A 121,896-nucleotide genomic window follows, 5' to 3' on the forward strand; every position below is an offset into this window, starting at 1 on the left:
GGGTTGGGCTGGATGACAGGAGTTCAGGGCTGAGTGAGAGAACAGGAGGTCAGGGCTGAGCTGGATGACAGGAATTCAGGGTTGAGCTATCTGCAGAGACAGTGAAGTAACCTCTTGGTTCAAATAGGTGTCTGACAGCACCTGTTCCAGAAAACACCTAAAGACATCTTTCTTTTGATTGTCTGATCTCACAAACTCCCACCCCTGTCCTAGGGTGGCTGAGCTGGTTCAGTAGGTTACTGGTTTGTAAAAGCCTGTGACAAATATTGGGTTTTGATCACCTCAGTGGAGAGAGCGATTTGGTCAGCAATATGACCAGCTCTGGCCTTGGCAGGTGTCATTCTGAAGGCGCGTTGAGATTCTGCATTAAATTGCAGTTCTGAGAGTGACCACTGCTCTGTCCAGTCCCATGAACACTCTGCAGTTTGTGCCCATCAGCTGGACCGTCCAAGACAGGCCGGCGGTGCCGAGCAGCCAGAGCCAGCAGGCTGGGTCCTGTTGCTCTCTGCTCGAACCCAGAGCGAGCAAGAGAGAGAGGCAACGGTACGTGCCTCTCTTGAGAAATCGGATTGTGGTTATTTTTTTCAATTTTGCATTTTGCTTACCAGCAAACTGCATTTTAGAAATGAAGTAGTCATCTCCACAACTTTATGGTTTGCTATCCAAAAACTCATCTGTTTGCAGAGATAAGTGCAGCTCTGCCCGTTGCGACATCAGTGCTGAAGCAGCATCCTTTTCAAGCAGATCTGAGTTATCGATAGGGTCCCACTCCCGGTCAGGAGGCACTGCAGGGCACCTCCTCGGCGCTGTGGCGCGCAGGGAGGCCGGGCCAGGCCGCGGCGTGGGGCTCATGCCTCCAGGAGGGATCACAGCGGGCCAGCACGACAGCACGACAGGACGAGCCACAGAGCCCCGGTGTCATCAGCACGGGCTTCCCCTCCACTCTGCTCCCCTGGGCCCGGGAAGGGCAGAGGGGCAGGTGGAACCGCGGGGGAGGACGGGGAACGAGAGATCAGGAATCAGCCCCTGCTGCCTGGCCTAGGGGGGCAGGGGCAGGTAGATTAGGGTACTGGTTGCTGGTGCCCCGTGGTTGCCCCCCTCTCCTTGCTGCCCTGACGCCAGGCCGCAGATAAGGCCTGTGGAGGAGACAGGGGCTGCAGCCAGCCTGCGACTGGGGAGAGACGAGGAGAGCGTCTCAGCGTCTGGCCTGCCCCTGGATTCCTGAGCTCCGGTGTGAGAGCTGGGCTGCTGGCTCTGCTCGGCCTGCGTCTCTGTCTGTCTGCAGAGAGTGTGTGGGTGCGTGCAGGGCAGGCTGCTGTTGAGATAAGATAAGATAAGGCTTTATTGATCCCGAAGGGCGGGACTTTATTGAGGCTTTACAGCCGCCCAGCCCAAGAAAACCAAGATAGACATCAGAATAGGCTCAAAATAAACTACAGCATTAGAATAATTCAAAAGTATATAGATTACAAAAATAAAATAAAATACATAGAGCTGGGGTGTCAGCAGTGAAGTGGGGCGTGGGTGCCTGTCCCAGAGCCCACGGGGGGCCTTGCCGGGGCGGGCGGGGAACGAGGGGTGCTGTTTGTGGGGGTAACGCAGCCCCCTCTGCTCTCACTTCTCCAGGATGTTCTCCTTGTCCTGACTTCCAGCAAAATCCGGTCAAAACCGTCGCGGGGCAAACGGCCACAAGTGCGATGTCCGGTTTCCTCTGCTCCGCCGCGCGTCTCCGCGGAGATGGGGCGGCAGGGCCGCGTCACTGTTCAGCTCGGCTTTGAAACCTCTGGACACGGAGCAAACCCTTCTTCTGCAGCTCTGGGGTGCGGGCCAGAACTCGCACGCTGCTATGTGCCGCGGTCCGGTACCGTGACCTCGCCCTGCTCAGCGGCGCGCCCTGCTGGGACTTCCCCGCGGCCACCACAGGGACCCCACGAGGGCAGAGGGGGCAGGGGGGCAGGGGGGCAGAGTCAGCCCGCTGGCCAGCGGCTCTGAGGCCTCGGGAATGAGCGCCCTCTTGTGTCCTCCTTTCGGCCCTGCTGTCCGGCCTGAAGCTGTCCGGCTTCGCGTCTCGGAACAGAAGAAAGGTGGCAAACGACCTGTGTTTAGCAGTTAGAAGCTGAATGATCCCAGGGTCTCACCCGGATCATTCCTGAAAGAAAAAGGGCTTCGGCTTCAACAGCAGGGCTTGGGCGTTTGCTCCACACTCCCACAGCTCTCGGTTTTAAATGCACCTGCCTGTATTTTCCACGGGAGCCCCGAGGGTCAGCATCTGTGTGGCAAGTCCTGGCAGAGGGGGCTGCTGGGATACCAGAGTGCTAGTCCAACCCAGGACAGAGGCGGCTGGCTCCAGGGCCCCTGTGTGCTTCTCTGGGCTTCTGTTCTCTTGTTTCAATTTCACGCTCTGTGGATTTGGTGGCTGTAGTGAAAAAAACATGATGTAAAACAGTCACTGGAATAATAACAACGAGGTCAGGTCATGCAGAAATTAGGGCGTGGAAACATGATATTGTAAGTGGTTAATGCTGGGGCTAATTTATACTGTAGTAACCCCTGACAACAGTGCTGCAGCAACAGTACAACACTGTATCCACTGGCTCTATCACAGTACACAGCAGTACAGTACAACACTGTATCCACTGGCTAGATCACAGTACACAGCAGTACAGTACAACACTGTATCCACTGGCTAGATCACAGTACACAGCAGTACAGTACAACGCTGTATCCACTGGCTAGATCACAGTACACAGCAGTACAGTACAACGCTGTATCCACTGGCTCTATCACAGTACACAGCAGTACAGTACAACGCTGTATCCACTGGCTCTATCACAGTACACAGCAGTACTGTACAACACTGTATCCACTGGCTCTATCACAGTACACAGCAGTACAGTACAACACTGTATCCACTGGCTAGATCACAGTACACAGCAGTACTGTACAACACTGTATCCACTGGCTCTATCATAGTACACAGCAGTACTGTACAACACTGTATCCACTGGCTCTATCACAGTACACAGCAGTACAGTACAACACTGTATCCACTGGCTAGATCACAGTACACAGCAGTACTGTACAACACTGTATCCACTGGCTCTATCACAGTACACAGCAGTACAGTACAACACTGTATCCACTGGCTAGATCACAGTACACAGCAGTACTGTACAACACTGTATCCACTGGCTCTATCACAGTACACAGCAGTACAGTACAACACTGTATCCATTGGCTCTATCACAGTACACAGCAGTACTGTACAACACTGTATCCACTGGCTCTATCACAGTACACAGCAGTACAGTACAACACTGTATCCACTGGCTCTATCACAGTACACAGCAGTACAGTACAACACTGTATCCACTGTCTGTATCACAGTACACAGCAGTACTGTACAACACTGTATCCACTGTCTGTATCACAGTACACAGCAGTACTGTACAACACTGTATCCACTGGCTCTATCACAGTACACAGCAGTACTGTACAACACTGTATCCACTGGCTCTATCACAGTACACAGCAGTACAGTACAACACTGTATCCACTGGCTAGATCACAAAACACATTGTATAGGACAATACTGTATCCCTTGGAAATATCACAGCACAGTTCACAATGGCTACAGCATAATAGGTTGTCCCTTGGCTATTCCACAGCACAGAGCACATTATCTAGTGTGAGATTTTAGACTCTGCAGATGGCTCCTGTATAATAACCAGACCATTCACACTGAGGTACCCATTTACAAAACGGTGCTGTTTTTGGCATCCTAATCTCCGTAATCAGGTTAGTGCCGCTGTGCTGGAGCCGTGCGGACGCCCCGGCCCACAGGGAGGGCCGAGGGGCTCCTGTGCCCGCGCAGGGTCACCGTGCTGGATGCTGGGCCGCAGCCCGTGTGTGAGCTGAGCCCGCTGCTCAGCCGGATCGCTGGAACAGGCCCTGGCCTAGATTCCGGCTCTCCGGTTACCTGCGGCTCTATTGTCCAGCACAGAGAAAGCGGCTCAGACACATTTCCCAGCCCCATTCACTGCCTGCCCGCTGTTTCCATCCGGCCTCCTTTCCTCCGCACCTGTGAAAGAGCCCGATTGTGTGCTGACAGAGGGAGGAATCCGCCTGGTCCGAAGGGGGACAGGCGGAAGAAAGAGACCGTCCCGGAGATACTCCTCTTAGCCCTGGGCGCCCTGCCTGCTTTGTGTGAACGGGGACAACACCTTAGACACCTGCAGAGACTGCTGGGAGGGGAGTCTCTTCTGCACCTACCTGCCTGTCCGAGTGGCAGTGCGCTGGGGCTCCCTCTCCAGCAGGAGGCGCTGCAAGAGGCAGGGTGTGGGAAGGTACTGCTCTGGGAAGCTGACCCAGTGCCCGGCAGACTGTCCGGGCCGCACCAGGTCTCACTCTCCCCCAGAGGGTCCAGCAGCTGGCCGGGTGGACTGACAGGCTAGAGAAGTTCTGCGTCAGAATGTTTGGGGGTCCGGGCTCAGATCCTCTGGCTCCCGGTCCCTCAGGCAGGCTGCTCCTTCTCTGTCGACTTCCCCCATGAACAAAGGCTCAATGACTTCATTCGTGCTTCCAGGTGTGAAGCAGACAAAGTGGATTATAAACAGTATAAAATCAGAGGGGCAGGGAGAGAGGAGAGAGGAGAGGGGAGAGGGGAAAGGAGAGAGTAGATAAGGGAGAGAGGAGAGATGGGGTGAGGGGAGAGGGAAGCTGACGTCAGTGAACTGAGTTCCATGGTGAGAGCAGAGCTGAGGGGGAGCTGGGAGGAAGGAGCGACTCATCTGCCGAACCGCGCGTGATGATACTCCTCTCTGCCCCCAGGCCGCCGCGTCGCGGGCTGTGGGGCTGCTGTCCCGGCGGAGCCCTGGTCTCGGGGGACAGAGGGTGGCGCTCGTGGGGCTCAGGTCATGGGACCGCACACTCTGTGACGTAGAGGGGAGACACTACTGGGGCTGCTGTTTCTCGAGCTGTGCGGCTTCCCTTCCCCAGATGCCTTGCTGGCTTCTCTGAAACCACAGAAAGAAGTGATAATTGTGATCTTTAACCACGGCCAATAATATGAAACCACTCGATCGGCTTCTCTCTCGCTTTCTCTCTCTTCTTTTCTCCTCTCTCTTCCCTCCTTCTCCCTGCCTGTCTCTTCTACTCTTCCAGTGAGTCTGTCTCACCCTCTAACCTTCACACTCTGTCTCACTCTCCCTCTCACATTCACTCTCCCTCTCTGTCTCACTCTTCTGTTCTCAGTCTCTCTCCGTTCCTGCCCCCCTTGTCAGTGTCCTTCTCAAATTCAAATTCAAAAGAACTTTATTGGCATGGCGGCTGAGTTACAGCGCTCTTTCTGCCTCTCTGCCGCTCAGCGCCGGTCTCTCTGTGTCCCTCTCGCTCACCAGCACTCTTTTTCTCCCTCCGTCTCACACCAGTCGATTTTTTCTCTGGTCTTAATAATACTTCATAAGTATTTCCTGTTTGAGTTTCTCACTTCCTGTTTTTCGTACTTGGAAAAAAATCTGGGCTCAGTGAAGCTAAAATGCAGCTGTGCCGAGGTGGGGCTCATCGGGGGGGTAGGCGACAGGGCGAAGTGGGGGGGGGGGCAGGGGCTGTCAGCTGATGGACATACAAACAATCCCTTTTCCATCACAAAATACTTGCAAGTACCAGCATTAATCACACACTTTGCCCTCTTTCTGCTTTGAATTGAAAGAAAGACACAACAGTCACTCTCTCAGGTGCTGCAGGTCAGGCCTGTGTCTCTCTCTCGTCCCTCGGCTCTCGCCACAGTCCAGGATTTTCAATCAGATTGGGTCACCAAGTCAACCCTGTTCCCTCACGGACACACTGGGGGCTCAGTGAGTCTGACAGGAGGAGTGGGGTGTCTCACTGACACACTGGGGGTGCTGGCTGGAGGACTGGGGTGTCTCACTGACTCACTGTGGGCTCCCCAGTCCCTGACAGAGTGAGAGCTGACAGTGAGCACTCTGGGATTGGCTTTCCTGGAGGGCTAACTGTCCAAAAATGCATCTAAAATGGAGAAGAGGAGACACAGAGAGTTGTGGGAGTGTGGAACTACTGATGTTGAATCTGATTCCTTGACTTCTTTCCAGACACAGCTGGATGAGACCCTGGGACCAATGAGCCCCCAACTTCCCCACAACCCCCTCTCCGCTCTCGTGAACTGAACGTCAGAACAGTCACAGACCGGAGGGGCCTGTCGGTCAGCGAGTGATTATTTAGCATATTAGAAGGTGCTGAAAACCGCGGAGAGAAACGCCGGATGGGCTGGGGGTTGTGAAAGCAGTGAGCTGACCACTGTGGCCAGTTGCTTTCGCAATGGCCGCTCGGCAGGAGGTGGCGGGCCCCCGGCTCGACAGGGGCGTGCGCAGTCTGGGACACGTAACTGTTTCCTTGGAAGGCGGCCCAGGGCGAGAGGGAGCACCCCAAGAGAAGTCCCACTGGGTGCCCTGTGATACCGAGAGGGCTGGCGAGTCTCAGTATGAGCGGGCGGCTCTCTGGGGACCCCGCCAGTCTGCACACCTGCACCCCGCTCTCTGAGCCAGAAGCCTGCGGCTGCTGCAAGCCCTGGAGCCCCAGGGGCCCTGTCAGCATCTTGGAGGAAGGGTGCCGTGTGTGTGTGCGTCCGTGGGTGCGTGTGGGCTGGTGTGTATTCCCATGTGTGTGCGTTTGCAAACCTCCATTCATTTGTCTCACAGAGGTTAGGGAGGTAGTTAAACTTGCTTTCAGGTTAAGAAAAGTATATGAACGTGCAACTGGGCTTTGAATTAGCTCAGATGTATGAAGATAGCTCAGTGTAGCTCAGTCCAGCTCAGTCCAGTTCAGTCCAGCTCAGTGTAGCTCAGTCCAGCTCAGTCCAGCTCAGTGTAGCTCAGTCCAGCTCAGTGTAGCTCAGTGTAGCTCAGTCCAGCTCAGTCCAGCTCAGTGTAGCTCAGTGTAGCTCAGTCCAGCTCAGTCCAGCTCAGTGTAGCTCAGTCCAGCTCAGTGTAGCTCAGTGTAGCTCAGTCCAGCTCAGTCCAGCTCAGTGTAGCTCAGTCCAGCTCAGTGTAGCTCAGTGTAGCTCAGTCCAGCTCAGTCCAGCTCAGTGTAGCTCAGTCCAGCTCAGTGTAGCTCAGTGTAGCTCAGTCCAGCTCAGTCCAGCTCAGTGTAGCTCAGTCCAGCTCAGTCCAGCCCAGTTTAGCTTGGTACAGCCCAGGGGAGCCCAATGGGAGACACGGTGAGGCCCAGTGTAGCTCAGCCGGACCTATTCCAGTCAGAACAGCCTCTGCTAGTGAGCGGGAGTGTGTGTCAGCACCCCCTGCAGTCTGCCTCCAGCAGGGAGCAGGCAGGACTACGAGGGGGCGCTCGCCCGTGTCCACACGCGCTGACCGTGACAGCGCTTCCTGCGCCGCGCGGGTCCGGGGAGCAGCTGTCTCGTGAGCGGCGCCTCCGGTGGGCTGTGGGCTTCCCACGCCTCCCCCTGCCTCTCAGTTTCCACCTCCCGCGCGCCGGCCGCGCCAGGGGACCTGACTTCTATGAATTTCTGGTTCCTGAGAAAAGGGGAAGTTCAGGGTTCACGGGTGACCTGGCCCTGTAGCGGGGCTCAGTCTGCGCGGGCCGGTCCCGACTCCCCTCGTGACGGCCGGCCCGCCGGGGTCAGAGGTCAGTGTCCTCTGGTCGTCGTGTTTGTCTTGGAAGCGTGGGGGCAGAGTCGCAGGCTGGCCTTCATCCCTCAGAACAACAACAACAACAACAACTGGGGGTTTTGTCGATTTGGCTGCCTCTGAGCTCCAGCTGCTCTGCAGGGAGGCTGCTCAGGCCACTGGCTCAGCGGAGGGCTGTCCGCGTCCCCCCTGATGCAGGAGCGGCTGTTCCGTGTCCCAGAGTCTCAGGGAGAAGGGAGTGGACACTCACTGCCAGGGCGCTCGGAGTCGGGCGTGCTGAGACCCCAGCAGTGGTCAGCCTGGGGGTACGTCACCTGGTGCAATGGCTGAAAGGCTTGGGCCTGTCCAGTTGTTTGAATGGGCACTCGTAGACTTGTCCCTCCACATCCTCTGAGCCCTGACGCCAGACCGCAGCAGCTGTGTCTGCAGTGCCTGGGGCAGGTTTGTACAGCGTGGGCATTTAGTCTGTCCTTGAAAATCCTGGCTCGGTCAGTGTTCAGTGTCAGGGAGTGCAGTGCGGTGTGAGCTCCTCATGGCCAGACTCAGGCTGCAGTCGGACTGTGTTCAGTGTCAGAGAATGCAGTGTCAGGTGTGAGCTTGTGCGTGTTTCTATGCATTCATGTGTGTACTTGTGTGTGTTTCAATCATTTTCACTTTTTCTCTTTTAACCTGTGCTGGTGAGGTTCCTCCAGAAATTTCTAAGGCTCAGGCGAGGTGTTGGGGTGTTTCAGCCTCAGGTGAGAAAGGGGAGCTGTGTCCCATTGGGGTGTCTCAGCCCCGGGTGAGGTGTTGGGGTGTCTCAGCCCTGGAGGAGGAGAGGAGATGTGCCCTGTCAGGGTGTCAGCCCCCGGTGAGGTGTCGGGGTGTCTCAGCCCCGGGGGAGAAGGGGAGCTGTGCCCTGTCGGGGTGTCTGTGTGTGTGCTGCCCTGATTCACCCCAACACAGTTCACCCACCTGGGCAAGAAGAGCCCGAAGGGCGGGTTCTGGTCCTGGTGGGGCCAGGCAGGTGTCCGGGGTGGTGTGGTGGCTCTGTGGCTGAGGATCTGCGCCTGTGGCTGGAAGGTTGCCGGTTCGTATCCCGCGAACAGCAGAGGAATCCTACTCCGTTGGGCCCCTGAGCGAGGCCCTTAACCCCAGCTGCTCCAGGGGCACAGGCTGACCCTGCGCTCTAACCCCAAGCTTCTCTCTCTCTGCGTCTGTGTCTCGTGGAGAGCAAGCTGGGGTCTGCGAAAATTCCTAATGCAAGTAATTGTATATGGCCAATAAAGTGATCTTATCTAATCTGGGAGAACTGGACTGTCGGGTGGGACCTGAGCCGCAGGAGCAGACTGGTCCCGTGCCTCTGACCGGCCTGGCAGGTTCCTCCAGAATGTCACTGCTGCGCCACAGAGCTGCCTCTTGCCTAATCCGCGGGGTCCCGCCCGCGGCCCCTGGATATTATCCTCTGGCAGAGACCGGCCGGGCAGCTGGTGCTGGGCAGAGCCGGAGAGCAGGGGAGAGAAAGCTATTGTGGGCCACGAACCGGCCGTATCTGCTCTCCTCATCAGCTGTTCGCCCTCGATATGATTTCCTCTGAAACGGTTAAGAAGGAGCTGGGCTGAGTGTGCCTGCGAGTGCTTCCTGAGCCGTCAGCTGTGAGAGCATCTGCGGCCCCAGCTCTGTGCTCTCCCAGTTTCTCAGGGGTCGGCTGATTGTCTTTCCTTCCGCTGGCCAGCTAAAGACCCTTCTGTCCTTCCTCTCACTCCCCGCTCAGCCAGAGAGAGACACAGAGAAACACGGTGAGGCACTGGGAGACACCGTGAGACACTGGGAGAGGCACTAAGAGACACTAGGAAATACTGAGAGACACTGGGAGAGGCATTAGGAGACACTGAGAGATGCTGGGAGAGATATTGGGAGACTGGTTTCCTCTTCTCTGTCCAAGGAAGATTTCTTTTTAGTTTCCGGTTCTTAGCCAGTGTCCCTGTTACTCCACTGGGTGTGAAATAACCTCCTGGATTGAGCCTGGCTGTACCTCAAGGTCTAGTGTACTTAACTCACCTCAGTGCCTGAGTGAATATTCCACATGGCCTCCACACCTCCCGCTGTACAGCACATCGCTCACTGGAGGTCTCGGGAGACTCTGCAGCAGTAGCTGCTCAGAGCTGATGCATACCGCGTGTTCCTGCTTTTAAACATTGCTCTGTTTCCTCCGTGACATCATCTAAATCTCCCTGTAACTCCCTGTTTTTTGTTTTCCACCCCACCTAGTTCTGCTTCATCTAAGTACTTTCCAGCCATAAATCTAACCAGTTTGCCAACTACAGGCAGAACTGAACTGGCTGTTGATGCTGGAGAAGCACAGTGGACCCCAGAGTGACCCCTGCAGCACGCCACTGCTCTCTGCTTGTGTTCGCTACAAGGAGGGCCCGTCTCCTGCTGAAAGCTCTCGGACAGTCTAAATACATCAGCTCCTCTTCCTCAGTCCATGTTGGATTGTCTCCTGAAATGCCAAAGGCTTGTCTGTAGTCTTCTGGTTTGACTCAGTACTGGTCAGCAGGAGAGAGATCCAGTTAGCCCCTTGTGCTCAATCTGGGGGTGCAGGTCCTCAGAGGACTGGGGTCACGGCGGAGGAGAGCAGGGCGCAGTGACGGGTGTCACAGGGACTCAGTACTGACTGCTCCAGTGCTCATTTACCAGCTGTACTCTCGATGTACTGTGTGCTGTTATTGATCCCGTTAGTGAGCGTTTGTGTGTGTGAGGCAGCGTGAGGGGTGTATGACTGAGTGGGGGGGTTTATGAATGGGTGAGGGAGTGTATGAATAAGTTAAGGGGTGTGCGAGTGAGGGGGTGCATGAGTGAGTGAGGGGTGTGTGAAGGAGTGAGCAGTTTGTGAATGAGTGAGGGGTGAGAGTGAGGGGTTTGTGAATGAGTGAGTAAGGGAGTGTGAGTCTGAGGGGTTTGTGAATGAGTGAGTGAGGGATCTGTGACTGAGTGAGTGAGGTGCGTGAGGAACAGTGTGAGCGAATGAGAGGGTGAGTGGATGAGAGGGTGAGGGTGTGTGTGAGTGAGGGTGTGTGAGTGAGCGGTTTGTGAATGAATGAGTGAAGGGTGTGAGTGTGAGGGCTTTGTGAATGAGTGAGTGAGGAGGTGTGTGAGTGAGTGAGGGGGTGTGAATGAGTGAGGGGGGTGTGAGTGAGTGAAGTAGTGTGTGAATGCATGAGTGACTGTGCAGCTGATTAAACAGTTCTGAAACTTTTCCACACGTTGACGGTTTATTATCAGTGTACAGTCATGTTTAGATTGTCAGGTTATATTTATTTCAACAAAGAAGCAGGCGTTTAGAAAAACAGTAAACAAGATTGCGAGAAGGTGGAGGGAGGCAAGAGCCTGCAGTCAGCAGGCTCGAACCCGGGGCACCCTGCTGAGGGCGCCCCCTCTGGCGGACGGAAAACAGACGTTTCTTCGCTCTGTCCTCTGACCCCAGGGACAGAAAGACAGCGGGGAGTAAAAATAAATTATCATAATTATAACAATAGAATAATAACAACAATAATAACAATAATAATAACAATAATAAACTGCTTTAAAATTAAGCTTTATAAACCTTTTTTTGTTTCTTTTTATGGTTCCTTATAAAAAGGAGGAGTCCGTGATGAGTAATCCAGCATCTGTCCTGTCCGGAGCCCCAGGGGGGCAGGAGCCCATCGCCGCCCCCTGGTGGCTCCCTCCCAGGGGCCGTCCCGGGCCTGGAGGGGGCACGGCGGGGGGACTGCCAGGGGACGGGCAGGAGCGGGTCAGGAGCGGGGCAGGAACAGGGCAGGAGTGGGGCAGGAGTGGGGCAGGAACAGGGCAGGAGTGGGGCAGGAACAGGGCAGGAACAGGGCAGGAGTGGGGCAGGAAGAGGGAGGGAGCGGGGCAGGAACGGGGCAGGAAGGGGGCAGGAACAGGGCAGGAACAGGGAGGGAGCGGGGCAGGAGCGGGGCAAGCAGGGGGCAGGAACGGGGAGGGAGCGGGGCAGGAACAGGGAGGGAGCGGGGCAGGAAGAGGGAGGGAGCGGGGCAGGAACGGGGCGGGAACAGGGAGGGAGTGGGGCAGGAACAGGGCAGGAACAGGGAGGGAGCGGGGCAGGAACAGGGAGGGAGTGGGGCAGGAACAGGGAGGGAGTGGGGCAGGAAGAGGGCAGGAACGGGGAGGGAGCGGGGCAGGAACAGGGAGGGAGCGGGGCAGGAACACGGCAGGAACAGGGAGGGAGCGGGGCAGGAGTGGGGCGGGTGGCTTTGGTTGTGGATCGTCCAGCCATCTGCTTGGGAAGGCGGCCGGAGCAGGATGTGGGGGGGGCCGTTCTCCCTCTCCCTCGCTGCCTTCCTCCGTTCGGACCGTTCGGCAGAGGCGCCCTGGGAACGCCGGGGGGTCCCGCAGCCCTGCGCCCGAAAACTCACATCCTTCCCGGCAGAAAACAAAATGGGGAGTCTAGTCCAAATGGAACCACCGTCCCCCGTAGTCCTCTCGCACGCCGAGAGCAGCGTCCAGACAGACCCCGGCGCCCGCCCCCCCGAAACACGGCGGGCGGACCTGCGGGGGGGGGGGCGCCCCCGCCAGTCAGCCCATGGCTGTCACCATGCTGGAGTGGGGGTGTGCGAAGGAGGGGTGGATGGGCGTGGGGGTGGGCAGGATGTGTCCCGAGTGGCTGAAGGGGGGCAGGTGTCCCATGTGGGACATGTGTCCCGCCAGGGCCGCGGCGCTGAACGGAGAAGACTTGTCCTGCATGCACTTGGACAGCTCCTCGAACCCCTCCGGGCCCTTCTTGCACTTCTTGGACTTGTTGGACATCTTGCGGTTGCGTGTCTGGATGCCTTCCTTCTTCATGGTGAGGGGCCGGTTCACCTGCAGCCAGAGAGAGAGGCAGGGTTAGAGCCGAGAGAGAGGGAGGCAGTGTGGGACAGTGGGTAGAGCCGAGAGAGGGAGGGAGGCAGTGTGGGACAGTGGGTAGAGCTGAGAGAGAGAGGGAGGCAGTGTGGGACAGTGGGTAGAGCTGAGAGAGAGGGAGGCAGTGTGGGACAGTGGGTAGAGCTGAGAGAGAGAGGGAGGCAGTGTGGGACAGTGGGTAGAGCTGAGAGAGAGAGAGGCAGTGTGGGACAGTGGGTAGAGCTGAGAGAGAGAGAGAGGCAGTGTGGGACAGTGGGTAGAGCTGAGAGAGAGGGAGGCAGTGTGGGACAGTGGGTAGAGCTGAGAGAGAGGGAGGCAGTGTGGGACAGTGGGTAGAGCTGAGAGAGAGGGAGGCAGTGTGGGACAGTGGGTAGAGCTGAGAGAGAGGGAGGCAGTGTGGGACAGTGGGTAGAGCTGAGAGAGAGAGAGAGAGGCAGTGTGGGACAGTGGGTAGAGCTGAGAGAGAGAGGGAGGCAGTGTGGGACAGTGGGTAGAGCTGAGAGAGAGGGAGGCAGTGTGGGACAGTGGGTAGAGCTGAGGAACTGGGGGAGAGAAAGTGAGGCAGCACTGGGCAGCAGGTTGAGACGAGGAGTTTGTGAAAGTTTACATTGAATTTGAAAGGTTCGGACTGAATGCTCCTTCAGCTTGCCTGCTTGGTTCAGCCAGGACTGACCCCAGGAGCTGACGGGCAGCAGCTGCGCGTGAGGAGCGGGGCTGAAGCCACGCCGGCGCTCCCGACAAGCTCGCGTCCCTGCGACAGACGCCGCTTTCTGAATGACAGCGCCACCCCTGCTCGTCTCCCGTGGGAGCGCAGGGGAGAAGGGGGCAGCGACGCCGGGCGGGCTTGTCTCGTCAGTGACCCCCACCCCCCCACCAGCCCCCGGCGGGCCCGTCAGCGCGAGCTGTCCGCCCCCCGCCCGCAGCGCCGCTACTCACGTTGTGCAGCTTGAAGTAGAGCCCGCAGGCGTTGCACACCGGGTCGCCGTTAGCGTTGCGCCTCCACAGCGTGGTGGTGGTGGTCTGGCAGTTGGCGCAGCAGGTGCCGGCTCTCCGGGCCGCGGACTGGGGACAGAGGGGCAGAGCGGTGAGACCGGGCGGGTCACGACCTCGCTGGCGGCATCCCTGGACTACAGGGCGACAGAGGCACTCGGGCGCTTCTTACAATCGGCTTTTGCCCGCCCCCCGTGCCCGGACCTCCGCGCTCTCGCTGCCCCGTACGTGGGAACACGGTTTCACACCTCTATGGCTCGCGATCGCGCGTGCTGGGAGGTCTGAGATGCAGACCCCTCGGCTCGGGCCCGTGTCACACCGACCCCCAGGCGCTCAGCACGGGTGGGCTGCTGCCCGCGTCACGGTCACCCGGGGCGCTCTGGGACCCCGGCAGTCGCGAATCGGCTTGTGCTCCAAGTCCAGAAAAGTTTGGGAATATAGTTCCCAGGACCCGGTTCCGCGCTACGGGCCTGAGTGACGGCTCGGCCGTGTCGTTCCTGTCCAGAAGGGGCCGGTGTCTTCCAGGGGCGGAATATATAGATTAATATGTAATATTAATAGTGATAAATATATGTCTTTATTTCCAGGAAGGGGTTCCGGGGGGAGGGGAAGCGAAAGTGGTCAGACTCCAGCGTCACACCACAGGTCCCTGCGCTCAGAGCCCCGTTCCTGTAAATAAGAGCGACAGCCATAAATCCACCGGCTCTGCAGGCGCCCGGGCTCGGCCGCAGGGCCGGGGAGTCGCAGCGCAGACGCTCCGCACAGCCCGGCTACACAGAACCCAGCGCGGCTGCTCGGGGCGGAAACACGCGGGAGCCGTTTCCTTATCAAGGCCCTGCAGAAATCCGGACAGGAAACAACTGCGCGGCCTTTGAACGAGATTTGAAAACACTTGAATTAAAAGTACAAAGAGTCGGAGACTGACTCCATGGAAAAATAATGGATTTTTTTTTAAAAAAAAACAGACAGAGCTGAAAAAAAAACACTGAAAACGAGAACAGCCGGGGCTCTGGGGTCACCATCACTCCATCACCACCAGCCTCTTCATCTTGCGGCTGATGTTATTACTAGTGTTGATGATGATGATGATGATGACGATGCAGGCTGCCCTCCCACACCGCTCCCATCTCTAGCTCAGGGCTCGGCGGCCAGGTGTTCTGGGAGAATCCCGAAGCCAGGCGGGCCTGGGCTGCTGGTGTCCCGCCGAACAGGCGCAGCAGCTGGGAGACGAGAATGCTCTGTCCCTTTAAATGCTGCCGGTGTCCCGGGCCGCCATCGCCAGAGCAGAGCGGTGAAGGCGGCTGGACCGGACCGGACGCAGAGCTTTGTATGACGCGCGACTTACTAACTTGTCAGTATCTGTTTAAAAATGAAAGCTCTGTTGGAGGACGTGCAGAAATCACGTCCTGAAGAACAAACTCGGTGAAGTGAATTGCACGAAAAGGAAGAATCTGTCGGACACTGAGAACTGGAGTCAGAAGAGCTGCCTTCTCGCGAGGAAAGGAGGAGCTCGGTGATATTTAGGAAACGTTTAGAAATTATTATTATTATTATTATTATTATTATTATTATTATTATTATTATTAAAAGATGAGAAATCGTCATCTTCTCCAAAGCCGCAGAGAAAGGGATTATATCGATATTGTTCTAGATCATACGAATTCATGTTCAAAGCGGTGGATTTAACCCACTGAAGTCTGAAGACCGTCCACTGGCCTGCAGCTCATCAAAGCCCATCGGCTCAGTTTCGATCTGCGGCGCCGCTTTAACATTCACTGATGTTAGCTGACAGAAGCTCTATTTCGATTTTCATCAAATCATCTTGTTATTATACAACATCAGGAATAATCAGAATAATAATAATAATAATAATAATAATATCCTAGCCTCTCAGTGCAGGCCACTGGAGTCTCCAGTAACAGTGTGATGTCCAGTGATGACGAATCTGACGTGAGTCACTCCAGTCACTCCAGTCACCAGCATCGCCACTGTTTACCAGCACTCAGACTACAGACCAGGAATAACGCGATCGCGACAGTGAGCGGACAATTCCAGGAAAAATGATATTTCCCGATGGCTTTCCTGGAATTGTGCTACAGTTCACCACCGAGCTCAAATTATACAAAAATCACAGGAGGGGGCAGTTGCTGGAAGGGGCAGTTAGTGTCTGTAGGATTACAGGAGGGGGCAGGTTGCTGGAAGGGGCAGTTAGTGTCTGTAGTATTACAGGAGGGGGCAGGTTGCTGGAAGGGGCAGTTAGTGTCTGTAGTATTACAGGAGGGGGCAGTTGCTGGAAGGGGCAGTTAGTGTCTGTAGTATTACAGGAGGGGGCAGGTTGCTGGAAGGGGCAGTTAGTGTCTGTAGTATTACAGGAGGGGGCAGTTGCTGGAAGGGGCAGTTAGTGTCTGTAGTATTACAGGAGGGGGCAGTTGCTGGAAGGGGCAGTTAGTGTCTGTAGTATTACAGGAGGGGGCAGTTGCTGGAAGGGGCAGTTAGTGTCTGTAGGATTACAGGAGGGGGCAGGTTGCTGGAAGGGGCAGTTAGTGTCTGTAGTATTACAGGAGGGGGCAGTTGCTGGAAGGGGCAGTTAGTGTCTGTAGGATTACAGGAGGGGGCAGTTGCTGGAAGGGGCAGTTAGTGTCTGTAGTATTACAGGAGGGGGCAGTTGCTGGAAGGGGCAGTTAGTGTCTGTAGTATTACAGGAGGGGGCAGGTTGCTGGAAGGGGCAGTTAGTGTCTGTAGTATTACAGGAGGGGGCAGGTTGCTGGAAGGGGCAGTTAGTGTCTGTAGTATTACAGGAGGGGGCAGGTTGCTGGAAGGGGCAGTTAGTGTCTGTAGTATTACAGGAGGGGGCAGGTTGCTGGAAGGGGCAGTTAGTGTCTGTACTAATCTCAGGAGGGGGCAGGTTGCTGGGAGGGGCAGGCAGGGGGTGCTCACTCACCAGTCTCCGTTTGGGCTTGATGAGGGGTCGGTTCTGGCCGTTCATCTTGTGGTACAGCCCGCAGGCGTTGCAGAGGTAGTGCCCTGTGCCGTCTCTCCTCCACAGCGGTGTGGACGTGGCGCCGCAGTTCACACACTCTCGGCCCTCTGTGTGCGACAGGAAGAGACGGGTTACTCCCACAGCGGAGAGGAGCGGACCGTCGCCCACGCTGGGCCAGTGAACCGGGCAGACACACGGGCACCCAGGAGGGGCCTGGCGCGGGCATCAGCGCCTCCTTGCCACACACAGGGGGTGCCAGAGCCCTCGGTGTGTGCTGCAGGAGGCAGCCTCAGTACCCGTCATGCGGCTCAGAAACAGCTCTGCGTGTGTCCAGAGCTCGGCGCTGTGAGGACACGGGTTCGGGTGAGGGAGGTGCCTCTGGCTGTGCCCCGCGAGAGGACAGCTGGGACTCTCTCAGGGGGTCGGTGTCTGACTGACTGCTGGTGTCGGGTTTGCAAGCGCTGGAGCTTGTGAAGAACCAACCGGCAGGGAGTCCCGATCACAGAGGGACTGTGAATCAGAACGGACAGCTCTCCGAGCAGGAGAAGGAACTTCAACATCATGCAGCACCTGAGCGGCTTTTTATCAATCGATTGGTTAGATGATTCTGGGGGTTGGAGATCCAGAGAGATTCAGTAGTATCCAGCAGAGAGGGAGTTAAGTACGGCATTATCAATCTGGCTGTGATTACTAATGAATCGGTTGAAGAAACGTCTGTGTGCCTACTTCCAAAGGCATAGTGCTGCCCAGAGTCAAGAGAAGCGATTTGCTCTCTGGGATTTCTGGGATTGAAGTGCCAGTGAAGAAAGAAGGGTTACAAACACAAGGCCACTCAAGTTATCTAACGATAAGGTGAAGGTGTCATGCAGTTCTTGGAAGAAGCCCGAATCAGCTTCAGCCGCAACAGTTCCACACTCCCACAGCTCTCTGAGTAAAGTGGTGCCTCCTGTTCTTGGTTTTAAATGCACTTCTGCATAGCTTCAGCTTGTGCCCTCCACGTGAAAACAATCTGTGCACAAAGAATTATTTGCTAACCCGCAGAATCCAAAATGTGCTCTCAAATCAACAAGCCAAAGATCAGTTTCCTGTTGGTGTGAACGCAGATGGCACTGCTGTCGACTGGACGTGGGCTCAGGCTCTGTCCGGCTCTGCGCAACGTCCTTGAGCATTGGTCACAACACCGGCAGTCCAGCGGTCCGGCCGCTCGCCGGAGCCGAGTCATGAGCCTGGTGCCCTCTCTGTCGGCTCTCAAGTGGCCATCTTCGCCCAGGCTGAGCTGTGCCAGCAGGTCAGAGTGCTGGCTGGTGCTCTTTCGAACTCTTACTGTGTGTTTGGAACCCAAACAACTGTTTAGCCAAACCAAATCGTCCCCAACTGCCCACAGAGTGGTGATTATTCAAGGGGAGTCTTATTCTGGCATGAGTGAAGGCTCAGAATCTGACTTGCAGCCCAAGAGCCATGAGCAGTTGGATGAAACAAGACCAGGATGGGCTGTTTCTGGGCTCTGTGGACGTATGAGACTCCCGCTTGACTCCGGGGTTAATCAAACAGGAAACCAGAGTAAGGTATGTGTTGCGACTCTCAGAATAATGTCATGCCAGCGTTTTAGAACGTCTGGGAGCCTGAGGCACAGAGAACAGTTTAGGAACAAGAGGATTCCTCCGGTCTGGTTACTGGGAGCGATCCATGAATTTTTTCCTGCAATATTTTGTGGGAATCTTCGTCCTTCTAAACTTTCACTAAAGCAAAGGGACCAAATACAAGATGGTCGTGTGCTGGTCGCTGTTCTGTAGCTTTTTAAAGTTTCGCACTGATTTGTGGGCTGAACGTTTTGGTCATGTGCACTTAAACTGAAACAGCAGATTTCCTCTCATAGAGGCGCTTTGTGCTGAAAGATGTCTTCTTCAAACAAAACAGCTGCTGACACAGAACCAGTGCCAAGCTGGAGTTAAAAACCCTCAAACTGCCACTCTGAACCAATTACACACCGTCACCAGGGCAAGAGAGCGCCTCTGGTCTGCAGTGTCACCTAGTGGGACTGCTCTCTCTCCGGGACAGTTCTGTGCCCGGGACAGCGCTCTCTCTCTGGGACAGCTCTCTCTCTGGCAGTGGGCCAGACGTGCCAGTTTCCGCTGGTGCTGCCCAGTCCGCCGGTCTCCTGAACCGGGTCTCAGTGAGAGACCAGCAGCACAGTGGGGTCACACTCCTCTGATTTTCTGTCTAATGACCAGTTTGCTTTCTTTCTCCGGGGGTCCGTCGCTTGGCTCGGACGGGGTCCCGTCACACACAGCCCTCGCGGCTGCGTGCCGGCTTTCATGTCTGCGCTCGCAGGCGACAGGTCGAACCCCCTCGGAACCGCGTGCGGCCCTCGCGCTGCGGGGGCCTGAGTGGCCGTGGTCGGGAGAGCTGCGATTCCACGGAAAAACATCGGCCCGTTTTGTCCGACTATTCTTTAGCGCAGGGGTGGGAGGAGGTAGCGTGTTTTTTTTTCATCACGCAGAAACACGCCCCGCACAGCAGGGCGGTGTACACAAACAGCGGGGCGCGGTCGTCGTGTTGTTAGTGTTGGGCCCCGCGGGCTGGCGTGGGGTCCCGGACAGACAGGATGCAGCCGGAGACTGCGTGTCGTGACTCGTGGTGCCTCGTGCGTCGCTTCTCCGTGTTTCTGTGTGAAAGTGGACGCAGGTCCATGCGGAAACACTCACTCACATGGCTGAGAGGGCTAAGGACAGCCGAGCCACAGCGAGCTCTCGTCACCGAGACGATGACAGGAACAACTACAATTATTATTATGATGTCTGCTTAGAAACTTTTTAAGGAATAAACCAAATAAATTAGTTCTCAGTTTCGTAATTCTCCTTGAATAATGATCAGCGGTCGTTTTTGATTTTCTTCACGGCTCAGTTGTTGCCCAATAACTTCTGTTCCCTCAGAATATTTTAATACAGAATACAGAAATAAAAACATTGCTACCGCGGCGCTGCTACCGCTGTTGTCGTTGTTTAGGCCTGGTGCCGGTGTGTTTTGTCGTTTTTTTCCCGTCTCTTCCGCACGCTTTGCTCTGAATCCCGGGCTGCGTCAGCGCGAGACCGTGGGCAAGCGAAACCCCTCCGGCTCCAGCGGACCCGCGCGCCCAGCAGGTACAGGACGAGTGGGTTTTCTTCAGGTGAGTCTGCGGGTCGGGCTCCTTGTCCTAACGTGTCGGCTGGAGTCCGTGACCCCGGTGAGGTGTGTTTGTGTAACACCCGCTGTAAGTGTCCCCTTTCACTGAAGTGTGTTTACTTGGGTCCAGGAGAGATAAGAGCTGTAGAGACTCCAGGATGAGATTACACCCCACACAAAACACAAATTACACTCGCACAAACCTCAAGGCACACAGTCGGGGCAAAAAAACAAATAAAATATAAACTTTCGCTGCCGTTTTCGTCTTTATTTATTTGCACCGGAATGTAGTTAATTTGTTCAGGACGATTAAAATGTTTACAAACTAAAACACAGCCGGAGGATTAAGAATCGGGGGCGAGATAATTATTATTAATTAGTGAATTGTGGGAATGCCGACTCCTGTCGCTCTCAAACCATTTTCTGAGAAGATGCGCTGCGACAGCATTGCAGTAGTCCTGCTAAACGAATATTTTAACAAAAAAACAAATTTATTTTTAGGCCTATGTGATTTTTTTACTTATGATTTTTTGTGTGTTAATAGAATAATTTAAAACTAAAAAAAAAGTAGTAAACGAATTACAGCCCTCGGAAAAGCTATAATTATTTTGTGTTCTTTAAAAATTCGTTGCAATTTCAATTTGGAACATTAAAAATTAACTTTCTTCTGCTTGATCATTCCATTCAAATATTAATGGAGCGAAATTTCACAGCCTTCGAATAATACTATTGCAGTAATACAGCTGAGCGCCTTTTAAACGCATTTTATTCACCGAATTGTTCAAAAAGAAACTCGAAGCAATTTGTAATGCAGCTGTTCATGACTTAGCTGAGTTTTATCAGATAAAAAAAAATTCTAGTCTGGGCGACACACTCTAAATCCCACAGAGGGAAATTTCTGAAGCACAGTCACGATCGCCTTATTTGTCTAAGTTTGTTTTCCAAACGAAAGTAAAAGCGGTTGTGAAATGAACAGCGAAATAAACCCGGAGCGCGGCAGAGCTCCTCAGTCACAGACGGAGCGCGAACAGTTACAGACAGAAACCGAGAACGAACCGATTCGATTCCACTTCTCTGGGAAGCTCTCAGGGACGGCAATGTTACTGAATAATAATAATAATAATAATAATAATAATAATAATAGACTCACCTGAGCACGACCGCGCTTTGCTCTTCATTTTCGGCGTGAAGCTGGAGGAGGCGCCGCTCAGCAGGCCGCCCGGGTGGAACAGGCCGCCGCCGTACTCGTGGCCCGTGGGCAGCGAGTACGCGGGGTAGGTGGGGATGGGGTGGTGCGTGGACGGGGTCTGGGCGCCCATGGCGGCCAGGCTGGCTCGCAGGGGGCTGGGGGTCTCCATCTTCATGCTCTCCGCCAGGGACACCTGGTACTTGATGGACTCCTTCTCGTCCAGCCTGGCGGCGGAGGACGGCGAGGCGGCGCCGGGATCCGGGGACACGTCCTTGGGCGGGGTGGGGGGGAAACTGTAGAGGTGGGGGCTGGCGTGCGACGCCGAGGTGAGGGTGGACGCCGAGGCCGTGGCGGAGCCGCTGCCGGGCGGGTACACGGCGGACAGCCCGCCCGGGCCCGCCGAGCTGGCGGGGTGGAGGCCGGGCTTGGTGAAGTGGCTCACGGCCCAGGCGTTGTGGTGGTGGGCGGCGGAGAGGGCGGCCTTGCCGCTGTCCAGCCACGGAATCCCCGGGCTGTGGAGGAGGTGCGGACGGCAGACCTGGCTCCCGGTGAGGCGAGCTGGAAAGAGTTTGTGAGACATTGACCTCCACACGCCAGCAACGGCGACAAAAAACAACAACACCAACAACAACAAACAAAAAACAGCAACTTTCGGAAAAAAAAAAAAGTAGAAGCAAGTTTCACTCCACCGCGAGCCCGCAGGGGCTCCCAGGCTCTTCTGCAGCAGAGCGCGACGGGACGGGCGCCTCCGGCTCGGAGCTTCGGGGCCTCAAAGCGAAACGAACTTCGCTCACCGCTCAACAGAACCCGAGAAATCACAGCGCATTGCTGTTGGTGTTTTTTTTTTTTAAAAAAAAAAACGAAACGAAAATAATGATAAAAAAACCGTTACGAAAGAACTTCGCGTGCTGTTTATGGCTCACAAGCCCGTGGGCTCAGCGCCGCCGCCAGCCGGGCCGGACTCCGGGGGAAGAGAGGTGTCAGGGCAGCACTGCCAGCGCCCTGAAGCGCGGCTCAGGCACCAAGACTTCGAGTATGATTAGCGATTTTCGTTTTGATTTCACATCCGGGAAGTGCTTCTCTGTGTGAAACCTTCTGCTCTCTCTCTCTGTCCCCCGATGAAGGGCTACATGACTGCGACTTCCTTTCCCTTCCTCTGTCGGTTTGCTAGAAGTCCCCACACCCCCCCCAATCGTTTGCTTTTCAACAACATTTCTAGGTAGCGCGGCAGATAGAGGGGCTCGGGCCGGTACCGCTCAGCCAGGCCCGGCCGGTGTCAGCAGGGGGTTCGGAGTGCTTTTGGTCTCTCCTCGCCGAGACGAAGCCGCTCTGGCGCTGTCAGTGGGCTCAGCTGCGAGGTCACTCCCCCCGAGACAACCTCGACACTTCAGGGCGCCACGGAGAGTGTCCCTTTGGAAGGCCGACTCCAGCTCCAGGGCCAGGAAGACACGGACCAGCACTGGGCAGCGGAGTGACTCTTCATTCGCTCCTTATCGTTTTATTCTTTGACTTCAGACACCGGTCAGGCCCGCCTGGCCGCGCTTCTAAAACCTATTCACCAGTTCAGACGCGCATTGCAACGACACTTTCAACGTACTGTCACAGACGAGACCACAACACCGACACGGGCGGTCTTACCGTGCGCCTGGCTGTAGGAGACCCGGGCCCGGGCGTGGGCCGGGTTGGGGTAGTAGGGGTTGCCCTGCGAGTCCAGGTGGTTGAAGAACACGTCGACCTCGTCCGGGGGCAGCAGCTGGGCCGCGGGCTCCATGTAGTTGTGCGCCAGTCCCGGGTGGTGCGAGTCCGGGTGCTGGCCGTTCAGCACGGCGTGGTGGTGCGCCATCCACCGCGGCTGGTCGGCCGCCACTTCCATGTCGCGACCCGGAGGCGAGCACACTCACGAAATTCACACGAGGGGGCTGTGCGCGAAAAGGGGCGCCTCTCCGACACGGGACTTGTCCTGTGCGCCCTCTGATCCCCTCCTACCCACTCGAGTTTCCTCCGAGTCTTCACTGCGGTGAGCCTTCGTGACAACAACTTTATAGTCCCCGCCGGAAAATGCGCCGTGTTTCTTTCTCTCAAACGAAAAAGTTTCAGCCGGATTTCAGGGCGTCCCGAGAAACGCTAGGAGTCACAGTAGGAAAGGCTTCTCCGATGGGCATCGACGCTGGCCGCTTGGGCACCTGCAAGCCAATCAGATGCAAACATTAGACACCTGACGGCCGGGCTGCCCCCGCCGGGACCCCCAGTATCCCCCGATCGACCGGTCCAGCTATGCGCGCAGCCTCCTGGCTTGTGTATCTGTGTATCTGTGCGAGATGCACCGCGGAGCCGCAACACATGAGCGATACTCCAAACACACCGCCCCTCCCCGCCCCCCCGCGGGCGCCCACGACTGTTTTGAGTCAAGACGCACAAGGCAGGTCATTCTAGGAATATCTGACCGCACACACATACCCGCGGCGAGCGCGCCGCCAGCAGCCTCGAACCCACACGGCCGAGCTCGTCCAAAGACTGTTGCAAGAGGGGGAAAAGTTTTCATACTCACAGATTTTTTTAAGCAGAAGCCGCTTTGATGTACCAAAACACGCCAGTCTCTCCGCGCCCTCTAACTCTTTTATCGCTCAGTTTTTTTTAACTTTTCCTACCAAGGGAAACGCCTACTGGGGCCGGGCTGCCCGCAGACACGGCTTTGCTTTCGCTGGGTGATGCTGGGTGATCCGCCAGCTCCACGGGCTGCTGATGCTCCCACAGGCTGGGCTCTCTGCGCTCCTCTCGACCGGCACAGCCCGGGACAGTAACGCGGGCCTATGAGCGACAGGCGGCGGCGGAGACTGCTGGGGCTGGCGCCAGCAAATTGGATATCATGCACGCAGGGGCGGGGCCGCAGGTTCGGCAGTGATCCCCCGCCAGCCAATCAGGGCTCGCACACGCCGCCATTGGCCACTCCCCCCTCCGCGAGGCCGCTGCAGCCCCGGACCTGTTGGTCGGGAAGGTGATTCACTGAATCTTCTCCTGAGCCCGAGCGCCCCGACAGCAGCATCAAACCCGGCTTCTCATAAAACTGCCCGCGACAGCCTGAACTTCCAGTTATCTACAGTCCAGTACTGAATGCAGCCTCTTTCAAACCTGCCTCCTGCTTCAAATAACTAAATTATTATTATTATTATTATTATTATTATTATTATTATTGAAATATTAGGAGAGCCATTGGAAGACAATGACAATAATGAACCAGAATTTGTTTCAGAAATGTTGTTGTTTTGTTTGTTTTGTGTTACGTGCAAAACGTTCCTAACGACTTTTAAACTGAACTTGGAAAAATCACAAAGCTATTTCCACCACATTCTTGAACCCGGCAAGCTGGAAAACACGGTTTGTGAGGTAAAGTTCGTGTAAAACAATGTGATTTTTCGTAGGGAGTGGCACAAATAAGAATAAATCACTTGACTATTCGATCCATTTTTAACCAAAAACAATAACAAAAACAACTTGCATCTCTATGATTCACATGGTAATGTGGTTTTTATAGTTGGGCTGGGGATAGTTTATTGTTGCTAAATCGATTTTGTCTCCATGAAAAAAGATCCCGTTGAAAAAACCTCTTGCCATTATAAATCAGATTTTTAGCGTTAGGAGGGGTGCGGAAGGCTACTCATCCAAACCCTTAAGGGTCATTAGTAAGCTACCCCATTGGATGCCCCCGCCTAATTGTTTTAATTAGTGGTGGCAACATTCCTCTTATAAAAACAGGTTTTGTCTGTGAAAGAGGGCGATCAAACGGCGCTTTGCATCTTAATGAGCTCTCGCTCTCGGCCCCTGTGCGCGCAGGGCGTGATGCAGCTCAGGTCTGTTGACTCTTGTTAACAATTAGCTGCTTCCAAAGCGCCCTGCACTGCAGACAGGCAGCGAGGCAAAGACACTGTGTCGCCAATTAATGTGGCCAGCAGCTCAGCGCACGGGGCCAGTTACAGCACAGCCTCTTGAAAAGCCGCCCTGCGCCCCGCCCGCCGCCCAGGTCTCTGTCTTTTCACGCCTGTTCACGCCCCAGCGCGCTGAGAAAGGCTTCGCAAATCGAAGTACTCGTCGCACTTACAAAGATTTTTGCCAACTGTAGCAATGCGCGGTACAGTTTTTTTTAAGTGGATGTTCTGCGCCGTTTCGCTTCTCTGATTTTCTGTAGGTCAGACCTGTCCTGCTCAGCTCGTTTGTCCTGCTGTAAAATGTCCGGGCAGGATGGGGGGGGGGGGGGGGTTCAAACTTCTTTCTTCCTCAGTACCTTCTTCTACCTCGGACACAAGGCGTGCGCGTCTCCAGCTCTTTCAGTGAAGACACGCAGGTCTGTCTGCACTGCGCTCGCTATGGCCCTGAGGACTCGCTGCCGGTGTGAGTGGAAGGCAATACTCATGAGAAAAGTGAGAGAAATATGCATATATAGACACTGCTCGACTGGTCTGCTGTCTTCCTGTCTTGCGCATCTCACTGTCAGGTGCTGGGAGGGTTATCGTGGCAGCACGCGTTCCGGGTGACTGTTCGGCAGGTATGCAGAGACGGCAGGTACCCGCCCGGCTGCTCACCTCGGCCAAACCCGCTTGTCCGGTCTGAGCGCTGGGCCGGGCACAGCGAGGGGCATTTTCACCAGGGGAGGGAGAGTGAAAGCTCCCCAGTGTGCGAACTGCGCTCGCGGGTCACGGGAGTTACTGGCGACAATGGCAGTAATGGTAGAAGACCCGGACGTTAAAGTGTTAATATTGCCACCGTTCCGATGGACAGTCCTCTGTGCTACACTGGTGCCCAGAAGAGAGAACCCCTGCTTACTGCCCTCCCCGTCTTATCTCAAATTAGGGGTTATAAGTGTGGTTGTTAAACAAAAATTATAAAGCCACAATCATCATAACCATTGATCGCTGTTAGCTGAATTATTGTATAAGTTCTAATTCATTTCTAAAACTCCTTAGTTTTAGTCAATAAGAATGTACTCGCATACCTTAAGAAATGTGGTTTAAGGTGGAACACACTCAATTTTGATAGCTATATATCAGACTGCTTTTGCAATAAAGTTAAAAACTTTTTTCCCAAGGGCAGCTCTGCTTTTGCTTTTCCTAAGGGACCACCTCGTGCGAATGTAAAGCGTGACTTTAACGTGTCCACACAGAAACGCGCGTCCCGCTCACGACTTTGCGGGGCGCAGGTTCATGAGCGGACAGACCTCTCGGGGCGTTTCCGAGTTGCAAACGAAGGGCTGAAACATCATTTGTTGAGGTAAGACTTCGACTGCGCGCTAGAGACGCTTGACCTTTCTCAGTTTGGTACAAAAGACTCACAGGACCCGCTGCCCGGCGACGGAGCAGGGAGCGGGCCGGCTGGACTCGGCGTGGCCGGAGGACGGGGCTGTCCGCCCCTCGCTCGCTCTGCTCGTGCCTCGTGGGCTCTCTGGAGCTGCTGCTCGTGCTCGTGCCCGTGCCCGAGCGCTCGAGCCCCCGGACCGCAGATCCAGCCACTCTGACGCCGCGCTCTGACGTCACCACTTCTTAAAAAATCACCAGGAAATGAACTTTTAATTGTGCAAGCAGCGAGACGCGGAGAGAAAGGGGGAGAGAGAGGAGAGGCAGAGCGAGGGAGAGAAAGAATGGCATTTAAGCCTATTTATGTCCCAGACGCCGATGGACGGGATCTTTGTCTTGTGTTTGGGGCGGGTTTTGCCTGCACCTGGACCTACAGGTTTCAGGTGTTTCTTCAGTCTGGACTTGGGTGAATAAAAGAGGTTAAAAGTTTTCATCTCTTGTCCCGAATGCCTCTGCAGCACCCTCTGTGGGGATCTGTGGGGATCTGGGGGGTTGAGCAGTTAGACCCCCCCAGACCCTCTCTTGCCCCAGGACAGGGGTTCTGTCTTCTGCCCCAGAGTCCCCACAATGCCCTCTGCCTGACAGTCAGAGCCGTGCTGCTCACACCTGGAGCACAACAGCCGTCCAGTGTGGCTCCAGGCTGTACCCCTGAGGTACCGCACTCTGCTCAGCCCACGGTGCAGAGCCAGGTCTGTGCCTAACTGGCCCGTCCGGCACACCCAAGTGAGGAAGACGGATTCGGGCGTCACCAGCGCGGGGAGAGCAGGGAGCCGGGACGTTACTTTAATGTCAGTCCTGCCCGAGAGCGACCGGACACCAGCGGGGGCTCAGACTCAGACGAGCCCTCGACTTCCAGTGAGCGACACCAGCCATCGTTTCAAACTGGACAAGCATAAGCCTAATATTTCACCTACACTCCCAGTTCTGTGTTAGCAGCCCCAGAGTAGCTGTTAGTTAGGCTGTTAGTGAAGAACACTGCTGAGTGACAGCCTTCAGTTTTAGTAATAATGAATCAATCCTGACATTTAAATCGCACATCTCATCACAAAGGGTCCCATGTGAGCAACACACAGCAGCTCCCCTCTGGTCCGGGGAGGAGAGAGAAGCCAGGTGGATCGAGGGGGAACTTTAGGGGGGCAGACTACAAGACCAGAGTGGACATTAGCATTGACACCCTTACTCTTACTGAAAACTGTCCTGGGATCTGTACTGACCGGTAGTCAGGACACTGGGCTCAACACCTCTACTCTTACTGAGAGGCACACCTGGGATCTGTACTGACCAGTGGTCAGGACCTCGGTTTAACGTATTAGGCGCAGCAGTGTCACCTCGCCTACTGGTCCACCAACACCTCCAACTCCACTTCCTAGACTTGGCTGAGTGTTCGGGCACAGACAGCTCATGACAGGGACGACCTGCCCAGCGCTGTGTCCGAGTCAGGAGCCCTGTGACCCGCTGGTGGCAGAACACTAGGGCAGACAGGGGCAGGGCACTGGGGCAGACAGGGGCAGGGCACGCAGGGGAAGGGCAGACAGGAGCAGGGCACTGGGGCAGACAGTGGCAGGACACTAGGGCAGGCAGGGGCAGGGCACTGGAGCAGACAGGGGCAGGGCACTGGGGCAGGCAGGGGTAGGGCACTGGAGCAGACAGGGGCAGGGCACTGGAGCAGACAGTGGCAGGACATTAGGGCAGGCAGGGGCAGGGCACTGGGGCAGACAGGGCCAGGGCAGGCAGGGCCAGGGCACTGGGGCAGACAGGGGCAGGGCAGGCAGGGCCAGGGCACTGGGGCAGACAGGGGCAGGGCAGGCAGGGGCAGGGCACTGGGGCAGATGGGGCCAGGGTACTGGTGCAGTCAGGGGCAAGGCAGGCAGGGCCAGGGCAATGCGGCAGGCAGGGGCAGGGCACTGGGGCAGACAGGGCCAGGACACTGGGGCAGACAGGGGCAGGGCAGGCAGGGCCAGGGCACTGGGGCAGACAGGGGCAGGGCAGGCAGGGGCAGGGCACTGGGGCAGACAGGGCCAGGGCAGGCAGGGCCAGGGCACTGGGGCAGACAGGGGCAGGGCAGGCAGGGGCAGGGCACTGGGGCAGACGGGGCCAGGGCACCAGAGCTCAGGGCAGACAAGCAGAAGCCATCTCAACAACGAGCTACTCTGCTGCTCAGAGGACAGACGAGCCGAGCTCTGCGGGGAGATGAAAACCAGCCTGCCGTGCGCAGGGTTAGAAAAACACATTTGCCTTTATATATGTTACATGTCAGTGTGTACCGTGCAGGCCTCTGAGCTGTGTCCTCAAACAGAGCTACAGTAAACACTCGGGATGCGCCTGTAACTCAGATTCGTGTTCAGTGTTTAGACAGTACATTTTTGTGACCACAGGGGCGGCCCGACTGGTGTGCTACATTAACCAAAAATTACACGACGCAGATTCGACAACTACACAACGCAGTTTCACGTCGGGGTCTCAGCACGGCCCCGGGGCTAGGAGCTCACGGCGCTGGTCGATGGGGGTCTTAGGGGGGTACAAACAGAATCTGTCCGAGCTCTGTTTAGTTCTCCTGACCACAGTGTGCTCCCATCAACCTGAAATCCATCACACGCTCACACACACAGGAATCACAAGGACACGTCCCTTTCAACACACACAGCACGAGCTCTGGACATCCTTGGGCTTCATATCAAAGAAGTGCATATTTTCTGAAGAACTGCCGAATGAATAATCCTTAATAATAATAATAATAATAATAATAATAATAATAATAATAATAATAATAATAATAATCCTTAACAACAAATAACATGTCAGTGTGGCAGGGGTTCCCACGCCGTGTCCAGCACAACTCCAGTCCCAAACATCACGTCACAGCGATTCACAGCCAGTGAATCGTTTCGACTAACAACAACCATGAACAACTACAGTCCTGACGCGCCCGTGGACAGCGGGTTTTTGCATCTTTGTAATTATGACTTTCAATCGCCTCTGTTAATACGTATACGTGTCGCAGTGATGGACAATACTTGCTCACGGGCGGGGGGTCGCGACACGGTGAGCCCCCTGTCCCCGAGTCAGGGGCGGGCGCGGTGCCAGACGTCCTGACACAAGCCAGGGCGCTGCATTAGCGCGCGTGCTGGGGGGTAATTAGATTGCGCGCGACCTGCTCTGCTCGAGCAGGAGGGCAGGAGGGAGGCGGCTCCTCTGACACTGACAGCGCGACTGCAGAACTTCTCTCTGCACTGAGCTGAAGCTGCACTTTTTTGAAAGGATCGCGTATAGTTCTCGGCGCTCTAAATAAGCGCTCGTCGATTCTAATATGAATATCCCACACACAGTGCAAATCAGCCTGTAAAACAACAGCGAACGAGCTCCACTTCTCCAGCTGCGCATCAGGAATCTTGCGATATTTTTAGTTAAAATGTTAAGTAGACTAAAAACTTTTCCCCCAATCTTTACGCCATTAACTGCATGCCATTATTTAATTCTGGAGGTTTTATGCCATTCGAAGAAACAATTTATTCGTGTGTCAATGTTTAGCTCTAATCCTCGAGTAGATATTTTTGTGCAAATTCCGGAGTTCCTGGAAGCTGCAGCCGCGAGACCCGGTTCCTCCGCGAGCACCACAGGTACACATCTGCCCTGGCTCGTGCTGACCCGATCCGCTCGTGGCCAGGCTTCGTGACCCCCCCCACCTCCGCGAGACGGCCCACACGCTCCCTGGATTTTGCTGAACAGCGCCCTAAACACAGACCCTTCACCGACATGACCCCGGGGTGAGAGGATGTGGCTGATTTCGGTGGTTTTAAACCGTCATTAGAGAAAACGAGTGACACGTTTTCGATGTGTTATTTAATTTGACATTTGTGTCACAGCGCTGGGCCTGTCTTCGCTCGCCCGGACCGCGGGGCGAACTGCACAGCAGCCTCCAGCAGCCGAAGCGCCACATTACCGAGTGAAATAAAATTACAGAAACTTGATTGTGTTTTGTGTTTTTTCCCCTCGGTGGGTGGGAAGCATCACTGAGGGAAAAACACCGTCCTGTAAACCTGATTTATCTGGCTGTTCCTGCGTCCTGCTTAATAAGGCCCTGGCGGAACACATTATTTCTGCTCGCTGTTGACTTAGTTCTGGAGTCACAAGAGAGCGATGAATCAGCGCGCCACTGACAGCCCTTCCACCCGCGGTCCTCTCTTAGCCCGTCCCGGCCCTGTGAAAACTGGCTGCCACCCCGCTCCCTGCCGCTGCCCTCCGCAGAGCTGGACGTCCAGTTAGCAGCAGCGCGGACACCGCCGGACAGGCCCGACTGCAGGACTCGAGTCCAGATCCCCCGTGTGCGCGTCCGTCCTGAAAGCCTCGGTCGCAGATGGAAAAATAAGCTTCTTCTTCTTCAAAACAAAACCCAACAAGCTCATGTAAACTGTTATTATAACGTAACTGCGAGAGAAGAGACAGAAAATACCGCCCGTTCCCAAAGCAATAGGAACACGGCCCCCGCCGGCGAAGGCAGTCGAACTACAGCTTTAACGACACAAAGAGCAGCAGAACTCGCAGTCCGGCGACGGACACTGGCTTTTCCGACGACTCAAACACGTCTGAAGGTGATTGCAACCCTCACATGTACTCCTGGACCTTTCTGATTCCAATCGAGCAAACCGATTTGTTAGACACTCGTGTTTATGTACCGTATGTGTTGGACGCATAAGCACCGTTTTAAAACAACAGATGATTTAAAATAACTTAAGAAAGCGGGGTTCTGTTTGACAATTGCAGACATTAGGCACCGCAGTCCGCTGCTCTGTGAGAATTGCTCGTTTTCACGGGGCTGAGGATCCTGACGCAGCGGGGCCAGTCGCCGCCGCGGGTGAACAGTCACACAGCTCGAGAAAACAACAATTCCACCTCCTCTTTGTTCCGGGGCCGCAAATGTGTTTTTCATCTGATGACAAGGAGATAAGACATAATGCGCGTCAATTAATAACGCAAACCTTGGAGCTGCAGTTCCTGAGCCAGCAGCAGCACAACACGTGTATCAGCGCCGAACCAAACACTTTCACAGGCGGGTCTAACAGTGCAACACAACCGCAAGCAGCAAGAACCTTCCCTTGTTGTTGTTATTATTATTATTATTATTATTATTATTATTATTATTATTATTATTATTATTATTATTATCACAGTCTGAAGTGTTGCATTTCTCCATGTTCAGTCGCAGAGTCGTTGTCAAACACATTCAAGCGGATATTTGCACACATTCTGGAACATAAACTGCATTTAGAAATTATTTAAAAACTATAATTTAACCTTTTTGTACTACTATCATTAATAATAATAAAAACAATAACAATTATTATTATTATTAACTGTAAACAATAAGTCTTTATTACTGTTGTTATTATTATTATTAATAATCATAATAATAATCGGAGCCTGTCTGTTTATGCACAAGGGACACTAGCTCACAAGCTGCTGGACTTCAGTAAATTGTGTGAATTCGCTGCTCTATCGTGACAGTTAGACAGGATTGTTAATGGTGGTTTAACAATCCTTTACGGTCACTATTCATTTATTTATACCTTTTATGAATTGAACACATTTTTAATAGCAAGTTCTACATCAACGCAGTCAGTTATTATCTGCTTTGCAGAAACTCTGTCCACCCTTGTAAAATTCTTATTGCTCCTTTTTTAAAATATAGGGCTAAAAAAAATAAATTATATGCCATCTTTCCCCACGCACCGGGAGCCACGCGGCCGGCGCTGGGGCGCTGCGTGCCAGTTTTTCTGGCTCGCGATGCGTGTCTTGTCACGGTCTGTGGGGCTTGGCGCGAGGCACGGTGTCTCGCGCTGTCCAGGTAACACAGGAGCGCCGTTTACACACCCGCGAGCTCAGAGCGCGGCTGCTGGCCGGCAAACCGCACTGCTGCTACTTTGTCAACGAAAAATACAAATTAGGCATCGACATCTTTTAAAATACAACGATCCTCTATTTGACATATATCCCAATCCCAGACAGGAGAACCTTGAGTTACCGTGCCGTTTGGTTTCGTATTTCTTGCTATAGGACAAGAGCACTTTTTCTTGTAAATGTAGTGTTTTTTTTTGATAGTGCAATAATATTTAAGTTCTTCTTTTGCTACGGTAGTTGTCTTTCTCCGCTTTCCGAGAAAGAAAACTTCAGACATTTTCATATTATGCTGTGAATACCCGAGCTGGACTTTTCTATTTTTAAATAAAACCTCTGCCGTTATTCAATGTATAAAACTCTTCTATAGACAAGAAACACAATTCAAACTCGACTCTCAAAACTCCCCGCCAGCGGCAGTAACAAAGCGAACTTGTGTTGTGCCTCGAGCTGAAACAAAGCGTAACTGTTCTGTCATTTAAAAGAATAAAATCAGAATGAAGTCCGTAGGAAACAAAAGAAAATCCAAGAATGATATGAAACTGGGCAGAAAAAAAGACGAAAGTTATTGTCAAACAGCCCGGAGGCAATGTGGAAACGCAGATCCGAGCGCGAGGAGGTAAAGCGCTGCTACTCACGAGAGGGGTCCCGCCGCCGGCGCGCGGAGCTCGGTGCCCGTGTCCCCGTGCGCTGTCCTTCACCGCTCACGAGCCGCGTGCGTGCAGGTCGAGACCGTCCGCGTTTCTGAGGGCTGAGCGCCGTCAGACAGCTCCTCTCTCTCCCCCTCTCTCTCCCTCGCCCCCCCCTCTCTCCCTCATGCAAAATAAGAGAGGGAATAAACTTGTCTGCCCAGGCAGGTACACAAAAACAGAGCGACCTCCTGCTGCGTCAGACGGCACCCTGTCTTCCGGGTCGCCAGCGCCGGCCGAGCGCGCTGCCCGCAGCCCGGACCCGAGCGGGTCTGGCGGCCAGCGGGGCGCCGGAGGGAGGGCGCTCGGCCCTCGCTTCGCGCCGGCAGAAGGAGCTGCTGCTGGTGTCGGCGTGTGGAAGCACAGGCGCTGATAGCGGAAGAGCTGGCTCGCCCCGTGCTGTCGGATCGCTGGTTCAAAAGCTAAGAGACTAAGTTCTGCTGTCGGGGTTTTGTTAACTTTGCGCTTTGCCAGGTCGCCCAGTCTTTTGCGTTGCTGTTGTTGCAACGGGCTGGAGGAACGTCGCTCAAGCCCCGGACACGACGACACCTACACGGCGGGTCCTGCGGTGACGGGGGCGAGACAGACGCCCCAGTCTGGACCCAGAAGGGCCCGAACACACAGGGCACGGCCCCGTCCGCCCCGCTGCGGCAGCTGTGCGCGTACTGAGCTGAAATAACAACGTTTCTCGCCTGCCTCGCAGATCTGTCCTGTTTGCCCCCTGGTGACCCGGGCCCCGAGCTCGGCCGCGCGCTGTGGGCCCGGGAGCCGCGAGCTCCGGCGGCCCTTATAGAGACGTTCACCTGCGGCGCGCGGCTGACAGGCGGCGCGAGGTGCCTCCACGCAGGGGAGATTTGACAAAGGAGAATGAGGCCGGATGAAGACGTTAGTTTCTCGCCCGCGGAACTGTACCAGCTCGCCTGCTCTCCTCTCCACCCCTCCCTCCTCTCTCCGGCAGACCGGGGGGGTCTCTCCTTCAGAAACCCCAGTCTGAGGAATTAAAATAATATCCTGCGCGGCAATGCAAACTGGGTGGAGGGGAGGGGAGGGGGATTCTCGTTTCTCTTACAGGTTTTTCTGACTAAAAAGCAAAATAAAGCGCCCCCCCCGCACACTCTCGCTTTAACACATGCAAAGCCCTCGCAAATCTCCTGCACGAGACCTGGGCTCGCGCGCACCGCGGCTGCGGGGCAGGTGCAGCTCGCGGCCGTGTCCCGGGTGAAAGAAAGGAGCAGGGGAGGAGCGCGAGGCGGTCACGACCCCCGACCGTCCCCCAGGAGAAGCCCAGTCGGCCCGGCCTGCGGCTCTGCTGACACGGAACCGGGCCCTGGACCACAGGGGGTTAAACCAGCCGTCGGGACGCGTGAGAAGGACAAATACAGAACACACCGGCCATCCCGTTCACTCTTCCTGAAGGAATACCATTCCTATGAGCAGGCCGGATCCTCCCCTGCGTGTCCGAACACGAGTGTCACTGTCCTGCGTGACCAGGCACAGTCGTGAGGTTCACAGGCAGCGCCGCCCGTCACTGTCCAAACGATCAAATACATCATCATCACCATCATCATCATCCTCATTATTATTATTATTATTATTATTATTATTATTATTATTATTATTATATGATGATGATGATGATGATGATGATGTTGTTGTTGTTTTATAAACAGACGTGCCCTCTGTATCGTGTCTCAAGAACTCGCTCTCGTTTTGCTGTTTTCTCCAGAAAAACTTCTTCCAAATACCTGAAGGATGATATTCACGAATTACAATAAAACAAAAGAATAGAATAATTATTAGTAGTAAAATTGTTGTTGTAGTTATTATTATTAATAACCAATAACCAATATTCGATAGATCTTATATGAGTATTAACTAAAATAATATTGAATAATAATACTGCTTATGATAATAATAATAATAATAATAATAATAATAATAATAATAATAATAATAATAATAATAATAATAATTGCTTGTTTGACGATATTCGATAGTGCAGTAAAATTATACGATTACGTGAATATTAAGTTTTAATACAAAACCACGATTAGCCCTTCCGGTGTTCAGAAAACACTAGATCAATTTAATATAAATCTACTACACAAGAATATTCCACTGCAATAATCGATTTAGAAAATAATGTTTTAATTTGAAATCTGGATTAGAATCGTTTTTGTGTCTATAAAATAAAGTGGGATTACAGAGATTTTTTTTATTTTCTCGGAGGTATACTATTAAACTATTTAACAAATTACACGTGGACTTTGAAATTTCTCCTAATTATCAAGAATTGCGGCGATGTTTTTTTATTTCTTTTCAAAATCGAAATTTAAGAAGCAGCACCTTTTTAAGAAATACTTTACAGCTGCGAGTGTTCTGATCTTAATTTACTAACTTTCATGATTGCGAGCAACAAAGAGAATTTTGTACGATACACTACTGGAATAATACTGGAATCAACTGGAACACGATACTGTTTCAACGATTAATATTAATGGCAGAGGGATAATAATTATGACAGCATAATAATATGAATGCCAGTGTAGAATTATTTATGACAGTATAATAATATCAATGGCAATGTAATAGTATTTCTGACAGTGTAATAATATGAATGCCAGTGTAATATTATTTATGACAGTATAATAATATCAACGGCAGTGTAATAGTATTTCTGACAGTGTAATAATATCAATGACACTGAATGCAGAGCTCGCTGGACTGAAGACTTAGCGGCCCGGGAGGCACAGGGTTCAGCTCGGCTTGTGCTGCTCATGTCACCCAGAGCAATTAGGACAAACTAACTGCCGCGAAAAGCATGACAATAATAATAATAATAATAATAATAATAATAATAATAATAATAATAATACACTCCGATCGTGTGGCTGTAAGGCTACGTCATCTCACACAGAGAAAGTCTTCAAGCTCGAGGCTCTGCTCAGACCCTCGTGTTGCGACAGAAGACTCGAGACGAGTCACCGCACGAGCCAAGCGCCTCTCGCCCTCGCGTCGGAACCAGCAGCACATCGGTACTGACCGGGTACAGCCGCGAAAATGACCCCTGAACTGGCCTTACCGCTTCCGCGACCGCCGTCTCCCGGCCTCTCAGAGGCGTCCTCTGCCCAAGTCTTCCTCTGCCCAAGTCTTCCTCGCCGCGACCCCGCGCGGCTCTGTCGGGGTGCTGGAGCGAGCGCTCGGACGCGTGTCCTGTCTCGCCGGGCGGGACCCCGCGCCCGCCCGCTCGGCTATAAGAGGAAAGGGAGACGGGCGGGGGGGGTTGCCAGGGTTTTGTGGTGCGAAGTGGCAGCAATCTCTCCGGGTTTGGATTGTGCAGACGCACAATGAGCCAGTTGTGTGTTTAGCAACAGAATAACGCCGCTCGTCCTTTTCGTCTTCATTTGCATCATTACAATATCTTTACAAGCGCGTGTCATTGTGCGCCTCTTGCAGCCTTTGTGCGGGGCTGCTGTCACCGGTCCACGAGACTTGACTTTGCAATTTCAAATGAATCTGTAATTCCGGCTACAAAGGGCCCTCGCGCTCCCGATACAGCGCGGAGCCAGCTCGTGCGGCCGTGCAGCTGCTTCCTCGTGACAGCCAGTGCACAGGGTCTCGAGCTTCGCTGCTGCTCTGATGATAATAATAATAACAACAATAATAATAATGATATCAACAATAGTTTTTTTATTTGTATCATTATTGTTATTATTAGTTTGCGCTGCTCGGCACAGGGCTCAAGCAGGCCTGTTGGCCCATTTGTTCTGAGACACGGAACCCAGAAGTTCGGGGTGGCGGAATTACACTGGAGCCAGTTTAACGCGAAGGCCATTAGCATGGAGAGGAGGGGGGATCGATACTGGTGGAACCCGCCGCCCCCCCGCCGCGAGCGCGAGCCCCTGTGGCCGGGAGAAAGGCGCTCTCTTGATGTGCGCGCGATAAGCCTTATCAGCGCCGAACATCCACTTCCATCTCGTGCCCGCATTAGAGCACGCGTTTAATTCATCACGCGACCGCTCACCTCTCTCCTCGCGCAGCTAACAGCCTGCATCACACCGGGACACCCCGCGAGCTCGCATTCCCCCCCTCGCCTGGCCGCAGGTACGAGGAGAGCACCTGCCCCGGCCTGGCCTGCGGAGAGAGACTGCGATAGAGCTGCATTTCATCGTCGTCACCGTCATCATCATTATTATTATTATTATTATTATTATTATTATTATTATTATTATTATTATTATTATTATCATTATTATTATTATTATTATTATCATTATTAACAATATTATTATTGTTGTTGTTGTTGTTGTTGTTTTACCTCGAGTGTCTAGCTCTGTAATACTCAAACAGGAATCAAACAGCTCATGCTAATAACACCAGCAATAAGGATCATTCTCTCCTTCACTCCTCTGTTCTACAGAAATTATTTTGCGTATGTTTGCTCTGAAAAAGAATTCGCCGTTCCCTTAAAATTGTTTTGCATAGTGAAAATGCTGCTACTACTTCTACCACTAATAATAATAATAATAATAATAATAATAATAATAATAATAATAATAATAATAATAATAAGGATGATGATGATGATGACGAAGCGAGACGGAAAGAGTCTCGAGTGCCCCTGACAGGCCCGCGCCGCTCGTTTCCAGCAGTAAAACCAGCAGCGATCTCACACCGAGGAGGACCGGGGAAAAAAACAGAAATACAAAATCTGCTCGTCGGATCCCCGGCTCCTTCTTCTCCTGATTATTACCATCCAGGGTAATTTTTCATCGGTGCTCGCTAATCTTTGTTCTTTGTGAAGATAATAAATAGCCTAATCGTTATCAGCGCGCTCCCGGAGGTGGCGGAGAATGGGGCTGGAAAAAGCTCCAAAGTGCCGCCGAATAAATGGCGTTCTTATCTCGCGCTCCCAGATTATCAGCGTCTTTTCAAACTCGCACAACAAATACATTCACTGCATCTAATGCATCATTTACAAAAGAAGATATCGCCGTTTGATAGACAGATAGAGAGCGAGGACGAAACATATTTACACGTTCAGCGTGCCTCAATGCGAGTGTGTTTGTGTGGTGTGTATAATTTATATATATATACGTGTATATGAATTTATTCGATCGGGGGTAAAAAGTATTCGTGTAATCTGCTCTTGAAATTGCACCATAACAGTACCGCGTGTGCGAATGGGGAGAATCTGGGAAAGTCAGCAGCAGAGCACGATGATACTTGCTGTTCGACACAGGTTTACCGTTTAAAGGCAATGAATCGTTGTTTCAGAAAAACGTTTATACTTGTTTTACTTGTACAATCCCCATTCTGCTGATAGCGTGTCATTAATGTCTACAGCTCGCTTGTATTAAAATCGTTTTGTCGATCCTGTCCGCTGTCTCCTGGCGGTCTGTGCGAAGTTTGAGGAACCCCAATGTGTTGACACCCCAGTGTGTTTACACCCCAATGTGTTGACACCCCAGTGTGTTTACACCCCAATGTGTTTACACCCCGTGTCCCTCCGGTTTTTCAGAGTTTGTGCGCGTGTTTACGAAAAGAAGGTCGACATTTTCTCTCTCGTTCCAAGAACACCTGGACTTCACCCATTTCTTGTACAGCAGCTACTGATGCTGCAGTAATTGGTGTGTGTGTGTGTGTGACCGTGCAGGTCGGCTCTTACAAACAAAAAATCTTGACGCCTTATACCCTTTTATCCTCTGGCCAATCTTGTTATTATTAATATAATCAATACAAATCACATCACTGGTCAGGTGAGTATCTGAGCGTGGGTGAGCAGCAGATTCAGCAGGTGATAATGACACTGCCACGCGCACCAGGTGTTTATCTCAGGATAATTAACGATCTCAACTCTGGTGACGTCTCTGTATTCGATTATGACATCACCTCCAGTTGCTGCAGCGCGCACTTACCGACTACACCTGAAATTCGAACGAATGAAAGTTTCTTTCAACTTGCAAAATTCAGAACCCATGAAACTGAAAAAAAAAACATATCAATAAATACAAAAACACGCAAGGTATAACGCTTATATGCACGCCAGGAGAAATAGGTCGGTGCAGAAATTGACATCCTCGATTACAGAACATTGAGCACAAAGATTAATGCCAGTAAGAAAACCCCCAAACATTTTTGCGTTTCGATAGTTCTCGTAATCATGTATTTATATACATTCTTAAAGGTCGTCAAATGCTGTGTAAACGTTTTGTGCAGCGTGTAAACAATTTACAATTAAACTATTTTCTTTTGAATTATGTTCTCAAGAACAATGTCAGTCAACCTGGAATTATTTTCAGATGTTAGTCTAGAATTTAACGCAGAAGAAACGATTTTAAAAACTACATTTAGACGGATGCCTTACTATGACTAACTCACACGGTGTTTTTTTATTTCAAGCGACTTGAAAAGTGTCACGAAGACAAGTCATCCCCACCTCCTGTTCTAGTTTATAAAGTGTATCTCAGCTGTTTGCCCTGTGGAATTAATGATTTTTTACACTCACCTATCGGAAAACACTTCGTGTCAGAGCACGTGCCACTCGGCTCCCTCGCTCCCGTTCGTCAAGAGGACCCTGGCTCGTGTCCGCTCACGAGCTCGGGGGCCGGGACGGTTCGGTCTGGCGCTGGCCGGGCCCTGGACCGGTCAGCATCTGTTTCACCGCGGGGACCGTGTCAGAGTAACCCCCTACAGAAGAGGTCGGGTCCACTGCACTGTTAGGAACGGGCTGATTCTCTCGCTCGATAATTCAGTCTGACTACTCCGATGCTGAGCCCTGATTCTGAGACTCTGCACGGAGACAGAAACTTCGCCAGACGAACTAACGAACACGAAGCGAAGCCCGTGTTCAGGCGTCCGGCAGTGATGATGTTTATCTGCGACACCTGGGCTCGGAGCGTTTCTTGGCCCGGTGAGACGCCAGAGGCGCAGACACGCAGTCTTGTCGACTTTTCCAGACAGAATCCTCCTTTCTGTGAGAAAACCGCGGAATTAAGTTCATTGTCTTACCGGACCGCTCATCGCTCCTCCGCCCTGACAGGAGACGTTCAAACGCGCGGAAGTGACCGGCGCTCAGCGCGAGAGGAGCGGGACTCCAGGGCTCGGTGCCGGTGGCAGCTCGAGCTGTGTCTGTCGAGCTGTGTGCACGCGACGGCTCGAGATTCGAACCCTGATCCCTGCAGACACGTTCACTTCCATAACGCAGTTTCGCGAACTGAGAACGACAGGAAACTTCAAACATAATTCCCAGACGTGTTTATCACCTATGGAATCCGATTCTTAATTGTTATTAGATGTTTGGGATTATTACTATGATTATGATAGTGATGATGATGATGACGACGACGTTGATGATGGTGAAGAGGAGAAGAAGACCTTTAATTTATTTTTTGCTTCTTTCCAAACTCATAGACTCTGTATATAACGTCATAAAAAAGTACAATGAAAAGTAAAAAAAAAGGAAAAATGAGACAGGAACGTAGAGGACCAGGCAGGTAGAACGCAGGGCAAGCCGGCTCGCGCAGGAGGCACGAGAGCAGCACGGTCTTTCGGACCCGGGGCTTTCAACGGGGAAAGGGTGGGCTCCCGACCGAGGCGCGAGGTGCCCGGCAGAATAGGCGGGTTGCGGATGTCAGCGCCAGCAAAATAATAATAATTATAATAATAATTATTATTATCTAATTTTGTTTTCACTTTATTTTCCTGCTGGGGGCTATGTTCCACAATGTTCTGAACATTCCACTGTGAGCTATAAATCAGATTCTGCTCGGGATTTCGTAAGTCTCTCCTTTAACTTTGCAGATAAAGTCTAAGCCTTTGGTTCCCATTAAACGTCTTTTCCCCGGGGACTCGTGACCGGACCGCAGGGAGACGAGGCACTGGTCGCCCAGGCCCGCGCCGCCAGCTTCGTTTTAAGCAGAAATTTGAATAACTGATTCCCGGAATTCTGAAATTATGCAAAATAGGCCGAGGAAGTTTTTCGCGTCTATTTCTGTGTGTGAAACGCCGGCGGGTGACACGAGCTGGAAGGCCTCCGTGCTGCCCCAGCCTCAGATCACACAGGTCTGCCCCTCCGCGATATGATTCCGACTGCAGTCCTTTGCAACCGTCTTTAATACACGCAGCGCCGGGGCCCCAGACAGCCCGAGACACCGAGCGCAAGCCGTCTGTCTGCGCTCAGCTTCCTGTCTGCGAAACCACTCACTGCGGTGATCCGGTGAAATTCTGACCACTGTCCTTCACACACACGGTCAGTCCCGACAGCTCTGCACGCCAGGGTCCGAGAAGAGCAGCCTGTCAGTGTGGGGGGTGTCTGGAGGAGCAAGCGGGGTCCCAGACCACGAGAACCCGCCGGTTAGTCGATCGGATCCGATCGGTGAAGCCGACAGATCGGCGGCTCGTGTGCGGGCGAGCCGGAGGAGTGAGGATCAGTGTGAACGAAAGAGGGCTTCTTTTCTTACCTGCACTGAGTTAACAAAGGTAACAAAAGTTTCAGTCACAACCGAAAACACGAGTGGAGGCTTTCAGTGACATGCTGGTGCTCGCGGTGCACTCGGACTGTACCTCCAGTGAGCTCTTGGACAACACGGTCATTTCACACAGTTAGTGAACTCGCTGAAATCGGACAAACTCTCTAGGGCTCTTGTCTGAAAGGGCCCACGTACAGACCTCATAGCTATTAGGTGTATATATATATAGTTTATTTAAGCACAGAAAAGGGGGAGGGTTTATTAAATCCCCGATTTAACTGCCTTTGCACGGCTGTTAAAAGGCTTTCCTCTTAGTAGGCCGGGATCCGGCCAGTGAGCGTGTTTCTGGTTCCTCTCGTCCGGGGTCTGGCCAGGCGCTGAGGCTCGTGCCTCGGCTGACATCCCGAGATCCGTGTACAGAAGACCCTGAATGCAAACAGGCTGGGGGATAAACCGACTGCATCTCCTTTCTGCCCGGAGGATTTGCTTTTGTACTCCGGCGGCAGTGAAGAACCGAGAGAGAAAGAGAGAGATAGGAGACAGGCTTCCGTTTATGAGCAGGACTGTGAACATTATGTATTAGAGGCTGTGAGTGACACGTTATGACAAAAAGCTGTATTTTTCCAATATATACAAACTCCGCGTTTAATAACACAGCATCTCCAGCAGCCCCGCGCTCTGATGGTCGCCCCGGCAACCGCGATAAAGAAGCAGCCATTTTCCATATCTCCGCCAAAGTCTATTATATTCCGGGATTAGTTCTTTTTCCGGAAAGGTCACACACAAAGTCACGGAACCTGGAATATTCAACAGCACCCCTGTATGGATATATGCATGTATACCTTCTCATTTCTTTGTTAACGACCCTGCTTCCCCAGAAGAAAACATCGATATAACGAGTCTGGGTCCTTTTCCAAAGCTGTCAAACGCAATAAAGACCTTCACAAACACAAACACAGAGCCATGGAGTGTGTAATTATTTTAATGTCGGCATGGAGAAATGTATTATACCCTTTACATGATTATAGCCTATTAGGGATGAGTACCGCTCCGGCGGTTACAGCGCCAGGCGGCCGCCCGGCAGGCGCTATTCGCGGGCGGACACTGCCACCTGGCGGCCACGCTGCGCAGAGCAGGGCATAGCAGCGCTACCGCTGTGCCTGACCAGCCCCAGGGCGGCCCATCGGTACAGCGCGCGAATCTCCTCGAATTTTTTAATCTCTTCCTTGTTGATGCCATTGTTTGTCCTTCCTCCTCTCTCTTGGCAGAGCTGCTGTAGAGGGGAGAGGAGAGCGGAGCAGGAAGACAGGAGAGAAGCTCCCACTCTCTCCTTCTGCCCGGATCTCCGTCCCGCGGGCCTTTCGGGAGCAGCTGAGGGAAGGGATGCAGCAGGAGCACAGCTGTCCTGGTGAACACGTTCAGGCACGGGCTGCGGCTGATCTTTGTCGCCGCGGGGTCACGAGGGGAGTCCGCACTCCGTCAGCTGCAGGTTTGTGTGCTGCCCTGAGGAGCGAGCTGGTGTCGACCCTCTCCTCCTTACTCCTGCAGCCTCTGATGACAGGAGAGTGACACTGTGTCTCCTGTCGGTATTGTCTGTACAGTCAGAGTCTACCTCTCCTCTCTGTACAGCCTGTATCTTCTCTTTATAGTGACACTGTATCTCCTCTCTGTACAGGCAGCCTATACATTCCCATATAAAACTGCACTAAATGCTCCACTTCCTCTGGGTTTCAGAGTACAGCTGTCACTTTTTTAAAAACTTGCTTTTTAGTGAGAACAGAGTAAGTAATAATGGCAATAACAAAATAAACAGAAAGGAAAGCTTGAGTCATAACAGGCCTGGCTGTCCAGAGAGCTGCAGGCTTTCAGCTGGGCTAATGCACCATGTTTGTTTTTGGAGCAGGACCAGGATTAGGACAGCAGCCACTGGGGAAGATGTCTAACACACTGACGGAGCGCCCCCAACACACACTGCTCTCATTATCTCCCATCTCCCTTCCCTGCTCCCTCTCTCCAGTCTTTCTCCCTTTCTCCTCCCTCTCCTGTCTCTCTTTCCCTCTCCAGGCTCTCGCTCTCCCGCCTCTCTCCCTCTCATGCCTTTCTCTCCTGTCTCTCTCTCCTATTTCTCTCTCCTGTCTCTCTCTCCTATTTCTCTCTCCTGTCTCTCTCCCTCTCTCATGCCTTTCTCTCCTGTCTCTCTCTCCTGTCTCTCTCCCTCTCTCATGCCTTTCTCTCCTGTCTCTCTCACCTTTCTCTCTCTTGTCTCTCTCTCCTATTTCTCTCTCCTGTCTCTCTCCCTCTCTCATGCCTTTCTCTCCTGTCTCTCTCTCCAGTCTCTCTCCCTCTCCCCAGTCTCTCTCTCCAGTCTCTCTCTCCTGTCTCTCCCTCTCCCCAGTCTCTCTCTCCTGTCTTTCTCCCCAGTCTCTCTCTCCTGTCCCTCTCCCCAGCTTCTCTCCCCAGTCTCTCTCTCCAGTCTCTCTCCCCAGTCTCTCTCTCCAGTCTCTCTCCCCAGTCTCTCTCCCCAGTCTCTCTCTCCAGTCTCTCTCTCCTGTCTCTCTCTCCAGTCTCTCTCTCCAGTCTCTCTCTCCTGTCTCTCCCTCTCCCCAGTCTCTCTCCCCAGTCTCTCTCTCCTGTCTCTCTCTCCAGTCTCTCTCTCTCTCCCAGATCTCGCTGAGCTGGTCTGTCTTGTTCGTCCGGTGTTAACAGTTCATATCCGGCCCCCAGGGCAGTCGGGGTCACAGGAGCTTAATGGATGGACGGCAGGGTAGGGGGGCAGGACCACAGCACCTCTCTGTGCCTCCCGACACGCTGTCAGTCACTCTGCTCTCCGAGAAATGTCCCGGGGTTAGAGAACTCCTCACGGGACTAGAGGAACGGGGTTAGAGTTTCCTAGCCTCTCCCTTCTCGGTTTCTTTTCATTTCTTTTCAATTCAGTTCTTCTTCTCTGCTTTTAACCGTTTCGCACTCTGTCTTCCGGTGAGACCAGAGGGACAGAAGAAGCTGGCAGCACAGGAGCCACGTCTGTACACAAAGAGTTGCGGGAGTGTGTGCTGGGCCTTGTTATTGCAGTAGCTTGAGCCCTGGATGGGAAAGCAGAGAGCAGAGAGCAGAGAGCAGAGAGCAGAGAGCAGAGAGCAAGCAGACAGATGCGAAGCTGTGTGTGGGGCTCTGGAGCCTCTGAGGGACGAGCTGTGAAAAGGGCTTGTTGAAGAGTCTCTGCACTGCGGTGCTTTGGCTGTCTTGCCTGTGAGTGACTCCTGTCTTGGTGCTGCCAGTACAGAAGCCCAGATGTAGCTGGTGTCTTACATGTCTCCCTGGGCCTCTGTGTCTTACAGTGCTGTCACTGCCGTTTCTCATGCTTTCACCATGATCCAGCACAGTCTGTGAACCCCTGTGAACTCCACTTATTACAGTCTTGAACCAGATTGGCTGAGACGTTTCAGGTCTGTTAAACACACCTCACTTGTTAAAGACTCAGAAGAAAGACAGCCAGCTGGTCCAGTAACTAATGAGGAGCACGCACTGGCCAGAGGAAGAGATCCCGGAGAGATTCCTACTGACCAGAGCGAGATCCAGGAGAGATTCCTGCTGACCAGAGAGAAAGAGATCCAGGAGAGATTCCTACTGCCCAGAGAGAGAGAGAACTCCAGGAGAGCTGGATGAGTCCTGATGTGTTCATTCTTTGAGCCACAGGGTGTTTCCAGTGGTCACTGTGATCTCAGCTTATTAAATGGAAGAATTACTTCATCAGATGCTGGTGTTTTTTTCCAGCCCATTAACAATGGAGGAGTTTGAGAGAGACCGAGAGCCTGCGGCGCAGGGCTGGGCTGTTTCCGAAACTGTGGGAGCTGGAGAGCCCCAGCCCAGCTCCTGGGGAACTGGGGTGCTCTCTAGGGTTCGGTCCGCCTCAGGCCCCAGTTACTCCATGGAAGCACTTTCATCACGTTGCTTATTTAAAGTGCAAACCCGAGCTGCAGCCAGCGAGTGCTCTCCCCCGTGCTGCGCCACCGTGCCCGGCCCTCGCCGCCCGCGGGTCTGTCCCCAGAGTGGCACGCCGTGCCAGCGCGCGGCACAGCTCCGCGCTCGCCGAGGGAGTGGGGGCTTCCTGTCAGGCCCACGCTGCCCGCACCCGCCAGCCGGACAGGAAGTGTGCTGGGGTCTGACAGGAAGCGCCTGCTGGGAGGGAGAGGTCAGGGAGAGCCTTCCTGTCAGAGCCTGCTGCTGGGGGTGTCTCCCATCCCCCACTCGCGCCCCAGCCTGACGCCCCCCGAGCCGAGAGAGACGCAGCCCCTGCCTCTCTCCCTGCATCCTTGCACCGGTCGGCTGGCGATGTTGCCATGGGAGTCTCCATGGCGACACGGACAGAGGGCTGCAGCGCCAGCAACGATGGGGGAGCAAATAATAGTGTCGCACAGGAAGCAGGTGCGCCCGGGAATGTTTCCTGACAGGCCGGGGACTCCTGGCAGCGCGCAGGGGCGGCGGGGGGGGGCTGTTTGTTTTTCTCGACGGCCCTCAAACACAGCTGGAGCCGAGATGCAGCTGTGTGCAGATGGGGGAGGGGCAGGGCTGTGTGGCCAGGGGTCCAGGGCTGCCCAGTCACGGCGATGGGCTGTCCTGGAGCCTGAGGCAGCGACCCCACCCCTGCGCTAGACTCGTCGGTCGCTAGACAACTCGTGTGTCAGTGTGTGTCAGTGTGTTAGTGTGTAACAATGTGTGACTGTGTGACAGTGTGTGATAGTGTGTCATTGTGTGTTAGTCTGTTAGTGTGTGACTGTGTGTCAGTGTGTGTCAGTCTGTTAGTGTGTGTTAGTGTGTAGCAATTTGTGACAATCTGTGACAATGTGTGACTGTGTGACAGTGTGTAACAGTGTGTCATTGTGTGTCAGTCTGTTAGTGTGTAACAATGTGTGACAATGTGTGACTGTGTGTCAGTGTGTAACGGTGAGATTGATCTCTCTCTCTGTGTGCTCAGCCTGATCTCTCTCTGCATGTCTCTGGCGACAGTCTGTAAATCTCCCTTCTCCTCTGTGTGCAGCCCCTGCTCGTCATCAGGCAGGGAGTCCGCTCTGAGCTGGAGGCAGATTTATCACTATCAAAGACTTGTTGGTTTTGGTTGTCAGAAGCATTTTGAACCAAATGGCTTTGGTTTATCGGAGGGGAAGGTAACAAAGAAGCCAGCCAGATATTTCTGTATCTTAACTGGATCGTGCATCGTGCCTCCTCTTTTAAAATACAGCAGGCAGCGAAACTGCAGTAAGTAACCACAAGGCTTGCAGTGCTGTGCTGGCTGGATCCTACAAGTTGTTTTTTATTTGTGGACCTGTCACAGACTCTGTCATGGCTTTTCCACAGAAACACATGTTCATCTATAAGGGAGAAGAGGCCATTGGTTCGTCATATTGGTGTGGTTGCTCAGCAGACTGAGCTCAGAGCCTCCTCGTGACTGGAGGGTTAGAACCAGACACCCACTCCTCTCTGTGTGGAGTGTCTCCCAGTCTCAGGCCTGCAGGACCGTGCTCTTCAGTGGGATCGTCCTGTCCGTGTCTTTGAGGATTGTGAACACCTGTGTTTCCTAGTGTTCCTGGTACCTCTCACACTGAGGGAGACAAGTAAGAGACACTCTCCTTCCTCTCCCCCCCCTCCCCCTCTCTCGAGTGACAGAGTGTGTCCATCAGCACCAGCGCCTCCCTGTGTTTGAAGTGCAGCCCAGGCCTGACGTCTGTCACTGACCCCTCCAGCCACGGTCGGTCTGTCACCTCCCCCGCCCAGGCCTGCTGCAGGTGCGAGGACACAGGCCGAGCCATTGTCCTGCGTCTCTGTCTCCTGTCTCCGCGGCTCAGACACCTGCGCGCGGCGCTGGGGCTGCGGGGGCTGGGGGGGCTGGGGGGGGAGGTCTTTAATCTCTGCGGCTGTCAGGGCGGACAGGGATGATCTTACTCAGACACAACCTCGCTGTGACACCGCAGAAACACTCACAGGGTTGCATTTATAATCCTGCTCAAAAAACAGATTTGTTCTTTTTTTCATGTGGGGGTGCTATGCTCTGGGTGAGCTGTGTTCTGGGGGTACTGTGCTCTGGGAGTGCTGTGCTCTGGGGGTTCTCTGCTCTGAGGTTCTGTGCTCTGGGGGTTCTGTGGATGGAGACAGGCCACTATTCCTTTCGAATGTGTGTGTGTGTGCGTGACACAGCGTGGTCCCCATGCCTGTGTGTGCGTGCGTGACACAGTGTGGCCCCCATGCCTGTGTGTCCGTGTGTGTGACACAGCGTGGTCCCCATGCCTGTGTGTCCGTGTGTGTGACACAGCGTGGTCCCCATGCCTGTGTGTCCGTGTGTGTGACACAGCGTGGTCCCCATGCCTGTGTGTCCGTGTGCGTGTGCGTGACACAGCGTGGTCCCCATGCCTGTGTGTCCGTGTGTGTGACACAGCGTGGTCCCCATGCCTGTGTGTCCGTGTGTGTGACACAGCGTGGTCCCCATGCCTGTGTGTCCGTGTGCGTGTGCGTGACACAGCGTGGTCCCCATGCCTGTGTGTGCGTGTGCGTGACACAGCGTGGTCCCCATGCCTGTGTGGAGAGCCCACCCATCATTCACTCCGCTTGGCGCCAGTGATTTCACTTCCTGTGTCGGCGCAGGGACCTTAAATCACTTCAGGCACTAATGAGGGAGGAGAGGAGAGGAAGCAGGGAGAAAGGAAAGAGGGAGCAGGGGAGAGGGAGGAGGGGGCTGCAAGAGAGAGGGGAGACAAAGGGAGAAAGAGTCCCCCTGTCACTCTCCCTTCTCCCTCCTGCTCCACATCCTTCTCTCCTGCTCTTTTCATCCACAGAGCTCCTTCCTGTCTTTTCACATTCTCTTGCTTACTTTACTGCCAGCTTCTCACTCATCTGTCAGCCCATCAGACTCAAGGCCTTTGCTTTGTTGAGCAGCGATCTTACTGCTGCTCTGCTCTACTACTGCACTGACCCCTTGTGGGGAGTCATAGGATTGCAGGTATAAAACTCTCAGTGCAATCTGTCTCAGTTCCTGTGCTCAAGCATTGTGTGCAGCAGTGTGAGAGTGTGTCAGACAGCAGTGTGCAGCAGGGTGAGAGTGTGTCAGACAGCAGTGTGCAGCAGGGTGAGAGTGTGTCAGGCAGGAGTCTGCAGCAGGGTGAGAGTGTCAGGCAGGAGTGTGCAGCAGGGTGAGAGTGTGTCAGGCAGGAGTGTGCAGCAGGGTGAGAGTGTGTCAGGCAGGAGTGTGCAGCAGGGCGAGAGTGTCAGACAGCAGTGTGCAGCAGGGTGAGAGTGTGACAGCAGTGTGCAGCAGTGTGAGAGTGTCTCAGACAGCAGTGTGCAGCAGGGTGAGAGTGTGACAGCAGTGTGCAGCAGGGTGAGAGTGTCTCAGACAGCAGTGTGCAGCAGTGTGAGAGTGTCTCAGACAGCAGTGTGCAGCAGGGTGAGAGTGTCTCAGACAGCAGTGTGCAGCAGTGTGAGAGTGTGTCAGGCAGGAGTGTGCAGCAGGGTGAGAGTGTGTCAGGCAGGAGTGTGCAGCAGGGTGAGAGTGTCAGGCTCAGTTGAGGATTAGGACAGAAAGACAGCTGCCCTCTCATAACTTGGCGCCCCTTTGATATGAGATTATCTGCCTCATCCACACTGCCCCTCCCCTCCTCCTGCTCTGCTCTTCCCTCGCTGGGCTCTGCTTTCCTGGGAAAGGTGAGGGCTGACAGTCAGGCGCAGGATTAGTCAGGAGCAGCCCACAGCTTGGAGCAGAGTTAACCCTTCACTGCCTCTGACGAGCTGATACCCGCAGGTGTCTGGGTTTGGAGATTTTAGGAGGATAAAGCCTTGTTCTGGCCCTGCACTGCTCTGATCTTCAGTTTTGTTCCCGGGTTGCGACGCAGTGTTTTCCAGTGTAGGAGCTCGATGACAAACCAGGAGCTGATGGGTGTTGTGGGACTTACAATACTGGACTGAAGTGATCATTAACTCTTCGCTGCCTAGGAAGAGTCAGTAACCCAGCCTAGTCTGTGGGCATAGTTCTGTCAGTCTGAAGTCAGCTGTTATCCATCTGTTTTACTGGCAGCGAGATGCTTGTTCCCTGTAGAATATCTCTAGAGACAGTGTATCCAACACAATAACCACACCTTCTACACTGGACTGTTAATTAGATTTTGGTCAATCTTTCCAGTTCTGATTTTTGGGGAATCTAGATAAACTAACTCTTCCTGTCCTAGACAGAGACGTGGCAAAAGCAATCCTACTGAACTGAACTGGGATGAGTCAGTAATGATCAGAACAGCCCTCAGTAGGCCTCTGCTTTCCCAAAGGCTTGTAGGCTTATTTACAGTAATATCAGAAACAGAACCTTTAAGAAATTGGCAACACATCTGAGCACTGTTTGGAAAATGTAATTGTCATGCTGCTACAGACACAGAATAGTACTACTGCTCATAAAACTTTCTACACTTTCATTATTGAGCACAAAATAATACTCTCACTTCAGGACAGGCGACGCCCTGTTTTCCAATCTGGGTCTGGGGTGCTGTCTGTGTGGAGTTTGTATGTTCTCTCTGTGTTCACATGGGTCTCCACTGGGAGCGCCATTCCCTCAGTCAATCCCAAAACATGCTTTAATTGGCTTCTGGGACAACTGGCCCTGGTGTGAGTGTGTGTGCTCTGCAATGGACTGGCGTCCCATTCAGGGTGTACCCCGCCTTGTGCCTGTTCATTGCTGTTCGAAAATGCCAACATCAAAGCAGATGATCTCGTATGCACTGAATTGATTAACACAGTTTCATCAGTGCAATCTGATAAGACAGGACTGGGTGAACTGCCTCCGGAAATAGTTAAAGAACCTTAGACCTTTCTGGCTCAACTATTCACAAAGCATAGATGACATCACGAAATCATATGTAATTAGTGAGAGCGCCACAGTTTCTTTACTTTAACCTCGAAGAGCCAATCCTGCACAGACCTATTACCCTCTTAAACACAGACGTGAAGCCTCTTGAAACACGGGAGGTGTGTGCGTTGCCACACCTCTTACCTCTTCCAGACAGTGTGAGGAGCAGTAGAACACCGAATATTAATATATAGAGGGTAGAGCAGAGTGTCAGTCTAGGCATGTTTTTATAAAACCGTATAAACACTAGAATGACCTCATTCTGGAACAAGGGGCACAATTTATTAAGGTCTATTGGGCTGGAAAAGCTGTCTCCCCAGTCTTAAATACAGAGGACTTTGAGGAGATCTGATACCAGTCTTCCTCCAGGACAGTGACAGAGTCGCCCAAGTGGACCCTTCCAGACCGAACAGAGAAACACAGACCGGAGGAAACTATTCAAGCGTTGAAAATGGGAGAACAGAGGACACGTCTTTACACAAAGGGTGGTGGGAGCATGGAACAAGCTACCTCGCCATGCTGTTGAAGCCGATACTCTGGTTTCTTTCAAGAAGCAGCTGGGGAAGATCCTGGGAGCACTGAGCTACAAACTGTTGTAATCAACAGGCCAGAGGGGCAGAACAGCTCCTCTCGCCTGTAATGGGTCTTTTTGTCTTGTGTTCTAGTGTATTCTACAGCTCAGACTCGTTTTCCACTTTAGCACAGCGTGTGAAAGCATATGGAAATGATCAATTGTTTGAACCTGAAAGCTGAATCCCAAAGTTGCCCTGGGAAGTTCTGCTGAGCGGGAGGGCTTGTGCCCAGTGGCGGCTCTCCCTGGCACCAGGTGATTAATGAGTGTGCCCAGCACAGGGGTCTGCATGAGGGAGACTATTCACTGACAGTGACTGGGCTATCACCGCCCTGTCACCAGCGCGCGGACACACACGCCGAGCAGACAGGAGGCTGACTGCTGCTGGAGCTGTAATTAATCACCCTGTTTTCATTTCTCCTGAAGACTGGAAAGGGATGAAGCAACATGCAGTTCTCCTGTGAGTTCCTCTCTCAGGCCTCCATCAGTGAGAGAGAGCACTGGGAGTCCATCACTCTCATCCTCCAGCTTCACAGCGTCGAGAGAAACTCTGCCTGACTCTCCCAGAACTTCTGATTATCACCCAGAGAGTGCGCGTGTGTCTTTGTGTGCCTGCAGTGTGAGTGTGTGTGTCTTTTTGTGCCTGCTGTGTGAGTCTTTGTGTGCATGCAGTGTGAGTGCGTGTGTTTTTGTGTGCCTGCAGTGTGAGTGTGTGTGTTTTTGTGTGCCTGCAGTGTGAGTGTGTGAATCTTTGTGGTTCTGCCGTGTGTGTGTGCGTGTGTCTTTGTGTGCCTGCAGTGTGAGTATGTGTGCCTGCAGTGTGAGTATGTGTGTCTTTGTGTGCCTGCTGTGTGAGTCTTTGTGTGCCTGCAGTGTGAGTGCGTGTGTTTTTGTGTGCCTGCAGTGTGAGTGTGTGAATCTTTGTGGTTCTGCCGTGTGTGTGTGTGCGTGGACTGCCTGGTGTGTCACCTGTAGCCTCAGTGTCTGTGAAAGTCTCCTACTCAAGCACAGGCCCTCCAGTCCAGGAGACACTGGATGTGAGCCTGCAGCTCTGGGATTTGGAGAGGAGACGCTCTTTGAAAAGGGCAGCTCATTTTAACCTTCAAGCCTGACCCCTCTACCCCAAACTAAGAAGATCTACCACTGTTCAAAAACAAGCGCACCCCCACCTCTCTCTCTCCATCGCAGGCAGTCAGTGCGCTTTTTGCCTCACAGCTTTACCACATCAGGATACAAGGCTTTTCACGAATTCCGGTTTAAACGGAATTTTGCACAGCTCTGGTCAACCGCAGGCCTGGTATATTTAGCAGAGGCATCCCATAGATCAATGCAGCCTGGCACTGAGCAGGGGGCTCCCCCCGGGGTCCTAACGGACTCCTGCCCCCGCGCCCTGGCTGTGTGTGCGCAGGCCTGCGGAGGCGTGTCTGAGCGGAGACACCGGGCTGGGGAACAGGGCGCAGACGGGCAGGGGACCTGGTGCCAGCGGGCAAGTCTGGAGACAGGGAGTCTGGCTGAGAGTCACAGATTTCCAGAACAAATCAAGACACAGGGACAAACTCACACACACAGAGCACCCCCCACACAGAACCCCCTCACACACACAGAGCACCCCCCACACAGAACCCCCTCACACACACAGAGCACCCCCCACACAGAACCCCCCCTACACACAGAACCCCACAAACACACAGAGAACCCCTAATATACGCACAGAACCCCTCACACACACAGAGCACCCCCCACACAGAACCCCCCCTACACACAGAACCCCACAAACACACAGAGAACCCCTAATATACGCACAGAACCCCTCACACACACACAGAGCACCCCTCACACAGAACCTCACACACACACAGAACCCCCCCCTCACAAACACAGAGAACCCCTAATACACAGAGCACCCCCCACAAACAGAACTCCCTCACACACACAGAGAGAACCCCTAAATCACACACAGACCACCCCCCCACACACACAGAACCCCTCACACACACACAGTGCACCCCCACACAGAACCCCCCCTACACACAGAACCCCACAAACACACAGAGAACCCCTAATATACGCACAGAACCCCTCACACACACAGAGCACCCCCCACACAGAACCCCCCCTACACACAGAACCCCACAAACACACAGAGAACCCCTAATATACACACAGAACCCCATCACACACACACACACAGAACCCCTCACACACACACAGTGCACCCCCACACAGAACCCCTCCACATTTATACCATTTGTGTTGTATACTTCTGAGACCTTCCTCCCACTGACTCCCACTGACTCCCACTGAGACCCAATTCAATTTCATTTCAAGGTGCTTTATTAGCATGGCTGATGTGTACAATCAGTGTTGCCAAAGCAAATAAAACAAAAAATAAAAATAAAATAAAATCTACAGACATTCACAACAGAGACATATCATAAAACATATACATATACTGTAAACATATTGAGCATATTGGGAGACAGACTCACTGTTCCTCAGGCTGGGACAGGAGATCACATACTGGGCTGCCAGTTCAGCTGAGTTCCCTCCTCCCTCTCCCAGTAGGATTGGGACCCGTTGTGATTCTGACAGGTGTGGGAACTCTGGGATTAGATATCTGAATTTAGGTGCTCGCTTCGGCAGCACATATACTAAATACACTGACTCCCACTGACTCCCCCTGACTCTCTCTGACTCCCCCGACTCCCCCTGACTCCCTCTGACTCCAAACGTGAAAGAAAGGTTAGTGAAGTGATAAAAAGGTTATTCTTGTTTTTGGGGGTGTCTCCATGTCGTCTGTGCGAGGGTCCCTGTCTCTGTAGAGCCCCACAGTGTAAGTAATACATAATCACAGCCTCTCCTGCACACAGATCCTGATGCATCTCGAGCATCTAGAGACAAGCTCAGTGTTTTAACGTTCAGCGTCCTTTCGGTCCGGACACAGGCACTCACCTGACTCAGTGCTGGGGGTCAGAGCTGCTGTGCTCTTGTGCAAGAGTGCACCCCAGTGGTGCACAGTGACGTGACAGGTGCTGATGAGAGTGAGCCAGCACACAGACACATGTTGTGGCTTAGCAAGGCTGGCTTCAGAGAGGAAACAGCTCTACATCTCTCTCCTGCCCCACACTGCCTCCCTCTGTCTCTCAGCTCTACCCACTGTCCCACACTGCCTCCCTCTCTCTCTCTCAGCTCTACCCACTGTCCCACACTGCCTCCCTCTCTCTCTCAGCTCTACCCACTGTCCCACACTGCCTCCCTCTCTCTCAGCTCTACCCACTGTCCCACACTGCCTCCCTCTCTCTCAGCTCTACCCACTGTCCCACACTGCCTCCCTCTCTCTCTCTCAGCTCTACCCACTGTCCCACACTGCCTCCCTCTCTCTCTCAGCTCTACCCACTGTCCCACACTGCCTCTCTCTCTCTCAGCTCTACCCACTGTCCCACACTGCCTCCCTCTCTCTCTCAGCTCTACCCACTGTCCCACACTGCCTCTCTCTCTCTCAGCTCTACCCACTGTCCCACACTGCCTCACTCTCTCTCAGCTCTACCCACTGTCCCACACTGCCTCCCTCTCTCTCTCTCAGCTCTACCCACTGTCCCACACTGCCTCCCTCTCTCTCAGCTCTACCCACTGTCCCACACTGCCTCCCTCTCTCTCAGCTCTACCCACTGTCCCACACTGCCTCACTCTCTCTCAGCTCTACCCACTGTCCCACACTGCCTCCCTCTCTCTCAGCTCTACCCACTGTCCCACACTGCCTCCCTCTCTCTCAGCTCTACCCACTGTCCCACACTGCCTCCCTCTCTCTCAGCTCTACCCACTGTCCCACACTGCCTCCCTCTCTCTCAGCTCTACCCACTGTCCCACACTGCCTCCCTCTCTCTCTCAGCTCTACCCACTGTCCCACACTGCCTCCCTCTCTCTCAGCTCTACCCACTGTCCCACACTGCCTCCCTCTCTCTCAGCTCTACCCACTGTCCCACACTGCCTCCCTCTCTCTCAGCTCTACCCACTGTCCCACACTGCCTCCCTCTCTCTCAGCTCTACCCACTGTCCCACACTGCCTCCCTCTCTCTCAGCTCTACCCACTGTCCCACACTGCCTCCCTCTTTCTCAGCTCTACCCACTGTCCCACACTGCCTCCCTCTCTCTCAGCTCTACCCACTGTCCCACACTGCCTCCCTCTCTCTCAGCTCTACCCACTGTCGCACACTGCCTCCTGCGAGGGTTCTTGGATTATAGCTCCCCCAGTGTTGTTAGTCTGTGTCTGTAGTGTACGGAGTGGACTATATATGCAAATACACACAGTTTATTGTTCAGATTTTCACTCTCGGCTAATAGAGCTGGATCTTGTCCTGTCGTGATGAGTTGACAAGCTGGGCTGCTTTTTTCAGCCAGACAATTTCACAAGGTCAGCTTCAAAAAGTGACAGAAACAAACCCCTTGACTTTCGCTGTCTGTTTGATGAGGGTCAGTTTGAAAAGTGCAGCTCATTTCGAAAGAAGCAGGAGCTCACTTCTTCCTCAGCCAGGGCTGGGATCTGCCAGTTCAGCCCATTCTTTACTCAACACTGACATCTAGAGGCCGCAGCGTGACGCTCCCACACCAGCGACCGCGGCGGCACCCCCAGGCTCCGCTGGCCGAGCGCGTCTTGACCCCCGCGGACAGGAAGCAGCCGGGGGGCGTGGCGGCAGGCAGCACTGCTCCGCACCTGCAGGGGAGGGAGCAGGACCGGAGCGCGATGGCGGGAGGGAGAGAGGGAGACAGGGACTTCGAGCCGCAGGAGTGGACGCCAGCAGACAGGGGCGGCCGCGCTGTTCCTGTGGCCGACGGTCATTGCAGAGGGCAGGAGGGCCGCTGGGGTCGCCCACACACCGGGCCAGAGCCCCGCTCCCGCCCGCGCCAGCGGCCCGCCCGGGCTGTCCGCGCCCCTCCGGCCCGGCCCCAGCGCCGGGGCAGCTGCACGTTCTGAAACAGCCCTGCGCCCCCGCCGGTCCCGCTCCTTCCTGCGCTGGGGCGTGCGGGGGGGGCAGCACGCCTGGGCTGGGTAACCGCTGCCAATCCTGGGCTTCCGGCGAGGAGGGGCCCGGCGGACAGCTGCCTCCGAGCCCCTCGCTATCACCCCGCTCCAGACCTCAGGCCAGGATACTGTGGCGACATGTGCAGGGGCTCGGTCTGCGGCCGGGTTCCTCCCGTGTCAACAAGACAAATGAGCGAAGAAGAAGAGGAAGAGGGGAGACAGAGGCTGGAGAGCAGGGCCTGCTCCTGCAGGGGCCAGTGCTGGGCTGACCGGCCTGTCCTGGAGCTGGACGCCTCGGCCGCGGGACAGGAGGGGCAGGAGCAGGACAGCAGAAGAGCGGCGGGGGTCTGCGGGTCCAGCAGGCGTGGCGGGGGAGGCGCACCATTCCTGGAACAGCCCGCAGGGGGTAGAGGTCAGAGCAGAGGGGGTGTCCCCGGAATAGCCAACATGGCGTCGTGCGCCGGCGTCCAGTCAGAGGCAGCGGCCCGGGCAAGGGGACCCGGCGACCAGGCGGGTCTGGACTCCCGGCACCGGACCTGCAGGGCGGGCAGTCTGGAGGGCAGCGCGCTGCAGCCCGCTGTCACAGGCCTCACATCTGCACGGTGGCGCCAGACAGCACATCTGGCTCACATCTGCCTCCTGCCCGGCTGGAGGGCAGTCTCTGGGAGCCCCTCAGTCCAGATGTGGCTGCTTCTGACTGGGCCTGGCTGTGGACTGGAGCCAGTGGGCCTTGCTTTCCCAGCGATGACCCCTGGGAGGCGCACCGCTGCTGCGATCAGCGCCCCCCACAGGAAACCCCACTAACACACTGATTAATACCCCGACATGTCAATGACATGGGGCTCACAGCGCAAGAAGGGCAGCTCTTTCCCAGCAGCGCAGCAACAGGAGCAGAGACAGGAAATGCTCACTCCTGATTGACCCAGCTTTTCAAAACTCTTTCTCAACCAGAACCCTGCAGGGAGGAAGTCTGGGCACTTTTAGATTTGAAAGAAGATGCTGTTTGATTATAGACAAGTCCTTCCCACTGTGGGGAATCTCCACATCTTCTAACACAAACTCATAGTGCAAACACTGACACTCAGTGCACACATACCAACACTCAGTTTCACGGTGCACACGCACCGACGCTCACAGACTCACGGTGCACACGCAGTTTCTCTGGCCAGGCCGTGGGCACTGAGCCTGTCCTCTCTGGACAGCCAGGCCTGCCTGTGTCCAGTTTCTCTGGCCAGGCCGTGGGCACTGAGCCTGTCCTCTCTGGACAGCCAGGCCTGCCTGTGTCCAGTTTCTCTGGCCAGGCCGTGGGCACTGAGCCTGTCCTCTCTGGACAGCCAGGTCTGCCTGTGTCCAGTTTCTCTGGCCTGGCTGTGGGCACTGAGCCTGTCCTCTCTGGACAGCCAGGTCTGCCTGTGTCCAGTTTCTCTGGCCTGGCTGTGGGCACTGAGTCTGTCCTCTCTGGACAGCCAGGTCGGCCTGTCCTCGAGAAGCTTAGGGGGTTATAGGGGGGAGCCGAGTTGGTAACGCGACTATATTTCCTCCGGCAGAGGGCGCCAGAGAAGCCCAGATTGCGCATTCCAGAGGCGACCGCGGTCTCTGGCGCCCTCTGCCGGAGAAAAGCAAGAATATATTTACCGGAAAAAACCGTTCACGTTGCAATACTGACTCTCACGGCCTAATACCTTTCTTCTAGCCCGTTCCCTTCTCTTTAGTACTTTGCCCTCTTATTTTTGATGTAACGAACCAGATAGTCCACTGCGTGTGGAATTTCACAGTAAAGCTGCATGAATGTGTGCAAACATGAGTGCACCCGACTGCTCTAGAGAGGACTCGGCAGAAACACCCCGTCACAGAGAAATCTACACAATCTTTTGGGAGTGTAAATTAAAACCTCTTAAATCCACATATACACAAGCATACCATTTACTTTATAGTAAACAAACTATTTAAATCAATGAAAAAGATTCTGCAGTATTAGCCTAACACGCCAACCCATGCAACTTGTTCTGCATGGCAGCCCTGGACACACAGCTCCACAGCGCCTCCTGCTGGTTGGGTACAAAGGCTGTTGGCACTGATCAGAATGACAGGTCCTGCCAGATGACTTTCCCAGCAGTGTGAGCTCATGTGTGAGGTGGTGTGAGACTCGAGGTGAAGCTGTACGATCTGTCCCTGCCGTAACGGCTCTGGGCGAATTGCTGTACCAGGAATGCTCTGCAGCCGGCTGTTCTCTCTGGCGCCTCCAGGTGGCGCTGCAGGAGGAGGGAAGGGGGGGGGGGTCACAGACACAGGGTGGTGGGAGTGACTGAGCCTCCCCCATGACTCTCCCTCCCCCAGCAGGGTCCCCACACCGCCGTCACACCCTTCCCCGCGGGCCCAGTTCAGACCCGTCCCCACACAGCCGCGCAGGGGGAAACTAGCCGGGAGGCAGAGCTGACGAGATCAAGCAGTATCCAAGACGACTGAAAACACAGGAGAGCAGGACGACGGTTTGATTTTTTTATTTCAAATTTGGTCTTTTCTCATTTTTTTTGTACCAACAACAGAAGTACAGCCGCACAGACCCCGTGTGTCACCACCCACCCCCACCCCCCAGCCTCAACACACAGGCCCCCCCCCTCGGGACACAGACCTGTCGGCAGCCGCTTGCCTGCGGGCCGAGTCAGACCGGGCCGGTCCAGTCCGGGCGTCAGGACTCTGCAGCCCAGCAGCGGCCGAACGAGCGCCTGGAGCACACGGCCCTCCCAATCGCTCTCCCTCCTCCCCGCGGAGCGCGGCCGAGGAGGAGAGAGGCGGCGGCTCAGGACCGGCTACTACCCTGCCCTGTAGAGGGCGCCACCCCCACCCCCCCCGCGACCCGACGACCCCCCCAGCTCTCCTGTCCCCCCCCCCGCTGCTGGCCCGCCCCTCAGGAGGGAGCCGGAGCGACACCTCTTTGTGACGTTAACGAGGGGAGGGAACGTGCGCCGTCTCCGGGGGCTCGGCAGCGGGCGGCGCCGCGGCGCGCCTACAGGGCGTCCAGCAGGCTGTCGATGCGGGCGACCAGGTCCTGGCGGCGGCCGGCCAGCTGCCGCTCGCTCTCGACGTACGCCTCCTTCTTCACCTTCCCCGCCACCAGCCGCTCGGCCTCCTGGCAGGACCGCGCCACGTGCTCCCTCACCTGCCCGTCCAGCTTCTGGATCTCGCCCACCTGGGGAGCGGCCAGACAGAGGCCGGTCAGAGAGGCGTCCCACCGACTTCACCCCCACCCCCTCAGAGAGGCGTCCCACCGACTTCTGCCCCACCCCCTCAGAGAGGCGTCCCACCGACTTCTGCCCCACCCCCTCAGAGAGGCGTCCCACCGACTTCTGCCCCACCCCCTCAGAGAGGCGTCCCACCGACTTCTGCCCCTACCCCCTCGCCCACCCCCTCAGAGAGGCGTCCCACCGACTTCACCCCCACCCCCTCGCCCACCCGGTCAGAGAGGCGTCCCACCGACTTCACCCCTGCTCCGACGCTCATCCCCCGGCCACCCCCCGCGCTCCCCCCACTCCCCTCCTCACCTTGTCCGCGAGGTCGGAGCCCTCCGCCTTGAGGCGCGCCTGCAGCGACGCGATCTCGTTGGTCAGCGCGCGGTGCTCCGCCTCCAGGGTCTTGCGGCCGCTGTTGAGTGCGCCGCTGTCGCGCGACTGCTTGTACTTGTTGACGGCCTCGTCGAAGTGGCGGTACAGGCCCAGCCGGCGGTTCACCAGGGTCAGCACCTGCTCCGTGATGGACGCCACCTTCATGCGCACCTCGGCCGCAGGGTCCTGGGGAGATCGAGAGAGAGCAGAGCTCTTCAGAGCCAGCAGCAGGCCAAGACCAGACAGGTACCACTTCACACACAGAGCGGCGGGGGTGTGGAACAGCCAGGACAACAATCTGGCTTCCCCCAAGTAACGTCCGAATATTATCCGGGGATCAAATCAGCTAATGAGGTCCCCCTTACCTTGGTGATGGAGAAGTCGAGGCGCACGTACACTATGACGGTGAAGAAGAGGATGTAGAAAGCGCCGACCACCAGCAGGGGCTCCTGCAGCATCAGGATCTTGTTGAAGGTGTAGTGGACCTGAGAGAGACAGACAGCGGTGACCACCCCCTCTCCCTGTGCTCGACTGGTCTCCCCTGGCGGCTCCGCGGCTCAGGGCTCACCACCATGTCCTGGATGTGCTGCTCCACGAGGTTGGTCTTGGTCGCCACGACGACGGGCCTGCCGAAGGTGTCCAGGTAGGTGTAGTGCAGCTGGTCGGGAATGCGGTCGATGGGGTAGGGAGTGTCCACATGGATATTCCTGCAAGGACACCAGGGATCATGATGGAGCATGGCATGCAGGCCGGGCCGGGCCGAGCCGAGCCAGCAGAACGCCTGCCCAGGCAGCGCGGGACTCACCTGGCTCCCTCGGGCAGGATGATCTTCAACGTGAGGGAGTCCATCACCTGGTCGTCAAACACGTGGTCCACCAGCCGCATCTTCAGAGCGTACTGGTCACCTGAGGGAGAGCAGGTGGGAGAGTGTCAAGAGAGCGTACGCGAGTGTGTGCGTGTGTGTGCCCCAGAGCCAGTGTGTGAGCAGGTCAGAGCTGGAGTGTGAGTGTGAGTGTGAGTGTGTGGTGTCCCAGAGCCAGTGTGTGAGCAGGTCAGAGCTGGAGTGTGTGTGTGTGTGTGTGTGAGAGAGCAGGTCAGAGCTGGTGTGTGTGGTGTCCCAGAGCCTGTGTGTGTGTGTGCGTGTGCTGTGTGTGTGTGTGTGTGTGTGTGAGAGCAGGTCAGAGCTGGTGTGTGTGGTGTCCCAGAGCCTGTGTGTGTGTGTGTGCTGGTGTGTGTGTGTGTGTGTGTGTGTGTGCTGGTGTGTGTGTGTGTGTGCTGGTGTGTGTGTGTGTGTGTGCTGGTGTGTGTGGTGTCCCAGAGCCAGTGCGTGTGCTCGTCTCTCACCCAGGGTGTAGAGGTACTCGTAGCTGGGCAGGTTGTACCCGATGATGTAATGAGTCTTCCAGCCTCCGAACAGCGGGAAGCGTGGCCGGATCTCCATCTCCACGGAGTCCTCCAGCACCAGCAGGTGGGAGGTGGAGATGTTGCCGATCTCGTCCCGGTAATAGACGTCCTGGGCCGCAGCCGGCAGGATGGTCTGTTCAAGACAGAGCAAGAGAGGGGATCAAGCCCACCCTGGTCTCCAGAGCCCCCCGACGCCCGCGCTCCGGCTTTCCAGGAGGGAACGGGCAGTCCTCAGGAGAGCCGCAGCGTCCTCTGGAACGGGACCACTCCGGTCTCGGAGAGAGGGGCCTGACGAGCACAAGTCGAGACCCTACTGTTCTCGAAACCCTCCACGTCACCCCAGCGGACGTCTTCAGAGCAAACGGAGAAACAGGCGGGAACAACGGGGAGGAGCATTCAAAACCCAGAGCAGGAGGCGCTTCTCTGCACCGAGGGTGGTGGGAGAGTGGAGCGAGGGCGGCCCAGCCACGCCGCTGAAGCTGAAGCCTGAAGGGCCGCCTCTCCTTCGGGACCCGGGTCCCCAGGGCCCTCCCCCGCCTGCGGGGTACCCCTCACCCCCTCAACGCACCTTGAAGGACTTGATGGAGGAGACGCCGCTGTCGGACTGGCGCTGGTAGTCGTAGCGGGAGAAGGGCCCCCGGAGCGTGGCGCCGGTGTGGCGCAGGTCCACCGTCTCCTCCACCGCGATGTTGCCCCAGTGCGACACCTCGATGGTGCGCGTGAGGCTGCTGATGGTCAGGAAGGGGCTGTTGTTCTCGTAGTGGATCTTCATGGCGTCCTGCAGGGAGGAGGGACGCAGAGCCGGTCAGCGAGGAGGAGGAGCAGCAGCAGAGCCCCCGGGAGGGTCGCCGGCCGTCACCCGCCCCCCACTGACCGGCCGCTGACCCCTCCCACCCTGCACCCGCCCCAGAACCGGCCGGTGTCGGAGCCGCTCCTCTCCTGGGGCCCCTGCGCGCCCCCGGGCGAACACCCACCTGGCTGTAGGGGGCGACGTCGCGGAAGGGGCCGTACTCGATGACCTCCTCGCTCCGGCTGGGGCTGCCCAGCTTGGTGTAGCTCTCCACGGTCTTGGAGGCCAGCCGCACGCGGGTGCTCTGCGCGCGCGTGGCGTAGGGCGAGTACAGGTAGTGGCTGCCCTCGAAGACCACCAGCTGGCGCTCGGCCTGCGTGATCCGGGTGGGGAAGGGCCGCAGCACGTGGGTGAACACCGTCTCCACCGCCACGCGCAGCCGGGCGCCCCCCGCCAGCGCCGAGGGCAGCTGCGCCCGGAAAAACCTGCCGCTGGGGGACAGAGGGACGGGAGGGACAGGCGTTGGAGCCGGGAGCAGAGGAACCGGCGGGGCAGCAGGGCCCGGAGCGGGTCGAGCCACCGGTTCCGTTAACGAACTCCCCCCCCCCTGCAAGACGCTGGGAGCTCACCTTTGACCTCTGACCGTCGTCTCCTGCAGCTCCAGGGCGCTGTCCTCCTCTTCCTCGCCCTTCACCTGCCAGACACAGAGCAGCGGTCAGCCCCGGGCGCTCTCCTGCCCGACCCTGAACCCCTGTACCCCTGAACCCCGGACGGGCAGCCCTACTCCCCAGGAACAGGGCGGGTTCCTCGGGCCGGACAGGAACCCCTGAACCCGGGAGGACTGCGGCAGCCATGAGGCTCAAGATTAACGTTTAAATCTTAGTCTTGGTGGGGGGGGTAGGGATAGGGGTCTGGTATTTTTTTTAAGACCAATCACAGAGCCTTGCAGACTCTTCCTTGCGCGCGCACCGCCCCCCCGGAACCCGTCCGCGAGCGCCAGCGCGAGCCGAGTGCTTACGTGTCACAGAGCGGCTCGAGGACCGCCGAGGAGGCGGGGGCACGCGGAAGCCGGAGCCGTCAAGCTCACACGCAGCAGTGGACACGGTCGGTGTCCGGGTGCTTGTTTTTAAAATGCATCCAGAAGTTTAACCACACAAAACAAGAAGGTTATATTTTCTGACTGCTGATTTATTCCCCACCACCCAATTAGCTCAGGGTAGCAACGCTGCAGTTTAAAATGTCTCCTGCGCCGGCTGGGGTAATCGCATAAGCCAACGTGCAGAGAAGACCAGTTTAAAACTTAATGCACAGCCATTCAGCACCACAACGTGCGAAAAGCCTTGAGCTCTGTCCTGCACGTTATAGTTATACAAAGTCATAGACCACACACGTTACAGTATTTCCCCGGACTGAGAAGCAATGAAGTCAACGCTCATCTAACTTGATCACTCGAGCGGTTGAGGAGTTTTTCCCCCAACAGGCGTGTGTATTATCTGCGCAGTAACCATTATGGCGAGTTTAACTACCGTCTCCCCCCACGCCCGGTACCCTGCTCAGAGCCGCTGGAACAGGCCCGTTTCTCCCGCAGACGCTCACCGTCACCCCGACGAACGCCAGGTGTCCGGCGAGCTCCGGCTCCAGCGCCACCACGAAGCTGTGCGCCGGCGAGGCGCCCTGGTTGGCCAGCAGGATCTCCGCGGTGATCTTGGCGAGGTGGGAGCTGAGGTCCACCGTGCGCTTCACCTCCTCGTTCACCAGGGAGGCGTCGGGCGCTTCCGCGCCGCACAGACCGGCGACGAGCAGCAGAAAGCCGGGGACGGACCAGCCCAGAGCGGGGCGCTGCATGATTTACAAGCCGAGCCGGGCAGCTGCTTCTGCACGCAGAGAGAACTTCGAGATCAACGGTGATCACGAAGAGGGACGGATTTTATCGATCTAATGCTTTTGCTTCTTTCAATTTAGTTACGGCGCCTCCAAAGCCAAGTTTCCGAGCGGTTTTATAGAGGCCGCACTCCGCTTCGCTACACCGCCGCGGTGGGAGCGATGACGCCTCATTCACTCCGCGCACACTCGCGCGCAACATGGCGGCCGCCCTTGCACACGCCCACCCCCGGCGCGCGAGCAGGCCACTGGCGCCATGTTGGCTCTCCAGACGTGCCCCTGTGGCGTCGTGGTGCAGAAAGATTAGAGCCGTAATGGCGCACATACGTGACCAATTTCACAGGGGCCTTTCTAGAACCAAGGGGTCTGGCCATTGAAATCGCCTGAATAAAAATGCTCAGAGCAGCAAAAAAAAAAGAAGAAAGTAAGGCGCCTTGATTTTCATGCTTTGGTCTCGCATTTGTTTCTGTTTTACATATCCAGGGATTTGTCTGGAATAATGACTTTACAAACAAAACCAGACCAGCCAACAACCACGTCACAGCTGGAACTGAACGGCTGTTTCAGTCCATTTAGCCCGGAAACGGAGTGAATTAAACCTATTAAGGGTTCGAAACAAAAGAGCACCATGAGAGCAGTGCCTGTCGCAACAGAGCTTTTGGAATAAAGGAGGCTTTGTGATCCACCACACTCATCCTGCTGTTTTCTGAAAGAAGTCAGGGTATTGGCTTCAACAACATGCCTGGGCAGCTTGTTTCACACTCCCACAACTCCTTGATTAAAACTTTTGCTCTCAGTTTTAAATGCATGTCCACCTAGTTTACAGATAATAATAATATAATAATTGCTTACACTTATATAGCGCTTTTCTGGACACTCCACTCAAAGCGCTTTACAGGTAATGGGGACTCCCCTCCACCACCACCAATGTGCAGCATCCACCTGGATGATGCGACGGCAGCCATAGTGCGCCAGAACGCTCACCACACATCAGCTATCAGTGGGGAGGAGAGCAGAGTAATGTAGCCAATTCATAGAGGGGGATTATTAGGAGGCCATGATTAGTAAGGGCCAATTGGAAATTTGGCCAGGACACCGGGGTTACACCCCTACTCTTTTCGAGAAGAGCCCTGGGATTTTTAATGACCACAGAGAGTCAGGACCTCGGTTTTACGTCTCATCCGAAGGACGGCGCCTGTTTACAGTATAGTGTCCCCATCACTATACTGGGGCATTAGGACCCACAGGGACTGCAGGGTGAGCGCCCCCTGCTGGCCCCACTAACACCTCTTCCAGCAGCAACCTTAGTTTTTCCCAAACAGATGTGTCCTCGGGTCTGTGTCCCTCGGTTCGCTCTGGAGAAGCGCGCTGGCGTGACTCTGTCAGTGTCTCGGAGGATTGTGAAGACAGGTATCTGGTCTCCTCACAGTCCCCCGGCCCAGACTAGAGGTCCAGTCCCTGCAGCTGCTCAGAGCAGGACTGTCCTCTGGGCCCCAGAGTGGATCTGGCTGTTCTTCTCCATTCCAGGCCAGCAACATCTTTTCTAGAATGTGGTGACAGGATTGCAGACAATATTGTAAATCAGGCCTTACTAGTGTATCATACTCTAGCAACATGCCAATAATTAATGCTCACAGAGCTGAATAAAGTTCACGAGGTTCCTTAGGCTTGGCTACAATCATTCCTGTCCATAATGAGCATCATGAGGAGGGTTACCGTGGCAACAAAAGAACTTAAGCATGTCCTAGGAGACTGGTCCAGGGATCTGTCTGGGAGAAGAGGCCAGAATCAGGGGGTGAATCTCAGGAAATAAGAGCTCAATGCAAACCAAAGATGTAGTTCTAAACTCTGAAGGTTATTCTGACAGATATTCAGTAAGCATTCTGTAGAAAATGAGTTTACTTACCCAATTACTTACTGAGTGTTGTAATCAGTACAAATGTGTCGCAGTACAGGAACCCCACCTGCCCTCTCCCTGTGTCACAGTACAGGAACCCCACCTGCCCTCTCCCTGTGTCACAGTACAGGAACCCCACCTGCCCTCTCCCCCTGTGTCGCAGTACAGGAACCCCACCTGCCCTCTCCCTCTGTGTTGCAGGACAACAGTCATGGAGTCTGGCTAAGGAGCCTTCATCAGGCAGGAGGCATGAGGATGTTTCCTTCCAGCAGGGAATAAACCTTCACCTGTTTCTCTGCAGCCTACGCATGCTGACACAGCTTCAAGTCTCTTATTGTTTCATTGATATATTGTTAATAAATCAGATATAAATTTGAAAGGCAAGAAAGGCCATATAGAGGAAACTGCAGTTTATAATTATGGTTAATATTTATATCGCTTTGATTCCTTAGCTGTCTGAAATTCCTACTGCCCTTCCTGCTTTCCTAATCTCACATTCTCTTCATCCCTGAGCTCCTGCCGTTTAAGAAGTCAAGGACTTCTGACGTTTTCTAGAGAGGCGCTGTGATGTTGTGACCGTGCAGTCGGCGCACTGGGTTGCACCTGCTAAGATGACAGCAGAGGCTCCGCTAAACAATGGCTGCGTGTCTGCAGATGTGAAGCCGCAGGTCACGCTGTTGATTAATAATTCATGAGCGGGGCGGGACAGGCGGGGTTTACGGCCCGGCACGTACGGGCGTGGTTACGAGCTTTAGCCAACGGGACGGCAGATGCAGAGCCGTGGGCGGGGACCAGGGGCGGGGCCCCGTCGGGCGTGCGGGATGACGTCAGCGGCCCGCTGACACAAGGGGTTGTTTTGGAGGAAGTGAGGGAGCGCGGAGAGACAGAGAAAGAGACATAGGTCGTGCACAAGGGGTCGGAGAAGACAGGAAAAAAAACTAAACAAATAAGGCTGCAAAAATCACCAAGGAAAGCGCAGCTTCTGTACTCGCGGCGGAATCACGCCGAGAGCCGAGAGAGGTGCCTCGGAGGAGGAGTGACGGGGATTGTGCGGACTGTTGCCCCAGTGTCGAGCTGAGACCGCGGAGAAGAGGCTGTGGGTTTCTATCTCATTAACACGACCTCGACCAGCGCCTCTGGGGATCCGGGTGAGTTTGTCCCGCAAGCTTGCGCGGGGAGCCGCTGTCTGCCAGCGGCGGGTGGGGGGAGCGCAGGCAGGGAGGCGAGCCTCGCCGGAGGAGGCCCTGTTGCGCCGGGGCTCGGAGCTGGGGAGAGGCCGGGGCTCGGAGGCGGCCGGGCCGGCCTGCACCCTTACCTCCCGCCGGTGCGGACCTTGGACTGGCCGTGGCTGTGTGCCACAGGGCCGGGCAGCCGGTGGCGGACGGGTGCGGGGGCCGGTCAAATGCAGACCGGGGATGGAACCGGGCCCGTAGGACACGGAGGAGCCCCTTGTCCGCGGAAAATTCCTGGAAAACAATGGCCTGTCGGGCGTCGTTTCCAGTCTGTGTCCGTTATTCTGTTATTCGTGGCAGTAGGAGTTTGTCACCCCTGCGTTTATGTCGGACTGGGGGTGTTGTGACCGTCGACCGTGACATCAGAGAGGTTGAATCGGTCGAGACCCCGCCGAGCTGGTCCGGGTGGCAAGAGGCGACATTGTGCTTTCCGGTTAGGGGCAGGAGTCCGGTTCTGAACCTGTTACCGGACCGGCGCTGCCGGCCGGGCAGCTGCTGTGACATCTGGACGCGCTCGGATGTCGGAGCAAGACGCAGCGACTGGAAAGAGGCCTCAGCTGTCGGCGGTGATCTCTCGCCAGCGAAGGAAGCAGATTCTCCTTGGCAAAAAAAAAAACTCTCAGACCATGTGATCCGACTTTTCTTAGTGTCATGGGTTGCAGATTAAATATGGAAACGCCAGATTGAGGAAATCAGTCCCGATGCTGGGAGACACTGGAGAGAGAAATCGGAACACGTCTGTGCTGTGATCAGTCCACTCCATCCCGTATCTCACATCAATATTAAATCGTCTTCCTTTAAAAAAAAACACTTTTTCTTCTTCTGTCGGATGAGCTCAGGGGCGGCTCTGTTCCGTCTTTCCTGCAGTGTGTGGGGCCCTGAGCTCACTGCGATCTGCCAGAGTCTGGGTGTGTGCTTGTACTCACAGTCTGCAAAGGTTTGTTTAGTACTAGTTCAGGTAAAAAAATCCTTCAGTCTGAAAGCACAGGCTGGAAGCTGCTGGTCCTGATGCCTGTCGTGGCTGTGAGCAGCAGGCTGTCTGCTCAGTGGTCCGCGGGTTGATGGTGGTCTTGACACCCCTGTATGGGCTTGGCCTCGGGTGATCCCCGGGTATGAACAAGGGGTTACCTCGGGTCCTCCAGCACTTCGGGCGAACGGGATGTGTGAGCGTGGTGGCTGGGCTTCGAGGCTGCACCTCCAGACCAAACTAAGAGTGCAGGGGCTGCGGACCACCTGACCCAGGGGAACAGCAGCAACACTGCCCAGAGGAAACGACCGGAGAGTCTTGTCCAGCACTGTGTGGGTCGGGATGTTCTCTGGACACTGGTCAGCCCTGTTCTCAAGATGCTGTCCAGACACTGTGGTCAGCTCAGCCCAGGTGTCAGGCCACTCAGCGGACACTATGGCCAGATCAGCCCTGGTCACTCATGTCTCAGGTGGCTCTCTGGACACTGTGGTCAGTTCAGCCCTGGTCACTCGTGTCTCAGGCCACTCAGCGGACACTGGCCAGCTCAACCCTGAACTGGATTGATCCTGACACCTCAGTCCAGCAGGTTTTCTTGGACTTTTTGATAACTAAGTTGTAATAACTCTGTAATAACCTCCCAGCAGATTCATGCCAGTGAAGGGAGGTTCCGTCGTGTCACCAGCACAGATCTGACCAACCTCCGGCCGGGCGGTGGCTCTGGAGGGCCTGATGCAACACAGACAGACACTCGTCTGCAGCAGAAGAGCTCCGCAGTGTTTCTAAACACCTGTGTCACTCGTGACGCAAGCTAGGCTCAAGCATCTTTCCACGCTCAGTGGGCAGGATCTGTGTGGGGGGGTTCAAGTGCAGCCTCGTCAGATCCAGGGGCTGCCAGTGATGGAGTTCACAATCTGCAGGGCGCAGAGTTCTGATGAGACCCTGCAGTTACACCCAGGTCTCCTTGCAGAGGCACCAGAAGTATGGTACCTGTTTTCGGTTGGGCCACCCTAGACACCCATCACGCGCCCAGACTGTTCTGGCACCAGAGCCTGGAACAGAGAGAGCGTTTGAGTTCTGTGTGAAGTGCTCTCTGATTCACATGAGAACACTTGCAGTGCTCTACAGACGTGGTTGGGATGTTTTTTTTTGGAACTGTGAGATGTTGCATGAATTTTATTATGGATACAGAACTGTGAATTACAGAGACATGCTTCCAGCACACAAACAAACTTAGACAAACAAGATAAACGCGGAGTGCTGCAGCCCAGTTTTGACTGAGTCTACCAGCGCAGCGTGTTGGTAAACTGACACGTTGGTTTGGTGTTTGTTTTTCTAACTGGTTACCCAGAATTCAAGAGAACTAGGGTTGTTTACTGAAGTCCAGACAGTAGGAATTCCTTGTTTTTACAGTTGAGTGTTACCCTGTAGCGGAACCTCTCTGCGCTGTCATTGTTGTCAGTGGGGCAGCTTGAGGGGCTGGACATGGCGGTGAAGCCCATTTCCTATTCAGCCTGGCCTGTAATCCTGCTGTGGAACTCGTTTGGCAGAGAATAACATGGCAGCTGAGCTCAAAATGCTTGTTTTTAGCCTGTACGCCTGGCTTTCCAAAGGAAGGCTGCTGATGTAACCTTTCCGAGTGTCTCTTTTTTTTCACTGCCTCCGAGTGCGAGAGCAGATCGCAGGCCGGCCGTGCTGCGCAGTGCTGCCCTCTCTGGTGGCTGGGGGGGGGGGTGCGCCGGCCCGGCTTCGTTCACAGGCAGGTGAACTTGTGATGGCCGAGTTGTCCCACCTGGGAGAGGCAGCCTGGCCTGTACAGCAGGGGATGCTGTGGGCTCCGGCTCGGTGGGCCACACAGGTCTGTGAAGGACAGGCCCTCAGCTGCCTCTTATCCTGCTGCAGGAGCCTGCAGTCTGTAGCGGAACGGGCAGCACTGTTGTGCTCCAGTGTGGTCGAGTCTGGAGGGACTGGGGCTGGGCAGCGCTGGGGGCTGTATGCAGCAGTGTTTGTCCTAGCTGTGTTGTTGAAGCTGCTTTGTTGCTGTTGCTGCCTCCCCGACCGTGACGGAGGGCTGGATTTCTCAAGGGCGCGGGCGGTAGAGTAAACAGGGTTGTTGCCCTGGGCTCGGTCCTCCAGCTGCGTCTTGGACACACTGGCCCCTGGTGCCAAGACCTGCTAGGTGCCTGTGTTGCTGTCATCTCTGTCTGGGTATGTAGGTGGGACACAGACGCCTCGTTCTGTGGGAGGTGTGTGGTCGAGGGGTCGGTGGTGACCCCGGTCAGGCGAGGGAGAAGAGGCTGCGCGTCTCTCCTGTCCTTCCTTGGGCTCAGAGGAGCAGGATGCTCTCCGGCTATGGGGGTGCGATTGTTCGGCTCCCAGGTTGTTCCTCCAGCCCGGAGCTGCTCAGCCCCCCTCTCCGTCGGAGGGCGTTTGTAGACGGCAGCGTGCTGTTTGTCGAGGGAGGCAGGAGCTCCCAGGGTCTCTCTGGAACGTGACGGGAGTTTTCCTCCACTCTGGCTCCTGCCTGCACTGATCTGACAGGGTCAGGGTGCTCACCCTGTGGTCCATGTGGGTCCTAATGCCCCAGTGTAGTGATGGGGACACTGTACTGTAAACAGGCACCGTCCTTCGGATGAGACGTAAAACCAAGGTCCTGACTCTCTGTGGTCATTAAAAATCCCAGGGTGTTTCTCGAAAAGAGTAGGGGTGTAACCCCGGCGTCCTGGCTAAATCCCCATTGGCCCTTACCAATCATGGCCTCCTAATAATCCCCATCTATGAATTGGCTTCATCACTCTGCTCGCCTCAACACTGATAGCTGATGTGTGGGGAGCGTTCTGGCGCACTATGGCTGCCGTCGCATCATCCAGGTGGGGCTGCACATTGGTGGTGGTGGAGGGGAGTCCCCATTACCTGTAAAGCGCTTTGAGTGGAGTGTCCAGAAAAAGCGCTATATAAGTGTAAGCAATTATTATTATTATTATATCTGGATAACAAAGTGACTCCAGCGTAAACCCCTGGTTTCACAGAGCTCCAGACAGCACACGAAAGGGTCCCAGTTTTATTGAGAGGGGGAAAAGGACATTGAAACTTGTGTGTTGTGGAATGCAGGTATCGAGTTCAGGGAGCTATCCAGTTGACTGTTTATCAATCTCTGCCTTTCATGGTGCAGTGCCCTGAGGCGTGATTGTAGTTTGTCACGGGTTAGAGTTGTTTATAAAATCCAGCTCCCTGCTGGAGTCGGCGCTTCATGGCAGCTGACATGCCCAGTGGACGGGGTCGCCGTGTTCCAGCGGAGCAGCGCAGGCACGAGCAGTTGGGAAAGACTGGAGTTGTTGTTTCTCTCCAGATTGTGTAACAGGGCACAAGCTGTTCCCAGAGAGCCTCAGGATACTGACACAACGCTTCCTGGTCTGGCTATTCAGATGTAGTGCACAGGCCACAGCCTCTGGCCAATCAGAGCTGGAGTGGGCGTGGTCCCGGTCAGCCCCACCCCTTCCTGGGGGGTTGTTGATTGACACTGGGGCTCTACACAGAAGGCCTCTCTGGGGCAGTGTCTGCCCCAGGGCATTGTTGATGTTTGACCCTGTTTGTTCATGATCTAAATTAAAAGTTGAAGCAATTTTTTAAATCCTTTAGACTATATTAAATTGCTACAGGTTTTGGTGATATTTGAAAAATGTCACGGAGTAGGTGATCATGGTTGCATCAGTATGTGTGTCTGGCAGTGTGTGTGTGTGTCTCGGCCTCCCTCCCTCGTGCCTCAGCAGCTGATGCACCACATGACGGGCGTGTGAGCGGCGCTGTACAGCCCCACACTCCTGCTGTCCTGGGCCGGGAGGCAGTGTCCTCACCCCACGAACACTGGAGCTGCTCCCTGGACCAGGGGGTCCTTCCTGTCTCTCATTCTGTCTCCCCGGCGCTGGGGCAGTCCGGCAGAGCTCCAGGGAAACGAGCTGACTGTCTCTCCAGCCATCAAGGATGGCTGTGTCACAGGTCAGAGGTCACCACCACCTGCTGGCAGTCTAGTCTGTGTGAAGGGACAGAAGCCAGGAGCAGTGTTTCTCGGGGGGGGAATGAAGGCAGGAGCTGTGTTTCTCTGTGGAGGTGTGGGCAGGAGCTGTGTTTTGATCTCTGATGGATACAACTGTTCCTCACGTGTGCAGTGTGTTATTTCACTTATTTCAAATATCCTCTTCATGTCAGCCATGGCTTATTAAAACAAATATTTAAAAAATGCAGCTCGGTCACTAGAAAAATTCCAAATGCATGGACTGTAGATTCCTCAAGGTTGCAATCAAAATCACTTGTTCTTTAGGACACTGGCTTTTGCCATGCTGTCTGTCTCTGTGGAGCTGCTTTTCATACATGATCAGATAATAGACGACAGGCATTTTCATCATTTTCATCGACAAAATTAAGACTATATGTAAATGAAACAACAGTTTAGATAAAATATATCGTTTGCAGACAGCCACTGTGATCCTGTACTGTCCTCCCGATGGTCACCACAGCCAGGCCATGCAGATGGGCTGACACAGGCAGGCCTGGCTCTTCAGATAGGATAGCCTCAGTGACCACAGCCTGGCCAGGGAAACTGGACACAGGCAGACCTGGCTGACCAGAGAGGATACTTGTGCTCCCATGGCAATGTTCTCGGACACAGAAACATAATTGTACCTTTTACTGTGCTGTACAATGCACCACAATAAGAGAAACATTCTTCCTAAAAACAGCTGTTCACATCCCAGAATTTCCACACCTGCCAGACTGCCAGAAAAAGCTCTGAATCTGAGTCGGTTTGGCAGAACTGACGGTCCGGTCCACAGTGAGCGCTGTAGCTACCTTGGTCTGCACTGCTCAGTTGTGCCAGAGGAGAGGGAGACCACAGGGGTGGGTTTTTCTGTGTGGCACCTGCATCTTACTGCTGGCTCGTCTAGTTTGCATGTCTGTACACATAACTCTGTTTTGTTTTATTGATATTTTCCTCTGTTAAAATAATGTGAATTTAACTCTTTCACTCTTGTTGCTTTAAGTTTTGTTTTTCTAGGCTGTAGTAGTACACAAGTGATTGTTTCTGGTTGGTCACATGTTTTGGCAGCATTGTGGATGTGCCAGGCAGAAGGGATGTTCGGCTGTCCAGCCAGTAGCTCATTGATCCCAGGAGCTCATCCAGCTGTGTCTTGAGAGAAGACAGGCTATCGGTTTCAACAGCATGGCTGGGCAGCCATTTCATACTCCCTTGTGGAGCGAGACAGGGAAGGGGCTCTTCCAAACTTGAGTAATGCCCCAAGCCCCTTGGTCTAAAATTCATGTTTCATTGCTGATTTTGAAGGCAGGGGCCTTTTAGATGGGTTGATTTTGTCTGTGCCTTTGAAAGTTTTTAGTAATTGACTAGTGGGGTCCCAGCCTTCTCTCCTCAAGTGTGAAGCGGTTCGGTCAGCCTTTCAGCCGTGTGAGCTGGAACGGTCTGGCTGCTGTTCTGTGGGCTCTTTCCAGAGCAGTGCTGTCGTTTCTCCGGGTGCCCAGTGTAGTTGGGAATTGGACAGGAGGGGAATGTGTCCATGATGAGTCTCTGCACACAGACAGGAAAGTCACTCTGACTCGAACCCCGCTCATCTGCGCAGCTGCGCTGTGACTCCTGTCTCTGGCTCGAACCCGGCTCGTCTGTGCAGCTCGTCAGGGTGCTCACCTGATTGTAAACACTGCACTCTGGTCACAGGAGCCCACAACCACCCCAGTGAAGCGAGATTGCTGACTTGTGCAGGGAACGGTTTTAATTAGTGACACAATCTAATTTTATTAATTATTCCAAGAGAAATTTCTTGTTTTAATTCTGCCAGCGTGTTGGGTATCTCGTCCTGGTTCAGCTCTGACTGCCTGCAGCGTGTGAGCTCCTGCTGTCTTCAGGCATCTCCCCCAGGCCCAACTGTAGGTATCGGTCGTCTGCATCTTCTGTATGTAAGGTGCAAGTCCAGATGCTCTTAGGCAATGCAATGTTTGGGTCTCCTCTGTTTCTTGCTTGGTGTTGTGCAATAATCTGTTCTCTGTCAAGCCCCTTAACTGCCAGTGCCTAAAACCCGCAGAGCTCCATGGAGACCCACCCAGGACCAGTCCGCCCCCTGTGTCCTGTGAAGCTCAGATTTCCAGCTCTTTTCTGCTGGTAATCTGGGATTTTTCCCTCTTTCTTGCAGCTCCGACAGAATGACGTCCAGGAAGAAGGTGCTGCTGAAGGTCATCATCCTGGGAGACTCCGGGTGAGTGAGTGTCCGAGCGCCGCCCCCCCATCTCTCCTGCCTGCCGGGTCGCTGGTCTCCCTTCACCCCCCCTCGACCCGGTTTGGAAGAGCCCCTTCCCTGTCTCGCTCCACATCTTCACTCTCTGCCGCTGCCTGCAGCCTTTCACCTTCCCAGTCCTCTCTGGCTCGAACCCGTCTCCGCCTGCGTCCTCTTGCTTCCGTCTGTCCAGCCTGTTCGGAGGCGCCGGCTCGCACTGACCGGCTGGGAGGAGGGCCGATTGTTGCCCCGATCTCAATCCCGTGACAGTAAGCTCAGTCTCTGTGCCTCCTCCCAGGGTGGGGAAGACCTCCCTGATGAACCAGTACGTCAACAAGAAGTTCAGTAACCAGTACAAGGCCACAATAGGAGCCGACTTCCTGACGAAAGAGGTGATGGTGGACGACAGGCTGGTCACAATGCAGGTACCCTCTGTCTGTCTGGACCTCGCTCCTTTCCTCTCTCTCCCTCTCTCTTTCTTTCATCCTCTTTTTCTGTCACCCTCCCTCTCTCTTTCTCTCTTCTGATTACTCCCGACTCTCTCCTCCTTCTTTTCTTCTTTTTCTCTCGATCCCTCAGATCTGGGACACGGCGGGCCAGGAGCGCTTCCAGTCGCTGGGCGTGGCGTTCTACCGGGGCGCGGACTGCTGCGTGCTGGTGTTCGACGTCACGGCCCCCAACACCTTCAAGACGCTGGACAGCTGGCGGGACGAGTTCCTGATCCAGGCGAGCCCCCGCGACCCCGAGAACTTCCCCTTCGTCGTCCTGGGCAACAAGATCGACCTGGAGAACCGCCAGGTGAGCGCAGAGCTGCCGCGTGTGGGCTCTGGGCCGTGGGAGCTGCCCTGCGATGGGTTACCGTGGCTGCGAGTCCGAGTCCGAGCTGTGTGTGACTGTGCTGGTGGGCCCGGGCTTGGGCTCTGGGTGTTTTGGCAGGTCATTCCTGCCACTCCGGTCTGGATCCGGTCCGGACCGGTCCTCTCGGCGTGGTGATGGTAAAGAGCAGGTGGGGGTGTCTCTGTGGGGGGGCTGGCGCGCGCAGGGTCACTCCTGCGAGTCCAGTCTGGCTCGGGTTCTGGGCGCTCTCAGGGTCACTCCTGCGAGTCCGGTCCGGCTGGGTCTTCTCAGCGCAGCGATGGTAAAGACCAGGTGGGGGTGTCTCTGTGGGGGGCTGGCGAGGGAGGGGCTCGCTCTCATGTGTTCCCTGTCTCTGCCGCCTTGCTGTCCCCCCCTCTGCCCCGCGCTGATCCCTCTCTGCCTCCCAGGTCACCACCAAGCGCGCTCAGGCCTGGTGCCAGAGCAAGAACAACATCCCGTACTTCGAGACCAGTGCCAAAGAGGCCATCAACGTGGAGCAGGCCTTCCAGACCATCGCCCGCAACGCCCTGAAGCAGGTGAGCCCCCTGCTGGCGGCCTCGGTACTGCGGAGGGCCCGCTTTCCCTGCCCGGCCTTTGCCCTCCCGGCTCCCGCTAACGATCGCTCTTCCTGTCTCCCCCCTCCTCTCAGGAGACGGAGGTGGAGCTGTACAACGAGTTCCCGGAGCCGATCAAACTGGACAAGAACGAGCGGGCGCGGCCGTCCGCCGAGACCTGCAGCTGCTGAGGAGAGCAGGGGTTCGAGAGGCTTGCCCTGACTGCGCCCTCCATCCCTCCGCCCTTCCCGGCCTTCAGTTCTGCCCCCCTTCTCCCCCGCTGGCCTGGCCTGCAGCTCTGATCCTGTCACCTGCTGTTAATGTTAAAGTAGCGCAAACCTGGTCCCCACACTGTGCTGTCACACACACACACACACACACACACACCACACACACACACAACCATGCAGACTCACCCCCCTTCTTCTCCAACAAAAGCAGAACAGCAGAGCCCCCTCTCCCACAGCCCTGCAGGCGCGCCCCACTCGCCCCTGCTGCGGTGCCCTTGTGTGGGAGAGTTGCTCCTCTCGCTGGCTCCTGCCGCCCGGGCACACGGGTGCTGGGCTGGACAGGGGGTGAATTCCAAGCTCCTGCCCCTCCTCTGCGACCTGGCCAGGCCTGCTGCAGAAGACACGGTGGGAGTCATACGAAGTGAGATTTGGATCTGGTGAAAGGAGTGTGGGGGCACTGCTGCTCTGGGGGCTGGGGTTCCCCTGAAGACGCCCCGACCTGCCCAGGGGGTCGGCTGGGTCCCTGTCCCTTTTAGCACAGTGACTTGTTCCAGTCCTCAGAACGCTTGTTCCCTCGTGTGCTCCAGACTGAACTGTTCGAGGGGTCTTCACGGGAGTCTCCTGGTGGCAGAAACAGATTTTCCTCTCTGGTTTAACCCCAGTGCAGGTCTCCCTGCCCGCAGGATCACGGGCCTCTCCTGTGCCCCCCCCTCCTCCTCCTCCTCCTCGTCCTCTCCGACCTGCCCTCTGTGTCCCTTCGGCACCTGTTTGACAAGAACCCCACTCCCACTCCACCACCCCCCACTTACAAGTAGAACATGAGGCTCCAGCCACTTCGTCTCATTAGGAAACTTTGATATACAAAAAGTGCTGAAAAACAAGACCAGATTAGAAATATAGAACTTAGAGAAACAGTTAGTTTTCCTATTGCTAATATTAACACTGCTCTCTTCTCACTGCACAGCCTGGCTGTGACTCTTCTCGCTCTGTCCTGTTGTCGTCTACTGGTGAAGGCCGAAGTCTTTCTGTCCGTCTCCTTTTTCTTCCTCTCTCTCTGCAGGTTGCTCAGGTTGGCGAAGGTTTTGTTAAATGCTTGATATTATTTTTAACTGATCGGATAATACCTTTTACACTCTGTTCATGTATTATTATCTTTAGAAAATAATTGCATTACATGGGGAAACAAAAAGAGTCATTCAAACACGGCAAAAAAAGGAAAATACAAAAAAAAACTTCTTGTAAGAGTTCATCATGGTATTATTAATGACATAATACATGCACAGCAGCCAATGATGTTTAAAAATAAGTATTTGGGTTTCAGAATAATAAAAGTTCTTGAATACAAGTGCCCTTGTGTGCTCTTGCTGCAGTGGAGGATGGATTGAGGCAGAGTGAAGTTTGAAAGAGACCAGACACGTGCTTTCATGTGGCTCAGCTGCTAAAGGCACTGTGGGGTTGAGCTGCTATAGCACAGAGGTTGCTGGGATTCCCATGTAGTACTACACAGCTGGCCAAGAGGTCCCGAGTTTGGATGAACTTGAGCTGACCTTTTTCAGTTCAGAGTGCTACAGCCCGAGGAACACCCCTGGCCAGTGAGACACCCCACTCCTCCAGTCAGCATCCACAGTCATTCAGTGAGACACCCCACTCTTCCACTCAGCGTCCACAGTCGTTCAGTGAGACACCCCACTCCTCCAGTCTGCGCCCACTGAGCCCCCAGTCTGTCAGTGAGACACCCCACTCCTCCAGTCAGTGCCCATTCTCCTGTGACCTTGTAGATTTCGATGTCTATTTTGTGGCTGCAGTGGAAAAACAGACCTGTAATGTGCACAGCTGTGGACTGATAGATGCTTGCTGCGGTGACACAGAGCTCCCACAGGGGGGAGCTGCCATGACTTCAGAGGGAAAATGTATTATCCCCTACGTGCATTTTTTTTAAATCAGTAGATGCAAACTGGAGTCGCACAAAGTGAGTCTTGAGGGGCCCTAGTGCCAGTCCTTATGCGAAATACCTGGTGTTCTAGTGGTGTTTCAAGCACTCGTTATCGCAGCGAGCAGCTTGTGTCTCGATTGCTGTTCTGTTTGCAGGGTGGAGAAGGTCTTTCTTGAAAGAGGGGCTGGGAGAACCCCTGTGCCCTACCTCTTCTCCCAGAATTCCTGTACAAACAGACCCAGTCCTGTCTGGGAGCCTAGAGCACGTCAGGCCAACTGAGGGCTGCTGCTGCAGGCTGGGCCATTTGCTGTGTCCTTTCTTCTGAAAGAGTCACAAAGAACAGGCAGGGAAGAAGCATGCAGGACAGTCTGAGGTTGGTATTCATCCACACCTCCCACACAGACCACCCACGGTCCACACCAGCCTAATGTTTCAAAAGCAGAAAAAGATTTCATTCCACAGTTGAGCCTTTTCATTAACAGCCTCCCATCAAAATCTTTTTTGAGTAGGAGGATTGAATAGTCATGGCATAGGAAGCCATAGTACAGTACATGTACAATTACAGTAGCAAGCAGTGGGACTGTCCCAGTACAGTAGGACAGTTCTGTTACAATAGGAGCTACAGTCCCAGTACAGTAGGACACTCCTGTTACAATAGGAGCTACAGTCCCAGTACAGTAGACCAGTCCTGTTGCAATAGGAGCTAAAGTCCCAGTACAGTAGAACAGTCCCGTTACAATATTGGCTACAGTCCCAGTACAGTAGAGCAGTTGATCACGGAAGGAGAACTGATCCGCCGCTCTGAAATACCGGCACCAGCATCAGCCAGCGGAACCGACCCGTTCAACATAGGATTGTCCTGTTCGGAGCACAAATGGAGCGCCAGCGCCCTCTCCCGGCCCCGACCGGAACATGATCAATTCAATTCAATTCAATTCAATTCAAGGTGCTTTATTAGCATGACCGATGGTTACAATCAGTGTTGCCAAAGCAAATAAAAATAATAAAATTAACATGAAACAAAACAAAAACTAAAAGTAAAATACAATCTACAGACATATTACAGACATTTACAACAAGGACATATCATAAAATATTTACATAGGAACAAGTAATAGGTTTATTCCATGCTGAAAAAAAGAAGAAAGAGAACATAACGTTTCGGCCGTGGAGCCTTCTTCAGGTGTGACACCTGAAGAAGGCTCCACGGCCGAAACGTTGTGTTCTCTTTCTTCTTTTTTTTCAGCATGGAATAAACCTATTACTTGTTCCTTTGCAGCCTACGCATGCTGACGCAGCTACCCACCTGAAATATTTACATATACTGTAAACGATCACTCTCGGGTCCGGCGGCCGTGATGTTCCACTGCCAATGAGAACAGCTTAGCAACGGACCGTATCAAGGAGGGGAGGATCCAGGTCCGAGCGCGATCTGATTTATTTATTATACGACTGTGGAACCTGCTGTAGCGAGACAGACGAAGCCATACAATAACAGAAGGCGTGGCCGGAGGTGATGGAAAATATCGTTTTCACTAGGTTCATAAGCTTTAAATTATTTTTTCATATTCATATTTTCATATGGAACTACTTTATATATATAGTGCCTGTAGGATCTATCTTCTCACAGCGCTTCAGCTTCAGCCAGTGCGCTATGGGCGACCTGTGTACAAGGCAGCGACAGGACTGAAAAGCGCGACAATTCAGCCCAGACGCGGTCTAATGTGTAGCCTGTTCACGAATCTGGATCCGGATCTGTACACGCATTCACGAGTGCAGTAAACGTGCAAAGTCCGTGGGATTCAATACTGCAGTGTTTCACGATGTAGCATTACCGCGAAACATCCCAGTGGACACACTCGTGTCAGCGGCTGAACGGCTGTCTTACTCGCTGCCAGTTGGCCGCTTCTGGTGTCGCACCGGGAGCTGACGGAGCTCTTCATTCCACCCGGCAGAAACATGCCGAAAGCGGCCGCGGGGGGGCGCCCGCTGTGTTAGTTACAACAAATTAAACTCGGGATATTTAAAAATCCGCCGGAGCTACCGGACCCCTTGCGCTGCAGTCACAAGGAACCCCCTCTCCGCAGCCGGGGCGTGACGGGGGCTCCCCAGGAGAGCGCCCGTCGTCCCCGCCAGGGCTCCGGGAAGAGGGTGCCCCTATCCTGTGCATCGCAGCGAGCTCGGGGTGCGCTCTCCACTTCCGCGCTTTCCACCCGGAATCCGGGGCGCAGCGCGCGGGCCCGCACCCCGCTCGGCAGGGCGGCGCCTGGGGCTCGCGCCGACGCCCCGAAACCTGCCCGCGCCCCTGGGGCGCGCGAGAAAAGCCCCACGAAAGCAGCTGCAGAAAGCACAACTTTGCACGCGCCGCACAGGCTGCTGTTGTTGTTCTCAACGAGGTCCGCGCCTCGCCTATAAAGCGCGCGACCGCCGCAGCGCGAGAGACTCAGACACAGGCTCGAGCTCCAGCTCCGCGTCTCGCAGCTCACCTGCACCCGGACACACACGCCCACTCCCACTCACATTCCCACGATCACAGCCATGGCCGCAGAGGTCCAGGAAACGGCGCCCGTCTCCGTGCCCGAGGAGGCCCCCGCCGCGCCCGAGAAGAAGCCCACGGCCGCCAGCAAGAGAGCCAAGCCGGCGGGCAGCCCGGCCAAGAAGCGGTCCGGCAAGAAGAAGAACCAGCCGGGCAAGTACAGCCAGCTGGTGGTGGAGACCATCCGCAAGCTGGGCGAGCGCAGCGGCTCCTCGCTGGCCAAGATCTACAACGAGGCCAAGAAGGTGAGCTGGTTCGACCAGCAGAACGGCCGCACCTACCTGCGCTACTCCATCAAGGCGCTGGTGCAGAACGACTCGCTCATCCGCGTCAAGGGCACCGGCGCCAACGGCTCCTTCAAGCTCAACAAGAAGAAGCTCGACAAGCCGGCGGACAGGAGGGGCGCCGGGGCCGCCAAGAGCCCCGCCGCGGCCGCCAAGAAGGCGAAGAAGCCCCCGGAGAAGAAGGCGAAGGCCAAGCCCAGCCCCAAGAAGAAGCCGCCGCAGCAGCAGCCCAAGGCGCCCGGCGCGGCCAAGAAGACGGCCAAGCCAGCCAAGAAGACGGCCAAGCCGGTGAAGAAGCCCAAGAAGGCCAGCAAGCCCGGCGTGCCCAAGGTGCCGAAAGCCAAGCGCGCCTGAGCCGGGCCGGGCCGAACCGTGCCGGCGGATCGGAGATGCTTCTATTTTTGTAAGAGAACAGTGTTGTTGCACGGCGCCTAGCGCTGTCTCCCCAACCCCTGTTGTTGCATATAATGCGTTCGTTTCCGTTTTTTTTTGTTTCGTTTATATATATTTTTTTTAAAAGATGGTTAATCTGCGTGTTTTTTAACGTTTGTACTTGGGTTTGTTTCTAATTGCCGTGGGTGGGGGCCCGGTGCCGAGGATGACGTATTTCTGTACCGGGGCGAGGGCGGAGGAGGGTGGCGGCGCAGGCGGTACGGACCTGGACTCGGTGGTCCCGCGGTCGTGCGTGGGGGCCGCACGGCTGGACAGGGGTGGGCTGCTCGCACTGATTCGCCCGTAGCCTGGCAACCGCCGAGCTTCCGCCGTGCTCGGCCCCTGTGCACCCTGGGACATGTAGTCCGGCTGCGGCTCGAAAGCGGCGCCTGTAGGCGTTTGAGCAGAACCCGCAGGCGGGCTTTAGGGTGGGCGGCAGCTCGGGGAGGGGGAACGGAGTTGAAGGGGTAAACGCAAAAAAAAAATGCTTAAGGTCTGCATCATGTAAGCCGCTTGGTTAGACCTTTTTGCTTTGAGCAGTTTTGAGTAACTTGTCACTTTCTCGGATGACAGCTGCTTAATAAACAATGTTTAAACGCTTGTGAGTGTCCTGCGTGTCTGCTGGGGCGGGGTGGCTGAAGAGGAGATTGAGGGCGGGTCCCGAAGAGCACAACAACGGCGAGCGTGTGCCTTGCATGCAAATATATGAACTGTTTTACGTGGGCACCGCTTTTACATTAAGGAAGCTTACTGCAGTGTAAACATGCTCCTGGAGGGCAGCAGGCTGTCGGGGCGCAGACTCGGCTGCTGCACGTCACGCCTGGGCGGGGCCTGTTGCTGGGGCGACGCTGGACTGACAGGATGATGATGCTCTCTTCCCATTGGCTCTTGAAGTTCCTGCTCTGTCAGTGAAAAGCCAATAGGGAGCCACTATTGCTTCAGTGACAGCCAATCAGAGAGGCATCTGATTTAAATCAAGTGTCAACAGTAGCACATTTGAAAGCGCCCTTTTTCTATTCGGCAGAGGATCAGACCCGTGTCTCAGTGCAGGTGTGGCATTAGCTATTTGTGCATTTCCTGCAGCAGGACAGGGTGACCTTAATTCCTCACTTACCTGTCCAGACAGTAGGCCTGCCAAGGCTCGGGAGGGGGGCTGCTTGTGGGGTTTAGGACTCCAGAGAGACAGCAGCACACTGGACTGGACCAGTGCACAACAGAGCCCAGTGTGCTGACCTCACACACCCACACCTACCCCCACTCTCTGACCTCACACACACACCCACACCCACCCCTGCTCTCTGACCTCACACACACACCCACCCGCTCTCTGACCTCACACACCTTGCCCTTAAGGGCCCATGAGGGAACAAGGACAAACCCCCAGCAGGGGCTCCAACACACTGCACACAGAGGGAAAACCAGTCTGTTTATTGAGGAAACTCCAGAGAACAGTACAGAACACCGGAAACACGTCCACCTGAGAACACAGGGACCAGAGCAGAGCCTGCTCCCCTCTCTCAGCCGGTTCGGGCTTTTTTGCTGGGCTCGGTTCTGATCAGCCAGTTCTGCAGGGTTCCCCTGCCGCTGGCACTGGCCGCCCCGGTGCCCCCGCCACGCTCCCCGGGCTTCTCCCGCTCGGCCAGGGGGCCCTGCTCCTTCCTCTTCTGAGGGGAGGCGCTCTGGAGCCAAGTCATCATCGCCTTGCTGCTGGCGGAGGGCGGCGGCGCCTGGGGAACCGGGACAGACGGAGTGGGTGGGAGCACCGGGACCTGCGTGCGTGTCCACTGTCCGAGCACAGAGTGTCCGGAGCTCACAGTGTCCAGTATAGGTGTCCACTGTCTGTCCGGAGCTTAAAGTGTCCAGTGTGTGTGTGTGTGGGTGTGTGTGTGTCCTACCTTCTTGACCCCCACCTCCACAGGCTGTACACACTCTGGGGAGTTGTTCCGTGAATTGTTGACAAGCGTGGACACAGGGTGAAAGGTCAGAGTGTTGTTGGGGCGCAGCAGCGAGAGCGCCTCCAGGGAACGGATCTCCCCAAAATCCAGCCAGCGCCTCACTTCCTCCTCTCCGTCCAGCACGGCCGGCATCCTGAGGGAGCAGAAAGCCCACGGTAACACAGTGCCTCTCGGCTGCTGCTCTACAGGGACCCCTGTGGATCACTGTGGCAAACGCAGACTGAGGTACAGCAAAGCCACACACATCACAGAAATCCCAGGACAGGAACTCAAGCCCCACTCGGACTGTGGGAGAGATCAGAAGCAGCAACATGCCTGGACACGCACGCTGCTACACGTACGCCGAGCGTGTACAGTCTCTAAGGTACAGCAAGAGCCCAGGGACCCACCGGTCATGGATGCTCTGCAGGTTCTGGGACGCCTCCACTGTGATGATTGTGTAGGTGTAGAGAGACGTACCGCCACCAGGGGGCGACCAGCAGTCGAACAGCCCCGCCAACGTCAGCAGGCGCCAGCCTGTCCACTCACAGCCCTCTTGCTCCTGCAAGTAAGGGAGAGATTCACAACACACTGAGAGGCTGAGGTACGTAATAAGACACACTGACTGGACACTCCATCACATTAACACTGCACTGAGAGAGAGAGGGGTTAATACAGACACACTGACTGGACACTCCAGTACATGAACACTGCACTGAGAGAGAGAGGGGTTAATACAGACACACTGACTGGACACTCCAGTACATTAACACTGCACTGAGAGAGAGGGGTTAATACAGACACACTGACTGGACACTCCAGTACATGAACACTGGGCAGGAAGAAGCCTATACAGCTCACCATGGTCTGGTTGTCCTGTGTGTCAAAGCTATTGGGCCCCACGGTGTGGGTTTCGGGGTCAAGGGACACCGCGATTGGGGTGTCTGGTGCTCCTGCGGGCCCCGGCGTCCTGCTCTGCGGGAAGTAGATGAAGAAGGGCTGCTTCTCCCTCTTCTGTCGCTGCCACTCGTAGAAGCCATCAGCCAGGACCACACAGCGCTGCCCCTTCAGCAGCGGCTCCTGCCTCGGAGAGACAGAGACAGGAAACCCATGTGACTGGCAGGACTGAGGACACAGTGGAGCTCCTGCAGGACTGAGGACACAGTGACCCTCTGCAGGCCTGAAAGCACAGTGACCCTCTGCAGGCCTGAGGGCACAGTGACCCTCTGCAGGCCTGAGGGCACAGTGACCCTCTGCAGGACTGAGGGCACAGTGGAGCTGCTGCAGGCCTGAGGGCACAGTGACCCTCTGCAGGCCTGAGGGCACAGTGGAGCTGCTGCAGGACCGAGGACACAGTGACCCTCTGCAGGCCTGAGGGCACAGTGGAGCTGCTGCAGGCCTGAGGACACAGTGGAGCTGCTGCAGGCCTGAGGGCACAGAGGAGCTCCTGCAGGCCTGAGGGCACAGAGGAGCTCCTGCAGGCCTGAGGGCACAGTGGAGCTGCTGCAGGCCTGAGGGCACAGTGGAGCTGCTGCAGGCCTGAGGGCACAGTGGAGCTCCTGCAGGCCTGAGGGCACAGAGGAGCTCCTGCAGGACTGAGGGCACAGTGGAGCTGCTGCAGGCCTGAGGGCACAGTGACCCTCTGCAGGACTGAGGGCACAGTGGAGCTGCTGCAGGCCTGAGGGCACAGTGGAGCTGCTGCAGGCCTGAGGGCACAGTGGAGCTGCTGCAGGCCTGAGGGCACAGTGACCCCCTGCAGGACTGAGGGCACAGTGACCCCCTGCAGGCCTGAGGGCACAGTGACCCCCTGCAGGCCTGAGGGCACAGAGGAGCTGCTGCAGGCCTGAGGGCACAGTGACCCTCTGCAGGACCGAGGGCACAGTGGAGCTGCTGCAGGCCTGAGGGCACAGTGACCCCCTGCAGGCCTGAGGACACAGTGGAGCTGCTGCAGGCCTGAGGACACAGTGGAGCTGCTGCAGGCCTGAGGGCACAGTGACCCCCTGCAGGCCTGAGGACACAGTGGAGCTGCTGCAGGACTGAGGGCACAGTGACCCCCTGCAGGCCTGAGGACACAGTGACCCTCTGCAGGCCTGAGGACACAGTGGAGCTGCTGCAGGACTGAGGACACAGTGACCCTCTGCAGGCCTGAGGACACAGTGGAGCTGCTGCAGGCCTGAGGACACAGTGGAGCTGCTGCAGGACTGAGGACACAGTGACCCTCTGCAGGACTGAGGACACAGTGGAGCTGCTGCAGGCCTGAGGGCACAGAGGAGCTCCTGCAGGACTGAGGACACAGTGACCCTCTGCAGGACTGAGGACACAGTGGAGCTGCTGCAGGACTGAGGACACAGTGACCCTCTGCAGGCCTGAGGACACAGAGGAGCTCCTGCAGGACTGAGGGCACAATGACCCTCTGCAGGACCGAGGGCACAGTGACCCCCTGCAGGCCTGAGGGCACAGTGACCCCCTGCAGGACCGAGGGCACAGTGACCCCCTGCAGGACCGAGGGCACAGTGACCCCCTGCAGGACCGAGGGCACAGTGACCCCCTGCAGGACCGAGGGCACAGAGGAGCTCCTGCAGGCCTGAGGACACAGTGACCCTCTGCAGGACCGAGGGCACAGTGACCCCCTGCAGGACCGAGGGCACAGTGACCCCCTGCAGGCCTGAGGACACAGAGGAGCTCCTGCAGGCCTGAGGACACAGTGACCCTCTGCAGGACCGAGGGCACAGTGACCCCCTGCAGGCCTGAGGACACAGAGGAGCTCCTGCAGGCCTGAGGGCACAGTGACCCTCTGCAGGACTGAGGGCACAGTGACCCTCTGCAGGACTGAGGGCACAGTGACCCTCTGCAGGACTGAGGGCACAGTGACCCTCTGCAGGACTGAGGGCACAGTGGAGCTGCTGCAGGACTGAGGACACAGTGGAGCTGCTGCAGGCCTGAGGACACAGTGACCCCCTGCAGGCCTGAGGGCACAGAGGAGCAGTACAGAAAATGCCTGAGTTTCAGACGCGAGAGCAGAGCAGCACCTTGTAGGACTTCTTCTGCAGCAAACTCTCGCTGCGGCAGTTGCTGGTGCTGTACTGCATCTTCTGCGGGTCACTCTCCTGGAACCAGGCCGGTACCAGCCCCCAACGCATCGCCGCTACCACACACTCGTCTACCGGGGCGTCCTGGGGAGGAGGGGGAGGACAGACAGAGTGACCGCGGGGGGACCGCAGGCACAAAGCCCACACCGCAGACACGGATCTAGCCTTACTTTGTCGAGATGCCTGCGGGACAACAGCACGGGGCTGAGGGACTGGGGACTCTTGTTGTAAGACGGCCGGTACTGATCCGGGTCTCCTGCGCGCCACTCCGGCCTGCGGCGCCGCCCCGCTCTGTCCCGGTAGCAGGCGGCCCGGCTCAGCTCCTGGGGAGCCAGGGTGCACGCTGTCCGGCCACACATCTGGACTGGTACCCCCGGGCGAGAGCACAGCACTGGACTTCAGACACCACCGCAATGACCGTTCGCACCTCGGGACACAAACAAGGTGGAGCAACAAGTGAGTTTATTCCTCCTGAAAGGAGAGTAAAAGAATCACAGCGTTTCGGCCGTGGAGCCTTATTCGGGTGTGCATTTCCAGCAGGGAATAAACCTTTATTTGTTCTTTTCCAGCCTACGCATGCTGACGCAACTACCCACCCAAATAATGTGAGGGCTAGTGAATGAGTCTAAAACCGCAAGCTCTACATCTTAAACCCCAAATGCCACATAATTCTGCAACGCCCGTGTTCTGACTGAATATATTACAAAAGCGCGCTCGCCTCCGGACGCAGAGCAGCTCCTCCTTGGTGCTTATTAACCTGCTAAAACGCTTTTCCGTCCCCCAGTCTGATTCAGCGACTGCATGTTCTGGAAAAGGCGCTGCACGGGAGAGTTTCGCCTCACTTGCTAACAGGGAAACAGGGATTTTCCTCAAACTCACCGCCACTACCGGGAACCGACAGACCCGCCGCCTAGACGCAGTGACGTCAGTGTTTACCCAGCAGCCGCACTCCGTCACGTGACGACGGGGAGGGGGAGGGGCTAAGTGACAGCGCGACACGGCCCCGAATCCTGTAGCGTCACCGGGAGCGCGCACCGTGTGTAAACAAGAGACTGTCGGTACAGAGCATGAAACTGTTCCCTGGAAAACGTGCTGGGATAAATTAAATTAAACAAAATGCTGGGTTATAAAAGTGTGCATTTTATAAAGCACTGTTTAGAATATTGTCTGCAATCCTGGTCCCCCCCCAGTCTAGAAAAGATGTTGCTGCTCTGGAATGGAGAAGAGCAGCCAGATCCACTCTGGGGCCCAGAGGACAGTCCTGCTCTGAGCAGCTGCAGGGACTGGACCTCTAGACTGGGCCAGGGGAGACTGGTGTATTTATTCAGTGTCACCCGAAGGGGCCTCTTCAGAATAAAGTGAGACATGAGCCAGGGGACACAAGTGGAAACTAGAGTGAAATACATTTAAAACTGGGAACAGGAGGCCCTTCTTTACACCAAGGGGTGTGGGAGTCTGGAACAAGCTGCTCCAGCAGGTTGTGGAAGGTGGATTTCTGCTGGATGAAAGCCTTTGGCACTGAAAAACTGACAGTCTCCCCCCGTTTGTGTGGGGTTCGTCCCACAGTCAGGGTGTTCAGGTTAGCTAGTGGCTTTTAATCACTCCTCCGTGTGCACCAGTGTGTGTGTGTGCCCTGCAGTGGCCTGGCACCATCTGGCACCTGGATAAACATCTGTGCCATAGCTGGGATTGTACGGAGTGATGGACAGTGTCCCGTGGAGCAGAAGGATTCTGGGCTTCATCCCGGAGAGCTGGGAACTTAATATTCCCAAGACCATCACCCTTCCCGTTACCGACGTGTGCGGGTGGGGGGGAAAGGCGGATAGTGATCCCCCGTGGAGAGAGAGAGAAGGAACAAGGAGGGGGAGACCAGGACAGAAGCAAAACCCAGCAGCCGCTGGGAAGAAGAGAAACAGACACTGGTGCCTCCGGTCTGGATTATTTTAATTATATTCAAAAGTCTTTCGATGTGATGTGTTTCAACATAAAAACATATACAGAAGATAAACAAACAAAACAACAGGTGACAAACGCCAACTCACACGGGGAGAGGAGAGGAAGTGCCAGTGGAGCGGGCCGGGCTGAGCCAGTGTACCGGGTCAGAACCCACCCGGTGCTGCTCTGACCTCAGTGTTTCAAGATTCAAGAACAACATGATCTGTGGGTCTTGCCTGGCCCAGGTCCCAGAACACCATCCTACTGGCAAGCAATGGTCAGAATGCCGAAGCCCTGCTGCTCCAGGCCCGGTGCAGAGCGAGGGTCCGAGAGTGAGCGCCCCCTGGTGGGCTGGGGCATCTCCCCCCGTCGGCCCTGCAGTGCCACTGGGGCTCGGGTCGCGGGTGGCCCCAGGGGTGTCTGCCCGTGCTCGGGGAGGGTCACACTGGAGCAACACCGGCGGAGGCCCCTGGGAGGCGTGTCCGGTGTGCAGACGTGTCCGCGGGGGCGGCCGGGCGGCGCTGACCCCCGCCCGCCAGCCGGCCGCGGTCAGTCCAGCAGCCGCAGGATGCTCTCCCGCTCCCTCAGCGCCCTCCAGGCCTGCTCCTTCTCCTTCTTGGTGGGCGTGCGCTTCTTCTGCCGAGCGGCCATGATCCGGCGGAAGGCCTCCATCACCTCGTTGTCGGAGACGCGCACGCGCTGGCGCAGCTCCTGCCTCCGGGTCTCCTCCCGCGCCAGCCTGCGGGGGGCGACACCGAGTCACTCACCAGCGCTCTCGTCCCCAGCACTCCCTTGGACAAGGGGGCCCGGGGGCTCTTCTTTACACAAAGGGTTGTGGGAGCCTGTAACATGCTGATGAGGTGAGACCTGACCAATTCATTCCCGTAAGAATGGTTACAAACACTGCGGCCCGTTTGGTAATTAGGAGTTAACAGGGTATCGGCTCCGGAAGCTGCTTCCAGACTCCCAGCTCCTTACTAACAAGCTGGATGGGCTGAGTGGCCCCCCTTCACAAACCGCCCCCCGCCTCACCTCAGCAGCTCCTGCTTCTTGGCTCGGTTGTGGGCGCTCAGGGCCTTCAGCTCGGCCTGCCTCTTGTGGAGCTCGGCCAGGACCTCGTCCTCACAGTCCGTCCCGGGACGCTCCTCCGAGTCCAGCAGCCCCTGCGCCACCAGCTCCTCCTTGATCCGCACCTCCAGGGAACGGGTGTGAGGCACACTGCCGGACACAGAGTGGACACTCAAACAGTGGACACAGAGTGGACAGTCACACAGCGGACACGCCGCCGGACACAGAGTGGACATTCAGACAGGGCACACAGTGGGCATGCTGGGGGAAGAGGGCAGTCAGGAGTGGGCAGGCTGGGGCAGTTTGGGGTATCTGGAAAGGAGTGGGGGTATTCAGGGAATTTTCTCAAGTTGTGAGTTAGAACGAGGGGCAGCAGTGGGAAAGGGATGAGGGGGCAGTTGGCTGGAAAGCCCCTCCGATGCAGAAGCAGAGGCAGAAAAGGGGTAACGGGTGCAGACAGGGAGTGCGAGTGGTGGTAGGGGGGCATCTGGAGGACACTGGGCTCTCGGGGGGTATCGGGGGGAATCAGGGGCGCAGGAGTACCTGAAGGCCTTGCCCTGGCTGCGGGGGGAGGTACTGGCCCCATCGCCACCTCCATCCTTACTGGGGACCTCAGGAATGGGGGAGTCTTCCATTGGGGAGATGATATTCTCCTACAGCAGGAAAGGCAGTGCGTCAGCTTGTCATTGCAGGTATCTCAGCGACTCCCAGCCCGTATCCCGGCCCCCCGTATCCCTGCGTGTATCCACGTGGCTCCTGGCCCCCCGTATTCCTGCGACTCCCGGCCCCCCATATCCCTGCGCGTATCCGCGCGACTCCCTGTGTACAAGTGTGCCCCAGACTGCTCAGGTCAGTGTAAACCAGGAAGTCTATGTCCCTCCGTGTGCATCTCACCTCCACCAAGGCCTGCAGGAGGCGCTGTGTCAGGGGCCCAAAGGGGCAACCGTCCTCAGGGGGATCATGCTGAGACTCAAACTTCTTCTGGAGGGCGTCCACATCTGGAGAGAGGAACACACAGAACACAGACTAGACCGGGCTGCAGCCACGCAGAGCCCTGACCAGTCCAGAACCCCCAAGATCCTGCACCCTGACCACTCTGAGCAGGATCGCTCCTCCCCTCTCTGGCATCTTTCTTCACTCGAGAGTCCTCACAACGTCACTCACTGCCCGTCTCCCTTGACACTCCTCCTCCCAGATTGTCCCCCGTCTCCTGGACCCCCGCGCCTGGCCCTCGCCACACTCACCCTTGGCGTCCAGTTCGGACAGCGGTCCCATGATGCCCTTCTTCTTGTCGTTGGCTCTGGCCCCGTCGCGCTGCTCCTCCAGCAGGTCCTCCTGGGCCCAGCGCTGGGAATAGTGCTTCCCCAGAGCAGGGACCTACACAGACACAGGACAGCAGGCAGAGAGGGACACAGGTGAGGGACAGGCTGTACAGATCGAGCACAGGACTGCGGGGAGAGAGAGACAGACTGTACAGCAAAGGCACAGGACAGCAGGTAGAGTAGAGAGGGACTGACTGAACAGCACAGCTGCAGGACAGCAGGGAGAGAGGGACAGACTGTACAGAAAAGGCACAGGACAGCACACAGAGAGGGACAGGCTGTACAGATCGGGGGCAGGACAGCGGAGCTTCGTGGTGGTTTGTAAACAGAACTCAGTACCTTGTAGTACTCGGGCTCGTCCTCGGGGGCCTTCAGCAGGTCCTCCAGCACCCTGATCTCCTCGCTGGTGATGTCGGCGCAGTACGGCTCCACAGACGCCCAGAACCTGTTGGGGGCATCGTTCTTGGGGATGCGCGGGGTGTCCTGGGGGTCCTCGCTGAACTCGTACTCCTGGATCTTGGGTTGCAGGTTTTTCGATTTGGGCCGACCCGGGCCAGGTCCAGGCCCGTGGCCCCCTTTTCCCTCCAGCTTCTGTTTCTTGGGCTTGGAGTGTCGGGGTGCGGCCGACAGGTCTGCCTCCTTCCCCATCTTCAAGAAGCGCTTGTCCCCCTTCTTGTCCTGCCAGTCCGTCAGGATCTGAGGCAGACAGACACACGCGCAGGTGTCTGCGACAGTCAGCACAGTTTTGGGGAGCGATGGGTGTACAAGCAACTATGCTGTGATCTCTCTTTCCTGGTTAGTGTCCACACCCCTCATCTCCCCCTCCTTCACCCCCTCACCTGTCCCCTCCCCCCCACACCCCCCTACCTGTCCCCTCCCCCCGCACCCCCTCACCTGTCTCTGCTCCTCCAGGGCCCTCAGCCTGCGGCTGGCGGAGGACAGCAGCGTCTCCAGCTCCAGCTGCAGGGTGTCCAGCTCCTCGATCCCGATCCCATCGTCATCGGAGCGGCCCAGCACCGCCGTGTAGCGCGGACACACCTTGGCATGCTCCACCGGCTTGAAGTCATAGTACTGCAGCGGAGGGCAGTCCTTCAGCTCACTCATCCTCACGCCGGGCAGAGCTGTGGACACAGGTCAGGCTGTCAGTGTGCTGCAGGCTGGGCAGAGCTGAGCACACAGATCAGGCTGTCAGTGTGTTCAGGCTGGGCAGAGCTGAGCACACAGATCAGGTTGTCAGTGTGCTGCAGGCTGGGCAGAGCTGAGCACACAGATCAGGCTGTCAGTGTGTTCAGGCTGGGCAGAGCTGAGCACACAGATCAGGTTGTCAGTGTGTTCAGGCTGGGCAGAGCTGAGCACACAGATCAGGCTGTCAGTGTGCTGCAGGCTGGGCAGAGCTGAGCACACAGATCAGGCTGTCAGTGTGTTCAGGCTGGGCAGAGCTGAGCACACAGATCAGGCTGTCAGTGTGCTGCAGGCTGGGCAGAGCTGAGCACACAGATCAGGTTGTCAGTGTGTTCAGGCTGGGCAGAACTGAGCACACAGATCAGGTTGTCAGTGTGTTCAGGCTGGGCAGAGCTGAGCACACAGATCAGGCTGCCAGTGTGCTGCAGGCTGGGCAGAGCTGAGCACACAGATCAGGTTGTCAGTGTGTTCAGGCTGGGCAGAACTGAGCACACAGATCAGGTTGTCAGTGTGTTCAGGCTGGGCAGAGCTGAGCACACAGATCAGGCTGCCAGTGTGCTGCAGGCTGGGCAGAGCTGAGCACACAGATCAGGCTGCCAGTGTGCTGCAGGCTGGGCAGAGCTGAGCACACAGATCAGGCTGCCAGTGTGCTACAGGCTGCTCCAGCTCGGGAGCATGACAGGCAGAGATGTCAGATTTCAAGTGCATATGACACAGACACCTGCCTTTTAAAAGACATCCCACCCTGAACAGGGACAAAGGATTCAGGCGCAGGCCTTATTCCTGGTTCCTGGTTCAAACCCCAGCTATGCCACTGACCACTGGATCAGTGCGTTTCCCTTGCATTCCCTCCCCTCCCCGTGCGCTGTTGCTAGTAGGTGACAGCGGAGGTGGCCAGTCTTGCACACCTCGCCTGTCTAAACCGCTCGGCACAACAGCGTCCGGACAAAGCTCGTCTTACACACAAAACATGACGTCACCAACGAGCGACACCAGCAGCAATACAGCACAGTAACAGTGACAACAAAACACGAGTTACAACGACAGATGTTTAAACGAGACAGACACAAGCAATGTCAGGCAGCCAGAATCGTCGTGCGCCTCGTGAAACTTGACTTCCAAAGGCTTTTATCTCCGGTAGGAGAGACGGATCTGCCCGCCCCGCAACCAGACTGCTCCGTGCATGAGCGTAACCTCGGCACGGTCTTGTTTTCATAAACGTTTAAGAAGCCCCACTGCTTTCAAACCCCGCCGTAAGTGCAGCGGGCGGCTCTTACTCTCCCTCGCAGTGCCGTGCAGTGGCAGGTCTTACACGCAACGAGAGAGAACAACATCCTCAGGCGAAGGGACCCTGTCCATTGATACGTACGCGCACACCGCACAACGCTGACTGCGCCCTCCAGCCTCCGCCACCTCAAGGAGCATTTTCACACGGCGGCTCTGTTCATCTAGGCGAATGCCAGATTAGGCAGCTTCTGTTTATTCCTCCCAGAACATTACACGTACGCGTTTTGCTCTCTGGTTGCAGACTTACCATTGATAAGACGCTAAAGCAGAACGGACAGCTTTAGTCCTGCAGCGCAGCTTCCATTGCTGACTCTACCATTCAGGGCTACAGAGGGGTGCGCGACACACTCTGTTCACCTTCACGACTAAACATTTCTTTCCGAAATCCAATCTGACGTGAAGTATATGTTTAACAGTGTCTACAACAACTTAGAGAATTTTCGGGTTGAGTTATTGCGCGTATGAAACATGTACTAGACTCCCTTGACCACCGCGCCAACCCCGTCTCCTGAGCCTGATTGAACAAACTGTCTCTTGCAAGATGGTTTCTCCCTGAAGACGACACCACCAGAGAGGGGTTTATTCTTAGAATTACAACGTTTAATGTGGCGACGAGATGATAATTGAAGATAAAAATGAAATAAAAGATTTAAATAAAAAATATTTTATTTGAAGTTGCACTCGTTTTCTTCTGTTTGTTTTGCTGCAGATCACAGCAGACTCCAGCTAGTCGAAAACTCCCCCCCCACATTCAGCCAGCCAGTCTGAAGTCCCACGTTGCCTTTTATGGAAGAAAATCTCTGCCTAAACCAAATTGAAGGTGGGGGTGGGAGGAAGAGATTTTTTGTGGAAATAGGTGGAAAAGAAAGACAACATAGATTATTTAAAATAACATCAGCAGATTTAGTAGTTCTTGTTTCTGAATTTCTAATCATAATAACTCGAGCTAGAGACGGTGAACGTAATACCAGTCGTACCGTTCCGGAAAGATGCTGTGCTATATCAGAGCACTAAGAGAGATTGCCTCTTGCATGGTCTGTTTCAAACGCCTAGTCTTTATAAAGGTATTTGGCTGTACAAGATAGTGGAAAATGAAAAGTAGCGCACAAAGAAATGGCACTATTCAGTTACTTGCACACACCCTTAAGATGTGGGAATGGTACATCCCAGCCAGCCGAGCAGCGCTCGCGGAAGAGCCGCCGTGCGCACGCGCTCCGAGCACTTCCGTCTTGTTCCCCAGAGGAAGCAGAAATGGTAAGACAGGGTAGCGTTTCTGGATATTAACATCAATAATTAAGACAATTAACTACTGGTAAATAGGTTAGTGGGCTGCTATGGTTTGTGCGCGGGGTCTTAGATGGGGTGCGGTGCCCTGGGAGTCTCTGCGAGAGGCTCCTGGCTGGGGCTGCCGACGGCCGCGGTAGGTGTGCCTGGGATCCCCACCCAAATTTCGGAGCCCGGCCGCCGACAGCCTGCAGCCGCTCCGCCCGGTGCCCCCGGCGGGTGGGGAGGGCGCCGAGCCGGCTCAGGTGCTGGATGGCACCAGGCAGTGCAGGGCAGAAAGTGGCGTGTGAAGCGTCATTTCAAGGCGGTTGCAGGGGTTTTATTTTCGTGTGGTGTGTGCGGCTTCCTGTCAAAATGACGTGTTGGAAGTGACCGACTCTCGGCACCCCGGGTACCCCCCTGTTTGCGTGCCGCTTCGCTCGTGCACAGGCGTCTCTGCGCGTCCGGGCACGGGAGGCTCGCGCTGCTGGAATTCACTGTTGCCATGGAGATCCCCACCGCACGCCCGGGCTTGCGGGGCTGAGGGTGGGGGGGGCGGGAGGAATGCGGGCCCGCAGGGCTCTGTCCGCCCAGACCCAGACCCAGACCCGCGGGGCCGAGGCTCTGAAATTCTCCGGCCGGTGCGCTCTGGCTCTGTCGCACTGGGGCCTGGTCAGTACCTGGATGGGAGTCTCCTGGGAGAGCTGAGGCTGCTGCTGCAAGAGGTGTCAGTGGGGCCAGTAGGGGGCGCTCTCACCCTGCGGTCTGTGTGGGTCCTAATGCCCCAGTGTAGTGACGGGGACACTATACTGTAAAAAGGCGCTGTCCTTCAGATGAGACGTAAAACCGAGGTCCTGACTCTCTGTGGTCATTAAAAATCCCAGGGCGTCTCTCGAAAAGAGTAGGGGTGTCACCCCAGTGTCCTGGTCAAATTTCCCCCCTGGCCTTTACCAGTCATGGCCTCCTACTAACCCCCCATCTCTGAACTGGCTTCATCCCTCTGCTCTCCTCCCCACTGAGAGCTGGTGTGTGTGAGAGGACTGGTGCATCATCCAGGTGGGGCTGCACACTGGTGGGGGTGGAGGGGATCCCCCTTACCTGTAAAGAGCTCTGAGTGGAGGGTCCAGAAAGGCGCTATATAATGTAAAGAACTGCTCTTTTCCTCCACAGACAGCGACTCTGCGGCCCTACCTGAACGCCGTGCGCGCCACGCTGCAGGCCGCCCTCTGTCTGGAGAACTTCTCCTCCCAGGTGGTGGAGAGACACAACAAGCCAGAGGTTGAAGTCCGGTGAGTCTGAGCCGGACGCGGGTTCGAGGCTCTCCTATTCTCGGGGTGACCTGCCCCCCTCCCTCTCTCAGCCCTTCCTCTGCTGGGATTGGCCCTCAGCCTCTCTGCCAAACAGGCAGGCGCATGGTCAGCTCTGCTCTGAGTCCTCCTGGGGTCCTAACGTGTTCTCTCATCTCTCTCTCTCCAGGAGCAGTAAGGAGTTGCTGCTGCAGCCGGTCATCATCAGCCGCAATGAGAAGGAGAAGGTTCTGATCGAGGGCTCCATCAACTCCGTGCGCGTCAGCATCGCTGTCAAACAGGTCGCTGAGGGGGCGTGGCCGTGCGTGTGCCGTGCTGTGGTTGGCTGAGGCCGTGGGCGGGGCTCGTGTCCCAGGTCGAGAGACTGGAAAACCAGCCGGTCTTAGTCGGGTGTTTTAGAGGCTGATATTCACACCACTGATGAGGCAGAAAGCAGAAGTCATGAGTACATGTTTCTCTGTGTCAGTGTCATACTGGAAATATACAGCACTGATCTTAACTTGTTTAAGAGTGTCCAGATGATGGGACCTGAAAAATATAATTACTTTGCAGTGGGCAGAGTGATCTCTTCCTGGAACCGTCAAGTAATTGTGCAGGTGATTGGTCAGGAATTCAGAATGACCTTCTCTGTGATTGGTAGATGCCTTAGTTACCTGGCTTGTGATTGGTCGAGAGAATGAAAAAGGCTGCTCTGTGATTTTAGAGGCAGCCTGACTGCTCTCTCTGGTGCAGCGCAGGACCGCTCTGACAGAGGAGTGGCTTGAAGGGCTGCAGGTGGCGTTAGCAGTGCGACAGGTGGAGGGCCGAGGAGGAGACTCTGACTGGACTGGGGTTGAACAGGGCTGGGCTGACGGCGCTGTGATGTGTCCCCACAGGCCGATGAGATTGAGAAGATCCTGTGCCACAAGTTCATGCGCTTCATGATGATGAGAGCGGAGAACTTCTTCATCCTGCGGAGGAAACCCGTGGAGGTAAGAGGGGGATTCGGGAAGACGAGATCTCGCCTCTTCGGCAATAACTTATTAATCTCGGGATCTCATCTGGCAGGCGTTTGTCCAGTCTTGAATCATGTGTAAGTCCGTAGAAGCAGCAAATCAAATTTAAAAAAGCATTTTCTCAATCCTCCAATTTGGGGTCATCTGCAAACTTCACTAGTTCTTTCACTATACCAGCGTCTAGTTCACTGGTGTACATACACTCATCCTGTCTGTCACGGTCGCTCTCTTTCTCCTGACTCCAGGGCTACGACATCAGCTTCCTGATCACAAACTTCCACACGGAGCAGATGTACAAGCACAAGCTGGTGGACTTCGTCATCCACTTCATGGAGGAGATCGACAAGGAGATCAGTGAGATGAAGCTGTCCGTCAACGCCCGCGCCCGCATCGTGGCTGAGGAGTTCCTCAAGAACGTACGTGCCTTTCGGGGAGTTTGCCTCATCAGCTTAGTTCAAAGCTTCGGTTTCTCTGCACCAGCTGTTCAGATGTTGTAACAGGACAGAGTGGTGTTAGACGTAGCGCAGTGGTACCGGCCTGCAGAGCTGCAGGAATGGCTGTGAAAAATAACATCCGTGTTGCATTTCCTGGCTACGTTCCTACACTCCGTTAAAACACTGAAGCACAGGAATGGACGGGAAGGCCAGGAGGGCGGATGGGGCTGCAGAGTCTCGGGCTCTGCTGCACGTGCTGACTGCAGCCCCGAGCACCGTGGCCAGGACGTCCCACACCTGGGAAAAACCCTCCCCCGTAGATGCACTCTTAGTTTCGAGAGGAAGGATGCAGTAAGTTCTGACTAGTGCAGGTCCGGATAATATCCAAGTTTCTTAAGGGAAATGTATTAATTTACTGGTAGCACATGTGACTGAGAAGCAGAAAGCTCTGAGCTGTTTTTTGTCTTTGGACATTGCAGCGTGAATAATTTTCTATTAAAATGTGAAACGTTTGTTCCTGTCGGCATCGGCGGTGCTGTCAATGTGTTTTCAATCCTGATCTGTTCGTCTTGCAGTTCTGAGTCTGGCGCCACTCCCTGTGCTGATCGTGGGACCCGGATGCCCCCACAGGGAGGGGGCAGGTGTGGAAGGGGGTGTGACCAGGAAGTTGTGAAGAGCCACTCAGCAAGGAGAACTAGAGAAGAGACCAATCCAGTAAGGAGGGAGCGTGTCCACCTCTGGGTCAGTTGACCTGACCTCATGAATATTAATATTTGTACATACATTTTCACAGCCTCATTACACTTCTGCCTTTCAGAACAAAACTAAATATCAGGGCGGGTCCTTATTGATTAAACTGTTAATATTCATGATGTCAGGAAAACTGGAGAATTTTGTTCCAGTAATTTAAACGGCTTTTTTTGTTTTTATATATACTTGTTTTTTTTTTTGTTACGCAAACTTGCAAACCTGAGTTGTTTTGGTCTTGATCAGAAAAAATTATGTACGCTTCTATTTTGACACAAAATCAGAAGAGAAAAATATTGATGAAACGCTGACGATAACAATAAAAATACAGCTCTGTCTGCGTGCGTCTGTGTGGGTTTGTGTTGAGCACAATCGTCCTTCCAGGACAGGCTTTGAAGCAGCCAAGGTTGATAGTCTTAATGACTTCTGCATCGACTCGGGATGTTCAGGAACTGTTGGTTGGAATCAAAAGCTGAAATTGGCATTGAGCGCAGAGAGCCGGGTTTAGGGAGGAGGAACTTGTGTAATAATGTCAATATCTGGAACAAATTACTGCAAAAGACATAACGAGAAGACCTACACATCTATAAGTTTGGTGCGTGGCCTGGCCTTCTCGCAGGGCCTGAGGTATATGGTTGCAGGGGAGGCTGATAACAGGTGAATGATCAGAGGAGTTTGCGAGTCGTGGGACGAGCAAGGAGTGTTTTCCTTTAAGAGGAAGATCGCCTGGCGCTGTCTATTCATGGGGTGTGACGTGAGTGTGTTTGCTGTTAATCATTTTTAAATGCGTCTCTACAAGGGGAAGTATAAAACCACAGCTGTGTTGCACCGCCATGTCTGCAGCGGGCTGGCTGCTTGGGCTCCTATCCTGGGGTCCTGTCGGCACGGCTGATCTCTCCCCTTTCCCGAGGGTTTCTCTGTCCGGCTCCGATTGTTCCCAGACTCTCGCTCCTGCACACGCAGCCTGTGGCTCCTCCAGAGAGAGGCGTCGGGTCGGGGGCGGGAGTCGGTCCCCTTGCGCTGCAGGTGCGTGTAGGTCGTGCTCCACTGCCTCAGGGTCATGTGTGAATAGACCAGCGGACACTGCTGGGTTTTCTCGGGGTCTCTGACATTCCTGGGCTTGGAGCTCTGTGTACTGGGTGCTTTTGAGGTTAGCTGGCCTGAATGACAAACTTCAAAAGCCACTTGACTCACTCTGCTCCTACAGAACAGGAAGAGACACTACAGGACACTCACAGTGCCGTCCTCAGACACTGCAGGACACTCACACCAGGTCAGCATGAGGAGAATCTGCACCGGGGATCAGTGAGGTCTGGTATGCAGGTAAATGTGGCTGGGTGAGCACATCAGCGAGGGCCTGTCTGGTCCTTCCTCTGTGTCTACGGTGGCTTGTCTGCATCCTCCTTCCCTGGGTACTGTCATTGTCCATAGGAATACCTTTTTAAAATACACATGCCTGACTAGGCAGCAGCATTTTTAAGCAGCCAGCATTTGTGAAAGAGCCTACAGCAGGTCAAATCAGAAATGGATCTTATTGCTGTGCACTGGAAGTTTGATTTCTAGCCCATGTTCATGTGGCCTGGCCGGGCTGTGAGCTTCCTGGCCAGTGCTGTCTGACCTCAATCCGTGCATCCTGCCCCCCCTCACCCCTCCCCAGCCTGTCTCGGTTCCACTTCCTCCTGGCTCTGCTCAGGTTGTTACTGTGTGACTCAACCTGCTCTCACTGGGCAGGAAGTCAGGCTTCAGTCTTCAGTTACTGCAGGAGACCCCTGAGGTCCTCCCCCTCTCTGTAAAAACAAAGTGTAGCAGCTGTGTTACGCGATCTGTGACATGTTTTCTTGCGCTGTGTTGAAACACATTTCGTCTCCTGGTATCAATGTAGTTAAGCGGTGTTAAACTGTGGCAGCTGTGGACGTCGAACGGCCTCTGCATCTTCTTGTACCGGCAGTCGTGTCGGTGACCTTCATTACTCTGAAGGTCAGCAGTGTGGAGGAGGGGCCAGCTCTGGACTCAGGAAGCAGGAAGGTGTTGGGTTCAGACTCCATGTGGGATCCTGCTGTGACACCTGTGAGAGATTCCTAATTCCTCACTCCGACTGCTGCAGTCAGGTGCCCATCTGCACAGTTGGGTACACAGTGTTTTGCATAGTGAAATAGGCATAAGTCAAGTCAATAATGTGCTGCTGCTGACCACGGGAGATCTCATGGTTTTAGGGTTGGGCTCCTGGCCACCAGGTTCGATCTTGTACAATGAGATCGGGATGCTCGTGTGTCGGAGAAGGGAAAATGATGACACTGCGCATATGGACTCAACCGAGAAGGGATGACAACGGCTTCTATCAGCAGGGGAACTACACCAAAGTCGGGAAAGCTGACAATGTATTCCTCGGATTTCAGAGCAAGTCTGCGGCACCAACAGCAGATCCCATTAGCTGCTGAGCCCCTGTAATTGCACGGGTCCAGTTGTGTAGGTCTCACGTGTTGTGCGTTGGAGTGCGTGTTTCTGAAGGGGTGTACAGATAAGAGGAAGCAGTCTGGCCTGTCCTGCTCTTCCAGCTGCTTCTTCACAGACCTGGATATTTGCTTCAACATCATTCCAGACACCCTCTGTGTAGAGAAGTGACACAGTTCAAGAGTCTGATACTTTCTCTAAACCTTCTGCTTCTCTTTTTTAATTACACATTCTGGTCCCTCCCCATCTCTCCTTTCCTCCACCCCACGCTATTTCACTCTTGACACTGAGGTAGGATGTCCTCTGTAAAGCAGATCGTTTAAAAGCACCTCTGGTGAGAAGAACAAGCCCCTCTCTCTCCAGGCCTGAGCCTCTCTCTAAAAGGCCTGAGCCCCTCTTTCTCCGGACTTGAGCCTCTCCCTCCAGGCCTGAGCCCCTCCCTTCGGGCCTGAGCCTGCAGGTTCCAGGAAAGACTTTAGACTTTAGGACAAGTAACTGAGGCTCGACGGGGGGACACAGCAGATGTAGGAATGTCTTAAATTCAATTTCAATCTTAAATTGCCAGCAGCCATCTCACCCTGCAACTCCCAGCTCACAGCCCACTGGAGCTCAGCAGTGTGGGCCTGGTCAGTACCTGGAGGGGAGACTCCTGGGAAAGCTAAGGCTGCTGCTGGAAGAGGTGTTAGTGGGGCCAGCAGGGGGCGCTCACCCTGCGGTCCAGTGGGTCCTAATGCCCCAGTATGGTGACGGGGACAATACATTGTAAAAAGGTCATTAAAAATCTCTGTGGTCATTAAAAATCCCAGGTGTTTCTTGAAAAGAGTAGGGGTGTAACCCCAGCGTCCTGGCCAAATTTCCCCCTGGCCCTTACCCATCATGGCCTCCTAATAATCCTCATCTCTGAACTGGCTTCATCACTCTGCTCTCCCCACTAATTCATCCATCCCAGTATGATGTCATTGAGGTTCTGCAATTCAGCGGATGTGGTTCTGTTTGGCAGTTGAATGAGGTTCCTCTTGATTAAGTCTTGGCTACAGCTGGGCTTCGTTCCTCTTCCAAATCTCAGTCAGCTCTGAGAGTAAAACAGCAGGAAGTCCTGCAGCAGCTGATGCTGCGCGCCGCCCACACGGCTGCGTGCGACCCGGTTCGGGCTCTGTAGCTGGTGGGATGCCGCGCGTCGCTGGGAGACCGTCACCAAGGAGACCGCAAACACTGCGTGCCGGCCCGCGTGTAAAGGGAGCCGCGCAGGCGCGTTGCGCACAGACAGAGAACGTCTGGCTCGCAGGTGAGAGCGGCGCGCGGCCAGGTGAGTCGCAGTGCGAGGTCGCTCAGGTACAGGGGGTCGGGGGTACAGGGGGGTCGGGCTGACGGGTCCTTCTACATCCCCGCCAGGGGAAACAGGCAGGCGGAGCCGAATGTGCAGGGCCTTTAAAAGAGAGAGACGTGTTGGGATTCTTCCAAGCTTTCTGTAGCTCCAGTTAACATTCAATATTTATATTAATCTGGTCGTGTGACCCTGAAAGACAGAACCTCGTGTTAAACCTTTTGATATTATTTTAATCTTTATTGCTTCTGTAGCTTCTGTAGCTATGTGGTCTTATCAACTGGTAATGTTTTGCCAGACTCGTTAAGAATGAATCTGGAATTACGGGTGTCTGTGGGGTTTTTATCGTTTCCAGAAAAGCTGACACATCTCCGCGCTCTGTGACGCGCCGTCGCGGTGCAGAGGGAGTCCGACTGCAGCCGAACCGAGCCCTCGCTCTTCCGCTGGCAGGTGTGTTCGGGACAGGTGTGCGGGGCTCTCCGAATCGAGCACCAAAGCGCCGTCAGCTGTCCTGCGGGCTGCCGTCGTCGCGCGCTCGCTGTGCCGGAGATGATGAGGGCGGTGAGGAAGGACAAAGCGCGAGCGCTCTCGGACCGCAGCCACGCGGGCGCTTTGCGAGCCCTGGGAACACGGTTCGGTCACTCCAAGACGGGCGACACCTCGGCTCTGAGCTGGGAGAGCCGTGTTGCACAGCTCTGGGTCCGGGGGGTCCGTTAGCTGACGGGGCACTGGGGGCACAGGCGCATTGCGAGAGGTTTAGTTCCGAAACAGTCCGCCTTTCCAGTGACAGCCCTGGAGACACCTGAACAAAAAGCCTCCGTCCTTCTTATCTGAGTGCAGGTGACCAGCGTGTCACAGTGTTGTGGTTACTGTCGCTGACAGAGCTGAGGCTCCACAAATCTGGCCAGGCTGGTCTGTGAGGTGGTGTGTGTGTACAGTCAGTAAATTATAGTGTGTGTGAGTACAGTCAGTAGAGTACAGTGTTTGTGTGAGTACAGTCAGTAGAGTACAGTGTGTGTGTGTACAGTCAGTAGACTACAGTGTGTGTGTGAGTACAGTCAGTAGAGTACAGTGTGTGTGTGTACAGTCAGTAGACTACAGTGTGTGTGTACAGTCAGTAGAGTACAGTGTGTGTGTGTACAGTCAGTAGACTACAGTGTGTGTGAGTACAGTCAGTAGACTACAGTGTGTATACAGTCAGTAGTGTCAGTAACAGTGTTACCCAGTTAGTACAGCCCAGTCGAGTGTGTTGGGGGTGTCTGTCTGCTCGGCTGCTCTTGCTGAGCAGGGTGACGGCGATGCGCGTGTGCTGTCAGTCTCTCACTCCTGTCCCTCCTGCCCCTCCTGCCCCTCCTGTCCCCACAGCAGGCAGCGACCCGGCCTGACTGGCCAGGCGAGGGTCAGCACAGACAGACAGGCGCTCCAGGACAGCGGGCAGGCCGGGGGGAGATGCCCCTGTGCCCGGGGAGCCCTCGGCCCTGGTACCCCGAGGCTGCCTGAGCCCATGGAGTCTGTAGAGTCGAGAGAGGCAGGGGGGGAGGCCGAGGCTGGAGGCAGTGAGGACAGCCCAGCTGAGGCTGACCATGGTGAGGCCCTGCTGTCTCCAGCTCAGCTCCCTGTTTCTTAGCTGAACCTTCTCCTGAACTAATAATCATTTCACCACCTTCTTCTCTCCTTGAGAATATCTCATGAGACGTAGTTCCACCAGGGGCTGGCTCGCGTCGCTTCATTCACACTAAGCTTCACCGCGGCTGAATGGCTCCCGCCGTGCTGTGGTTAATCCCTGGACTCTGAGTGGCTGATGGTGCAGAACTCCAGCTTCTGTTCGAGCGGGACTTCTTCCCTGCTGTGTCCACTGACCTCTTGCTCCGAAACCCTTTACCCACCCTGACAGGAGTCTCTCTGTCCCCCTGTCTGCAGGCTCAAAGGCCAGGCCGCAGGGCGCAGAGCCACAGCAAGACCGCCCGAGCCGAGGCCCGCCCCGGCGCCGCACACAGCCCCCCGCGACATCCCGGGCCGAGCCCACACACTCCCACTGTAATGTTACTATCAGGAGCTCTCGCTGCTGGCAGCAAGAATAAGAATAAGAATAAGAGAAATCTGTATTTGTGCTTCATGTCATTAGCAATTGTTGTCTTGTTGTTGTGGTCACAGCGCCACCTGTTGAGGGCAAGGTGAGGCGCAGTTTGGTCATGAACCCCGAGAGACTGAAGAACGCCAAGGCGCTGGTGGACAGGGCGGTCAAGGTCAGCACAGCGGTCACTCTCCCTTTCTGTAGATAACTGACTGTGCGCATTCCCTGACAGCGAATGGTGCAGTAAAAAGTCCCTCTTCCCCCTCTTCCTGCCCCTGCCTCTTCCTCTGCCTTTCTTCACTTATTTATACCCCTCTTCCCCTCTTTGGCTGTTCCCCCATCTCTCTCTTTCTCCCCCTCTCTCTGTCCCCCCGTCTCCCCGTCTCTCTCTTTCCCCCTCTCTCTCACTGTCCCCTCGTCTCTCTCTCTCCGTCTCTCTCCTGTCTCTCTCTCTGTCTGTCTTCCCTCTCTGTCCCCTCGGCTCTCCCTCTCTCTCTGTCCCCCCGTCTCCCTGTCTCTCTCTCCTTCCCCTGTCTCTCTCTCTCACTGTCCCCCTGTCCCTCTCTCTGTCCACCCGTCTCTCTCCCCAGATGAGGAAGGTGTTCTCCGTGCAGGGACCGTACCCAGTGGTCCGCGCTGCCCTGCGTGCTCGCGGTTGGGTGGAGCGCCGGTTCCCTCGAGCAGCGCCGCAGGGGGCTGCACGTCGGCATGGCGACGAGGAGATGGAGGATGATGATGGTGACAACAGCGATGACAACGACGGTGAGACAGAGTCTGACAGGACATGAATACAGAAGACCAGACATTGTGAAGGAATGACTTGTGGGATATCCCCCTGTTTTTTCTTTCCCCCCCTCAGACGCCAGTCCAGAGGACGGAGAGAAGGAGGATGACCCGGAAGGGATCTATGACCTCATGGTGAGTCTCGCTGTTGCCCTGGAGACAGGAGGTGTTGTTGCCATGGTGAAGGACAAGCAGGGCTTGCTTCCAGTGCCTTTGAAGTTGAGCAGTAATGTGCTGTGGCTCTTCTTCCATCTCAGCTTCACATCCAGGCGTAATGTACTGGCGTGACGAGCTGAGGCCAGACTGGGGCTCCCTCCTCACCTCTGTCCCTTTGTCCCCCAGTCCTGGCTGGTGCGGAACGAGACGCCCTATTTCTACTGGACGACGCGGAGGGACGCCATCGACTGCCACTCCCTGCGCAAGGAGCAGATGACCAATCACTACGCGAAGGCGGGCTCGTTCACCACCAAGGTCAGCCGCCAGCCGCCAGCCGCGTGGCCTTCAGCTGGTTCTGTCCAGCCCATTTCGCATGAAGGGAACGGGAATGTGTCCTGTCTGCCGCAGGTGGGGCTGTGTGTGAACCTCCGGAGCCTGCAGTGGTTTGCTTCTGCTGATCCCGACACGTTCTTCCCGCGCTGCTACAGGCTGGGGGCACAGGACGAGAAGCACGCTTTCACAGGTGAGGCTCCATTGCTCCACTGTCCTCCTCTCCCCTCCTCTCTCCTCCCTCTCCTCCCTGTCCTCCTGTCTCCTCCCTGTCCTCCTGTCTCCCTCTGTCTGCTGCAGTTTGTCTCCCTGACCCCTCTCTCCTCCCTGTCCTCCTGTCTCCTCCCTGTCCTCCTGTCTCCCTCTGTCTGCTGCAGTTCGTCCCCCTGACCCCTCTCTCCTCCCTGTCCTCCTGTCTCCTCCCTGTCCTCTAGTCTCCCTCTGTCTGCTGCAGTTCGTCCCCCTGACCCCTCTCTCCTCCCTGTCCTCCTGTCTCCTCCCTGTCCTCTAGTCTCCCTCTGTCTGCTGCAGTTCGTCCCCCTGACCCCTCTCTCCTCCCTGTCCTCCTGTCTCCTCCCTGTCCTCTAGTCTCCCTCTGTCTGCTGCAGTTCGTCCCCCTGACCCCTCTCTCCTCCCTGTCCTCCTGTCTCCTCCCTGTCCTCTAGTCTCCCTCTGTCTGCTGCAGTTCGTCCCCCTGACCCCTCTCTCCTCCCTGTCCTCCTGTCTCCTCCCTGTCCTCTAGTCTCCCTCTGTCTGCTGCAGTTCGTCCCCCTGACCCCTCTCTCCTCCCTGTCCTCCTGTCTCCTCCCTGTCCTCTAGTCTCCCTCTGTCTGCTGCAGTTCGTCCCCCTGACCCCTCTCTCCTCCCTGTCCTCCTGTCTCCTCCCTGTCCTCTAGTCTCCCTCTGTCTGCTGCAGTTCGTCCCCCTGACCCCTCTCTCCTCCCTGTCCTCCTGTCTCCTCCCTGTCCTCCTGTCTCCCTCTGTCTGCTGCAGTTCGTCCCCCTGACCCCTCTCTCCTCCCCTCTCCCCGCCCATGGGCTCTACCACGCCTCTCACTGCTGCTCTCCCTGTGCAGAGGACTTCCGGCTGACGGCCTGCTCCAGCTTGCTTCAGTGTGTGGTGGAGCGCAGTCGGGGCCAGCGTGGGGCGGAGTGTGGCGAGGGGACCCCGAGACACCCCCCTGCTCAGGGTATGCCCCTCGTGTTCTCCTCTTCCTCTGGGTTCTCTGGCCCAAGTGCTGCAGCTCATCAGAACATGTGTTTTATGCAGATGTTTCATAAAGCTTGGCGGGGGTGTCTGCTCCAGACCCCCACACCTCTCTGTGTAAAGACGTCCTGTTTCCTGTCCTGAGTGATCCTGCTCTTATTTGCCACTTGCTCCCCTGTGTTCCCGCGTCTGTGTTGATCTTGAAGTTGTGCTCTGAACTGACTTGGTCAACATCTTTCAGGACTGAGCCTGAATCAAGTGCCAGCACAGTCCCCTCTGTGCTTATTCTCACTGAGAGCAGTTAAGCTCTCCTCTGTATCTGTCCTGTAGTTTGGGAACTATTTTTAACACGCCTTCCTTTAATACTGCACTCTCTTAATCCTGCCTATAATACTACACCAGTCCCAGTTACCGCCACAGCTTCTGTTTCATTTCCTGACACTGACACCAGTGAGACGGGCTGCTGATGCCAGTGACGACAGTAACAGCTCCTCTTGCTGTCCCCTCTCCACAGAGCAGAGGAGGGCAGGTAGGCTCCGACCCCCCTCATCCATCAGCACCCTGATGATTGACATGGCCCTGCAGGTGTGCCAGGACTTCTTGGACAGCCTGGATCACAGTGACATCGACATCGCTATGGAGATGCCTCCGTCCGTCACCGAGCAACAGTGGGAGGAGTTCATTCACGGCTACTACCAGGTTGTGCAGTGAGTACTGATTATTAATTAATAATATTATTGAAGAAAGTGACATCTGGGGTCATTCACTTATCTGCGTTCAGACTTATACTTGACCCCGTTTATGTGATTAAGAGCATCGATACGCTCGTCTCTGACTCTTTGTACCTTGGCGACTTCATCAGGCTACGTGCCCTATCTATTTTTAAGTGCTATATAAAATATTAACAATTAGAATAATCTTTTCTAAGTAAAAGTTGAATGGAATGTGGCTGAGGACTGTGACAGGAGTGTGCTGTGTGCGTCACTCTCTGCCTCCTTCAGGACTGCGGCTCACTAGCTGCAGGAGAGACACCTCCCTTGACCTTTGTCACAGTGCAGCGGGAAGCACGGTAGTCTCTGACTCTCGCTCTCTGTCCAGTGAAGGGGCAGCGATTGAGGGGAGTGACCAGTATGCTGACCGCTGTGTGACTGTGCTGGAGAGGCTCAGAGAGGTCAACCCACAGCTGGACATCGATGGAATCCACAACATCTGGATTGTGAAGCCAGGAGCCAAGTCTCGTGGGAGAGGTAGGAGTCTGCACACTCTTCCTTGCTCTTCTCAGATTGGACTGAGTGTGAGTTAAACAGCTCTGCAGTGTGACGGATCTGGAAGACTGGGCTTGGCCGCTGCTGTTCTGACCCCTGACCCCTGACCCCTGACCCCCAGGTATAGTGTGCATGAAGCGGCTGGAGGAGATCCTGAAGCTGGTGGACAGCGACCCGACCCTCATCAAGGACAGCAAGTGGGTGGTGCAGAAGTACTTGGAGCGCCCCCTGCTGATCCACGACACCAAGTTCGACCTGCGCCAGTGGTTCCTGGTCACTGACTGGAACCCCCTGACGATCTGGTTCTACAAGGAGTGCTACCTGCGCTTCTCCACCCAGCCCTACTCCGTGGACAACCTGGACAGGTAGGCCGGGGAGGGAGCGGGCAGGGGTGCGAGGAGGGGGGGGAGCCCGCTGGTGACCCGCCGGTGACCTCTCTCCGCGCTCCCCCCTCCCCCCCAGCTCCGTCCACCTCTGCAACAACTCCATCCAGAAGCACCTGCTGCCCTCCGCGCGGCGGCACCCCGACATCCCCCTGGACAACATGTGGTCGGGCGAGCAGTTCCGCGCGTTCCTGCGGGCGCGGGGGCGGGCGGGGCAGTGGGCGGCGGTGGTGGAGCCGGGGATGAAGTGGGCAGTGATCCACGCGCTGCAGACGACGCAGGACCTGGTGGAGTCGCGGCGCAGCAGCTTCGAGCTGTACGGGGCCGACTTCATGCTGGGCCCCGACCTGCGGCCCTGGCTGATCGAGATCAACGCCAGCCCCACCATGGCAGCCTCCACGCCCGTCACCAGCCGGCTCTGCGCCGCCGTGCAGGAGGACACCATCCGCGTCGTCATCGACCGCCGCGCCGACAAGACCTGCGACCCCGGCGGCTTCGAGCTCATCTACAAGCAGGTGAGGGCCCGGCGTCTCGCCCGCCTGTCGCCCGCAGCATCCCAGGGCAGTTTATTTCCAGAGCGTGGACTCGCTGTGGGCCGAGGGGCCTGCAGTCGTCAGTCCTGGGTGCACTGTGCTTTAACAGCTCACGTGCCCCAATCCCAGCCAGCCCTTAAGCTGAGTCTGATCTTGCAGCGCCCCCTACCGTCCAAACAGTGCACTACACCTGTACTCATCTCCTATTGCAGATATTATTTGTACTTCATACTGTATTTATGCTAAATTTGACTTTTTAGCTTAAACTCTGTGGTAGGTGATTGTGCAAGACACAAAGAACCCTGAGCCCTGAATTCCTGTTTGAGCCTGTTGTGAGTCACACTGGGAATCGAGGTGAAAGGTCAAAAGAGAGTAAAGTCCAAGCCTGACGAGTCTGAAACGCTGGAGTTTAATCCTGTTTTGACTTTTCCCCTCTTGGGAAACGGCTTCTGCCAGTTCCTTTCATCGGTCATGGTCGTTTTCACAAGAGATGGACAGAGCTGCTGTGAGAATGAACTCGACTCCAGCCCACCGGGCTGAGCCACTCTCTCTGTTCCTCCCCGTCGCAGGCGGCAGTGGAGGTGCCCCCGTATGTGGGGGTCAACCTGCTGGTGGAGGGGGCTCCCCTCAGACGGCCTCGGCCCCCTGCCCAGAGAAACCCCGCCTGCACCGGCCCGCGTCCTGCCTCGCCCCCCTGTGGGGACCAGTCGGGCCAGGGGGTGCCTGGGGGCCCCAACCCAGCTCAGGGGAGAATCCCACAGCCCCTGACCGCGGGCAAGCAGCCGGGCCCCGGCGACGCCCGGGCGCGGAGGAGGCTCGTTGGCAAGGAGAACCAGCGCGGCAGCCCGGACGGAGACAAGAGCAAGGCCCGAGTGGGCCCGGCGGGCGAGCGTGGCAGACCGGGCCCCGCGGTGCTGAGGCAGTACACCTTCACCGCGCCCCGAGCGCCCGCCCTGTCCCCCGCAGAGCGCCCCGCGGCGCCCCGCACTCCGCGGCGCATCGGGCTCAAGTTCACCAGCTTCGACGCTCTGGAGCTGCAGGCCGTGAAGCAGCCGCGCGTGGTGGCGCGCTCCCTCGACCCCGCGCCCTGGCGCAGGGCCTCCTACTGCGTCCGCCACGGCCGCCAGCAGGCCCCGCCCCCCGCCGGCCTGCCCACCCTGCGGCCCCCCGTCCTGCCCCTCGAGGTCATCAGCCTGCAGCCGGGACCCGGCCTCCTGCCCTCCCCCAGCCTGCGGGCCCACAGAGCCCAGCCCGCCGCTCACCGGGGCCCCAGGACGCTCGACCCGGCAGGCCTCAGGAAGCAGATCATGGCGGCATCTGGCTTGGTGGGGTCAGCGGGTGGAGCCGGCTGAGCGGCTGGGGGGGGCGCTGGGGGGCTACGAGAACTGTCGACTCTCCGAGACGCTGGTCCGCTCAAGAGACACGCTAAGCACTACAGAAATAAAACTGTCTGTTTGAGTTCTTTATCGAGTGTTTGTCTCAGGGGGTTTCCAGGCTCACTCAGACGCCTTTTTACAGCTTGACTCTCAAAACCGAACAGTGGCAACGGGATCAAAGCCAGGACTACGGGGAGGCGTCCTGAACTCGTATATTTATTCTGAGTGTCGCAGGGGTATGTACAGCTGGCTGAGGCAATTGGAAGTCCCAGCAGAGAGCACTGTTCCGTGTTCCCTAGCGAGAGTTTTATAAAGGAAATGGGCGGGACCAGCAGTGTGGTGGCTGGAGACGTGTGTAGTTGGAGGTGCTGTCCTTCATTCGAGACGTTCTGAATCCTCATGGCGAAGGGCGCTGTATAAACAAGAGGAACTAGGAGAACGCTGTAATGGGTTTTTGCCGGGCCTTCGCTATGGGGTTCAGTAACAAATAAACAGGACCAGTATCTTCATGCCTCTCGCTCCAGTGCGGTCTGGCCCAGTGTGGCGTAGTGCCTCCCCTCCTGACAGAGACTGGCGCCGTCTGCAAGCAGAGCTACAGATTCGCCCCCACACTCAAGGGTTAGGGCTTACCGTAACAAATAGCTGTGACAAGCTGTGAAATAAGCTCAAATTTCAGAATTATATCTGCATGTATGCATGTAAAATATTTATTTAAAGGCTTGTTCAGGATTTGTAGGTTCGATATTTCATTGAAATTTGGTAGATTTAGTAAAAGTTGGGGAATATATAAACACAAAATATACTCTAAATCAGGGAAAATATTAGTGCTGCTTTTTCACAAATGGTGTCCAATAAATTGTACTTATTATGGGTGTGGGGTGTCATATTTTGGGTTCCACATTGTAGGTGTGGGCAGTATTATGGAGGGGTGGGGTTCTGTATTCATGGTTCTCTCCAGGTCATCACTGTAAAATAGAACCTGTTCTCAACGGACTTAGCTGGTGAAATAAAGGCTTCATGTGAAATTTTATCCAATTCATTCCTGGAAAGTGATCTTTGGTGATGGGAGGGCACCCGGGCCAGTAAACACAAATCTGAGATGGCGGTGGTGCAGGTCGAAAGGCTCACCTCGCCTGAGTCGAGCCCCCAGTGAGTGGAGGCATCCGGGGCAGGGAGGCCGCCAGCCGTCCCTCCGCCGCTGCAGGGAAAGGGAAAGAGAGTGACGGACGTTTAGAGGTTTTACCTCTCAGAACCCAGCAGGACAGTCACCCGGCCCTCGTCTCCGGGCTCGGCAGGGGATCGCGCTGGGCTGTCCCAGCCCGGAGTGTGCTCGCATTGTGTGAGAGCTGTCCTGGAACAAATCCCAGCAGGTGTGTGGACATCCAGGAGCAGGGGTGGGAAATCAGGCTGCAGGTCAGTGATTGGAGCTGGCCCAGCGACTCTGTTAACACAGCGCGGTCCAGCGGAGGTTCGAGGTGAGTTTAGTGACAACACTGAGGGGACCCACACAAGGGGGCCTCGATCAGCGCTCTGAGCTCCAGCAGCTTGCAGAGGGTTTTATAGTCTGTGAGCTGCCACGATCACCCGATGTTATCACCATGACTGGGCGTTCACGGGCCGCAATTACCAATCATATTGGGGATCCTAGAAAATATTTCCACTTATGGCCCAGTGGCTATTCCTGATGAATTTATCCCTGACTTTTTTTTCTGGCATGTCGCAGGTGTCTGTTTTTAAACTGCACCCAAGGCAGGTCAGGAATAACGACCCCAGTCTAGAGCAAGATTTCTACAACGCGTTTGCAACCAAATCAGCAGGGTGGGCCGAACGCAACCTGTTCGTTTGTCATTTTTCCTTTTATTCATGTAAGTCAGGACTGTAGCTGCTGTGATCTGCGCAAGGCGTAGAGAGCCGAGCTCAATTCGGCTGTTGTTGCGGCATCACACTTACACAAAGTACACACGCCGGAGTCAATTTCCATCTCTTCGGGATTTGTGGCGTTAAAGCAAGTGGCGCTACATCAGTGTAAAGACTTATTATTTCCTTACACTGATGTAGCACAACTTATTATTAAAGTCACATCGTAATGAAAACACCGAATACAGTCAGGCCACCAGCACGTAAAGCGTCGTGCGAGCTCGCGTCGCTCCTATGCACGGCCGCGCAGAGTGTCGTGCGCGCTCCCGCCTCATCCCTCAGTCGAAGGCCGAGAGGAAAAGATGGCAGCGTCCGTGTGTCGAGCCGGCGGCGCCGTGGGCAGAGCTCTGGCCCGGGCCAGGAGTGTGAGTACAGCTCCGCCGTGAGACTAGGGCCCTGCACGACGACAGGGCGCGCCAGCTTCCCCCGTGCTGCGGATAAACCCGGCAAGCCCCGTCCCTGGCCCGGGTGAAAGTCACCTCTGGGCGGTCGCGGGGGGAGGCCGGCCCGGTTCCGCCAGTTCGGCGGGGCGACCGCTCCGCCGCAGGTCGCCGTGAGCGCCGGCCTGGCGGGGTGCGGGGTTGCTGCGGCAGGTAACATGCGTGTGTGCGGCGTTTCCAGCGCCTGTGCGGCCCGGGAACGGCCGGCCTGTGCGGGACTCCGGCAAGGTCACGGCTGCCGCCGCAGACAGGAGCTGCTCTCCCGGGCTGCGGGGTCCGGTCCGGACCGGGGCTAGAGCAGGGCTTGAACCCGGGACCGCGGTGTCTTGAAGGGAGCAGTTTACTCGTTTGTCCCTGCCTGTGGGCTGACCGGATCCTGGATGTTTTTGCTGTGACGATGACCTGACGATACAGCCGCTCGGGTTCAGCTACAGCGTCTCGGACAGAAGCCGGGTTCATCGTCGGCTACAAGTTTATTCTGTTTGTCTGAGCAGTTCTTCCGATTCGGTCTACTGGCGAGGTTGAGGTTGTGTTATAATTACAATTGCCTTGAGCTTTTCTTCTCAAAGGATCCCCAAGTGCTTTACGTACAGGAGGGGATCCAAATCCCCCATTGTACAGCCCCTCTGGAGTGACACCTGGGGGCTCACACGGCCCCTCTTGGGTGACCCCCCTGCAGGTCGGGTGCAGGAGAGAGAAAGTGCTTCACTGTTGCAGGGAGAGGCTGAATCAAGTGGGATTGACTGGGTGGGTCAGCAGACCGGTGCTCTTGAATGACTGGGAGCCGGCAGCAGGTCTGCAGTATTGCAGCTCCTGCAGTGCGGTGTCCCCTAACTGGAGCGCCCCCTGCTGGAGCGGCCTGCTGCCCCAGTACTGACCCCGCGGAGCTCTGGGGAGATCAGGGTCCAAGGCACTCGGGCTGCGGTGTAAAAACTGCTTCATCCAAGCTGCCCGTTGTCATTGCTCCGGGACCACCGGCTGCTCTGTGGCCCCTCTGACAGCTTGGGCAGACGAACCATTGCCTTGCACAGCTTGAGAAGTATGGAATCAGGACGTCGGTTTTGTTTTCTGTACGTTCCCTTATCCCGTTCCGTGTGTTTCTCTCTCCTGGCTTGCGGACGTGTCCGTGCAGCCGGCCCTGCTGTCCCTGCGCCGGGGCCAGGCCGGGGTGTCCTACGCCGAGAGCCTGCGCAGCATCCCGGAGACGCAGGTGACCACGCTGGACACCGGCCTCCGCGTCGCGTCCGAGGAGACGGACCTGCCCACCTGCACCGTGAGTGGCCTCTCTCCTGCTCTGCACTTCACCCCCGCGGCCGGTCAGGCCCGGAGGCGCGGTGCCAGTCGCCGGCGTCCGCCCCTCCCTCCTCTTCCTCACCTCGGCCCGTGCCGTCTGTGCTCCTGCAGGTGGGGCTGTGGCTCGGCGCCGGGAGCCGCTACGAGACCGAGAAGAATAATGGCTGTGGCTTCTTCCTGGAGCACATGGCCTTCAAGGTACACTGACCAGCACCTGCTCCTGCTCCGCCACCTCTCGGCCCGAGAGCACGCAGAACAGTGCACTGACTCTCCCACCTTCTCTCGCTGTCTGTCCTTTCCTGCACTCCTCCTCCTCTGCTGGTGTCTCCCCAATCCCCCCTCTCCCTCAGGGCTCGAAGAAGTTCCCCCAGTCCACTCTGGAGCAGGAGGTGGAGAGTCTGGGCGCCCACCTCAGTGCCTACACCTCCCGCGAGCAGACGGCCTTCTACCTGAAGGCCCTGTCCAAGGACCTGCCCAGAGGTGAGCTCAGCGGCGTGCGTGCGTCTGCTTCTGTGTCTCGCGTGTCTCACTGTGCAGGAGTGCGCTGGCACGTTCAAGAGCTGGCTGCTCTTTCAGAGAAAGAAGGAGAGGGGGAACAGAAGAAGGAGCACGGTGCACTGACTCCCCTGTCCCCGTCTCTCTCCCTGCACGCAGCGGTGGAGCTGCTGGCGGAGGTGGTGCAGAACGCCGAGCTGGCCGACTCAGACCTGGAGCGCCAGCGCGGCGTGGTCCTGCGTGAGCTGGAGGAGGCGGAGTCCAGCCTGCAGGACGTGTGCCTGGACCTGCTGCACACCACCGCCTACCAGGGCACGCCGCTGGGCCAGTCCGTCCTGGGGCCCTCCGAGAACGCCAGGTCAGAGGCAGAGACGGTCACCCCGGCAGAGCTGCCTAACTCCCTGTCTCTGGATCAGCTCCCCGTCGTAGGAAACGGCAAAGACCCTTTCCTGACGAGGCAGGGAGGTCTGGAAAAACCTGTCATTTCTAGAGAGCAAAACGAGTGAAGTCATTTTCAGTTGACCAGGTTCCCAGCTGATTTTAAGTGGGGGGGGGAACAATTTTAAATCTTCCAAGAATATATTTTCTGCACAACTATAGTATCGTTTTGTGTTAGTGAGTTCTGTTACTGTGGGGTTGAGCAGTTAGAAGGTCTCCTGTTTTCCACCAACAATGAAGCCATAATCTGGGAACAAAGTATTTTTTCGATTTTGGGTGTATCTGCGGTTTGTATGAAATGGCGTGTTCTCAGGGCAGGTGCTGCAGTGCGTAGTGTTCTGTAAGTGATTGTGAAAGCAGGCCAGGGCTCTGAATACAGCTGCCAGCGTCGATCCCCGCCGGCCGAGACAGACTGGCGCAGCCTCCACCACCGTGTTTGAAGGGCTCCTCTCTCGCCTGTCTCCCGCAGGACTTTGACTCGGCAGGACCTGCTGGAATACATCAGCTCCCACTACAAGGCCCCGCGCATGGTGCTGGCGGCCGCAGGAGGTGAGCTCGCCTCGCAGGCCTGTCCCGCGGGGAGCAGGCCGAGTCTAGCATAGTCCCCAGTCGTCTCCCCCTGTCCGTGTGGAGCAGCGATGTCTCTCCCTTCCTTTGACCTGTCCTCCGCTGTCTCTCCCCTCTGCAGGCGTGAAGCACAGTGAGCTGGTCAGTCTGGCCAAGCAGCACCTGGGCGGTTTGGGGTTCACGTACGAGGGCGACACCGTTCCTGTGCTGGCGCCCTGCCGCTTCACTGGGAGTGATGTGAGTCTGCCGGGCGGGGGCTGGGGGGGTCCAGGAGTTAATGAGACGAGCTGCCCACCTAGAGCTCTGTCCTCAGTAGCTGTGGTAGCAGCCATCGCCTTGGAAGTGTCCGGACTCAGACTTCAGATATGTCTCTTTCTTGTGGCGATTTTGAGCTGTGAAAATACGTGCCTTCTGTCTCGTATGTCCTTAATGGTGCTGGGCACGGTTGGTGCTGTCTCACCCCTGAGATGTTTTGCTGATGAAGTACTTGTATTTGTATTTTTCGGTCATCTGACGTGGAATGCTGCGTCTCTCCTGTTTAGGGGAGCTTTGACTTGGTGTCCATACACTGACCAACGCTTCTGTTGTCGTGGGGTGACGGCGTCGTGGGCAGGGGGCGCGGCTGCTAGCTTAGGGAAGGGTTTGGGTACAATGTCATGCAAATGTCTTGTTTCTCTCCTCCTCCTCATCTGTCCCTCGCTCTCCGATCTCCCTCTTTCTCTGCGTCTCAGATCCGCGTGCGAGATGACGCACTCCCCCTGGCCCACATCGCCATCGCGGTGGAGGGCGCCAGCTGGTCGAACCCCGACATCGTGCCGCTGATGCTGGCTGTAGCCATGATCGGCAACTACGACATCACCTACGGGGGGGGCAAGGTGGGTGGGGAGCCACCTGAGCCCAGGTGTCTCAGGCCTCCTGAGTGTTCATGGGAACAACACAACTTGCCCAGGGGGGTAGCACGGTTCTTCTTGTGAGAATGACTTTGACTTCCTGTCAGCTGTTTTCTGACAAACATAGTGCTTGCATGCATCTGTAAATATATATATCAGTTTTATTTTTTCTCTAGGGCTAGTTCAATAGGCTGCAGGTGGTGCAGGCTTCAGACTCTTGTAGGATCTGTGAGAGCTCTGAAACCTCGCGTGCGACAGGCCTGTCCATGTGCTCCGGCCTCGGGTCTCCACGTGGCTCCGGCCCGGCACACGGGGGGTCTCGCTGTCCCTAAATCAAAATGGGCAACAGCAGTGCTTATCCCTTTACTGTCGGGAAGGAACTGATTAATAACTAAATAAGAGGGGTAGAGGACAGGCTGTCATGTCTGAAGCTGCTGCCGCCGGCGGCCCCTCTGACGCGCCCGCGCTCTCCTGTCCCGTCTCCTCTGTCCAGAACCTCAGCGGCCGGCTGGCCCAGCTCGCCGTGGAGGACAAGCTCTGCCACAGCTTCCAGTCCTTCAACACCTGCTACTCCGACACCGGCCTGTTCGGCGTCCACTTCGTCACCGACAAGCACAACGTCGAGGACATGCTGCACTGGGTGCAGAACCAGTGGTCAGTGCCCCCGTCGTCCCTGCTGGCTTCGCTGCTGCGTCCTGGGGGGCAGTGTCACGGTCAGGGCGCCGCAGGACCGTGCGCATGAGAGAAGCACCGGCGCGCAACTGTCTGACTCCCTCCAGCTGTGCAGTGTTCAGACTTTTATTAAAGCTTTTATTTTCTGGCATTATTTACACGTTTCTCGTGTCTTCACTGTCACCCCCTTCTTCCCTTCTACTGCCTCTTTCTCTTGTTTTCCCTTTCCTCTCTCTCCTCTCTCTCCACCCCCCCGTGCTGACTCCCTCTCTCTCGCCTGCAGGATGATGCTGTGCACCACGGTGACCGAGAGCGACATGGCCAGAGCCAAGAATGTGCTGAAGACCAGTCTCGTTGGCCAGCTGGATGGTAAGAGTCCGTCCCCTTAAAAACAAAATGCCACTTGTGCTTCTCTCTCTCCCGCACGTGTGTCTGCTCCACCTTACAACAACAATTCCTAGCTCCTGTGGCTCCTGTGGCTCCTGTGGCCTCTGCCTTGGTCCTCTGTGCAGCCAGTGTGTCTGTCGGTGCTGATGGCTACTGTTGGTTCTGTGCTGTGCTGACCCAGGGCTGTTGTGCTCCTCAGGTACGACTCCAGTGTGCGAGGAGATCGGCCGCCATTTCCTCAGCTACGGTCGTCGCATCCAGTTAGCTGAGTGGGACGCCAGGATCGACGTGCGTACCTCCCCCCCCATTCTGCTCTTCCCCTAGTTAAAAGTGTGACTCTGGGCTGAGTGCTGCCGGAGTGGAATTGCAGCTGTTCCCTATCCCAGAGGTCCCAGGACTGGCTGCTGCTGGTTCAGCCTGGGTCTCCTGGATTTGTATCTGTGACACTGGTAGTCTGCAGGCTGGTGAGTTTGCCACCTTGTAGCCTCATCCAAGGAGTTCCGCTGGGCCGGGTCAGTACTGGGATTTGAGCCCTCTAAGGAAAGCCAGGCTGCTGCTGTTCTATCCAAGCTCCGGTTTCATCTCATAGTCCAAGACATGCTGGTGGGTTAATTGGCTACTGGGAAAACTGGCCCTGGCGTGAGTGAGTGTGTGTCTGTGTGCACTCCTTGCTTGCAGGAGAGACTAGGGCTACCCTGCGACCCAGAGTAGGACAAATCTGTCAGAATATGGCCGGAGTCAGGGCTGTGCTGTTTTCACACGGTGACAGGGACTCTCCCTGTGCTGGAGCGCAGTTTGCTGAGCACTTCTGGAGATTGGTGGGCTTGGACGGGCCCATGGCCGTCGGAGGAAGACGCGTCCATCCTTGTTCTCCTGCGAGCAGCAGCTCTGACAGCAGGGTCCTGCGTGGACCTGTAGCCATGATGCAGGACCGGAACAGTGTGGTAGAGGAGTGGTGTGACTGGTGGTGCTTCTCCCTCTGCAGGCGGTGACTTCGAGGCAGCTCCGTGACGTCTGCACCAAGTACATCTACGACAAGTGCCCGGCGGTGGCGGCTGTGGGTGAGTCCCTGTTGGAGCCGCTGGGTTTGCCGTGCCTCACGGACCTCGCTGGGTCTTAAAGTTTTGCATGTGGCAAGAGAGAAGGCTCAGCTCCTGTTTAACAGCAGTACCGGATTTGTTTGCACATTATTCCACAGGCCAGGGCTGTCTGTTTAGGCAAACACAGCTTGTTGACGTGCTTAACCTGTAGCAGCGTCTGAGATCTCCAGAAGTGTTACAAGTAACTGAAAACCTGCCGTGCAGCTTGGATACCTTTTAAAGGGGCTGAACACCACTGAAGCAGGAATACTGTATCTGTATAAAACGTCTTGTAGTGATTTCACTCTGCTTGTTAAAATAAGGTGTGAAAACAGACTTGCAGCTGGGGAGCCCTGTATTTTGTCCTCATGTCTTTCTCCTCTGCAGGTCCCATTGAGCAGCTTCCCGATTACAACCGGATCCGCAGTGCCATGTACTGGCTGCGCTTCTGAGACCCCTGAGAAGCTGAAGAGCTCCTGCCCCCTCGTCTTTCCTGGTGTTGTCCTCTCTGTCCTCCTCTTCCTCAGATGCCCTGTTCTCCTCCACCAGATCCTCCTCCTCCTGCTGCTGTGTCCTCCCTGTCCTCTCCTCTGCCAGACTACCTCAGCGAGGGGCCTTCTGCAGTCTTGAGGGCAGTGGGTGTTGCTGGTTTCTTCTGTTCTTCTTGTTTTGTTAGTCATTTAAAACAATGTAAAACCCCAAAAATTTCAAGAGCCGCCCACACAAGAGGAACAGGAAACCGTAGGAATTAAAGACAGAAGTTCAGAACGCTGTTTGTTTTCCTGTTCAAAGAACATTTCCAGGTTCATCTGTTCAGCCTGCAGGTCCACTGTGTGCTGATCGGCTGTCCAGATCTGTCGCTCGGTAGCTTTTGTAAGCAGCCTGGGCGCCTTGTGTTGTTTTGTATATATCCTGTTCACCTTTGTGGTGCACAAGCAGGTCCTGTCTCTCACAGTTGCTCACAGTTGTGTGGAGAAGCGAGAAATTGGGGTTTTGCTTTGATGTCTTGCTGATGGGGTTAAAGTGCAGATCGAGGGAGCTGGACTGAAGAGAAGAGGGGGCTACCTTACTGTCTGGATTGTTTCCATAGAAATAAAATGTATATAGAAATTGAAAGCGAAAGGCTGAATTAAAAGCTTGTGAAGTGGACAGAAATCTGTGTGTGCTGTGTCTGAATTTTCCCACTTTGTTATAATTGTATATGCGAGGACATGCAGTGAGAAGACCAGTTCATGAAATGCTTTTTGCAGAAAGCTCTCAGGCCCCGAGGGTCATGCACAGGGGAGGTGGAGAGCAGGCAGAGGGACAGGGCTGTTGTGTTTTTTAGTGCGCACATGAAGAGCAGGCCTGCGTGCTCTCTGGGTCAAGGACAACCTTGAAACCACAGCACTTGTTATCAATTAACAGTATCCCCAGAGGGCGCTGTATTGGCCCTGCGTGACTGATTGTTGTCTGAGTGAAGGCTGGATGAGGGAAGGATACCCCTTCACTGTGCTGAACTCGGTTCTCCACCACAGCTGTCTGCGCAGGCCAGAGTACCTGAGAGCTCAGCCAAAACACAGCCCTGAGGCGATTGGAGGAAGAGAGTGACGGGGACACTGTTGAACCAGAGTCCGCAGGTCCTCTGTGGGACAGAGATGCACTCGGCTCCCTGACGCCCAGCTGGATTCATTCACTCTCAAGCTCCTGTGTCGCTGGCAGTGCAGACTCGGCATGAAGCTCCATGTGCTCCTGCGCTGCCCCTCCACACACTTTCAATGTGTTTCGTGGTAGACAACTGGGTGTTGCTTCGGTTCTGACCAGGAGGATATCTGTTCCTTGAGATTGGTTATTTGGACCTGAACTGCAGTCTCGGGAGTTTATTGTGGATGAAGTGGCCAAGCTTCACCACGAGGGGGCACTAGTGTGACAGTCACCCTGCCGGCACTTTGTGGTTGAACCTCAATTCCACAGGTCTTCCTGGGTCGCTGTTTCATTTGGACCAGTGAAACAGGTAATTAGTTAAGTGAAGTAATTTGGAACAAAAAACATTTCCCACAGTTGGTACTGCCCAGGTTTAACCTTTGTTTGCGTGGGATTCATTTTACTGTTACTTTTCATAAAAATGAATCTTAGTGTTTTACACTCATTTATCAGTGACCAGCAGAAAGGAAATTTTAGACAAGGATAAATGAGGAACTGTGATAAGAGTACTAATAGTAGTGATTGCTTTCTTTGTTTATTGGAAAAACTATTGACTTTCTCCCCCAGCCTCTATCATCCAATAAGAAATCGGCAGTAGTTAAGGCAGGCGCTTGTCTCGGTTGTGCAAGTGGTCCAGCTATCTGTTCCAGCTGTGTCCCCCTTCCAGATGTGTCAGTGATTCAGCTGTGTCCCCGTCACAGCTGTCTACTCCAGCTGTGATCCAGTTGTATCAGTGTGGGCAGAACCTGTGAGGCACTGTGCGGGAGTTTCCCTGAAACCCAGATCAGAACCCGGAGCCCATTGGTGCAGCTCTGCTGTGCCCTTGTCAGGCCCAGGGGAGAGCAGTACACTGGAAACATGCAGGACAGCGTATTCGAGGGTGCTGGGCTGCTGGACTCCTGGACGTGTGGAAGTGCTCGGTCTCAGCCGCTGAGGTTTAAGAGCTGTGTGTTTGTCGGGGAGACCCCTCCCTTCCTCTCCCTCTTGCGGTTGGAATTTCACCCGATTCCTCTCTGCAGGATGACGGGGTGCTGTCGAGGAGTCGGGCTGGGGGGGGGCGCCAGGTGTGACTGACCGTGTCTGAGTGCTTTGTGACTCTGCGGAGAGTGTGAGTCTGCGGTTTGAGGCGTCTCCCTGCTCGTTCCCAGAGGAGATCAGCTCCTCATTGTCCCAGAGACAGGCAGCTCGTGATCCGGCCCTCAGGCGGCAGCTTCAGGTTCGCTCTGCCAGCCCTGCCCCCCCGCCCCCCAGCTCCAGGCCTGGTGCATGCCCATCCCACACGCCTCTGACTGTTCCCTGCGAGCCTGCAAGCCTGTCAAAGAGCTCGTTCACACCGCAGGAGAGTCTGGGGGGGCCAGACCCCACAGCGGGCAGGACTTGTTTCAAACTTCTCAAAGCTAAAAGCACTAAAGCTGCTCGGGTCTACTTTCACCCCGGGAGGAGTTCACCTGGGTGGAGCAGAGCAGAGAACACAAGATGTGTCCTATTCCGTCTCCTTTATTTTCTGTCTTCTCCCTCCCTCCCTCGTATAAAATTCAACACAAAAGAGCTCTGCAGCAGGGGACCGTCACGACTTGCCTGGGAGAGGGCGCTGGGATCGGTCTGAACTCCCCGGAGGCAGACAGAGCTGCCTGGTGAGGAGGAGGGGGTGGCTCTGGGGTGCAGCAATCTGTCGCCTCCAGGACTTGTTTTTGCGGAATGTGGCGGGAGTGAGGGGGCAGCTCGGCCCCATCCGCCCATCTCCTCGGCAGAAGGCCTGGGAAAGGCAGCTGCGCAGTTTCGCCAGCTGCAGACCTTGAGTACAAGTCACCTCCAGGTTGTGTTTGTCACCTTGTTTTGGTTAAACTTATTCAGATCAGTGTTTAAAAAGAATGAGCCTGATCTGCTGTTTCTTGCAATTCACCTCAGATCCCTAAAAGGACCTAGAGTGATAGAACAGCTGGGCAGTGGGAGTGAGGCCATACTCTCCTGCTTTCTGCTTAAGTGACCTGCTTCCTGTTCTGGGAGAGGAGAAGAGGAATCTGCAGTAGGGAAGTGCAGAAGGGAGGTGTTGCTCCGGTGCTGAGACAGAGGTGCAGTAGGGAGTTGCAGTTAGGAGGTGTTGCTCTTGTGCTGAGAGGGAGCTGCAGTAGGGAGGTGCAGTAGGGAGGTGTTGCTCCTGTGCTGAGAGGGAGGTGCAGTGTTTTGTTCCTGACAGACCTTGCTGGAACATTGAGTCGTGCTCTGGGAGCTGCTATGGCAACTCTTTCTGAAAGCCTGCGTCAGTGTACAGGCCTGCTGGAGCAGACAAGTACCTATTATTTTTTAATTAGCGCCGCTGGCAGAAGCCGGTGGCAGTCAGCTGTGTGCACAGGCCAGGGCTCTGGCAATGCAAGGGCAGCTGATTTTATTCTTCTGTGTCCAGTTCAGCCCGTCCAGAGTGTCTGCAGGGTTCTGTCCCGCCCACGCCCAGGGCATTGCAGCCATGTGGGCCCAAACCCTTTCACCTGAGACCTTCTGTCCACCACTCTCCCTCCTCATCTCCTTCCTTCACACGCCAGCTGGACACTTTCCATCTCACAGATCTGCAAAAGGCGTTTTACGGGTCAGCAGTCCTCCCTTTAGACAGGCTCTGGCCTCTCCCTTACTGTGGCCTCCTGTCTGCCCAGAGCAGTGACAGCTCCTCAGAAACACAGGCTTTAGAGGAGTCTGCAGCTGCACAGCACACCTCCTGCCTCTTCTCTGGGCTTCGGCTGTGTCGGGGTTCCCCGCAGCAGGAGCTGGGGCGCACGATGACGGCGTGGGAAAGCCCAGAGAGATGCTTCTCCAAAGCTCATGGTCCCCAGGATCACAGGGCACCAGAAGGAGGGAGCGAGTGGGCACGACTGCGAGGGGTTTTGATCCGAGAGCTGGAAAGCCCCCAGGAACAGTGATGCCCAGCGGGCTTCTCCAGAGTCCGCAGTGAACCCTGCAGGGGTGTGAGC

At 55.4% G+C, this 121,896-nt stretch overlaps 9 protein-coding genes and 2 long non-coding RNA genes across 24 annotated transcripts; 5 read left to right on the forward strand and 6 right to left on the reverse strand.

The window, feature by feature from the left end:
- Positions 1–1,340: 1,340 nt before the first annotated feature.
- Positions 1,341–5,437, reverse strand: LOC107077450 (uncharacterized). Of its 2 annotated transcripts, XR_011189324.1 has the most exons (3): positions 5,397–5,437; positions 4,273–5,015; positions 1,341–2,416 (listed from the first exon to the last, which is right to left on the reverse strand). It is a non-coding gene; the product is annotated as an uncharacterized lncRNA (long non-coding RNA). The 2 variants fall into 2 exon arrangements; XR_011189323.1 differs by lacking the exon at positions 5,397–5,437 and having other exon boundaries at positions 4,273–5,380.
- A 5,459-nt stretch (positions 5,438–10,896) lies between these two features.
- On the reverse strand, positions 10,897–36,398 carry gata2b (GATA binding protein 2b). Of its 5 annotated transcripts, none has more exons than XM_015348112.2 (6): positions 35,899–36,398; positions 22,529–23,073; positions 20,852–21,448; positions 16,501–16,646; positions 13,506–13,631; positions 10,897–12,527 (listed from the first exon to the last, which is right to left on the reverse strand). In XM_015348112.2, exons 2-6 carry the CDS (start codon positions 22,761–22,763, stop codon positions 12,243–12,245), a joined length of 1,389 nt encoding a protein of 462 aa, XP_015203598.1. In that variant the 5' UTR covers positions 22,764–23,073; positions 35,899–36,398; the 3' UTR covers positions 10,897–12,242. The 5 variants fall into 5 exon arrangements, with proteins under 5 accessions (XP_015203598.1, XP_015203600.1, XP_015203597.1 ...); XM_015348114.2 differs by lacking the exon at positions 35,899–36,398 and adding an exon at positions 33,620–33,712; XM_015348111.2 differs by lacking the exon at positions 35,899–36,398 and adding an exon at positions 32,766–33,565.
- Positions 36,399–58,241: 21,843 nt separating this feature from the next.
- Positions 58,242–63,662, reverse strand: rpn1 (ribophorin I). Its single transcript, XM_069189661.1, has 10 exons — positions 63,149–63,662; positions 62,182–62,246; positions 61,737–62,043; positions 61,331–61,540; positions 60,703–60,895; positions 60,164–60,263; positions 59,927–60,065; positions 59,724–59,843; positions 59,299–59,544; positions 58,242–58,946 (listed from the first exon to the last, which is right to left on the reverse strand). Exons 1-10 carry the CDS (start codon positions 63,395–63,397, stop codon positions 58,764–58,766), a joined length of 1,812 nt encoding a protein of 603 aa, XP_069045762.1. The 5' UTR covers positions 63,398–63,662; the 3' UTR covers positions 58,242–58,763.
- Positions 63,663–66,164: 2,502 nt separating this feature from the next.
- rab7a (RAB7a, member RAS oncogene family) lies at positions 66,165–76,788 on the forward strand. The gene is made up of 6 exons (XM_006631068.3): positions 66,165–66,478; positions 73,721–73,783; positions 74,100–74,226; positions 74,381–74,599; positions 75,067–75,195; positions 75,309–76,788. Exons 2-6 carry the CDS (start codon positions 73,731–73,733, stop codon positions 75,402–75,404), a joined length of 624 nt encoding a protein of 207 aa, XP_006631131.1. The 5' UTR covers positions 66,165–66,478; positions 73,721–73,730; the 3' UTR covers positions 75,405–76,788.
- Positions 76,624–81,822, reverse strand: LOC107077449 (uncharacterized). Its single transcript, XR_001478467.2, has 3 exons — positions 81,743–81,822; positions 81,380–81,530; positions 76,624–77,697 (listed from the first exon to the last, which is right to left on the reverse strand). It is a non-coding gene; the product is annotated as an uncharacterized lncRNA (long non-coding RNA).
- On the forward strand, positions 79,799–81,228 carry h1-10 (H1.10 linker histone). The gene has a single exon (XM_006631189.3). It carries the CDS (start codon positions 79,915–79,917, stop codon positions 80,548–80,550), a length of 636 nt encoding a protein of 211 aa, XP_006631252.1. The 5' UTR covers positions 79,799–79,914; the 3' UTR covers positions 80,551–81,228.
- Positions 81,823–82,035: 213 nt separating the features above from the next.
- hmces (5-hydroxymethylcytosine binding, ES cell specific) lies at positions 82,036–86,636 on the reverse strand. 4 transcript variants are annotated; one of them, XM_015348120.2, is made up of 7 exons: positions 86,531–86,636; positions 85,822–86,078; positions 85,592–85,735; positions 83,424–83,642; positions 82,973–83,121; positions 82,524–82,716; positions 82,036–82,355 (listed from the first exon to the last, which is right to left on the reverse strand). In XM_015348120.2, the coding sequence occupies exons 2-7, from the start codon at positions 86,008–86,010 to the stop codon at positions 82,146–82,148; spliced, it is 1,104 nt and encodes a 367-aa protein (XP_015203606.2). In that variant the 5' UTR covers positions 86,011–86,078; positions 86,531–86,636; the 3' UTR covers positions 82,036–82,145. The 4 variants fall into 4 exon arrangements, with proteins under 4 accessions (XP_015203606.2, XP_015203604.2, XP_015203605.2 ...); XM_015348118.2 differs by having other exon boundaries at positions 82,973–83,124; positions 86,531–86,635; XM_015348119.2 differs by lacking the exon at positions 86,531–86,636 and adding an exon at positions 86,409–86,524 and having other exon boundaries at positions 82,973–83,124.
- Positions 86,637–87,578: 942 nt separating this feature from the next.
- tada3l (transcriptional adaptor 3 (NGG1 homolog, yeast)-like) lies at positions 87,579–92,974 on the reverse strand. 3 transcript variants are annotated; one of them, XM_006631069.3, is made up of 8 exons: positions 92,693–92,973; positions 90,871–91,097; positions 90,316–90,672; positions 89,899–90,031; positions 89,549–89,652; positions 89,198–89,307; positions 88,619–88,804; positions 87,579–88,325 (listed from the first exon to the last, which is right to left on the reverse strand). In XM_006631069.3, exons 2-8 carry the CDS (start codon positions 91,078–91,080, stop codon positions 88,136–88,138), a joined length of 1,290 nt encoding a protein of 429 aa, XP_006631132.2. In that variant the 5' UTR covers positions 91,081–91,097; positions 92,693–92,973; the 3' UTR covers positions 87,579–88,135. The 3 variants fall into 3 exon arrangements, with proteins under 3 accessions (XP_006631132.2, XP_015203603.2, XP_069045763.1); XM_015348117.2 differs by lacking the exon at positions 92,693–92,973 and adding an exon at positions 92,528–92,686; XM_069189662.1 differs by lacking the exon at positions 87,579–88,325 and having other exon boundaries at positions 88,615–88,804; positions 92,693–92,974.
- Positions 92,975–93,543: 569 nt separating this feature from the next.
- On the forward strand, positions 93,544–97,529 carry arpc4l (actin related protein 2/3 complex, subunit 4, like). The gene is made up of 6 exons (XM_015348125.2): positions 93,544–93,699; positions 94,879–94,997; positions 95,185–95,296; positions 95,891–95,986; positions 96,256–96,426; positions 97,020–97,529. The coding sequence occupies exons 1-6, from the start codon at positions 93,559–93,561 to the stop codon at positions 97,023–97,025; spliced, it is 645 nt and encodes a 214-aa protein (XP_015203611.1). The 5' UTR covers positions 93,544–93,558; the 3' UTR covers positions 97,026–97,529.
- Positions 97,530–100,838: 3,309 nt separating this feature from the next.
- ttll3 (tubulin tyrosine ligase-like family, member 3) lies at positions 100,839–109,158 on the forward strand. Of its 4 annotated transcripts, none has more exons than XM_069189657.1 (15): positions 100,839–100,948; positions 101,322–101,416; positions 102,332–102,552; positions 102,887–103,003; positions 103,121–103,212; positions 103,631–103,802; positions 103,900–103,958; positions 104,166–104,294; positions 104,388–104,502; positions 105,385–105,498; positions 106,030–106,222; positions 106,614–106,762; positions 106,902–107,145; positions 107,243–107,678; positions 108,266–109,158. In XM_069189657.1, exons 3-15 carry the CDS (start codon positions 102,471–102,473, stop codon positions 109,046–109,048), a joined length of 2,685 nt encoding a protein of 894 aa, XP_069045758.1. In that variant the 5' UTR covers positions 100,839–100,948; positions 101,322–101,416; positions 102,332–102,470; the 3' UTR covers positions 109,049–109,158. The 4 variants fall into 4 exon arrangements, with proteins under 4 accessions (XP_069045758.1, XP_069045759.1, XP_069045761.1 ...); XM_069189658.1 differs by having other exon boundaries at positions 102,335–102,552; XM_069189660.1 differs by lacking the exon at positions 102,887–103,003.
- A 2,084-nt stretch (positions 109,159–111,242) lies between these two features.
- On the forward strand, positions 111,243–118,405 carry uqcrc1 (ubiquinol-cytochrome c reductase core protein 1). Its single transcript, XM_006631071.3, has 13 exons — positions 111,243–111,354; positions 112,562–112,702; positions 112,834–112,920; positions 113,073–113,202; positions 113,377–113,575; positions 114,125–114,204; positions 114,344–114,459; positions 114,954–115,097; positions 115,606–115,766; positions 116,068–116,153; positions 116,371–116,459; positions 117,157–117,232; positions 117,638–118,405. Exons 1-13 carry the CDS (start codon positions 111,292–111,294, stop codon positions 117,700–117,702), a joined length of 1,437 nt encoding a protein of 478 aa, XP_006631134.2. The 5' UTR covers positions 111,243–111,291; the 3' UTR covers positions 117,703–118,405.
- The last annotated feature ends 3,491 nt before the right edge of the window (positions 118,406–121,896 follow it).

This window comes from Lepisosteus oculatus, chromosome 4, assembly GCF_040954835.1.
Source record: "Lepisosteus oculatus isolate fLepOcu1 chromosome 4, fLepOcu1.hap2, whole genome shotgun sequence".
Classification (NCBI taxonomy): domain Eukaryota; kingdom Metazoa; phylum Chordata; class Actinopteri; order Semionotiformes; family Lepisosteidae; genus Lepisosteus; species Lepisosteus oculatus.

What these genes read in the sequence shown, in the direction of transcription:
- gata2b (XM_015348112.2), bottom strand. Translation starts at nt 22,763, where the DNA reads ATGGAAGTGGCGGCCGACCAGCCGCGGTGGATGGCGCACCACCACGCC. An exon ending in CAAAGCGCGGTCGTGCTCAG is followed by an intron (nt 16,647 to 20,851) that starts GTGAGTCTATTA and finishes TGTCGCACACAG; the next exon opens with AGGGCCGAGAGTGTGTGAAC. An exon ending in TCAAGCCCAAACGGAGACTG is followed by an intron (nt 13,632 to 16,500) that starts GTGAGTGAGCAC and finishes CTCTGTCCCCAG; the next exon opens with TCCGCGGCCCGGAGAGCCGG.
- rpn1 (XM_069189661.1), bottom strand. Translation starts at nt 63,397, where the DNA reads ATGCAGCGCCCCGCTCTGGGCTGGTCCGTCCCCGGCTTTCTGCTGCTC. An exon ending in TGGCGTTCGTCGGGGTGACG is followed by an intron (nt 62,247 to 63,148) that starts GTGAGCGTCTGC and finishes TGTGTCTGGCAG; the next exon opens with GTGAAGGGCGAGGAAGAGGA. An exon ending in AGCACATCCAGGACATGGTG is followed by an intron (nt 59,844 to 59,926) that starts GTGAGCCCTGAG and finishes TGTCTCTCTCAG; the next exon opens with GTCCACTACACCTTCAACAA.
- rab7a (XM_006631068.3), top strand. Translation starts at nt 73,731, where the DNA reads ATGACGTCCAGGAAGAAGGTGCTGCTGAAGGTCATCATCCTGGGAGAC. An exon ending in ACAGGCTGGTCACAATGCAG is followed by an intron (nt 74,227 to 74,380) that starts GTACCCTCTGTC and finishes TCGATCCCTCAG; the next exon opens with ATCTGGGACACGGCGGGCCA. An exon ending in CCCGCAACGCCCTGAAGCAG is followed by an intron (nt 75,196 to 75,308) that starts GTGAGCCCCCTG and finishes CCCTCCTCTCAG; the next exon opens with GAGACGGAGGTGGAGCTGTA.
- h1-10 (XM_006631189.3), top strand. Translation starts at nt 79,915, where the DNA reads ATGGCCGCAGAGGTCCAGGAAACGGCGCCCGTCTCCGTGCCCGAGGAG.
- hmces (XM_015348118.2), bottom strand. Translation starts at nt 86,010, where the DNA reads ATGTGTGGCCGGACAGCGTGCACCCTGGCTCCCCAGGAGCTGAGCCGG. An exon ending in CCCGCAGGCATCTCGACAAA is followed by an intron (nt 85,736 to 85,821) that starts GTAAGGCTAGAT and finishes CCTCCTCCCCAG; the next exon opens with GACGCCCCGGTAGACGAGTG. An exon ending in TGGAGGTGGGGGTCAAGAAG is followed by an intron (nt 82,356 to 82,523) that starts GTAGGACACACA and finishes CCGGTTCCCCAG; the next exon opens with GCGCCGCCGCCCTCCGCCAG.
- tada3l (XM_006631069.3), bottom strand. Translation starts at nt 91,080, where the DNA reads ATGAGTGAGCTGAAGGACTGCCCTCCGCTGCAGTACTATGACTTCAAG. An exon ending in AGCCAGGGCAAGGCCTTCAG is followed by an intron (nt 88,805 to 89,197) that starts GTACTCCTGCGC and finishes TGTGTCCGGCAG; the next exon opens with TGTGCCTCACACCCGTTCCC. An exon ending in AAGAAGCAGGAGCTGCTGAG is followed by an intron (nt 88,326 to 88,618) that starts GTGAGGCGGGGG and finishes CGCCCCCCGCAG; the next exon opens with GCTGGCGCGGGAGGAGACCC.
- arpc4l (XM_015348125.2), top strand. Translation starts at nt 93,559, where the DNA reads ATGGCACTATTCAGTTACTTGCACACACCCTTAAGATGTGGGAATGGT. An exon ending in CCCCAGAGGAAGCAGAAATG is followed by an intron (nt 93,700 to 94,878) that starts GTAAGACAGGGT and finishes TTTCCTCCACAG; the next exon opens with ACAGCGACTCTGCGGCCCTA. An exon ending in TGCGGAGGAAACCCGTGGAG is followed by an intron (nt 95,987 to 96,255) that starts GTAAGAGGGGGA and finishes TCCTGACTCCAG; the next exon opens with GGCTACGACATCAGCTTCCT.
- ttll3 (XM_069189657.1), top strand. Translation starts at nt 102,471, where the DNA reads ATGGAGTCTGTAGAGTCGAGAGAGGCAGGGGGGGAGGCCGAGGCTGGA. An exon ending in CCCAGCTGAGGCTGACCATG is followed by an intron (nt 102,553 to 102,886) that starts GTGAGGCCCTGC and finishes CCCTGTCTGCAG; the next exon opens with GCTCAAAGGCCAGGCCGCAG. An exon ending in CGAGAAGCACGCTTTCACAG is followed by an intron (nt 104,503 to 105,384) that starts GTGAGGCTCCAT and finishes CTCCCTGTGCAG; the next exon opens with AGGACTTCCGGCTGACGGCC.
- uqcrc1 (XM_006631071.3), top strand. Translation starts at nt 111,292, where the DNA reads ATGGCAGCGTCCGTGTGTCGAGCCGGCGGCGCCGTGGGCAGAGCTCTG. An exon ending in GGGCCCTCCGAGAACGCCAG is followed by an intron (nt 113,576 to 114,124) that starts GTCAGAGGCAGA and finishes TGTCTCCCGCAG; the next exon opens with GACTTTGACTCGGCAGGACC. An exon ending in CCCGGCGGTGGCGGCTGTGG is followed by an intron (nt 117,233 to 117,637) that starts GTGAGTCCCTGT and finishes TCTCCTCTGCAG; the next exon opens with GTCCCATTGAGCAGCTTCCC.